This window comes from Tachyglossus aculeatus, chromosome 5 (assembly GCF_015852505.1).
Source record: "Tachyglossus aculeatus isolate mTacAcu1 chromosome 5, mTacAcu1.pri, whole genome shotgun sequence".
In the NCBI taxonomy this organism is placed as follows: Eukaryota; Metazoa; Chordata; class Mammalia; order Monotremata; family Tachyglossidae; genus Tachyglossus; species Tachyglossus aculeatus.
In genome coordinates, this window is record NC_052070.1 from 19,436,692 (window position 1) to 19,580,870 (window position 144,179).

The following is a 144,179-nucleotide window of genomic DNA, read 5'->3' on the forward strand; positions in this document are numbered from 1 at the left end:
GGAGGGTCCTCACCCTTCCCCAATGGTAAGTGGTTGAGTTGGACCCCATAGCACTCCTTTGATCGCCCTGGTATTATCTTGGATTTCTGCTGGCTTAATCAGTCATATTTATTGAGTGCTTACTACGTGCAGAGTACTGTACTAATTGCTTGGGAGAGAACAGTATGACAGATTTGGTAGACATGTCCCTTGCCCACAAGGAGCCTACGGTCTAGAGGCTTATTTTGAAGTTCAGATTTTGCAAGAGTCCGGTGGTTGTCACAAACTACTTTCTAACCCATAACTGTTCTTTGGGAGATGGTCATCTAGATGAAGTCCCAATCTCCGACCCCCAGGAATTGCGGGAAAAGCCCATGGTGCAGGACCCAAGTCACATGGCAAGGGCTGGAACTGGAATTGGTCCTTTCCTTTGAACCTGGGGCATTTTTGGTGCTCTTTGCAAGAACACCACTGGCTCAATATCTATTTTGTCTTTTCTCCACGCTTCCCCAGGTTAATTATTACAGCGTGGCTCAGTGGAAAGAGCACGGGCTTTGGAGTCAGAGGTCATGGGTTCAAATTCCGGCTCTGCCAATCGTCAGCTGTGTTACTTTGGGCAAGTCACTTCACTTCTCTGTGCCTCAGTTCCCTCATCTGTAAAATGGGGATTAAGATTGTGAGCCCCCCGTGGGACAACCTGATCACCTTGTCATCTCCCCAGCGCTTAGAACAGTGCTTTGCACATAGTAAGTGCTTAATAAATGCCATCATTATTATTATTATAATAATTAGTCCTTACTATGTGCCAAGCACTGTTTGAAGTGCTGGGGCAAGCCTGGGAGTCAGAAGGTCATGGGTTCTAATCCTGGCTCCACCATCAGTCTGCTATGTGACCTTGGGCAAGTCGCTTAATGTCTCTGTGCCTTGATTCCCTCATCTGTAAAATGGGGATGAAGGCTGTGAGCCCTGTGTAGGGGCTTTGTCCAACCTGATTCTTGTATCTACCCCAGCGCTTAGAGCAGTGCCTCACACATAGAAGGCTCTTAACAAATGCCATTGTTATTATTATTTGTCATTATACAAAGTAATCAGGTTGGATACAGTCACTGTCCCACATGGAGCTCCCATTCTCAATCCCCATTTTACAGAGGAGGTAACTGAGGCAGAGAGAAATTAATTGACTTGCCCTAAGTCACCCAGTAGACAAGTGGCAGAGCTGGGATTAGAACCCATGACATCAGAGAAGCAGCGTGGCTCAGTGGAAAGAGCACGGGCTTTGGAGTCAGAGGTCATGGGTTCAAATCCCGACTCTGCCACATGTCAGCTGTGTGATCTTGGGCAAGTCACTTAACTTCTCTGGGCCTCAGTTACCTCATCTGTAAAATGGGGATTAAGACTGCGAGCCCCATGTGGGACAACCTGATCACCCTGTATCCTCCCCAGCGCTTAGAACAGTGCTTTGCACATAGTAAGTGCTTAACAAATGCCGATTATTATTATTATTATTATTATTATTATTATTATCTGAATCCGAGCCAGTGCTCTTACCACTAGGCCATTACTTCTCACAACTTGTGTCAAAACGTTCTTCTCCTTATTTTCCTGTGGCAAAAGCTCAAGTTGATCCCATAACCAACTTGATTGAAGATTGAAGTCATGACATCCAATATTATATATTACATCTGTAATTTATTGGCATTAATGTCTGTCTCCCCCTCTGTACTGTAAGCTCAGATTTTGCAAGAGTCCGGTGGTTGCCACAAACTACTTTCTAACCCATAACTGTTCTTTGGGAGATGGTCATCTAGATGAAGTCCCAATCTCTGACCCCCAGGAATTAATATAATAAATATTAATTAATATAATAATATATTATATTAGTACTGGATAAATATTATCCAGAACACCTGTGGGAAAAGCCCATGGTGCAGGACCCAAGTCACAGGGCAAGGGCTGGAACTGGAATTGGTCAGGGAATGTGTCTGTTTATTGTTGTACTCTATTCTCCCAAGCACTTAGTACGGTTCTCTACACATGGTAACCACTCAATAAATAATAATGATAATGATGATATTTGTTAAGTGCTTACTATGTGCCACGCTCTCTACTAACCGCTGGGGTAGATACAAGCAAATCGAGTTGGACACAGTCCCTGCCCCATGTGGGGCTCACAGTCTCAATCCCCATTTTACAGATGAGGTAACTGGGTCACAAAGAAGTGAAATGGCTTGCTCAAGTTCACACAGCAGGCAAGCCCGCTGTTGGGTAGGGACCGTCTCTCTGTGTTGCCGACTTGTTCTTCCCAAGCACTTGGTACAGTGCTCTGCACACAGTAAGCGCTCAATAAATACGATTGAATGAATGAATGAATGAAAGGAGGCCTTCCCAGACTGAGCCCCCTCCTCCCCCCCCGCCTTACCTCCTTCCTCTCCCCACAGCCCCTGTATATATGCATATATGTTTGTACGCATTTATTACTCTATTTTATTTGTACATATTTATTCTATTTATTTTATTTTGTTAAGATGTTTTGTTTTGTTCTCTGTCTCTCCCCCTTCTAGACTGTGAGCCCACTGTTGGGTAGGGACCGTCTCTATATGTTGCCGACTTGTACTTCCCAAGCGCTTAGTCCAGTGTTCTGCACACAGTAAGTGCTCAATAAATGCAATTGAATGAATGAATGAATGCTTTGCACATAGGAGGCCTTCCCAGACCTTCCTCTCCCCCTCCTCCCCCTCCCCATCCCCCCGCCTTACCTCCTTCCCTTCCCCACAGCACCTGTATATATGTATATATATTTGTATGTATTTCTGTATATATGTATATATATTTGTATGTATGTATTTGTATGTATATTTTGTATGTATGTATTTCTCCCCCTTATAGACTGTGAGCCCACTGTTGGGTAGGGACTGTCTCTATATGTTGCCAATTTGTACTTCCCAAGCGCTTAGTACAGTGCTCTACACATAGTAAGCGCTCAATAAATACTATTGATGATGATGATGATGATGATTTATTACTCTATTTTACTTGTACATATTTATTATATTTATTCTATTTTGTTAAATATTTTGTTTTGTCGTCTGTCTCCCCCTTCTAGACTGTGAGCCCGCTGTTGGGTAGGGACCGTCTCTATGTGTTCCGACTTGTACTTCCCAAGCGCTTAGTACAGTGCTCTGCACACAGTAAGTACTCAATAAATACGATTGAATGAATGAAAGTGAGGACGCCAGGATTAGAACCCATGACTTTGACTGCTAGGACCATGCTCTACCCCCTATATCATGCTGCTTCTCAGTAACTATGATTGACTGGCTGATGGCCAATAGCTATTGGCCAGTACCCTGACTCTCAGCTTGGACAGGGCTCAGGTCCTGTCTTTTCTTTCCTTCCAGGGATAGGATTAATTCCTAAAGGCCCCCTTGGCTCTTTTCCAACTTGTCATTCCGTTCCTCTGCAGGTAGTGCACTTTGTCATCTACACTGGGGCACTTGGTTGTGCAACTTCACTTGTGCCAACCAGGGCATGATGTTCCATGGGATTGATAGCAGAAATTATGCAAGGGACCCAGTGCTCTAGGGTCATGGTGCTCTCAGCATCACTTTCTTAACCTCCCCAGCGCTTAGAACAGTGCTTTGCAGTGCTTTGCTCCGCAACGTTGCCAAGATCCGCCCTTTCCTCTCCATCCAAACCGCTACCCTGCTAATTCAAGCTCTCATCCTATCCCGTCTGGACTACTGCACCAGCCTTCTCTCTGATCTCCCATCCTCGTGTCTCTCTCCACTTCAATCCATACTCCATGCTGCTGCCCGGATTATCTTTGTCCAGAAACGCTCTGGGCATATTACTCCCCTCCTCAAAAACCTCCAATGGCTACCAATCAATCTGCGCATCAGGCAGAAACTCCTCACCCTGGGCTTCAAGGCTCTCCATCACCTCGCCCCCTCCTACCTCACCTCCCTTCACTCCTTCTACTGCCCAGCCCGCACCCTCCGCTCCTCCACCACTAATCTCCTCACTGTACCTCGCTCTCGCCTGTCCCGCCATCGACCCCCGGCCCACGTCATCCCCCGGGCCTGGAATGCCCTCCCTCTGCCCCTGCGCCAAGCTAGCTCTCTTCCTCCCTTCAAGGCCCTGCTGAGAGCTCACCTCCTCCAGGAGGCCTTCCCAGACTGAGCCCCTTTTTTCCTCTCCCCCTCGTCCCCCTCTCCATCCCCCCGTCTTACCTCCTTCCCTTCCCCACAGCACCTGTATATATGTATATATGGTTGTACATATTTATTACTCTATTTATTTATTTATTTATTTATTTTACTTGTACATTTCTATCCTCCTTATTTTATTTTGTTGGTATGTTTGGTTCTGTTCTCTGTCTCCCCCTTTTAGACTGTGAGCCCACTGTTGAGTAGGGACTGTCTCTATGTGATGCCAATTTGTACTTCCCAAGCGCTTAGTACAGTGCTCTGCACATAGTAAGCACTCAATAAATATGATTGATTGATTGATAGTAAGCGCTTAATAAATGCTATCATTATCCAGCACTTAGAACAGTGCTTTGCACGTAGTAAGCGCTTAATAAATGCCATCATCATTATTATTATTATCATTTCTGCTTCACTGTTGGGAAGCAGCATGGCCTAGGGATGAAACACAGGCCCGGGAGTCAGAAGGACCTGAGTTCATTCATTCATTCATTCAACTGTATTTATTGAGCGCTTACTGTGTATGGAGCACTGTACTAAGCATTTGGGAGAGTACAACACAACAGACACATACCCTCGTCCCCCTTCCCTCCCCCTCGTCCCCCCTCCATCCCCCCCATCTTACCTCCTTCCCTTCCCCACAGCACCTGTATATATGTTTGTACGTATTTTTTACTCTATTTATTTATTTATTTTATTTGTACATATCTATTCTATTTATTTTATTTTGTTAGTATGTTTGGTTTTGTTCTCTGTCTCCCCCTTTTAGACTGTGAGCCCACTGTTGGGTAGGGACTGTCTCTATATGTTGCCAATTTGTACTTCCCAAGCGCTTAGTACAGTGCTCTGCACATTGTTAGCGCTCAATAAATACGATTGATGATGATGATGATACCCTGCCTGCGATGAGCTTACAGCCTAATCCCGGCTTTGCCACTTATGTGCTGTGTGACCTCAGGCAAGTCACTTAAATCCTCTGGGCCTCAGTTACCTCATCCGTAAAATGGGAATTAACTCTGTGCGCCCCATGTGGGACAGGGACTGTGTTCAACCTGATTAGCTTGTATCTACCCCAGCACTTACAGCAGTGCTTGACACATGGTAAGCACTTAACAAATACCAAAATAATAATAATAATGGCATTTATTAAGCATTTACTATGTGCAAAGCACTGTTCTAAGCACTGGGGAGGTTACAACGTGATCCGATTGTCCCATGTGGGGCTCACAGTCTTCATCCCCATTTTACAGATGAGATAACTGAGGCGCACTGTTCTAAGCACTGGGGAGGTTACAAGGTGATCAGGTTGTCCCATGTGGGGCTCACAGTCTTCATCCCCATTTTACAGATGAGGTAACTGAGGCACAGAGGAGTTAAGTGACTTGCCCAAAGTCACACAGCTGACAAGTGGCAGAGTAGGGATTTGAACCCATGACCTCTGACTCCAAAGCCCTTGCTCTTTCCACATCATCATTCTAACTTGAGACTATGTAACCTGTATACATGGGATATGTTTTGAAATCCTCAACAATGTTTTGAGTCCTAGAATCAATCATATTTATTCATTCAGTCATATTTATTGAGTGCTTACTATGTGCAGAGCACTGTACTAAGTGCTTGGGGAGTACAAGTCGGCAACATATAGAGATGGTCTCTACCCAACAACGGGCTCATTTATTGATTGCTTACTGTGTGCAGAATATTGTACTAAGTTCTTGAGAGAGTATAATATAATAGAGTTGGTAGACCCATTACCTGCCCACAAAGAGCAAATAATAACTATAATTATAGTATTTGTTAAGCACTTACTATATGCCAAGCACTGTTCTAAGCACTGGGATAGAAACAAGGTAATCAGATTGAACACAGTGCCTGTCCCACATAGGGTGCACAGTCTTAATCCCCATTTCACAGAAGACACAACTGAAGTCACTTGCCCAAAGTCACCCAGAAGACAAGTGGCAGAGCCGGGATTATAACCCACATCCTATGACTTCCAAGCCTGTGCTCTTGCCACTAGGCCATGCCGTTTCCATACAGTCTCGAGAAGTATGTATACATTTATTTTAACGTTATAAATATCTATTAGGCCAGATTTCCCACTCCTAAAATGTTTCTAATTTCATCGCTGTAGTAGTAACTCTCAAACTAGAGCCAAAATGGCAAATTTACTGAATTCCCCTCTATTATTTGTGAATCTTTTGTGGCTTTTATATGCGCTGTTATTGTCTTTGAAGATGGGCAATGCAAATAAAACTGGGATTTAAAAAAAAACAAACCCATAATTATAATATTGCATTTACATATCTATTCTATTTATTTTATTTTGTTAGTATGTTTGCTTTTGTTCTCTGTCTCCCCCTTCTAGACTGTGAGCCCGCTGTTGGGTAGGGACTGTCTCTATGTGTTGCCGACTTGTACTTCCCAAGCGCTTAGTACAGTGCTCTGCACACAGTAAGTGCTCAATAAATACGTTTGATTGATTGATTTAATGCCTTTAGAAGAAAACTCATTTTGAGAGAATATTCTTTCAATGCCTGTCCAATGATTTACACCATTCCATAAAATTAGAGACTTCAAAATGAGCGTTTTTAGAATATACCACCTTGGCACTCATTGCGGTTGACTGTACAATCAAAACACATACAGTGTGAGACTCCGCATGAATCATCATAATAATAATAATGGCATTTATTAAGTGCTTACTATGTGCAAAGCACTGTTCTAAGAGCTGGGGAAGTTACAAGGTGATCAGGTTGTCCCACAGTCTTAATCCCCATTTTATAGATGAGGTAACTGAGGCACAGAAAAGTTGTGCCTTGCCCAAAGTCACACAGCTAATAATTGGCAGTCAGGATTTGAACACTTGACCTCTGACTCCAAAGCCCGGGCTCTTTTCACTGAGCCACATGTCCCCCCCCCAGCACCGCTGGTTTTTCCTAATTTTAATGCTCGGATTCTGAGTCTGCAAGACTGCTTGTTTCTGTTATTTTCCAACATGGTCGACGCTCTGTTTCCATATCTCATTTTGATAAAGCACCTGATAAACACCTCCCTCATCCCCACTGTAGGGCAGAAAGGGAGAAACATTGGTGCTTCTATTTTACCCAGGGAGACACGGAGAGAGATGGAAAAGATCTGACTTGCTCTAAGTCCCTTGCAGAACTGGGAAATCCGTCTGGACCATCGGAGCGCCAGGCTAGCCCATCTGATCGGTGCTGTCCCGCTTCCTTGGGAAGTTTGGCCCAACCTTCTAATCACCTCTGACATTCATAGAGAAATAAAAACCAAGTAGCCATGTCTGAAGTCACTTTTAATGGTAGAAACGAACGTGGTAATGCCGCCGAGGATGAACGTGTTTGTTGAGGAAGTAGTTTCAGCTTGTCTTTTAATGAGTACAAGGAGATCTGAGCAGCTGTTGAAACTCCGCAATATCTGCAGAACCCCTTTCCTGGTCTGCCTTTTGGCCCAGGCCTCTCTAAGTCACGTGAACGGATTAGATCATTAAAATAGTAGCCCTTTGTGGTTCCCTTCTCTACTCTCTGGGGGTGCTGAGAAAGACCAAAAGCCTGGGGGACCCTACAAGTGGGGAAAGTCAAGAAAATGATAGCCCACCAGGCAACTTGCTCTAGTAGGAAGAGCACGGAATGTGAGTCAGGAGACCCAGGTTCTAGTCCCAGTTCTGCCTCTGGCCTGCTGTGTGACCTCGGGCAAATTGCTTAATCTCTCTGTGCCTCAATTTCCTCAACTGTAAATTGGAGTTAAGATCCCTGCCCTTCCTCAGTCTTAGACTGTGGGCTAAGGACTGAGTCTGATCTGATTATCTTGTGTCTAGTATTTAGTGCTTGGGATGTAGTAAGTGCTTAATAAATATTATCCAGGACACCTGTTCCCCTCCTCACTAAGACTCAGTGCCCCGGCTGAGCTGCAAACTGAATTGGAGGAATCAATCAGTGGTATTTATTGAGCTCTTACTTTGTGCGTAGCACTGTGTTAAACTCTTAGGAATGCTACAGTACAGTCTGTGTGCTCCTACAGTTCTTCCTTCTTTATTGTAAGCTCATCATGGGCAGGGAATGTCTGTTTATTGTTGCATTGTACTCTCCCAAGCGCTTAGTACAGTGCTCTGCTCACATAAGCGTTCAATAAATACGACTGAAGGAATGAAAGAGTTTACTGTTCTTCTGCTGTCATCACATGGAAACTCGTTTGTACCAAAATGCCCAAATCCTGGCTTTGCCGTGCTTACTTCTGGCGGAACGTCATGATCCACAGGCAGAGGAAGAGGGGTCGGACGAAGCGTGGCCAGGAATGATCTCTCTGTGAGAGGCCCATGTGAAATGTAGTAGATGCCCTGACCGTCCAACAGTCCAGAACGACCGATGGCTCGAGCCAAGCACGTCCCCAAAGCGGCCGACCCTGTCCGGCCACTGCGGGGCCAGCCGCTCCCCCGATCCCCTGCCCTCGCTTTCACCAGTTAGAAAACTTCAATGTAAAATTAGCTTAAATTCCTTTGAAACTTTTAATTACAGGTAACTGCCGTTCGACAGTTCAGAAATGACAGCTTTCAAGTCTCATTGCTCCCGCGTAAAACCTCTATGATCGTCGAGATAAATCCTTGCGTCTCTTCCTATATACATATCTACACCAAAGTCTTTACTGGCGACCCCGGGGGTGAGGGGTGGGGCCACAGTCTTTACCCAATACTGCCCAGAAGGATTCGGAATTGTTGGATTCTGAAGGGAAAGGATGTTTTGGAGGAGGGGAAGGAAGCACTTAATGGGAAAACGGCAGTGGACACTGTAGCTGGATCCTTTTTTTCCCTCCATCAGAGTTCAACCCATCAGTGTTTCCACTAGGAGACATACCAAAGCAACCACCTCAAAAATGTCTGCAGTCCTAAAGTGCAATTGCTGCTGTGCAGTCATGTCAGACCAGGCATCAGGCTGGACAAAGTTCAAAGCAGAAACATCAAACGAGCACAGCTCATGACTGGGAATGGGGGCGGGAGGGGGCGGTGGACAGAGAGGGGGGGCATGAGTAAAAAGGAGCGATAATTCTGGGGTGGTCAAGTGCAACGAGAGAATAAATGTCCTTTCTTCAGGAAGGGAAAACCCGCAAATGGCCAGGGGGGGTTGGAGTTAGCAAAAATTCATTTTTGCTGATTTCTAGCTGAGGAAGTTCCAGTGTGGGACAGTACATAGGCACCCGATAAGGGGAAGAAAAACGGTGTAGCAATCTCTCCCGGGAGCTCCGTTCCCATACTGGTGGATGGCGCTTTCCCCCGGGGATTCCTGGAGTCTGGGTGCAGAAGAAGCACACTGGACCAAGGGCATCTGGTATGACGTGGCGCGTTTCTCCGGCCTGTCTGGGCTGGACCCGTCGCTGGGCCTCTGGCCGTTGTATAACAGGTATCGACTCCGGGCGTCCTGCTCCATCTTGAAGATCTCATACTCGGTATGAGGTAGCTTGATTCCCAGGGCCACGCAGCCGTTGGTGTGCGTCACGTCCTGCTGAACGCCGACTTGCCACGAGCCCTCCGCCCCGCACTCGTTGCCGTTGAACACGTTGAGGAGGGAGGCGGTGGCCGCGTCCATGGGGGTGACCTTCATGTGATTGACTGGAGGGGAGGAGGAGAGGGAAAGATTTAAGGATACACCACAGGGAAGTCAGAAGGTCTTTGATTTTAATCCCAACTCTGCAGCTTGTCTGCTGTGTGACTTTGGGCAAACCTGGGCCTCGGTTACCTCATCTATAAGATAGGGATTGAGACTGTAAGCCTCACGTGGAACTGGGACTGTGTCCAACCTGATTAGCTCCAGCACTTAGTATAGTGCCTGGCACAAAGTAAGCACTTAATAAATACCACAATTATTAGTATTAGTACTGCCTGTGGAAGGAAGCAGGCCATGGCAGAAGGCCAGAGCAGTTGCCACCAACATCCAACTTCCACAGATCAATCGACAATAGTATTTATTGAGCACATACTGTGTGCAGAGCACTGTACTAAGTGCTTCTGAGCATACGGTACACAGTGAGTGCTCAATAAATATGATGGAATGAATGAATGAGAAGCAGCGTGGCTCAGTGGAAAGAGCATGGGTTTTGGAATCAGAGGTCACGGGTTCAAATCTCTGCTCTGCCACTTGTCAGCTGGGTGACTTTGGGCAAGTCACTTCACTTCTCTGGGCCTCAGTTACCTCATCTGTAAAATGGGGATTAAGACTGTGAGCCCCCCGTGGGACAACCTGATCACCTTGTAACCTTCCCAGCACTTAGAACAGTGCCTTGCACATAGTAAGCGCTTAATAAATGCCAAAAAAAATGAATACGGTTCAATAAATTCACTACAGATGACTCTAGTTTGCTGACAACTAAATGTGAATACCTGAATACCACCCCACTCAACAACAAAAACATTTGAGACAAGGAATGAGTTTAATTTTTTGCTTTAAACATGTTGCTATTGTGGTTGGTAAAAATTTGTTGTACTTCTCAAACATTTTGCGTCCCAAATCCCAAAATCTCAGGCACACTACCATTACTGGAACCCTAGAAAATCTTTTCTTTAAAGGTGGGTGGCTAGACTTTAAAGTGTTCATCTCCTAGAAAAACAGGCGTCTATGGCTCTCCAAAGAAACAAACCAGTGGAAAGTGGAATCAGTCAAGCAATTTGCCCTCAGTAGTATTTGTTTGTTTGTTCGTTTTAGAGGTATTTGTTAAGCACTTACTATGTGCCAGTCACCATACTAAACTCTGGGATAGGTATAAGCTTAATCAAATTGGACACAGTCCATGTCTCACGTGGGGCTCACAACTTAAATCCCCATCTTAAAGATGAGGTAACTTAGACAAAGAGAAGCGATGTACATATTTATTGTATATATTTTTGTACATATTTATTACTCTATTTTACTTGTACATATCTATTCTATTTATTTTATTTTGTTAGTATGTTTGGTTTTGTTCTCTGTCTCCCCCTTTTAGACTGTGAGCCCACTGTTGGGTAGGGACTGTCTCTATATGTTGCCAGCTTGTACTTCCCAAGCACTTAGTACAGTGCTCTGCACACAGTAAGCGCTCAATAAATACGATTGATGACGATTGATGATGATGATGAGACATTCCCAAGATGAGAAGCAGCATGGCCTAATGGATAGGGCACGGGCCCGGGGGTCAGAATGACCCGGGTTTTAATCCCGGCTCCACCGCTTTTCTGCTGTGTGGCCTTCCCTGTGCCTCAGTTACCTCATCTATAAAGTGGGAATCAAGACTGTGAGCCCCGTGTAAGACATGAACTGTGCCCAACTGATTATCTTGTACCCCTTACCCCTTAGAACAATATCTGGCACATATTAAGTGCTTAACAAATACCATTTTAAAAAAAAGTCACACAGCAGACAAGCAGCAGAGCCGGGTTTAGAACCCAGGTCCTATCACTCCCAGGCCCACACTCTTTCCACTAGGCCAGGCTACTTCTCTTGTTTGGTGCTTACTCTATGCAGAGCACTGTATTAAGTGTTTGGGGGTGTTAGTGTGATCCAATCCTGCCCTCAAGCAGCTTACAATCTTCACCAATTCACTGCATTGCCTGGCTCACTTATCGGAATGTAAATCAATGTAAGTTTAGGACTTCAGAACATTCTGCCAGGCAACATCCTCAGATCAGTGGGGAACTTGGATGTTAATAAGATGTTGCTGACAACACATTTTGGTAGGGACTGTCTCTATATGTTGCCAACTTGTATTTCCCAAGCGCTTAGTACACTGCTCTGCACACAGTAGGCGCTCAATAAATATGATTGATGATGATGATGATGATGAACACATGGACACTAACTATTCTAGAAGCTGTTTCGCAGAAGAGAATCTGAGTTTTCTGATCCATCATCTCCCCCAACCAATGAGTCTACTTTCGTGTATTCCTCTGGACCCCAGGCTCTGAGACTGTGAGCCCACTGTTGGGTAGGTACCGTCTCTATATGTTGCCAGCTTGTACTTTCCATGTGCTTAGTACAGTGCTCTGCACACAGTAAGTGCTCAATAAATACGATTGATTGATTGATTGAGACCTGGGAGGAACAAACTCCAGACAAGGAAGGATTTTAAGAATGATTGAACTGGGCACTCACTGGGTGCGGCACTGGACTAGTCAAAATAATTGTGGTATCTGTTAAGCGCTTACTGTGTGTCCGACACTGTTCTAACCACTGGGGTAGATACAAGCTAATCGGGTTGGACACAGTACCTGTCCCGCATGGGGCTCACAGTCTTAATCCCCATTTTACAGTTGAGATAACTGAGGCATAGAGAAATTAAGTGACTTGCCCAAGGTCACACAGCAGACAAGTGTCAGAGCCAGGATTAGAACCCAGGTCCTTCTGATTTCCAGGCCCCTGTTCTATCCATTAGGCTAGGCTACTTCACTCGACTACGTCAGGTCACTGCTGTCCTAGCCCAACCTCAACAAATTATGCCATGCTCATTGCTCGGATGGAAGTACCAGATGCTCTCTGTCTTTGACTTTCCCCTCTGTTAGTTTTAATTTATTGGATGTCTTAGTATGATATATTTCTATCTCCTGCATCTGTACTGGATAATTGCATGTTTGATAACCTACTCACCAGCATTTGCTTTTTACTCGTCACAAGTAGGCAAGTGTTTTGGACCCTGGTTATGACCTCAGATGGGGAAGTAAGATCTGCCTGGCTCAAAGGAAGACAAGGGGGAAGGATTATCACTAACTCATCTACATTTTCCCCTTTCCTCCTCCTTTTCATCGGTAATTTATTTTAGTTGTCTCTCTCTCTCTCTGGCTAGACTGTAAACTAGTTGAGGGCAGGGACCATGCTTACTAAATCTATTGGACTTTCCCAAGTGCTGAGTCCAGTACCCAGCACATAGTAGGCACTTAATGAATACAGCTGATTGATTGATTTGTTCTGTGCAAACTACTCAGCCGGGTAATACAGGCAGTAGATGGAACTTTCTCCTTCTCGGCTCCTTACAGGCGCTTTGTTGTCCCTTGGGGACTCAGAAAGGAGAGTTATGCTCCCTTCCCCAGTTCCCCCATTAGGGAAGCTGCGACGCTTAATGGAAAAAGCACAGGTTTAAGAGTCAGAAGACCTGGGTTCTAATTCCGGCTCCGGCACTTGTCTGCTGTGTGACCTTGGGCAAGCACTTAACTACTCTGTGCCTCGGTTCCCTCATCTGAAATTTAATCCTACTCCTTCCTACTTAGACTGTGAGACCTGTGTGGGCCAGGTACTGTGTCCAATCTGATTATTTTGTATCTACTCCAGTGCTTAGTTCAGTGCTTGGCACATAGTAAGTGCTTAAAAAGTACAACAATAATATGAATAATAATAATAATGCTCATTGTTAATCTTCCCCAAGTTCCCCATGGTGTTCTGAGGAAGTGAGGGACACCTTTTAGCATCCTGGATGTAAGCCTGTAATTCTATCAATCGAGAGTATCTATTGAGGAAGCAGCATGGCGTAATGGATAGAGCAAGGGCCTGGGTTCTAATCCTGACTCTGCCACTTGTCTGATGAGAGACCTAGGGCAAGTCACTTCTCTGGGCCTCAGTTCCCTCATCTGGAAAATGGGGATTAAGACTGTGAGCCCCACATGGGACAGGGGCTGTGTCCAACCTGATTTTCTTGTATCCACCCCAGTGCTTAACCCCGTGCCTGACACATAGTAAGCACATAACAAATACTATCACTATTGAGCACTTACTCTGGGAGAGTTAAATACAGTAGAGTTGGTAACCACTATCCCTGCCCTCCAGGAGCTTATATTTTGTCTTATGTTGAGAGGTGGTGGAAGCTCCTATTGGGCAGGGAATGTGCCTGCTATCTCTCCAGCACTTAGCTCAGTGGTCTGCACATAGCAACCACTCAATAAATACCATTGCTCGATTGATTGAGACCCGATGTGGGCAAGCAAGGCTTTCCCCAGGCTCTTCGGGCTCATTTCCCTTGGAGGGCCAGGACTACTGCTTAAGAGAAGCAGCGTGGCTCAGTGGAAGGAGAACGGGCTTTGGAGTCAGAGGTCATGGGTTCAAATCCCTGTCTGCCAATTGTCAGCTGTGTGACTTTGGGCAAGTCACTTAACTTCTCTAGGCCTCAGTTCCCTCATCTGTAAAATGGGGATGAAGGCTGTGAGCCCCATGTGGGACAACCTAATCACCTTGTATCCGCCCCAGTGCTTAAAACAGTGCTTTGCTCATAGTAAGCACTTAATAAATGCCATCATCATCATCATCATCATTATTGTAACCTCTCCAGCAGTTAGAACAGTGCTTTGCACATAGTAAGCACTTAATAAATACCATTATTATTATTACCAAGTGTTCCCTTCTGCCTCCAAACCATTCCAGAAACCCAACTGCCATCTCTTTCCTCCACATCCCACAGAGCACTCCACAATCTCCTTGAAAACATGGTCCCGTGTCTCTAACGCCTGACTGCCTTGGGGAAATCGTAAGGTCCCTCTCCCCTACCATTTCTCCTTGTCCCCCCCCCCGGACTCTCCACCCACCCCGGCGCGGGCTCAGGCGGCCGGCCTACCTTTGAAGACGAACTCGGTGCCCCCCATGACGCCGGAGGAGTGCACACCGCGGCTGTATCGGCCCTTGGCGTAGATGGTGAAGGTGGGGTGCTTGCAGATGGGGTCCGAGTAGTGGTAGTAGTGGCCCTCCCATGTGTTGTTGTTGTCGTGGAAGATGAAGTGGCGGGTGAGGAAGAGCACCTCGGGGCGGACCTCACAGCGCTGGCTCACCCACTCGCCGTGCAGCCCCACCGTCAGGTCGGCCTTCGGGGGCAGGATCGGGGGATGGCGCTCGTCGGAGCGGTAGATGATCCTGCAGGCTATGCAGGCGTGGTCATGATTCTGAAATCCAGAAGAGACCTGAAAGGCTAGTGACCTTTCATGGTGGTGGGCGTGGATAATAATAATAACAATGGTGGCATTTATGAAGCACTTACTACGTGCCAAGCACTGTTCTAAGTGCGGGGGGGATACAACGTGATCAGGTTGTCCCACATGGGGCTCACAGTCTTAATCCTCATTTCACAGATGAGGTCACTGAGGCACAGAGAAGTTAAGTGACTTGCCCAAAGTTACACAGCTGACAAGTGGCAGAGCCGGGATTAGAACCCATGACCTCTGACTCCAAAGCCCGTGCTCCTTCCACTGTGCCACGCTGCTTCTCTTAAGCAGTAGTCCTGGCCCTCTAAGGGAAATGAGCCCAAAGAGCCTGGGGAAAGCCTTGCTTGCCCACATCGGGTCTCAATCAATCGAGCAATGGTATTTATTGAGTGGTTGCTATGTGCAGACCACTGAGCTAAGTGCTGGAGAGATAGCAGGCACATTCCCTGCCCCTTTTGTCTCCCCCTTTTAGACTGTGAGCCCACTGTTGGGTAGGGACTGTCCCTATGTGTTGCCAATTTGTACTTCCCAAGCGCTTAGTACAGTGCTCTGCACATAGTAAGCGCTCAATAAATACGATTGATTGATTGATTGATTGATGACCTCTGGCTCCCAAGCCCGGGCTCTTTCCACTGAGCAACACTGCTTCTCAGCACTGGGGAGGATACAAGGTGATCAGGTTGTCCCGCGTGGGGCTCACGGTCTTAATCCCCATTTTACTGATGAGGTTACTGAGGCACAGGGAAATTAAGTGACTTTCCCAAAGTCACACAGCAGAGTAGTGGCAGAGCTGGGATTAGAACCCATGACCTTCTGGATCCCAGGCCTGTGCTCTATCCACTGTGCCATGCTACTTCTTCAGATGGCAGATGGCTTCAAGGAGCAGACTGCAGCTCGTGCTCAGGGTTTTAAGTCAAGCCTGTTAGGCTATGAGATCCTTGAGGGCAGGGTTATTCATTCAGTTGCATTTATTAAGTGTTTACTGTTTGCAGAGCACTGTACTAAGCACTTGGGAAAGCAGAACATAATAAACAGTGACAAACCCTGCCAACAACGAGCTCACAGTCTAGAGGGGGAAAAGAACATTTTACAGCTGAGGAAACGGAGGCACAGAGCAGTTCAGTGGCTTGCTCAAAGTTGAGCCAGAATTAGAACCCAGACCTCCTGCTTCTCACTATTGGTGGAGGGAACGGTCATATGGTCCACTAACCATAACTGTTCCTTCAGCTGTTGCTGCGATGCTTTAAAGGAAGGGAAATGTCTCATTTCAGGAGAGGGGACACATTCACGGTGTCTGGCACAAATGGAACCAAAATCCCTCGTCTTATCGAACAGTTAGTAACCAAGAAGCCGCTTCAAGTCCGGGTTATATCAGGATGGGAAAACTGAGGTAACTTTCCTCTCACTTTCTTTGGACATCTGGTGTCTACTGTGTCGTGCTCTCCAAAGTGCTTAGCGAAGTGCTCTGCACAAAGTGAATGTTTAATGAGTACCATTGATTTTTCCATCCAATCGCCAGGAGAGCCCCTGGAGGAACCATTTAGTTGTGACTTATTATTCTGACATTCAGCCCTTCGATGCAGAAACTCCTTTGCCAAGTGCTGTAGAGGGGTTGAAAGATCTTCACTGGGATACTTTAACTGAGCTTTAATTGTACCTCAATCTCCTCTATCTCACCGCCAACCTCTTGCCCATTCCCCACCTCTGGCCTGCATCACCCTCCCTCTTCATATTCAACAGAAAAACACTCTCTTCACCGTAACAGCCTTTTTTATGTAGTTGTTAAGTGCTTACTATGTGCCAGGCACTGTTCTAAGAGCTGGGGTAAATACAAGGTGATTGGGTAGGAAACAGTCCCTGTCCCTCATGGGGCTCAGAGTCTTAATCCCCATTTTACAGATGAGGTAACTGACGCATGGAGAAGTCAAGTGACTTGCCCAAGATCACACAGCCAACAGACACGTGGCAGAGCCAGGACTGGAACCCAGGTCCTTCTGACGCCCAGACCCGTGCTTTATCCACTAGACCGCACTGCTTCTCACTTCTAGACTGTGAGTCCGCTGTTGGGTAGGGACCATCTCTGTATGTTGCAAACTTGTACTTTCCAAGAGCTTAGTACAGTGCTCTGCATACAGTAAGTGCTCAATAAATGATTGAATGAATGAATCCTTTTGAAGGCACATTTCCTCCAAGAGGCTTTCCCTGACTAAGCCCTCGTTTCGTCCTCTGCCACTCCCTTCTGCATCTCCCTTGCACTTGGATTTGCTCCCTTTATTTGTCCCTCCCTTAGCCCCACAACATCATCATCATCATCATCAATCATATTTATTGAGCATTTACTGTGTGCGGAGCACTGTACTAAGCGCTTGGGAAGTACAAGTTGGCAACATATAGAGACAGTCCCTACCCAACAGTGGGCTCACAGTCTAAAAGGGGGAGATAGAGAACAAAACCAAGCATACTAACAAAATAAAATAAATAGAATAGATATGTACAAGTAAAATAAATAAGTAAATAAATAGAGTAACAAATATGTACAAACATATATACATATATACAGGTGCAGTGGGGAAGGGAAGGACGTAAGATGGGGGAGATGGAGAGGGGGACGAGAAGGAGAGGAAGGAAGGGGCTCAGTCTGGGAAGGCCTCCTGGAGGAGGTGAGCTCTCAGTAGGGCCTTGAGGAGGGGAGTAACATGCCCAGAGCGTTTCTGGACAAAGACAGTCCAGGCAGCAGCATGAAGTATGGATTGAAGTAACAACACTTATGTACATCCGTGGCTCAGTGGAAAGAGCCTGGGCTTGGGAGTCAGAGGTCATGGGTTCTAATCCCAGCTCTGCCATTTGTCTAATTTGTGACCTCGGGCAAGTCACTTCACTTCTCTGTGCCTCAGTTCCCTCATCTGTAAAATGGGGATTAAGACTGTGAGCCTCATGTGGGACAACCTGACTACCTTGAAACCCCCCAGCACTTAGAACAGTGCTTTGCACATAGTAAGCACTTTACAAATGCCAACATTATTATTATTATTATCTTTATAATGTATTCATGTTAATATCTGTCTCCCCCTCTAAACTGTAAGCTCACTGTGGGCAAGGAATGTGTCAGATGCATAGTACTCTCCCAAGCACTTAGTATAGTCCTCTGCCCACAGAAAGTTCTCAACAAATACAATTGATTGATTGATTGACTCAAGGGGACTCTCAGTCTAAAGGGGCAGGAGGGAGGAGTACTGATACCAGACACACAAGGGGAGAAACAATGGGAAATTCAACAAAACAGCAACAAGCACAGCAGTACCAAGCTGCTGCGAGGAGATGTCCTCAAGCTTCTCACTGTTTCTGGTGGGGCCATCCAGGTGTAAGAAAGCACAATAATAATAATAATAATGGTGTATTTGTTAAGCATTTACTATGTGCCACGCACTGTACTAAGCACTGGGGTGCAAGCAAATAGATTTGGACACAGTCGCTGTCCCATGTGGTGCTCACAGTCTCAAATCCCCACTTTACAGACGCGATAACTGAGACACAGAGAAATTATTTGACTCGCCCAAGGTCACACAGCAGACAGGTGGCAGAGCCAGAATTAGAACCTATGACCTTCTGAGTCCCAGGCCCATGCTCTACCCATTACTCCGTGCTGCTGCTTCTCCTTCTCCTCCTTCTAAAGCAGTAGGTAGGAACTTCTTATTGCTTGCCCTCTGATTGAAGAAGGGGAGGAAAGGGGCTGCCATGGCTGTCAGCCACCTCCTAAAATAATAGTTGTGGTGTGTGGTAAGCGCTTACTATACCCCAAGCGTGCACTAAGCACTGGGGTAGATTCAAAACAATCAAGTTGTACTCAGTCCCTGTCCCTCACTAGGCTCACAGTTTGGTTAGGAGGGAGTAGTATTTACTCCCCATTTTACAGATGTAGAAACTGAAGCACAAAGAAGTTGAGGAACTTACCCAAGTTCACACAACAGGCAGATTCGAACCCAGGTCCTCTGACTCCCAGCCCACAGCACTTTCCACTAGGTGCGTTGCTTCCTGGCAGATACCAGAGACCTCATGGCAGAGGATCAGGACCAGCAGGAAAATCGAGTGTGTTTATGATCTGCAGGGTGTCATACTTCCATGTGATATAAATTTATGATATGTGGATGGAAATCTCTCCTGCTGAAATCCTTCACCATCTCCAATCCTCCAAGCCTTAAAAGCAGGACTCTAATCATGCCTTCATCAATGATCAATCGTATTTTTTGAGCGCTTACTGTGTGCAGAGCACTGTACTAAGTGCTTGGGAAGTACAAGTTGGCAACATAACATGCCTTGGTACAGTGCTTTGCACACAGTAAATACAATTGAACAAATGACCTTTTGGGACTTGTGAAATGTCTTCCCCCTCCATCACAAACGCGTTTACTGCAACCCAGAGCACAGCACTAATTTTCAAAGAAATACAAATTCTTCAGCTACAAAAATTGCCTAATTCCAACCCCAAAGCAAGTACGCCTGGGAGCCAGTCTCCTGGCTGCAAATAGTGAATCTTTAGAGAGGAAACAAATTCCCTCAGTAAAACAAAGACTGCAGATAAACCTGTGGAGAAGGAAGAGATCTATTATACGCATTCTCTTTCGGAGTCCATCCGATCAGCAGAATGGAGATTTTTTAGGATCCTAATAAGAGTCTGGCTTTAGAAACTTTAAGAATATTAGCTAGTGTAATAGATCACTGCAGTGTGAGAAGCAGCCTGGCCTGATAGATAGAGAAGCAGTGTGGCTCAGTGGAAAGAGCCCGGGCATGGGAGTCAGAGGTCATTGGTTCAAATCCCGACTCTGCCACATGCCTGCTGTGTGACCTTGGGCAAGTCACTTAACTTCTCTGAGCCTCAGTTCCCTCATCTGTAAAATGGGGATTAAGACTGTAAGCCCCACGTGAGACAACCTGATTACCTTGTATCCCCCCCAGCGCTTAGAACAGTGTTTTGCACATAGTAAGCGCTAAACCAATGCCATCACTATTATAGAGCACAGGTTTGGGAGTCAGAGGGACCTGGGTTTTAATCCTGACTCCTCCACTTGTCTATGTGAGCTTGAGCAAGCCACTTCATTCCTGTGTGCCTAAGTTACCGCATCTGTAAAATGGGGATTGAAACTGTGAGCCCCACATGGGACGGGTACTGTGTCCAACCTGATTTGTATCCAGCACTTAGTACAGTGCTTGGTACACACTAAGTTCTTTATAAATGCTATCATTATTATTATTATTACTCTGTGACCTTGGGCAAGTCACTTCACATCCTGTTGGCTCAGTTACCTCATCTGTAAAATAATAATAAAAATGATTATGGTACTTAAGTGCTTACTATATGTCAGGCACTGTTTCTGAGTGCTGGGGTAGATATGAGGTAATCAGAAAGACATGGTCCCTGTCTCCAATGGGGCTCACAGTCTTAATTTCCATTTTACAGATGAGGTAACTGAGGCCCAGAAAAGTGACGTGACTTGCCTAAGATCACACAGCAGACATGAGGCAGAGCCAGAATTAGAACCCAGGTCCTCCTGACTCCTGGGCCTGTGCTCTATCTACTAAGCCATGCTGCTTCTCTATGGGGATTAAGACTGTGAGCCCCATGTGGGGCAGGGGCTGTTTCTGACCTAATTTGCTTGTATCCACTCCATCCCTTAGTGCAGTGCCTGGCACATAGTAAGTGCTTAACCGATACCACAGTGATTATTATTAGATGATCCTTTCCTTCTCAGCTCCTGCGCTGTGAGGCAAGTGCTGGACTCTCGAGGTTTTCTGAGGCAGGATGGGGGAAGGAGGAGCTGAATCTTTCAGCTGGGACGTGAACGCCGAGAGTGCAGCCCCTCAGCTGGGTCTGGGGCTTTGACCAGGGGCCGGGCAGGGCTGGAAGCTCAGTCCGGCTGCATGGGGCAGGGCAGCGGAGGCGGCCGACGTCAGAGATCGTGGCGGGGGTCACGGTCCCGGCCACAGTCTCATTTGTTTTTCAGCATCCTCGGACTCCCGGCACCAGAAACAGGAACCATAAAGGCCTTCCTGAGTTTCCCAGTGGCAGCTCGGCTGGGTCCTTAGGCCGTTTTCGGCGGGAGACAGGAAGACGAAGGGAAGAGGGTGGTGGAGCCACCCTGCCTGGCCCTCTCCACCCCAGCGCTCCTTTATGGAGATGGCAATCTGAGCCCAGCAATCTGCTGCTCCCCTGGCTGAGCCATCCTGGGGCTGCCGCGTATGAAAGACAGTGTTTTCTCGGTTAATGTCACGCGTGGCTTAGAATTGATCAATCAATCAATCAATCGTATTTATTGAGCGCTTACTGTGTGCAGAGCACTGTACTAAGCGCTTGGGAAGTACAAGTTGGTAACATATAGAGACAGTCCCTACTCAACAGTGGGCTCACAGTCTAAAACTGATGAGACCAAAGAGCTGCAACATTGGGAAAGCAAAGGCCAAGGCTTGAGGGGCCCTGGGTTCGCTTGTGTAGGCCTCTGAGCATTTTCAAACAAAGGTCCTCATGAGACCAAAGGGCTGCGGCATTGGGAAAGAAAAGGCCAAGGCTTGAAGGGCCCCAGGTTCGCTTGTGTAGGCCTCTGAGCTTTTTCAAACAAAGGTCCTCATTTGGCTGGGGATGGACCTCTGGCCTAGTGGTGTTAAATGGTCAAAGGTCCGGAGATGAAAGGCGACAAGGTCCGGAGATGAAAGGCGATGAAATTCAGGCTCCACTGTTTATGAGCCGGAGAAAAAGATGCTTGGGAAAGCCCTGTCTGGGCTCATAGGTGCCCGGTGCAGGTGGGAGTGAAGTGGGGGGCCGCAGCCTGGAATCAGAGCCTGCTGCTTCCCAGCCAGGGGCTTCTTGTCTTTACCTTTTATTGGGCGCTGACAAACAGTGCTGAGAAGCACCAGCTCATTTTTGACTCAACCCCTCAGTTGCTGTGGAAAGGTAGAAGCCTTGAAGGTTGGAGGCTTTCTGGGAGCCCCCAACTCCACCCCAGAAATGGGCCACCACTGTTTTTCTCCTCCTTCCTCCCCCTTCCCGTAACTGTTGACACAAATGAACAGATTCTGGCATGGCCGACAACGGACATAGGAAGGACAGTCTACATGGTTGGCTCTAGAATTTCCCACCCCTAACAAGCTATCAAGCTATGGTAGCCTCTCTGTTTGAATAATGGAAAAGACTAAGGATTTTTATGAGCAGAAAGAATCTTATTACGATATTTATGGGGAGAGGGAGGGGAAGAAGAAGGAAGGCCTGTGTTTCCAACAGGGTATTTGCACCTGGAAAACTCTTCTTTCCTGGGCTTCCTCACTACCTGCCTAATAATAATAACAACCACAGTAATAGTTAAGCAGTTATATGGGCCACTCATTGTACCTTGCAGTGGAGTAGATACAATGAAGTCAGATCAGACAAAGTCCCTGTCCCAATGGGGCTGACAGTCTAAAGTGTAGGCAGAACAAGTTATTGCCACAATTTACCCATGAGGAAACTGAGGTACCAAGAAGTTAAGTGTTTGCCCAGGGTTACATAGTAGACAATTGTCAGATCCGGAATTAGAACCAGGTCCTTTGACTCCCTCTTGGACTCAGTTCCAGACACACTTCATGGAAGCCATGGACACAGCTCACTGTGCGAAGGGAATGTGTCTGTTATATTATGTCATACTCTACCAAGTGCTTAGTACAGTGCTCTGCACACAATAAATATGATTGATTGATTGACATACGCATCAACTCTAGGCCCGATTACTCAGGCATCTTGAGCACAGGGAGTGGATAATCTTCATTCTTTTCACCATCTCTAAATAGGTTAAATCAAGCAAATTAACAGGCACCCCTCACCCCACAGCAGCTCTAATAATAATAATAATAATAATGCTAGTATTAAGTGCTTACTATGTGCCAGTGACTGTACTAAGCACTGAAGTATATACAAGATAATCAGTTTGGACACTTCTTGTCCCCATGGGGCTCACAGTCTTAATCCCTATTTTAGATGAGGCAACTGAGGCCCAGAGAAGTTAAGTGACTTACCCAAGGTCACATAGCAGACAACTTGCAGAGCTGGGATTAGAGAACCACAGTCCTTCCTGTCTCACAAGCCCAACCTTAGCGTTATCCTTGACTCCTCATTCAACCCACATATTCAGTCCATCACCAAATCCTGTCAGTTCCACCTTCACAACATTGCTAAAATCTGCCCTTTCCTCTCCATCCATACTGCTACCATGTTAATATTATCTCTCATCCTATCCCGCCTGGATTAGTGCATCAGCCTCCTTGCTGATCTTCCAGACTCTTGTCTCTCCCCACTCCAGTCCACACTTCACTCTGCTTAATTATTATTATTATTAATAATAATAATGATGGCATTTATTAAGCACTGACTATGTGCAAAGCACTGTTCTAAGCACTGAGCAGGTTACAAGGTGATCAGATTGTCCCATGGGGGGCTCACAGACTTCATCCCCATTTTACAGATGGGGGAACTGAAGCCCAGAGAAGTGAGGTGACTTGCCCAAAGTCACAGAGCTGACAATTGGCCGAGCCGGGATTTGAACCCATGACCTCTGACTCCAAAGCCCAGGCTCTTTCCACTGAACCACGCTGCTTCTCAGATCATTTTTCTACAGAAACACTCTGGACACGCCACCCCACTCACTCTTCAAAAAACTTCAATGGTTGCCCATCCACCTCCGTATCAAACAAAAACTCCCCTCCATTCGCTTTAAAGCAGCCCATCACCTTGCCCCCTCCTACCTCACCTCACTTCTCTCCTTCTACAACCCAACCCGCACACTTTGCTCCTGTAGTGCTAACCTTCTTACTGTGCCATGATCTCGCCTATCTTGCCACTGACCCCCTAACCCACATCCTGCCTCTGGCCTGGAATGCCCTCCCTATCCCTAATCCAAAAGACAACCACTCTCCCCTGCTTCAAAGCCTTACTGAAGGCACATCTTCTCCAAGAGGCCTTCCCTAAACCCCATTTTGTCTCATCTCCCACTCCCTTCTTCATCGCCCTGACTTGCCCCCTTTGCTCTTCTCCACTCCCAGCCCGCCAGAGTTCATGGGTTCAAATCCCGGCCCCGCCACTTGTCAGCTGGGTGACTTTGGGTGAGTCACTTCCCTTCTCTGGGCCTCAGTTCCCTCCTCTGCAAAATGGGGATTAAAACTGTGAGCCCCACGTGGGACAACCTGCTCACCTGGTATCGCCCCCAGCGCTTAGAACAGTGCTTGGCACATAGTAAGTGCTTAACAAATGCCATTATTATTATTATGCACATATCTGTAATTTATTTGTACTGACGTCTGTCTCTTCTGCTCTAGACTATGAGCTCACTGTGGACAGGGAATGTCACTGTTAATTGTTGTATTATACTTTCCCCAGCGCTTCGTACAGTGCTCTGCACATGGTAAGCACTCAATAAATACGACAATGAATGATCCCAGGTCCTTCTTCCTTCTTACTCTATCTGGAATTTAGCCAATCAGTCAAAAGACAATGAATGATCCCAGGTCCTTCTTACTTCTTACTCTGTCTGGAATTTAGCCAATCAGTCAATCTATGGTATTTATAAAGTGCTTGTTGTGTTTAGAACATTGTACTCAGAACATTGGAGAATATAAGCTCGTTCTGGGCAGGATCTATGTTTATTAATAATGATGATATTTGTTAAGCATTTACTATCATCATCAATCGTATTGAGCGCTTACTATGTGCCAAGCACCATTACATTGTACTTTCCTGAACATTTAGTACAGTGCTTTGTACACATTAAGCACCCAATAAATATGATTGAATGAATTAATTGATACAACACGAGGAACATAAACCAGAAGGCCACAAATGAGGATGGATTTCCACCTGGCATTCTTTCCGTCCTCTCCACTGCCTCAAGCCAGCATTCACCAGCAGTAATATCCCTGTTTCCAAGGAGGGGACAGCCCATGTTTCTCTTAATGACTTCTGTGCTCGGGTTAGGACCAGGGGCTGAGGGAAGGGCGGTGTCCGGTCACAGCTGCGTAGCTTGGGCAGTCACGAGAACAGCCCTCTTGGGCAAGGATTAGGGCTCTGTCTGACTCCTCCAAAACTCTGTCACAGCCAGAACCACTATGGTATAGGCAGGCTGTTTTGGAAAAACAGACTAACATTCCCGATTTAGGACTTGACTAAACTATTAAGACTAGTAAAATTATCCTACACTGACCCCCCCAGCTCCAACAGCTCCCTTTAAACACATGGACTTCCACATCTGGGCTGGAACCTGCCTGGTGCAATCTCAGTTTATGTCCCATAGCAAAGAATTCCAAGGGACTTTAATCCTACCCTTATTTCCCTCCCAAGCTCCACTTTCCCAGTGTCTGAGAAGAAAGGAAAAACAACCTTCCCAACATCACTAAAATCCACCCTTTCCTTTTCATCCAAACTGCTACCATGATAACTCAATAATAATGATGGTGTAAGTGTTTACTATGTGCAAAGCACTGTTCTAAGCACTGGGAGGGATACAAGGTAATCAGGTTGTCCCACAGGGGGTTCACAGTCTTAATCCCCATTTTACAGATGAGGTAACTGAGGCCCAGAGAAGTGAAGTGACTTGCTCAAAGTCACCCAGCTGACAAGTGGTGGAGCCGGAATTTGAACACATGACCTCTGACTCCAAAGCCCGGGCTCTTTCCACTGAGCCATGCTGCCAACCACTTATTCATTCACTTGTATTTATTGAGCGCTTAGTGTGTGGAAAGCACTTATCCTATCGTGCTTTAATTACTGTATCAGCCTCCTCGCTTCCTCCTGTCTTTCCACACTCCAGTCCATACTTAGTTCTGCTACCCGAATCATTTTTCTGCAAAAACATTCAGTCCATGTTTCCCCACTCCTCAAAGTCCTTGGCCTAGGGCATAGAGCATGGGCCCGGGAGTCGGAAGGTCATGGGTTCTAATCCCGACTCCGCCACAGGTCTGCTGTGTGACCTTGGGCAAGTCACTTGACTTCTCTGGGCCTCAGGTAACCTCACCTGTAAAATGGGGATTCAGACTGTGAGCCCCACATGGGACAGGGATTGTATCCAACCTGATTTGCTTGTAACCACACCAGTGCTGAGCACAGTACATAGTAAGTGCTTTAAAAATAACACAATTATTATTGAGAATCAGAGTGGCTTAATGGAAAGAGCACAGGCTTGGGAGTCAGAGGTCTTGGGTTCTCATCCCGGCTCTGCCACTTGTCAGCTGGGTGACTTTGGGCAAGTCACTTCACTTCTCTGGGCCTCGGTTACCTCATCTGTAAAATGGGGATTAAGACTGTGAGCCCCATGTGAGACAACCTGATTACCTTGTATCCACCCCAGTGCTTAGAACAGTGCTTGGCACAAATACCACCATCATCATCATCATCCACCTCCTCATCAAAAAGAAACTTCTTGCCATCAGCTTTAAAGTACTCAATCACCTTGCCCCCTCCTACCTCACCTCCTTGCTCTCCTACTACAACCCAGCTTCCGCACTTTGCTCCTCTAATGCCAACCTTCTCACTGTACCTTAACTTTGTCTACCTCCCCAGGTCCTGCCTCTGGCCTGGAACACTTTCCTTCTTCATATCTTATGGAGAAGCAGTGTGGCTCAGTGGAAAGAGCCCAGGCTTTGGAGTCAGAGGTCATGGGTTCAAACCCTGGCTCCTCCAACTGTCAGCTGGGTGACTTTGGGCAAGTCACTTAATCAATCATATTTATTGAGCGCTTACTGTGTGCAGAGCACTGTACTAAGCGCTTGGGAAGCACAAGTTGGCAACATATAGAGACAGTCCCTACCCAACAGTGGGCTCACAGTCTAAAAGGGGGAGACAGAGAACAAAACCAAACATACTAACAAAATAAAATAAATAGAATAGATATGTACAAGTAAAATAAATAAATAAATAGAGTAATAAATATGTACAAACATATATACATACACACAGGTGCTGTGGGGAAGGGAAGGAGGTAAGACGGGGGGATGAAGGAGGGGGCTCAGTCTGGGAAGGCCTCTTGGAGGAGGTGAGCTCTCAGTAGGGCCTTGAAGGGAGGAAGAGAGCTAGCTTGGCGGATGGGCAGAGGGAGGGCATTCCAGGCCAGGGGGAGGACGTGGGCCGGTGGTTGATGGCGGGACAGGCGAGAACGAGGCCTAACGGTGAGGAGATTAGTGGCAGAGGAGCGGAGGGTGTGGGCTAGGCTGGAGAAAGAGAGAAGGGAGGTGGGGTGGGTGGGCGAGGTGATGGACAGCCTTGAAGCCCAGGGTGAGGAGTTTCTGCCTGATGCGCAGATTGATTGGTAGCCACTGGAGATTTTTGAGGAGGGGAGTAACATGCCCAGAGCGTTTCTGGACAAAGACAATCTGGGCAGCAGCATGAAGTATGGACTGAAGTGGGGAGAGACACGAGGATGGGAGATCAGAGAGAAGGCTGATGCAGTAGTCCAGACGGGATAGGATGAGAGCTTGAACAAGCAGGGTAGCGGTTTGGACGGAGAGGAAAGGGCGGATCTTGAATATGTTGCGGAGCTGAGACCAGCAGGTTTTGGTGACGGCTTGGATGTGAGGGGTGAATGAGAGAGCGGAGTCGAGGATGACACCGAGGTTGCGGGCATGTGAGATGGGAAGGATGGTAGTGCTGTCAACAGTGATGGGAAAGTCAGGGAGAGGGCAGGGTTTGGGAGGGAAGACAAGGAGTTCAGTCTTGGACATGTTGAGTTTTAGGTGGCGGGCAGACATCCAGATGGAGATGTCCTGAAGGCAGGAGGAGATGTGAGCCTGCAGGGAGGGGGAGAGAGCAGGGTCAGAGATGTAGATTTGGGTGTCATCAGCGTAGAGATGATAGTTGAAGCCATGGGAGCGAATGAGGTCACCAAGGGAGTGAGTGTAGATCGAGAACAGAAGGGGACCAAGCACTGAACCTTGGGGAACCCCCACAGTAAGGGGATGGGAGGGGGAGGAGAAGCCTGCAAAAGAGACTGAGAATGAACGACCGGAGAGATAAGAGGAGAACCAGGAGAGGACGGAGTCTGTGAAGCCAAGGTTGGATAGTGTGTTGCCCCCTGTGGCACAACCTGGTCACCTTGTAACCTCCCCAGTGCTTAGAACAGTGTTTTGCACATAGTAAGCGCTTAACAAATACCATTATTATTATTATACAATGACTCTCCCCACCTTCCTTTTTGAAGGCACATCTCTTCCAAGAGGCCTTCCCTGACTAAGCCCTCATTTCCTCTTCTCCCACTCCCTTCTGCACCATCCTTGCACTAGAATTTGTTCTCTTTATTCATCCTCCCTCAGCCCCACAGCACTTATGCATATATCCATAATTTACTTATTTATATTAATGTCTGTTTCCCCCTCTAGACTGTAAGCTCACTGTGGGTTGGAATGTGACTACCCACTCTGTTATATTCTTACACGGTAATAATAATAATGATGATGGTATTTGTTAAGCACTTACTATGTGCCAAACACTGTTCTAAGTGCTGGGGTAGATTCAGGGACAACAAGTTGTCCCACGTGGGGCTCACAGTCTTAATCCCCATTTTACAGATGATGGAACTGAGGCACAGAGAAGTGAAGTGACTTGCTCAAGGTCACACAGCAGAAAAGTGGCAGAGGTGGTATTAGAACCCATGATCCCTGATTCCCAAGCCCGGGCTCTTACCACTAAGCTATGCTACTGTACTCTCCCAAGTGCTTAGTACAGTGCTCTGTGCAAAGTAAGTGCTCAATAAATACCACTGATTGATTGATTAAGCCTGGTTTTCAGAGCCCGCTGTTTGGTAGTGACCATCTGTATATTTTGCCAATTTGTACTTCCCAAGCGCTTAGTACAGTGCTCTGCACACAGTAAGTGCTCAATAAACACGATTGAATGAATGAATGAATGAATGAATGAACTAAAGCAAGGTGGTTAGCCCAAACCTAGGGATTCCAGTGGGCCTAGGACGTGACAGAAGTCCCAGTCTCCAGTCAATCAATCAATCAGTGGTATTTATTGAGCACTTACTCTGTGCAGAGCACTGTACCAGGCACTTGGGAGAGTACAATACAACAGACTTGGGCAGACACATTCCCCGCCCAGCCCACAACGCGCTTATAGTTGCAGCCCATCCTTATCCACCCCATGGCGACACTTTGCCCAGTTCTCTACTCGGCACCTTTCTGACTTCCTTTGTTACACATCCACCTTTGTGCCTGGAAACTCCTCTTTGATTTTCTCTTGGCCGAGGCACCTCTTACTAAATAATAATAATAATAATAATAATAATAATAATAATAATAATGGTATTAAGCTCTTACTATGTGTGAGGCAGGAAGAGTGATTCAGAAGAAATGCATTTCCACCTGCAGGCATTGATAATTTTGCAGTGCTTCTCCAAAATATCACCTAGTACCCGCAGAAGAAGTTGCTAACATTAGTTAGGGTCCGATAATAATAATAATAATCATGGCACTTATTAAGCACTTACTATATGCAAAGCACTGTTCTAAGCACTGGGGAGGTTACAAGGTGATCAGGTTGTCCCACGGGGTGGAGGGGGGGGGGACTCACAGTCTTAATCCCCATTTTACAGACGAGGTACCTGAGGCATGGAGAAGTTAGGTGACATGCCCAAAGTCACCCAGTTGACAATTGGCGGAGCTGGGATTTGAACCCATGACTTCTGACTCCAAAGCCCGTGCTCTTTTCACTGAGCCATGCTGCTTCTGTACAGCTGCTTCTCTACGATGGATACAAGAGGAAAGGAGGGTGGAAGAAATAATACTTGGGATGTGCATTCCCCCGTCTCAGATGGACAGGCAGACAAGCACATAGGGTGGTTGTGGCTGGCTAAACTGAAACCTTCTTTTGGGAACTAGGAGGGGGTAATGCGGTGAAAAGAAAAGTCTGATGGCTTCTCATAGCTCCTGGGCTTGAATTTTCCAGGTAGCTGGACTCAATTACTAATTGATCCAGCCTAATTCTCCCCTCAGGCCAGAGGCTGGATCAGCCCAGTTACATATGCTAGAGGAGACCCTAGGATCCTCCCAGCATCAGAGGCCTGTAACTGATCTCAGCTTCTGTCTCTTTTCCCTCTCCCCCCATCCTCCCTCCTTCTTCCCTCCTCTTTCCTCTCCCCCTCCCCATCTAAACTTTATATGCCTGTGCATAAGACATCACAGTGACATCAGAGGAAATCCATCCAATCAGAAAGCGTTCCACAACTTTATAAAACAAATAAAGCCTTCCTGTCTGCAACAGCTAGCCTGTCTGTAATAAATTATACCTTCCCCAAAATAAACCTCCCTGACAAAAAATAAACAGTGGGTAAGGTGGGGAAGCCGGGTCCTTGGTCATCAGATGAGTCCAACGCTCTGAGGCATCCTGCCTTCACCGGCTCCCAGCAAGCCTCTGGGGAAGACTTTAAAAAGGTCTTTCAAATTTAACTGTGTCAGACACATGCCAGAGGCCCTCTCTTTCACCCCAAACATCTCACGTTGTTCTCCGCAATTCTCCAGTTTCTCCATCAGCTTCCCATCTATACAAACCCTCACCCTCTTCCAGCCTCCTCACCACACTGTGCCCTCTTCCCCCCACACCCACGAGGCTCTGGACAGTTCCTCCCCCTGCCAGTGCTCTTTCACAAGTCCCTGGCTGGGAGTCTTAGCCACTGTAGACACACACACCGGGGAGTGTTGGGAAGCCATGCCTTTCATCACTGGAAACTCGTTGTGAGCAGGGATCGTGACTGCTAAATCTGTTGCATTGTACCCTCCCAAGCACTTAGTACAGTGCTCTGCACATAGATACCATTGATTGATTGATTAAGCAATCTCTCTGGGGCCTCGTGCGTGCCAGGTTCCAGCTGCCCGAAGTTCCCCAGTTCCCCCCAAAGTTCCCCATTTTCACACGAGGGATGGGTCAAAAGCTGCTGGTTTTCAGGCAGTCCCTTAACTGTTCCTAGGGCTGAGGTGCTGCAAGTATTTGGAGAAAGAACTATTGTAGTTGCTTCAAATTTGCTTCAGCAGTTTATGCATTCCTAACTTACCCTGAGATCATTTGGCTTTAATTACCACTAGGTTCAGCTACAGAAATGATGGAGGTGGTTATTTCTTCCAGCTTTAGAGCCAGAAAACCCAAACTATACGCAGCACTGCTTCCTTCCATGACATCCTAACTTTCAGTTGATCTCAGATAAGACACCTTCTAAAAACATATTTCATTCTATCAGCCTCTTGGGGTATTTTTTAAAGCAAAGAATCCACCCTTAAATTGAAAGATTCCCCACAAGGCACCTGATTCTCTTCAAAGGTAGCTTGCTTGTCTCCTTGCTCTCCCAGCTTGGCTGTAGAAAGCTTAGAAAAACAAGTAGATTTAATGTTACTATTTATGCATGGTGTCCAGTTTCCAGAGGAGTCTTTACCAGTGGTCTGAAATTCAGTTGAGCATTTTAATTCATTTTCAGCTAGGTCTCTGTGGACCAGCAATTAAGGAAGGCAGAGAGTTCAAAGACAAAGGGTTATAACCTTTCTATGGCATGCTTGTGCGGTCTTTAAAAATGCATCTTCTCCAGCAAATGGGCAGCACACAACCAGGTGAACAGCATGCTGGAACAGAGACCTGCAGGACCTTAGGAAAACTGTGGTTTTTCCTTCAGCGGCACCTGGAGAGACACCAACCGCTAACTCTGTTTTCTCCTGCTGGTCATGTCCCAGAGAAGGGATTGAAAAACATCCGGACGGCTTCATTGCAGCAATGGGCCAAGATGAATAACTTGAAGAACAACAACTGAAGAATGGTCCCTTTGAGTTGCTGGAAACGCCTAGTGATACGTCACCGGTGATGGCCTCTCAACCTCTGCCTTTGGGTTGTTTCCATCCTCCCTTCCTACCGATCTGGGAAGTGAACACAGGGATCCTTCTCTAGACGTGTCTGTAACGCTGTTACAGACACTTAGTACAGTGCTCTGGGCCCAATAAGCACTAAATAAATATGATTGATTGATTGACTGATTGATTGACTATGAGATGTGCCCAGGCAGGAATAGTAGCAGCCAGAATAGTGTCTCGACTAGGGTGCCTGAACCCCTAGTCTGTCTAGAACTTTCCACAATTCCTTGAGGGGTGGAAGCAGAAGAAGGGTGGTGAAGAGGGGGAAAGGTCTTGCAGCAAAATGGTATTCAGGCCAGTTGTTTTTTTTACTACTGATGGAATTCTAGGCCTGGACAGGACAGGCTATTTAGTTCATTCCCCCCGTGTCCAGAAAGACACCATGTAAATCATTTCACACAGAGGGCAATATATCCTTTCTGAAAGATGGATGGAACAAGAGATTGTAGCATTCTTTCTCAGTAAACTTTGCCCATCCATATAGAAAATCTCTCTTTTGGAGGATGAAAAAATATTAGGTGCTCAAATGCTGACTGGTTTCTCCTTCTTTTTCATGATGATAATAATAATAATAATGATAATAATAAATTTTCTAAGTGCTTACTATGTTCCAAGCTCTGTAATGAACAGTCCCTATCCCACCTGAGGCTCACACTCTAAGGGGCAGGGAGAACAAGTATTTCACCCCGCAATTTATGGTTGAGGAAACTGAGGCACAGAGAAGTGAAGTGATTTGCCTAAGGTCACACAGCAAGCATGTGGAGGAGCTGGGATTAAAATGTAGGTCCTCTTACTCCCAAGGCTGTGATTTTTCCACCAGGTCACACTGCTTCCCTTTTAGTAAAATCACTTAGAAGCAGCATGGCCTAGTGAAAAAGCCCAGACGTGGTAATCAGAAGAACTGTGTTCTAATTCTGGCTCTATCACTTGTCCGCTGTGTGACCTTGGACAAGTCACTTCACTTCTCTGTGCCTCAGTTACCTCATCTGTGACTGGGGAATAAGCCAGTGAGCCCTTTGTGGGACAGGGACAGTGTTCAACCAGATTATCTTGTATCTACATGGTACATATTACAGTGCCTGGATCATAGTAAACTCTTAAAAAATACCATGAACCCCACCCCACCCGCACAAACCCCCACCAATTTAGATTCTCTCAAATTCTAAGTGTATGTGTGTGTGCTTCCTAGGCGAGTGAACTGAGGTGAACCTGGTAGTGCCTAATATTTTAGCTGAGGGCTGTATTTAAATAAGGATCAGAAGAAAGCAAAACATCTTTCTAACCTTCATAGTTCTCAAAGGGCTTTGTGGGCCTCAGCTCCCAACCCTACAGGTGGTCTCTGTCCTGAGGGGGGAGAGGTACAGCATGGACTAGCGGCAAGAACATGGGTTTGGGAGCCAGAAGTCGTGGGTTCTAATCCCGGCTCTGTCACATCTGCTGTGTGACCTTGGGCAAGTCACTTAACGTCTCTGTGCTTCAGTTACCTCTTCTGTAAAATGGGGATTGAGACTGTGAGCCCCACGTGGGAGAACCTGATTACCTTGTATCTACCCCAGAAGTAAGCACTTAGCCAATACCATAATTATCATTGTTATTATTACCAAGGAAACCCCTCCTCTCCATTCACTCAGAGTGATAGTAAAATGAAATGGATACAGAACCAGAGGCCTTTGTGCCATGTGAATTTTAGTGCCATGTGAATTTTAGTATCTGGTGCCTGGTTCCCCTGCACCCCTACCCCAGCCCTGGGGACTCTGAAGGCAGAAGAAAGGGAGCCAGAGTAAGGCAACTCTTGAATATCGATGGGCAAGCTGCCCAGCGGGCACCGAGGTGAGCCCTGGGCTGTTGGTTACCAGTTACACTACTCCTTAGCACACCCTTAGGGAAAGGGATCAGGAAAACAAAAGGAGATGCAACTCAAACTGAGCCATTTTCTTGTCAGCAATTCTGCTGAGTGATTCCATGGGAGGGGAGGCTGAGGCTCTTAGCTAATGGGTGGTAACAGGATGACCTGGTTAGTTCATTTAATCGGGCTCCCATGTGACCCCCGCCAGGGCTGTGTAGCACTGACTGCAGAAGAAGGCTGAGGGGATGAGGAAACTTCTGAACCTTGCTTTCTTTTCCTGCTAGAGACTCAAAGGCAGCAGGTTGTACTCAATTTTGAACACTTGTGGCAGGGAGAAAATGGAACTATGCGGAATGCTGATGTTTGGTAACACTATCAGCTGGAAGGGGCCCAAATGACCACCTTAGACTTTTCAATTAAAATCAGCTCCTCTCCCCATTCCCCTGTGGGCTCACTGATGCTTAGCTCAGGTCAGCTCCTCTGGCCACCCCCTTTGGCCACCCCAGGGTGAAAGGATCCCTCCCTCTCCCTCTCTGCTTCCCCAGGATCCAGCCTAGAGGAAGAAGGACAGTTACAGGGTTATTTCCCACTGCACCATTGCCCGGGGGGAGCCCAGGGACCTACTGGCTCCTTCTTTGAAGTCTTACATTTTCTCTTGCCTTCAAGATATCTCTAAATGGATGCCCTCCCCTCACCTCAAGCTTAACATGTCCAAAACATAACTCCTTATCGCCCTACCCAAATCCTGTTCTCCCCCGACTATCCCATCACTGTGGATGGCACCACCATCCTTTCTGTCTCACAAACCCATAACCTTGGCCCTATTCTTGACTCCTCTCTCTCATTCCACCCACTTATTCAATCTGTCATTAAATCCTGTCAGTCCCACCTTCACAACATTGTTAAAATCCACCCTTTCCTCTCCATTCAAATTGCTACCACACTAATGCAATCATTTATCCTATCCCTCCTTGATTACTGTATAAGCCTCCTTGCTGACCACCCAGCCTCCTGTCTCTCCCCACTCAGTCCATACTTCACTTTGCTGCCCAGATAATTTTTCTACAAACACGTTCAGAACATATTTCCCCACTCCTCAAGAACCTCCAGGGGTTCCTAATCCACCTCCACATCAAACAAAAACTCCTCATCATTGCCTTCAAAGCAATCAATCACCTTACTCCCTCCTACCTCACCCCGCTACTCTCCTACTACAAGCCTACTTGCACACTTCACTCCTTTAAAGCTAACCTCACTGTTCACTGGTCTCATCTATCTGATCATCAACCCCTCACCCACGCCCTGCCTCTGGCCTGGAATGCCCTCCCTCCTCAAATCTGACAATTATTCTCCCCCTCTTCAAAGCCTTATTGGAGGCACATCTCCTCCAAGAGGCCTTCCCTGACTAAGCCCTTCTTTCCTCTTCTCCCACTCCCTTCTGCCCCTAATTACTCCCTTTATTAATTCCCATCTCCCAGCCCCACAGCACTTATGTACATATTTATTACTCTATTTATTTATTTATTTTACTTGTACTTATCTATTCTATTTATTTTATTTTGTTAATATGTTTGGTTTTGTTCTCTGTCTCCCCCTTTTAGACTGTGAGCCCACTGTTGGGTAGGGACTGTCTCTATATGTTGCCAATTTGTACTTCCCAAGCGCTTAGTACAGTGCTCTGCACATAGTCAGCGCTCAATAAATACGATTGATGATGATGATGATGTACATATCTGTAATTTATTTATTTATGTTAATGTCTGTCTCCCCCTCTAGTCTGTAGGCTCATTGTGGGCAGGCAATCTGTCTATTGTTATATTGTACTCTCCTAAGCACTTAATAAAGTGCTTTGCACACAATAAGCCCTCAAAAAATGTAATTGAATTGAATGAAAGAGTGAAGGTACCTTCTCCTCAGCAACGAGGAGGCTCCCCTTTCCCCACTGGCAAGGTGGGAAGTGGCATCAGTGGCTGGTGCCCAGTCTTGGGACAAATTCCCCCTGGGGGTGAGGCATTAGCTCAGACTCCCAGTGGGCAAGTCAGGGAACTCAGAGCCATAGCCCTAGTCTGCCAGAGGTTTTTATTTCACTTGTATACCCTCACCTGGGCACAGCCCCACGTCTTGACCAAATATCCTCGGTCAAGGATGGAGAAGCAGCGTGGCTCAGTGGAAAGATCCTGAGCTGTGGAGTCAGAGGTCATGGGTTCAAATCCTGGGTCTGCCAATTGTCAGCTGTGTGACTATGAGCAAGTCGCTTAACTTCTCTGTGCCTCAGTTACCTCAACTGTAAAATGGGGATTAATACTGTGAGCCCCCTGTGGGACAACCTGATCACCTTGTAACCTCCCCAGCTCTTAGAACCGTGCTTTGCACATAGTAAGCGTGACTGTGAGCCCACTGTTGGGTAGGGACCGTCTCTATATGTTGCCAACTTGTACTTCCCAAGCGCTTAGTACAGTGCTCTGCACACAGTAAGCGCTCAATAAATATGATTGAATGAATGAATAAATACCATTATTATTATTATTATTATTATCATTATTATTGAGGGTGTCACCTCAGCAGACTTTCCAGAGTATTATCATCAGGGACATTTTAATAACAGGAGCTCATGATAAAATGGACTCTTGTTGGAAGAAACAGCCCTCAGTCCTGAATCATTTCTGACAGGAGAATTGGTGACATCTCATCAGGTGGTGGTTAGCTCTGTGCTCTTCAAAACAACAAAACCCTGGGCAGCGTAGATTTGAAACAATAATAGTAATCCAAGCAGAACCACTGGAAATCAGGGAGGGAAAATTCTACCTGAGGGTTCACCAAAGCCAGTCTCAATCTTTGAGAGCAAACCAGCATCCAATAGGGAGGAGATGAAATCCCTCTCATCTGCTCTAAGGGTCTAGAGCAGAGTGATATGTCCACAGAAGATTTTAATACATGCCCTAACTCTAAGCCCTAGAATCTCTGGACACCTGTGCACAGAAAACCTGGGTGTCCTCTCTCCTTATCCTCTCCTCCCATCCCTGCATCCCTGACCCAAATTTGGGCTTTACAAGTCTGGTGAAAAGAGCAATGGGCTGACTGCTGAGAGAACTCTCCTCTAATCTTATCTCTGATTGGGGAAAGTCTCTTATCCTTTCTGCAACTTGGTTTCCCCTCTCAAACAATGGAGATTATAATTCTTTACCCAGCATGGCCTAGTGGATAGAGCATGGGCCTGGGGTCAGAATGACCTGGGTTCTAATCCCAGCTCTGCCACTTGTCTGCTATGTGACCTAGGGCAAGTCACTTAACTTCTCAGTGCCTCTTTTGCCTCATCTGTAAAATGGGGATTAAGACTGTTTGCCCCGTATGGGACAGGGATTGCATCCAACCCGATCCGCGAGTGCTTAATACAGTGCTTGGCCCCATAGTAAGTGCTTAACAGATACCACCATTATTAGTATTATTTCCAAGGATAGGTGTGACCAAGATTCCTGGAAGAAAGTTGCTCTGTTCACTGAAAACATTAGTACTCTAAAATACTAGTAGATTGTTGACCTTCAATCTGGTCTACTCCCCTTTACGCTACACTACACTATACTACACTACACTGCACCACACTATGCCCCGGTCTGCTTTTCTCCACTCCTTCCTCATCATCATCAATCATATTTATTGAGCACTTACTGTGTGCAGAGCACTGTACTAAGTGCTTGGGAAGTACAAATTGGCAACATATAGAGACAGTCCCTACCCAACAGTGGGCTCACAGTCTACTGCCTCCCTTAGCTCCTCTCCCTTGACTTCAATTTGTGTTTCCCTCTCCCACAACTTCCTTTCCCTCTTCTCTGCTCCCACTGCCACCCTCCCCTTCTCCTGTCCATTAGCCAGTGGTCCAACTCCCTGCTTAACTATCACTCAAGCCAGTTTTTGTTTCCTGCTGCCTGCCTTTGAGCTCTGGTTTACCCCGTGGTTGTACACAGTAAGCGCTCAATAAATACGATTGATTGATTGATTACCCCATGGTTCCCCTCCCAGCTTCCTGGCTCTGTCAAGAGTTGGGTGGAATCTCATAGCCTATGCCCAGGGGATCTCACCTATGACAAAAGAAATGAGGTAGGAAATGTGTGCGGGGCTCAATGACTTCATTCATTCATTCAATCACATGGCACTGCCCTGCCATATTGCCCCTTGAATTTCTGGGCTCAGCTCCAAGATGGAATGCTATCTATACCTTGGCGTTTTGTAGAGGCGGTTGGTAACTTGAGGGGCGGTAGTACATCCTCTGGGAAGGGTCCGTGTGGATGTCTCCGAGGAACAGCTCTTCCACCAAGTGGTCCAAGTTGTGATGCAAGTACTGCTTCTCCACCCGGATCAGCTGGAGCTCGTGCATGGCAAAGTTCACCGCCTTAGTGCACTCACAACCATTCTCCTCCCGCCACAAGTCATAGGAGGCATCCTGGACCCAGGGGCTCTCCGTCGTCATGAACCCGGGGCAGGTGACGTTCACCAGCTGGCTGAGTTTCTCCGCCACAGCCTCACTGTGGGGGATGACCTGGATGCTATGCAGCTGGTAGTCGGCTTCAGTCCCTCCTCGGATGATCCAGGAAGCTTGGCGAAGGCGAATCTTCCCCCGGATTACCAAAGTGTAGGTGGGATGCGTGCAGCGGTTGCCTCCGTAATAAAACTGGTAGGCCTTGAAGGTGTTGTTGTGGTAGAATCGATAAGATCTGGTGATGAACTCTGGACCCGATCTGACCTCACATCTGCAGAAGAGATGGGGAGAGGGGAGACTTTTACCAAGGGTTAGGGGAAATGGCTCCCCTGCGGCCCTCTCTTTTGGCAAGTGCCAAGAAAACTTTCATTCACAGAAGCACTCTCATTCATTCATTCAGTCAATCATTTTTATGGACTTACTGTGTGTACAACACTACACTAGAGCAGCGTGGCTCAATGGAAAGAGCCCGGGCTTTGGAGTACTGTGTGTACAACACTACACTAGAGCAGCGTGGCTCAATGGAAAGAGCCTGGGCTTTGGAGTTAGAGGTCATGGGTTCAAATCCCGGCTCTGCCAAATGTCAGCTGTGTGACTTTGGGCAAGTCATTTCACTACTCTATTTATCTTACTTGTACATATATATTCTATTTATTTTATTTTGTTAGTATGTTTGGTTTTGTTGTCTGTCTCCCCCTTCTGGACTGTGAGCCCGCTGTTGGGTAGGGACTGTCTCTATGTGTTGCCGACTTGCACTTCCCAAGAGCTTAGTACAGTGCTCTGCACACAGTAAGTGCTCAATAAATACAATTGATTGATTGATTCTCTGGGCCTCAGTTACCTCATCTGTAAAATGGGGATTAAGACTGTGAGCCCCCCGTGGGGCAACCTGATCACCTTGTAACCTCCCAAGCATGTAGAACAGTGCTTTGCACATAGTAAACTTTTAATGAATGCCATTATTATTATTATTATACTAAACACTTGGGAGAGTAGAGGCTTGGTCTCATTCCCACCTTCGACCTTTTCCTTTATCTAAGTCTCTTCCTTTCTCGATTGTAATCATGATAATAATAACCATCATCTTGATCATAATCAAATAATTATAGTATATATTAAGTGCTTGCTATGTGACAAGTAATGTACTAATATCTGGGGAGGATACAAAATAATCAGGTGCCACATGGGGCCCACAATATAAGTAGGAGGAAGAAGCTGAGGGAAGAGGCGTGGTTTAGGCTTGTTGAGTTCCATCTTTTAATGGGTCTGCTGGGAGCTCTGGGCACATTATTTACTATCAGGTAGTGAGTAGGTTCAAATTATGCTCAGTTCTGCCATAACATGTTTTCACTAAGAGGTTGGACTAGAATGTCATACCGGAAGTAGGGGACATTAATCTGATAAGGGGAGCCTGTTTGGATTCTATGTCTCACAAACCCACAACCTTGGTGTTATTCTTGACTCCTCTCTCTCTCTTTCAACCCACTTATTCAGTTCATCACTAAATCCTGTTTGCCCCACCTTCACAACATTGCTAAAATCCCTTTCCTCTCCCCCTTTTAGATGTCTCCCCCTTTTAGACTGTGAGCCCACTGTTGGGTAGGGACTGTCTCTATATGTTGCCAACTTGTACTTCCCAAGCGCTTAGTACAGTGCTCTGCACACAGTAAGTGCTCAATGAATACGATTGATTGATTGATTGATTGATCCAAACCGCTACCAAGTTAATACAATCACTCAACTTATCCTGCCTGGATTACTGCATCAGCCTCCTTTGCTGACTTCCCAGCTTTCTTTCTCTCCCGACTCCAGTTCATATATCACTCTGCTGCCCGGATCATTTTTCTACAAAAACATTCAGGACATGTCCCCCCACTCCTCAGAAAACTCCAGTGGTTGCCCATCCACCTCCGCATTAAACTGCTCATCATTGGCTTTAGAGCACTCCATCACCTTGCCCCCTCTTACCTCACCTCGCCACGTTCTTACTACAACCCAGCCCACACACTTTGCTCCTCTGATACTAACCTTCTCACTGTGCCTTGATCTCATCTATCTCACCGCCGACCCCCCACCTACATCCTGCCTCTGGCCTGGAATGCCCTCCCTCCTCAAATCCAACAGACAGTTACTTTACCCCTCTTCAAAGCCCTACTGAAGGCGCATCTCCTCCAAGAGGCCTTACCTAAGCCCCCATTTCCTCTTCTCCCACTCCCTTCTGCATCACCCTGAATTACTCCCTCTGTTCTTCGCCCTTCCCAGTCCTACAGCCCTTGTGTCCATATCAGTAATTAATTTATTTAAATTAATGTCAGTCTCCCCGCTCCTCCAGCCTGTTAGCTCATTGTGGGCAGGGAAAATGTCTGTTTATTGTTGTATTGTACTCACCCAAGCACTTAGCACAGTGCTCTGCATACAGTAAACAGTTAAATATGATTGCATGAATGAATGCTGTGTTGGGAGAAATGATTTATGTGCAACCACATGGTGTTGAATGTGGTGAGTACTTCATTGTGAGTTTTCCTTAACGTGTGAGTTTGCAGCCCCCTTGTTGTAGGAGAACTGGGAGTATGTGTTTTGCATGAACCAAACTTCTGAACTCAGTTCCAGCTATCTATACTTACTTACCAGGCCAATCTGCCCAACCCACCCCCCAGCTTTCATTTCAGAGTTATGGATTGTTTACTAGGGAAAATCCACAAAATTTATCCACCAACACTTTTTTAAAAAATGGTATTTCTTAAGTGTTTACTATGTTCCAGACACTGTACTAAGCACTGGAGTAGGTGAAAGATAATCAGATTGGACACCGTCCATGTTCTACTTAGGGCTCTAGGTCTAAATTCCCATTTTACAGATGAGGTAACTGAGGCACAGAGAAGATAAGTGATTTGGCCAAGGTCACAGAGCAGACAAGTGCTGGAGCCAGGATTAGAATCCAAGGCTTCTGATTATTAGGCCTGTGCTCTTTCCACTAAGCCACACTCATTATATATTGAGTAAGAGCATCTGCACTTTTGCTTATCTAGTCACTAATGGCATTAAGGAGTGTTGATATACATAGTTTTCTCATAATGTGTTTTCACAACACATTTTGGATCAAATACCTTTGAGAGAATTAGGGAACTTACTTTTGACTGTGCGTGTCTATGCGGATAGATTGAACTGCAAGCTCCTGGAGAGTAGAAAATGTGTGTTTTGCTTATGACATACTTTCCAAAGTACCTAACTCAGTACTTTTTACCCAGTAGATACTCAATGGATTGATTCATTCAGTCATATCTTTCGAGTGCTTACTGGGTGCAGAGCACTATACTGAGTAGTTGGGATGCCAGTGACTGATGAATGCACTGCGCTGCACTGTTGGAAGAAACAGTATCCAACAAAAACTCCTCACTATTAACTTTAAAGCTCTCCATCACCTAGCCCCTTCTTACCTCACCTCCCTTCTCTTCTACAACCCAGCTCACACACTCTGCTCCTCTGGTGCAAACCTTCTCACTGTGCCTCGATCTTGCCTGTCTCGCCGCTGACCCCTGACCTATGTCCTACCTCTGGCCTGGAACACCCTCCCTCCTCAAATCTGCCAAACAATCAGTCTTGCCCCCTTCAAAGCCCTACTGAAGGCACACCTCCTCCAAGAGGCCTTCCCAGACTAAGCTCCCTTTTCCTCAGCTACCCCTTCCTTCCGTGTCACCTCAACACATTCCCTTTGCTCTTCACCCTGGCTCCCCACCCTACAGCACTTATGTATATATATATATATATATATAGTTAACTTAAAACAAGTAAACAGGTGTATATATACATACAGGTATATATATATATATAGGTATATATATATATATATATATATATATATATATATATACAGGTATATATATATACCTGTTTCCTTGTTTTGATGTCTGTCTCATCTCCTCTAGACTGTAAGCCCATTCTGGGCAGGGATTTTCTCTATTGCTGTATTGTACTTTCCAAGTGCTTAGTACACAATAAGCACACAATAAGCACTCAATAAATCCTATCGAATTGACATTGGATAAGGTGAATGCATTTAAATGTAAGTCTGCCTTACTGTAGGGTTGACCAGGAGCATTAAGCGCTTAGTACAGTGCTCTGCACACAGTAAGCACTCAATAAATATGATTGAATGAATAATCCCTAGAGGACTGTCTCTAAAGACATATGAAGGACTGATGACAACGTCTTAAGGGCCTGAATATCTCAGAGAGGATTTGACTCTAGGTTTAGGGCTCCTTGGGGAATAAGCTTTGTTTCAACTTCCTTGGCATTTTCTCTAGAACCCCGGGCATCCTAAGGCTAGAAAAGAGGCTTAAATCCTCAGCTAATCCATCTCAGCCTTTCTGGACAAATATATGGTTGTAGTAATAATTGAAGTGTTGGTCAAGTCTTATTACATGTCAGACATTGTACTGGGGCTCACAGTCTAAGAGGGAGAAAGAACAGATACTTAATCCTCATTTTGCAGATGAGGAAACTGAGGCACAGAGATGTTAAATGACTGACTCAAGATCACACATGAAGCAAGTGGCAAAATGGGATACTCTCCCAGGTTTGTGCTCTTTCCATGAGGCCATGCTGCTTCTCTATCCTACTCGGACTTAAGAGTTTCTTCTTTTCCATTTCTTTCATTCTCCTATTCTTTCTTTCCCTTGCCCTCCTTCCTTTATATGAAATATCTGTGTGTTCCTTTTACTCTCTACCTCCTTTCTCTTTCTAAGATTCAGTTGTGAATGGACCAGGTCTGGCCTCACGGTCCAGCAGCAGTAGTGAGGTTGTCTTCCAGAGACCTGAAAGAGTTAATGCAACTCCCCAGGGAGTTAAAGGTAGTGAGCTTCAAACCAATCAATCAATCAATCGTATTTATTGAGCGGTTACTGTGTGCAGAGCACTGTACTAAGCGCTTGGGAAGTACAAGTTGGCAACATATAGAGACAGTCCCTACCCACCAGTGGGCTCACAGTCTAAAAGCTCTGAAACCAGAGCTGCCTGCTCCCTTTCTGGGTTCTTGGGGCAAACTTCATTGCTCCTCAGTGAATCAATGGTATTTGTGGAGTGCTTACTCCATGCAGAGCACTGTACTAAGCACTTGGGAGAGTATAATGCAGCAGAGTTGGTAGACGTGTTTTGGGGACAGCATTATCTTCTTCCTCCTCAAATCTGTGGTCTTGGCACCTCTCTTTATTTCTCCTCCCACCTTATCCACTGTCCATTCCTTTGGGGAGGGATTTCCTCCCTTCTCGTCTCTCCTAGATGCCCCTTTTGTCCCTTCCAAGCTTTCCCTCTCTCCATCTCTGGTCTGCTTTTTCACTTCTAAATCCTTAATGCTTCTCTTGATTTAATGCAGATGAAGGACTTCATGAGGATACGAATAGACCAATCCACTCCCATTTTCCTTCATCTGGTCCTGGATGCCACCTGTAGTCAGCCTGGGACAAATACCATAATTTTTGGAAGCAGTATGGTATAGTGGGTAGAGCACAGACCTGGGAATCATGGGTTCTAATCCCTGTTCCGCCACTTGTCTGCTGTGTGACTTTGGGCAAGTCACTTCACTTCTCTGGGCTTCAGTTACCCCATCTGGAAAATGGGGATGGGGACTCTGAGTTCCAAGTGAGAAAAGAACTGTGTCCAAGCTGATGAACTTGTATCTACCCCAATGCCTAGAACAGTGCTTGGCACATAGTACACACTTAACAAGTACTATTATTATTATTATTGTTATTATTGGAAGTCCTGTAGTCCTCAACCTCTTTGTGGGCAGGGGTAAGGTCTACCAACTCTGTTATATTGGATTATACTTAGTAGGCCTGCACACAGTGCTCAGTGAGTACCATTGATTTATTGATTGACTGATCGATCGATTGTTCTGAAGGGGTGGCATTGGGTTGGCACCCCATTACCCAACCAGAAACAATTAGGAGCTAACATGGTGTCTGGAGAAGAGAGTGAACCAGATTGAATGATTTTGGATAATTCGGATCTATTGTTCTACTCAGTTCTGCCTGTAACTCCTTGTTCCTCTGACTACACTTCGCATTTCTGAAAGAGGGACAATACAGAGTCATTGTGATTGAATCGTAACTTCCAAGACAAGAGCCTCTGGCTGCAAAGAACTTTATTTTTCTGTCTCTGAGTGGAAAACTTCCAGAGGTACAAAAAGTACAGAAAGGCACAGCCTAGTTGAAACTGTGCCAGAGGAGATGGCCCAAGGAAAGTGGGTGTAGAATCTGATAGTTTTTAAAACTTCTTTTGGGTTTTTGGGAGTTCTACTGAAGGATTCAAACCTCTGACTGAAGTGTTGAAAGTCTCTCGTTGAGGGGTGAAGGGCAGGAAATTTCTGCCCCTGGGTATGAAGTCAAATCCTGGTTTGTCCATGAAGGTGGCTGGGGGGGAAAGTTTAGGGACGTTGGATGGATGTTAGAGGTGAAGGTGGATGTCATAGCAGGCAACCAACAAACACACATCCTCCAAGCATCCTCTTGCCACCTTCGGAGACAGAATCCTGGATGGACCAATGCTTTGTTGCAGTAAAGACCCGGTTTAGATCCTTATGATGTTCCTTCAAATGATACTGGATAAGATTTCCTCATCTTTCTTACCTGGTTTAGGGCATAATTATGGCAACAGCAATAATCTAAGTGAATGAGAGTCAGTGCACTCCACTATGCCGTTAAGCATGGCCTAGTGGATTGAGTACGGGCCTGGGAGCAAGAAGAACCTGGGTTCTAGTCCCAGCTCTGCCACTTGTCTTCTGTGTGACCTGGGGAAAGTCACTTAACTTCTCTGTGCCTCAATTCTTTCATCTGCGAAAAATGGGGATTAAGACTGTGAGCCCCATGTGAGACATGGACTGGGTCCAACCTGCTTACCTTGTATGTAACCCTGTGCTTAGAACACAGCCTGGCACATAGAAAGTGCTTAACAAATACCAAAAAAAACAGAACAAATATAACTTATTATCGGGACATAATTGGAGTCTGGGGGGAGGACTTGGCTTTTTCCCTGAATATGACATCCAAGATGGATTAGAACAATAAACCTTGGTTTTCCATATAACCCTTTTATTCCCAATTCACATTACTTATTGCTGTCCTCACAACATCCCTCTGAGGTCAGAAAAATCAGGTATTATTAGCTTCATTTTGCAGAAGAGGAAACTGAGGCAGAGCAATTAACATCACACAGCATCACAAGTGTCACTCAACAGACTAATAGCAGAGCTGGGTATAGAACCCTGGTCCCTCCTGACTCTCAGAGAATGGGACCCACACTCGATCCACTATACCACACCACCTCCTATCATTTCAGGGCTTTAACCATCGTGGACAATGTATCAAGACTCCCTTCAACTGCTCCTGTGTAATCCTAGGATAACGTTCCTAGTTCACGTCCTCTGCCCCAAGGTCTGTTGGATCTGACTGGATCTGAAATCCTGGAGGATCAGTCCCAGTGTAATCCCCAGATGTTTTTCTCCCAGATCTCTAACAACAGCCTCCAAAGCCACTTGTGTAGACAGAGCCAGTTCGTTCATTCATTCAATCGTATTTATTGAGCGCTTACTGTGTGCAGAGCACTGTACTAAGCTCCAGTTGGCCACAGAGGACTGGTCTGAAGTGACTTTGGTTTCTCCGTGGAGGACGGAAAAGTGATTTCCTCTCCCTACCTGGACACCCAACTCCTAGGGGATCATTTGTGCAGTGGAGAAGTTGGTGGTGATGATGATGATAATAACTGTAATAATAATAGTATTTGAAGAGGACTCAGATGGAAGATGGGGGCGTATGAGATGGAAGATGGGGGCGTATGAGTCAGGAAACAATAATATTCAATGTGTGAGAAGCAGCAAGACCTAGTGAAAAAAGCACAGGCCTTTGAGTCAGAGGACCTGGATTCTAAATCTGGCTCTTCCACTTGTCCGCTCTGTGACCCTCGGGCAAGTCACTTAATTTATCTGTGCCTTATTTACCTCACCTGTAAAATGGGGATTAAGACCGTGAGCCCTATGTGGGAAAAGGTCTAGTGGATAGAGCCTGGGAGTCAGAGGACCTGGGTTCTAATTCTGGGTCCGCCACTTGTCTGCTGTGTGACCTTGGGCAAGTCACTTCACTTCTCCATGCCTCAGTTACCTCGTCTGTAAAATGGGGATTAATACTGTGAGCTCCACATGGAACATGGACAGTGTCCATCCTTGTATCTACTCCAGCGCTTAGTCCAGTTCCTGGCATGTACTAATGGCTTAATGAATACTATTAAAAACAATTGTGTGCTAAATTTATTTTATAAACAGGTTGTATGAGGGGAATCATTAAACAAAGAGTCAGCAGCGTGGCTCAGTGGAAAGAGCATGGGCTTTGGAGCCAGAGGTCATGGGTTCAAATCCCAGCTCAGCCACATGTCTGCTGTGTGACCTTGGGCAAGTCACTTAACTTCTCTGAGGCTCAGTTACCTCATCTGTAAAATGGGGATTAAGACTGTGAGCCCCACGTGGGACAACTTGTTCACCTTGTATCTCCCCCCAGCGTTTAGAACAGTGCTCTGCACATAGTAAGTGCTTAACAAATGCCATCATTATTATTATTATTATTCACCTTTTTTTAATGCTATCTGTTAAGAGTTTCCTATGTGCCAAGCATGGTACTAAGTATTGGGGTAGATACAAGGTTGGAAACTGTCCATGTCCCACATGGGGCTCATGGTATTAATTCCCATTTCACAGATGAGGTAACTGAGGCAAAGAGAAGTAAAATGACTTGCCCAAGATCACACAGCAGACAAGTGGAGGAGCCAGGATTAGAACCAGGTCCTCCAACTCCCAGGCTCATGCTCTGTCCACTAGGCCATGCTGCTTCTCTAAACCATATTGCTTAATACAGCGCTCTGCACACAGGAAGCACTCAATAAATACCACTGAATGATTGCTATGATTAACTCCATCATTCTTACACTATTTAAACCATTTTGCTTAGTACAGTGCTCTGCACATGGTAAGCACTCAATAAATACTACTGAATGATTGCTATGATTCACTCCATCATTCTTACACCATCTAAACCATATTGCTTAGTACAGTGCTCTGCACACAGTAAGCACTCAATAAATACTACTGAATGATTGCTATGATTCACTCCATCATTCTTGCACCATCTAAAGTTTCAGTTCTGTTCTTAATCCCAGCCAGCTGAAAAACAAATGCCTGCCTTCTGGGGCAATATGCTAACAGAAAGGCAGAGCAGCTCCCTTGAAGATCAAAGATATTTGTGTGGATGTCTAAGATATTCACCACTGAGAGCTCTTGTACATATCTATTCTATTTATTTTATTTTGTTAATATGTTTCGTTTTGTTCTCTGTCTCCCCCTTCTAGACTGTGAGCCCGCTGTTGGGTAGGGACCGTCTCTATATGTTGCCTCCCAAGCGCTTAGTACAGTGCTCTGCACACAGTAAGCGCTCAATAAATACGACTGATTGATTGATTGATTGATTGATTAATAATTGTGGTATTTGTTAAGTGCTTACTATGTGCCAGGCACTCTACTAAGCGCTGGGGTGGATGCCAGCTAATCAGGTCGGACACAGTCCCTGTTCTATGTTTGTATGTATTTATTACTCTATTTATTTATTTATTTTACCTGTACATATCTATTCTATTTATTTTATTTTGTTAATATGTTTTGTTTTGTTGTCTGTCTCCCCCTTCTAGACTGTGAGCCCGCTGTTGGGTAGGGACCGTCTCTATATGTTGCCAACTTGTACTTCCCAAGCGCTTAGTACAGTGCTCTGCCCACAGTAAGTGCTCAATAAATACGATTGAATGAATGAATTCCTCATTTTTCTTTAATTTGTGCACGGCATGGGGGGGCTTTCCCCACGGCAGCGCTTACCCAGTGGAGACCCAGTGTCCCTCGATCATGGGCGGCATCTGCACGGTAATGCGGGCACCATTGTGGAGGTGTTTGAGCATGTGGTGGCACTGTGACTCCTTGAAGGCTCTCCAACCACTCTTCTCTAGTGCCCGGGGGTGAGATCTGCTGTCGGGGTGAAGCAGGGCAGAACCTTCTCCCAGCCCTAAAAAAGACAAATGAAAAGTGAAGACCTGCTGGCCAAGCTGAGTTCCTACTTTTACCCCCAAAGCACTTTTACATTGCTTATTTCATTTTTACCCTCACAACAACCCTGTGAGGTAGGTAATAATAATAACAATAATAATGATGATGATGATGATGACAGTATTTGTTGAGCATTTACTATGTGTCAATCACTGTTCTAAACACTGGGGTAGATACAAGATCATCAGGTTGGACACAGTCCCTGTCCCACATGGGACTCACAGCCTTGATCCCTGTTTTACATTCATTCATTTAGTCATTCGTATTTATTGAGCGCTTACTGTGTGCAGAGCACTGTACTAAGCGGTTGGGAAGTGTACGTTGGCAACATATAAAGATGGTCCCTACTCAACAGTGGGCTCACAGTCTAGAAGGGGAAGACAGAGAACAAAACATATTAACAAAATAAAATGAATAGAATAAATATGTACAAATAAAATAAATGAATAGAGTAATAAATACGTACAAACATATATACATATATACAGGTGCTGTGGGGAGGGGAAGGAGGTAAGGCGGGGGGATGGAGGGAGGAAGAGGGGGTGAGGGAGGGGCTCAGTCTGGGAAGGCCTTCTGGAGGAGGTGAGCTCTCAGTAGGGCTTTGAAGGGAGGAAGCCAGCTAGCTTGGCGGATGGGCGGAGGGAGGGCATTCCAGGCCAGGGGGATGACGTGGGCCGGGGGTCGACGGCGGGACAGGAGAGAATGAGGCACAGTGAGGAGATTAGCGGCAGAAGAGCAGAGGGTGCGGGCTGGGCTGGAGAAGGAGAGAAGGGAGGTGAGGTAGGAGGGGGCGAGGTGATGGAGAGCCTTGAAGCCGAGGGAACTGAGGCATGCCAAGGTCACACAGCAGACAAATGACAGAGCCAGAATTAGAACCCAGGTCCTTCCGACTCCCAGGGCTGTGCTCTATCCACTAGGCTAGGCTGAGGTAGAAAGGCAGGTATTCATTCATTCAATCATATTTCTTGAGCACTTATTGCATGCAGAGCACTGTGCTAAGCACTTGGGAGAGTACAATGAAACAATAAACGAACATATTCCCCATTTTTCAGATGGGAAAACTGAAGTATGGTGAGGTTAAAGTGACTTGCCCACAGCCACACAGCGGGCTGTTGGCAGAGCGTAGACTTGAACCCAGGCCCTCCGGCTTCCAGACTAGTACTCTTCCACTACCCCATGCTGTCTCCCCTACTCTCTTCCTCAGCTGGAAAATACTCATGGCTGGCAGAAGGAAAAAAAAGAAGCTTTTTTGAGCTAACCGTTCATATCATTTGTCTCATCTGCAATAAATATTTTCTTGGAAAACATTTTGCTCTGACAGCTCCCTGTTGCTCCTTCCAGGAGCTTTCAGGGATCGTTTTGGTTTTTGAAGCGTGAATGTGTGATAAACCTGCAAGCAGAGGCCACCCTTAAATCATGCACAAAAAAGACATTATGAAAGCTCAGTCTCTGTGATGAAGTAGGCAATTACAGGCAGGGTTGGTTATTTTTTGCTTTTCAGGAGGTAAGGAATTGCAAAAGCTAACTTTGTCTTCTTTGCACAGTAATTTTGGTTGGTGGTAATTTATATATATGAAATCCAGCAGCTAAGTTTTTACACTATATTCATCAAAACAAAGGGAGATGCCGCCTGAAAGCCTGGTTACTGCCTGATTTAGGGGGCTGCATGAGAGTCAGGAATGACAAGGGTCAGGAACAAATGAGAAAGACGAGCAAGATGAAGAGAACTCAGGGACGGGAAGAGGTGAAGAGATGGTAGGATTTTGGAAGGCCCCGCTGAATAATGACTCAGGAAAACCACAGCTTAAAAAAAACCATTTGAAGCTGGGGAATCGAACCTGGAATGTTATTCTGTGGGAGACGGTCTGAGCACTTTGAACCCTAGGGTCCCCCTGGGGGAAAAAGACAGGATCATGGAATGCTGTTGCTTGCTTCGCTGCTGGGAAGCAAATCCAGGGTTAATGGTGAGCAATTTTGCCAACATACACAGAGGTGCGGTTTTGCTGAATATGGAAAGCCATGATGTATGTGATGGGACTATATGTGAATTAAATTCAACCATACAGCTAACTTATTTAGACTGAAACCTTGAACAAGTAACAAGATTGAAAGGACGCCGGAAAACAATCGTGCCGTCCAACTAGAGTGGCCGCCTTATTGTCAGCAATGGTAAAATAAAAAAGGATTGATTTCATGCCAAAAAGCAAACTCGCGGAGGGGTTTGGTGAACTCCCATGCTGAGTAGACAGGCTCGATTCAAACACCCTTAGGCCTCCCTCCCAGTCCTTCCAGCTCATAAAATGTATTTTAATTGTGCTTGCCTAGGTACTTTAAAAACTCAACAACTTCTGCAAAACCTGACCTTCTCTTAGTCGTGGAATAAGGGACCTGCTGTTAGAGGCCTAGGACTACTCAGTGCTGTGCCTTCTGTGGGCTCTCAATACTTGCAGTTAGTACAGCCTTCTGCACATAGTAAGTGCTCAGTAAATAGCATGGATAAATGTAGGGCTCAATGGAGCCATCCAAAGGTCCACTATCTAAAAGGAGGCAAGAGAACTAATGGTGATTTAAGGCAAACAAGGATCAAGGCAAATGATTCTTGTTTCCAACATACTATTACTTTTCACTGACTCCCAATCCCTTTTTATGAACCCTCAATCTCTGATCTGAAGGACAGTGGATGCTGTCCTGTATGTCTAATTGAGAGACCAGGACCCACCTCAATCCTCAAGGCTGTTGGGACCCCAGAATGCCATTTATTCATTCATTCATTCATTCATTCAATCGTATTTATTGAGTGCTTACTGTGTGCACAGCACTGTACTAAGTGCTTGGAAAGTACAATTCGACAACAGATAGAGACAATCCCTACCCAGTAACAGTGTCACAGTCTAGAAGGGGGAGACAGATAACAAAACAAAACAAGTAAACAGGCATCAATACCATCAAAATAGATCAATAGAATTATAGATATATACACATCATTAATAAAATGGAGTAATAAATATGTACAAATATACACAAGTGCTGTTGGGGGGGATGGGGGTAGAGCAGAGGGAGGAAGTCAGAGCAATGGGGAGGGGAGAAGGAGCAGAGGAAAAGGGGGGGCTCAGTCTGGGAAGGCCTCCTGGAGGAGGTGAGCTCTCAGTAGGGCTTTGAAGGGGGGAGGTATGCTAGTTTGGCGGATGTGAGGATGGAGGGTATTCCAGGCCAGAGGTTTGACATGGGCCGGGGGTCGGCGGGGGGACAGGCAAGAACGAGGCACGGTGAGGAGGTTAGCGGAGGAGGAGTGGAGTGTGTGGGCTGGGCTGTAGAAGGAGAGAAGGGAGGTGAGGTAGGATGGGGCAAGGTAATGGAGAGCTCTGAAACCCAGGACCACCCCCTGATCATGCAGGCTGCTAAGATGCTGAGCTTTCCCACACCCCATCCGGGATGTTCAAATGAGATCTCTCTATAGGATTCCCTGGGAAACAAGTCCCTAAATGATCCCTTTTTTTAAAAAAAAATTCTAACGGTATTTGCTAAGCACTTCCCATGTCCAAGGCATTTTACTAACCTCTGGGGTAGACACCAGATACATAGTACCTGTCCCACATGGAGTTCACAGTTTTAATCTCCATTTTACAGATGAGGTAACTGAGGCACAGAGAAGTTAAGTGACCTACCCATGGTTACACAGCAGACAAAGTGGCGAAACCGAGATTAGACCCAAGTCCTCTGACTCCCAGGCCTGTGCTCTATGAGAGCCCCAGGCTCAGAGAAGCAGCATGGCTCAGTGGAAAGAGCCCGGGCTCTGGAGTCAGAAGTCCTGGGTTCAAATCCCTGCTCTGCCAATTGTCAGCTGTGTGACTTTGGACAAGTCACTTAACTTCTCTGGGCCTCAGTTCCCTCATCTTTTACAATGGGGATTAAGACTTTGATCCCCCTGTGGGACAACCTGATCACCTTGTAACCTCCCTAGTGCTTAGAACAGTGCTTTGCACATAGTAAGTGCTTAATAAATGCCATTATTATTATTTATCCAATAGGCCACGCTGCTTCTCTTTCATGGTATGGAATTTTGAAACTGGCAAAGATGGGGTCAGAGTGACACCAGCCTACCAAGTAAGCTGCCCAAACTAAGGGGAACATGTGATGGGCAGATCATCCATAAGGACAAGATTCCAAGCGCTTACTACACTGCTCTGCACACAGTAAGCACTCAATACGATTGAATGAATGACCCAGGACTAATTCTCTGAAGCCTCAAACTGAGCATATTCAAGGGCTGAATTTTTATGTGCTTATTTTCTCTGAAAAATACCTATCTATACGGAAGGGAAAAGCAAACTATGCTATGTAGAGAAAATAGGAGCAAACATGTCCATAAGGTGGTGATATATTGTTTCCTAAACAGCTTTTAAATCTCCAGTTGTTGTTACCACCAGACTTCAAATTTTTTCTGGGCTGAGATAAAATGGGAAAAGGTAGACAGCTGTGAACTGTACTTCTGTCCAGACCTGGGTACTAAAAGTTTGCTTAAAGTATCATGTCCAGCAGCCTGGAAGGCCAAACGTAACAGCTGCATCCTTAGAACCTGAGATTTCATCTTTCTGAATGACCTAGGATCTAAGTCGCTCTAAATGATCTCCCCTCTGGGTTTCATGCAGCTGAAATCATGGACCTACTTTATTGAGGCTTAGAGCCTGTGGTGATTCTGATTTCGGAGGAAACCTCCAACTTGGATCTCTTTGGAGGTAGGAAGGAAAAATTGAGACATCTGACCAGGATTCAGCTACTTCCTGGACCACTGCTAGCTGATAGTTTATAATTACGGTATTTTTAAGTGCTTACTATATGCCAAGCACTGTATTGAACAGGGCTGTAGATACAATATAATTTAATGGTATTTGTTAAGCAGTTACAATGTGCCAGGCTCTGTACTTCGAATGAAGCAAAAACTACTCACTCTCAGCTTCAAAGCTCTCCATCACCTCGCCCCCTCCTACCTCACCTCCCTTCTCTCCTTCTCCAGCCCAGCCCGCATCCTCCGCTCCTCTGCTGCTAACCTCCTCACTGTACCTTATTCTCGCCGGTCGACAGCAGACTCCCAGCCCACGTCCTTCCCCTGGCCTGGAATGCCCTCCCTCCACACATCCGCCAAGCTAGCTCTCTTCCTCCCTTCAAAGCCCTACTGAGAACTCACCTCTTCCAGGAGGCCTTCCCAGATTGAGCCTCCTTTTTTCCTCTGCTCCTCCTCCCCTCCCCATCGCTCCCGCTCTGCCCTACCCCCTTCCCTTCCCCACAGCACTTGCGTATATTTGTACATATTTATTACTCTATTTTATTAATGATATGTATGTAGCTATAATTCTATTTATTCTGTTGGTATTGTCACCTGTCTACTTGTTTTGTTTTGCTGTCTGTCTCCCTCTTCTAGGCTGTAAACCCATTATTGTGTAGGGACCATCTCTATATGTTGCCAATTTGTACTTCCCAAGCGCTTAATACAGTACTCTGCTCAAAGTAAGTGCTCAATAAATGATTGATTGAATGAATGAATGAATGAATGAATACTAAGCACTGGGGTAGGTATGATGATGGCATTTGTTAAGCGCTTACTATGTACGAAGCACTGGTCTATGCACTGGGGGAGAATACAAGGTGTTCAGGTTGTCCCACGTGGGGCTCACAGTCTTCATCCCCATTTTACAGATGAGGGAACTGAGGCACAGAGAAGTGAAATGGTTTGCCCAAGGTCACACAGCTGACAAGCGACTGAGCCAGGATTCAAACCCATGACCTCTGAGTCCCATGCCTGCACTCTTTCCACTGAGCCATGCTGTTTCTCTAATCCGGCTGGACACAGTCCATGTCCCACATGGGGCTCACAGTCTTAATCTCTACTTTACAGATGAGGTAACTGAGGCACAGATAAGTGAAGTGACTTGCCCAAGGTCACATAGCAGACCAATGGCAGAGCCAGAATTAGAACTGAGGTCCTTCTGTCTTTTTATATCAGGTTGGACAGAAGAGTCCCTTTCCTATCTGGGGCTCACTGACAGTACACAGACTATAGCAATCCGGGGAAGGAAGTGGACTCAGGAGACTAGTGTGCAGATTGAGAAGATAGGCCCAAACACCACTTTAGGGTCTGAATAATCTGAATGGATATTCTACAACATCCAGGTTTCACCAGGGAATCTGATCTGCGTATACTACACAAAGTACAGAACAATAACAAAAAAAAACCCCAACCCAAAATATAAGATGTGCTATAACTGGGTCAGACCAGTGATAAAATCCAGCCAAGTATTTTTTCTCCAACCATGGCAAAAGGATACTTGGAGAAACATGTGATGGATTTGAGATACAACCTCATGTTGAAGGATGGATAATCCATCATCCTGGAATTTCCCTCTAGTAACCCATTATGAAGCTCTTGTCCATAAATTTATTCAAACTGCTTGAACCTGTCTTTACTTTCGACCTACACATTTTTGTGGTAACAAATTTGATATTTTTAGCACTCTGTGAAGAAGCAAATCCTTCTGCACTGCCCACTGTTGACTTTGCAAATACAGGCAAATGCTGCAAAAGCAACACAGTTTTCATATTGAGTCTGTGTCTGCTTCGCAGATGGGCTTCCCAACCAGCCCCCACCCAAGAATATCTGCAACTTGCTCACAAGCCTTAGGTTTCCCAAACTTGCTTTTAGTTTAAAATAAGAAGAAAGAAATAATGGGGATGGGTGCGGTAGGGGGTTTGCCTTTACACTGACAGAGTCAGCTTGGGCAGAGGCCAGAAGGGATTCCTGCTACCTGATTGGTCAGCATAGTGTAGCAGATAGAGCATAGGTTTGAGAGTCAGAAGGTCATGGGTTCTAATCCCGGCCCTGCCGCTTCTCTGCTTGGTGACCTTGGGCAAGTCACTTCACTTCTCTGGGCCTCAGTTACCTTGTCTGGTAAAATCGGGATTGAGACTGTGAGCCCCTCATGAACAGGTACTGCGTCCAACCTGATTTGCTCGTATCTACCCCAACACTTAGTACAGTGGGCACATAGTAAGTGCTTAACTAATACAATTATGATTATGATTATTATTCATGATTGACTACTGATATTTGGGGAAGCTAGGGACCCTGTGCTCCCATTTTCACAAAGTCCTTCTAGATTGTAAGCTCATTGTGGGCAGGGAATGTGTCTGTTGTACTCTCCCAAGCACTTAGTTGAATGCTTTGCACACAGTAAACGCTCAATAAATATGGCTGATTAAACTTCAGGCTACCTGGATCCTGGCGCAGCAGGATTGGAGACATGGATTGTGAGAGGGGTGAAGTGGCCTGCCGCACTCTCTGCTAATCAGGTTTCGCTGGGGTGGAGGATACCACCTCACAGTCTGTGGCATGTCCCTAGCCCACCTGCTGAGAGCATTTTCTGGGGGAGGAGAGCAAGGCTTGCCCAATGTGGAACTGTGACTGAAATGGAGCTTCGTACTGAAAATTCCACATGATATACATCAGAGTGAATGTTGTACAGTATGAGTTGTACTTTCCAAGTGCTTAGTACAGTGCTCTGCACACAGTAAGCACTCAATAAATACAGTTGAATGAATCAGATTTGATACCAGGACCTCACCAGGCAACTGTGCTATGATATCTCCCCCATCAATGACACCACAAGGAAATAAATCAAGTAGAAGCAGGGAAGCAGAATGGCTTAATAAAAAAAACAAAAAACCTGGGCTTGGGAGCCAGATGATCTGGATTCTAATCCAGTCTCTGCCACGTGCCTGCTGTGTGATCTCGGGCAGGTCACTTAGCTCCTCTGTGCTTCAGTTCCCTCACCTACAAAATGGGGATTCAATACTTGTTCTCCCTCCTACTTAGGTTGTGAGATCCTTGCATGATCTGAGTATCTATATCCAGCAGTTAGTGCTTGGATATAATAAGTGCTTGACAAATATGACTGTTACTGTTATTACTACAATCCTGTTGACTTTGGCTTAATCTGAAGCACTTAGTACAGTGCTCTGCCCACAGTAAGCGCTCAATAAATATGACATTGTTTTGGCTTTCTATGTCTGGGTTTCCTCAGGTAGATGATGTGGAGCAAGAGCAAAGCCTAGGGAAACTAATGTGTGTTGTTGGCCAATCTGCATAATTCAGACTCCCTGAACTGTTTCTTCAATAACAGCTGTTTGGGCCTGAATTATCTTGATATTCCTCACCCCGCAAATCTCCACTGCATTCTCCCCATGCATACACAATCTGAGAGACTACTTTTTACCAGCCTACATGTTTTATTTTGTTGTCTGTCTCCCCCTTCTAGACTGTAAGCCCGTTGTTGGGTAGAGACCGTTTCTATATGTTGCCGACTTGTACTTCCCAAACGCTTAGTACGGTGCTCTGCACACAGTGAGCGCTTAATAAATACGATTGAATGAATGAATGAAAATCTCAGTGTTCAGACTATGGTGGCCGTTCAATTCTACCCTTGCCTGACTGCTTCTATTCTCAAGTTAGAGCTTGTCTGAAACTGTTGAACTTTCAGGCAGATAAAATGTAGCTGATAAAATTGAATACACATTTATAGATAAGGAGTTCTTACTTTAGGCATTGGCAGAGTCCAATTAAACAGCTGCGCCCCAGAGATTACCCTTTGATGTGTAAATTGCTAGATAACCTCTAGAACAGCTTTTAATTGAAGAGCAAAAGTGAGGTACCTTAGTACACAACACTGTCCTACAACTAACTATCCTCTGTAGTTACTAGTAGCTTGTTTTATTTTTGTTTCAGGAAAATAAGACTTAAAAGGAAGTTCTACCTATAATTCCTTACAATTTCGTTGCTGAAATCCCTCATTTTATCTTTTAATGAGGCAGTCTAATGAAGTTAAGACTTCAAACGGATCACATGCTCCTTTTATGTTAGCCGAGCACAAGATGCTTTCTTGCCCCCTCCTCCCTCCCTCCCCCCACCCGCCTCCTCATGTTTTCTAGAAGCTGGATCCTTTGGGAAGATCTTTGATTTACTATTGCTGGCAAATATTACAATGTTTTTCACAACCCCTGGCTGGTTGGTTGGCTAGCTACCCAAGCAGATTTGTGTAGAGACAGGCAATTATCCAATGAATTTAATTAATGTGGGCAGCCAGTCCTGATGAAACCCACTCCCCTTCCGGCCAAAGCAGGGTGTTTTTTTTTTATGTGTGTGATCTAAATAATCCCCTCAAATTACCACTTTTCTTTGGCTGCGTAGACCCAACAATAGCTAAATCCATTACAGCCTAGGTTTTCTCTATCAATATTAGTTTACAATTATTGGCACATGATTTTAATAGCTTTCAGAGTTTAATTGGAACATCCTCAATATCTAGCAGAGTTCAGAAGACATTTAATAAATAACTGATCGAATGTAACTTTCTTACCTTGAATTCTTTCAAAGAAGCTTTGTGTACATTACTTGAATGAATTTTCTTAAATTGCCATCGGTCAAAATAACATACCATTACACAAATGGATCTACCACCCATTTTTCGCTCTTCATCCATTTGGGGGTGAAAATATTCCACATGAAACCACTGGAGAACTCAGCTATTTTTCCTCCAGTTCCGCATGCTTAAAACAAATGGAGAAGCAGCATGACCTGATTGGATCGAGCATGGGGCTGGGAGTCAGAAGGACCTGGGTTCTAATCCCAGCTCAGCCACTTGTCTACTGGGTGACCTTGGGCAAGTCACTCTACTTCTCTGAGTCTCAGTTCCCTCACTTGTAAAATAGGGATTAAGACTGTGGGCCCCATGAAGGACATGGGCTGTGTCCAACCTGATTAGCTGGTCTCAGCGCCGACGCTTAGTACAGTTCCTGGCACATAGGAAGCTATTAACAAATACCATTTGAAAAACGTTAATTGATTTTATCAAGTGGATACTCATCTTTCCATTTAGGACCTTTTGCTATATACATAATCCTCATTGATATCTTTTCAAGATATCAATTTCTGTTTCAGGACTAAAGCAAGGAAAAAAAACGACACAGGAAAGACAATACTGTCTTGGTTTCTATAAGTTTCTCCAGCAAAATGACAACACATCAATCCACTCTATTTTAGTGAGGCACTTTTTTTTCTTATTCAAGTCGGCATTTCTAGTTCAAGCAGTCTAGAACTTTTGACAGCAAAGGTGTCAATGAAACTAGCCGCTCATGAGGAACTTGATTATGCCAGAGTTTATGTCATTTTACTCTCCTCCCCAGATCAATCCATTCTAGTTCATTTAACATGCACCCACGGCATTCAAAGATAGGGCTGTGTCACAACATCAGTCACCCTGAAAAAGAGGTTTCCATTAGCCAAAGACATTAACCACTTTGCTGTAGATTCACACACCAGTTATGCAGGAATAGCTCATGCTAATCAGTGTTTCTGGAGCTGAATGATTTTAGGATTTGACATCTGAAACTTTTGTGGTTTTTCATGTAAGCAAAGAAGACTGTGATAATGGACAACTTCCAGCTGCAATCTTCCTTTGACATTCAACAGGTTTTACTCTGGCTAACAAACACAATTGTTGTCGGAATGTAAATGTAACAAAAGTAAAAAACGACTTGCACAATTGTTAGCCCTGAAAGTTGGGGTTTTGGTCTTCAGTTGAAGAAACCAGACAATAGGACTTATTCTCTCGGATGTCTGCTCTAAATGGGTCATTAGTAGCTTGAGAGACTTAACCCACCTCCTTAACCTTTCCCTAGGTGTCTAACTTTCTTTCAGGGAGTTATTTGATCACGGGAGAGAATTGAGCTCAGTGATTGGGCCAAATCTAACTCTGAAGACCCTCAAAATGATAACACTGACTTTGTTCCTGCACTTGATTATTCACGTCCCAAGCTCCATCCTTCAGGCAACAGTAGAAAGAAAAGTAGGATCTTGCGTTTATGGATCCCTTTTAGCCTCTGACAAAACTGTACATTCCCCATTCAGTCTGATCCCTAAATTGTCCTCTCACTTGGCCTGCACAGTCATTATTTCCTGCATCTTCTCATGCTTTTTCCCCTCTTGTCTCACCAGTTCCATTACACTTGAATTATTCTTCTGTTCTGAATTTCTCTCATTCATCTTTGTCCTCCACCCCCTTCACCCCACAACACTCCCTCAGCATCTTCTAGTCCTGAACCCCTATGCTGAGAGATTCTAGGCTCGGATGCCATACAAAACATTTGGTCTTTTGCTGCAATTGCCTAACTAATCACTGGCTGAGATTCTTCAAGAAACCCTAGTAGAATCATGCCTACCTGTTTAAGAAACGTTGAGCTATATTTGATGCGACAGCTAAAAGTGCACCAGTCTGCAACTTAAGGGACTCCATATTTTAAGGCAATAATATTTCAGGAGATAGAAATCTCCACTTCAGCTAACTGTTCAAGTTATTCTCTATTTCAAAGCCAGAGGATCACCCTTTTTTTTCTTTACAAAATAGAAAAGGACAATTTCCTCTGTTTCATCTTTTTTTTTTCTCGATGGCAGCTGCTGTTTTGATCTGTTCGTTGGCTTTGATTTGTTTCATTTTTCAGCCAAAGATTAAAACTGCTCTGTAATTCCAAGCAGATGGGCCAGAGAGTCCAACCCTGTAATTATGCCTCTTTCTCTCTTGCCCTCTAACTGCAAACCTTCCATTCTGACTCTCAAACTCCCAGATCACAGGGGTTAAAAGTACACCTTGGCAACCGGCTCAACCAGACACGCGTACACCGTCTGTGGCGTTGGCAGCTGAGCTACCTGAGAAAGGACTAATACTAGAACTGCAGAGAAAACACACACCTAATGAGAAAATAGCTTTTTTGCTGATCCCTAGATCTCAACTTAATTTTTAGGTTTGAAATTGCTCCAGTTTCTGGGCTTCTGCCCTGAGACCCAGGAAAGTTTTCTGGTCAGGATGTCGAGCAGGTTCTGGGATCCGGTGATCACCAGTGGTCTTCAGAAATTTATTTTGGCCTGAACTCCGAGGCACCTTGACCAATGGTTAGACCGGATGCTTCACCCAGAGATTTAGAGAATTGGTGTAAAGTTCGCTGAGGAGGTTAAAAGGCCGACAGACCCCTCTGCCTGACAGTCCCGCTAAGTAATCCTATGGAGCCGCAATCAGGAAGCAGCATGGAGTAGTGAAAAGAGCACGGATTTGGGAGTCAGAAGGTCATAGGTCCTAATCCTAGTCCACCACTTGTCTGCTGTGTGACCTTGGGCAAGTCACTTCCCTTCTCTGGGCCTCAGTTACCCCATCAATAAAATGGGGATCGAGACTGTGAGCCCCACATGGGACAGGGACTGTATCCAATCTGATTTGCTTGTATCCACCCCAGCGCTCAGTACAGTGCCTGGCACATAGTAAGCACTTAGCAAATACCATTGTTCATTCATTCATTCAATCGTATTTATTGAGCACTTACTGTGTGCAGAGCACTGTACTAAGCGCTTGGGAAGTACAAGTTGGCAACATATAGAGACGGTCTCTACCCAACAGTGGGCTCACAGTCTAGAAGGGGGAGACAGAGAACAAAACAAAACGTATTAACAGAATAAAATAAATAGAATAAATATGTACAAGTAAAATAAATCAATAAATAGATAATCAATAATAAATTATTGTCATTTAGGTTCTCTCTCACCTGCCCAATTTTCCTCAATGGAATCTTCCTAAACACCAGACTCAGCGCACCACACACCAAGCGATCTCTCAATAAATGCTATTACTACTACTACTACTACTACTATTACAACTACAACTGCTGCTTCTACTACTACAGCCACAACTCCTAGTACTACTATTATTTAGTAGTAATATTAATATTATTTAGTAGTAATTATTTACTATTACTACTACTACTATGACTACTTTTATGTCTGTTACAACAAATCCCCAGTATGACAACCATCGGGTACGTTTTGTAGGGGTGAGGGGTTAGGGTGCACAAGGGCTTGTACAGTGAACCCAGAAGAAAAAGAGTGAGCAAAAACTTAACATAAACACTGTGGTATGCCTGGGGGTGCCTGAAATGACTCTGCCTTTGGTGGACTAGTTGCTGTTAATTCAAACTGTCTCCCAAGAGCCGGGGACACCGATTTTGAATCGGGGATCCTGAAAGGACGACAAACTTCAGGAGAGAGCCAGTGTGCAATAGGAGTTGATGTTGTTATTCTGAGCTAGGAAAACAATGCACACAATAATTGCATTTCCAAGAAAGGCAGCCATGGACACACGTGGAACTTTTTTTTCCCGCAAATGATCGAAGCTGTACTTCATAACCCCATAAAAGCTTTACCCACATCAAGAGTCACCCTATAGCCTTCGGTGCTTTAAAAAAAAATATGTATGACCACAAGGCGTGTAATTTAATTTCAGCATCTCGGCGTGGAGTTTGAAAATCCGGCAGAAAGGCTGAAAAAACTTTTCCTGGAACTTAAGACCCACCGATTCCAGAGACAGTCGGGAAGAAAATCACCCTTCCCCTCTCACAGGATGGAAAACTCCAGCAAACAGAAAGCCTCTGGATTATTCAGGGACGGGGGAAAAGAGGGATATTTCAGCCCGCTGGAGAGGGACAGGAAACAGGTTCCCCTTCGCCACCCTGAGGGAACCCAGACTTTCCCAGGGGGACATACTACTACTACTACTACTACTACTACTACTACTACTACTAATGTTGGTATTTGTTAAGCGCTTACTATGTGCAGAGCACTGTTCTAAGCGCTGGGGAGGTTACAAGGTGATCAGGTTGTCCCACGGGGGGCTCCCAGTTTTAATCCCCGTTTTACAGTTGAGGTAACTGAGGTCCAGAGAAGTTAAGTGACTTGCCCAAAGTCACACAGCTGACAGTTGGCGGAGCCGGGATTTGAACCATGACCTCTGACTCCAAAGCCCCTGGTCTTTCCACTGAGCCACGCTAATACTACGACTACTACTAATAATAATGGAATTTATTAAGCGCTTACTTTGTGCATTGTTCTAAGCGCTGGGGAGTTTACAAGGTGATCAGGTTGTCCCACGGGGGGCTCGCAGTCTTATCCCTTTTTTACAGATGAGGGAACTGAGGCCCAGGGAAGTGAAGTGACTTGCCCAGCGTCACACTGCTGCCAAGTGGCAGAGCCAGGATTTGAACCCGTGACCTCCGACTCCAAAGCCCTGGGCTCTTTCCACTGAGCCACGCTGCTACTACTAGTCCTAATGAAACGATGGGCTTCTGGCTGAGGTTGTTCCATGTCCGTTGGGATGCGGGGAGTCACTCACCGTGCAGGAGCAGGAGCAGGAGCCGGAGCCGGAGGAGGGCCAGGGCCGGGGCCTGGCATCTCCCCAGCCTGCGGGCAGGAAAGGACATTTCCAGTTGGGCTTCGGATGCTCGGGGCGCCGTCTCTCTCCCTGCTCGCTCTTCCCTCTGGGCGCTAATAGCCTCCTCCTCCTCCTCCTCTTCTTCTCTTCCAAAGGGTGGGCTTCCCCTTCGCCCCCCCCCCCCGCCCCCACCCTGGCAGAGCAGGTCCCCGCCTCCTGGGCGGAGGGTGGGGGTGGGGGCGGGATAGAGAGGGGGAGGGGGGTCTCCTCCGGGCGGGAGGTCCCCCGGGACCAGATGCTCCCGCCCGCGGGGACCAAGGGCGGCCCACCGAGCCCGGGCAGAGACAGGCAGAGACGGGAGACAGGCAGAGACAGGCAGAGACAGACAGAGAGAGCAAGCCACGGACGGGCCTTAGTGGACCCTCCCTCCCCGCCGCCCACTCTGTCCTCCTCCTCTTCCTCCTGCTCCTCTCCTTCTCTCCCTCCTGCTCCTCCTGCTCCTCCTCCTCCTCCTCCTCCTCCTCCTCCTCCTCCCGCTGCGGGTCCGGCTCCAGCTGCCCGCCGCGCCCACTCCGGCCCTAAACAGGGACCGCCCGCCGCAGCGGGGGCGGGGCGGGTGTGTGTGTGTGTGTCTGTGTGTGTCTGTGTGTCTGTGCACCTAGGAATGTGTCCTGGGGATTGTGACCCTCGGGGCCGTCTGCTGCTGGGGGCCGCGTGGCCCTGTGAGGGACGTTCCTTGTCCCTGTCCTTGTCTCTGCCCTTGCCCCGTCCTTGTTCCTGTCCCTATCCCTGTCCCTGTCTCTGTCCTGCCCCTTCCCTGTTCCTTTCTCTGCCCCGTCCCTGTTCCTGTCCCTGCCTCTGTCCATGTCCCTGCCCCAGTCCCTGCCCCCGTCCCTGTCCTTGTCTCTGCCCCTGTTCCTGTCCCTGCCCCTGTTCCTGTCCCTGCCCCTGTCCCTGTCCCATCCCTGTTCCTGTCCCTGCCCCTGTTCCTGCCCCTGCCCTGGTCTCTGCCCCTGTCCCTGTTCCTGCCCCTGCCCTTGACCCATCCTTGTCTCTGCCCCTGCCCCTAGCCCCTGTTCCTGTATCTACCCCTGCCCCGTCCTTATCTCTACCCCCTGTTCCTGTCTCTGCCCCTGTTCCTGTCCTTGTCCCTGTCCCTGCCTTTGTTTCTGTCCTTGCCCCTTCCCTGTCCTTTACTCTGCCCCTGCCCTTGTTCCTGTCCCTGCTCCTGTCCTTTTCTCTGTCCCGGTCCCTGCCTCTGTTCCTGTAGTTGTCTCTGCCCCTGCCCCTACCCCATCCCTGTCCTTGTTCCTGTCTCTGCCCCTGCTCCTGTTCCTGTCCTTGTCTCTGTCCCTATCCCTGTCCCTGCCCCATCCCTGTCTTTGTTCCTGACTCTGCCCCTGCCCTGTTCCTGCCCCTGCCCCATCCCTATCTCTGCCCCTGCCCCTGTTCCTGTCTTTGTCTCTGTCCCTATCCCTGTCCCTGCCCCTGCCCCTGCCCCATCCCTGTCCCTGCCCTGCCCCATCCCTGTCCTTGTTCCTGTCTCTGCCCCTGCCCCTGTTCCTGTCCTTTTCTCTGTCCCTATCCCTGTCCCTGCTGTCCCTGTCCCATCCCTGCCCCTACCCCTACCCCTGTCCCGGGCTGCCAGATCCGGAGAGCCTGGAGGAGATGTACGCAGTGGTCACACCCGAGCAGCTCACTCCTGCTCTCCTCAGACTGGCCTCCAACTGCAGCCCTGCTCTCTGCTCCCATTGCCGGGAGGAGGTAGGGGATTGCCCACAGAGAGAGAGACACACACACACAGAGAGACAGACAGAGACAGAGAGAGGAAGAGAGAGAAGAGAAGAAGAGGAGGAGCAGCAATAGCCCCGGCCACGGGGCCCTTGCCCCCCACCCAAAGACTCCATCCACCCCAGCCTCAGCTCCTCTTCCCTTACCCCTCTTTGACCCACCGCAATCTGACATTCCAGGGCTCTAAACAACCCCCGAATTGAGATGGCCACTGGGTCAGTTGTACAAGGGACAGTCCTGTCCCCGAACTGATGAGAATCGTTGCCCACTGCTTTCATGTCCCTCCTCTGAGTGGTGAGCTCTTAGCTTCACTCCCCTGCAGCTCCTGCTGACTAGTTCCCAGGCTTGGCTCGGGCCTCCATGTTCACCCTGGCCTGGAAGGGGCATGGGAAGACCCTGGAGAAATTTGCAGGGTCAGGAGACCCCAAAGTCCACCTTATGTTCTGGGGGAATCGGGTGGACGTCTGCAAAGTGGTGGCTGCTAGAGAAGCAGCATGGCAAAGTGAATAGAGCACTAGCCTGGGCGTCAGAAGGTCATGGGTTCTAATCCCAGCTCCGCCACTTGTCTGCTGTGTGCAAGTCACTTCGTGTCTCTGGGCCTCAGTTACCTCATCTGTAAAATTGGGTTTGCTGTGAGGCCCATGGGGGAGAGGAACTGTGCCCAACCCAATTTACTTACTACAGTGCCTGGAACATAGTAAGAACCTAACAAAAGCACAGTTGTTATCACTCCTCAAGGGCAGAGATCATATCTACTTATTCTATTTTGCTCTCCAAAGTGCTTAGTGCAGTGCTCTGTGCTCAGCAAGCACTCAGTAAATACCACTGATTGATTGATCATCTAAGCTTGCTGCTTCAGGCAGGGTAAGGGTGATGTCACCAGCATATGGGGTCCAGATTTTTGGACAACCATTACTTTCAACAATGAAGACCAGCTTTCTCTGCCAGATTGAGTGCAATCGGAAGTAGGGGGAAGGCACTAGGCAGATTCACCAGTGAAGCAGGTGGCAGTCATTACGGTTCCCAGTGTAGACTGGTTGTCTGTACATCTTCATCTTTCCAGCCTCTTCCTCACACATGAATGGGAAGGTCGTGGTCAGAGTGTCGTTTTTGAAATTCCCAGGCCAGAGGGCTCCAGAGCAGGGACAAATCACAGTTCTGTTGATCCTGAGCAGGAAGAGGAGGCAGTTAAAGAGCAGTTCTACCTCCATAAGAATAATGATAATAATCGTGGCATTTGTTAAACACTTTGATGATGATGATGGCATTTGTTAAACACTTACTATGTGCAAAGCACTGTTCTAAACGCTAGGGAGGATGCAAGGTGATCAGGTTGTCCCACGTGGGGCTCACAGTCTTAATCCCCATTTTACAGATGAGGGCACTGAGGCTCAGAGAAGTTAAGTGACTTGCCCAAAGTCGCACAGCTGACAATTGGCGGAGCTGAGATTTGAAACCGTGACCTCTGACTCCCAAGCCCGTGCTTTTCCCACTGAGCCATGCTGCTTCTATGAATGGGACACGGTTCTAAGCTCTGGGTTGGATACATGTTAATTAGTCAGACACAGTCCGTATCAGAGACTCAGAGGCTCAGAGACTTAGTAGGAGGGAGAACAGGTATTGAATCCCTAACATAAAGGAAACCGAGGCACAGAGAAGTTAGGTAACTTACCCAAAGTCACACCCGCTGTTGAGTAGGGACCGTCTCTATATGTTGCCAACTTGTACTTCCCAAGCACTTAGTACAGTGCTCTGCGCACAGTAAGTGCTTAATAAATAAGATTGAATGAATAACAAGTGAGTAGCAGAATCAGGATTAGAAACTAAATCCTCTTACTCCCAAGCCCATGCTCTTTCCATGAGGTCATGCTGATCTAAACCTCCTCTTGCCCAAATCTCCACAGCCCCACTTTACTGGAATCACACTTTATTGCGATCTGAAATCTCCCCCAGGAGACCTTCCCTGATTAATCTCTCATCTCCACAACCTGTATGCCTCCCACCTGCCACTTCAGCACATCTGTACCACCTAAGCTCGTGGGTTCTCACCCCCTACCTTCTCCACCCTGCATGCCATTCCCCTAAGTACACTTAAAGGAAGCACTTATGTAACTCTCTCTGTACTCTATTACTTTCCCCCTTCTGTAATTTATTTTCGAGCCTGTCTCCCCCGTTAGACTGTAAGTTTCTAGATGGCAGGGATTCATTCATTCAATTCATTCAATCGAATTTATTGAGTGCTTACCATGTGCAAAGCACTGTATTAAGTGCTAGGAAGAGTACAATATAACAATAAACAGGCACATTGCCTGCGCACAACAAGCTCTACCTGCTTTATTGTATAGTGCCCTCCCAAGCACTTAAAATAGGGCTCTGCACACAGTAAGCGCTCAATATGAAAACAGTGTGGCCTAGTAAAAAGAGCATAGTTCTGGGAGTCAGAGGAACTGAGTTTTAATCCCAACTCTGTCACCTACCTACTGTGGGACTTTGGCCACATCACCATACTTCCCTATGCCTCAGTTTCCTCATCTGTAAAATGGGTATTCAACACCTGCTCTTCCTCCTACTTAGACTGTGAGCCTGATGAGGGACAGAGACTGTGTCCGATGTGATTATCTTACATCTGTCCTAACCCTTAGTATGGTGCTTGATACATAGTAAGTGCTTAAGAAAGACCATTAATTGATACTAATTATATTGAACTCTCTTGAGCACTTAGTACAGTGCTCTGCACATAGTATTATTAACTGATTCAGTTCCATTAGTCTTCCCAGCAGTAAATTCAATTCAGTAAACACAAATTCAAAACTATCTCTCTTCTTCCCTTCCTCTCTTCTCCCCTTCCTCAACAATTACCATCATCATTTATTTATTGAATGCCTACCATATTCAGAGAACTGTACTGAGTATATGTGGGGTATAAAGCACTATGCTTAGGTGCTGGGGAACATAAAATAGAAGTAACCAACAGGGTCCCTTGTCCTCAAGAAATTTGCAGTCTAATCAGCGAGGCAACCAGATGAAAATTCCAAAGTATAAACTATAATAAGAGATTGAGGCCCTTGACATGGAAGATTGCCATACAAAAATGCTTAGTATGTGCACCGTCCATAGTAAGCTTCGATAAGTACCACTGAGTTCATTCATTCCTTCATTCATTCAATAATTTTTTTTGGCATTTAGTGTGTGCAGAGCACTTACTAAGCACTTGGAGAGTACAATTCAGCAACAGATAGAGACAATTTCTACCCAACAACGGGCTGAGTGATTGAGTTGACTTGCCTGCCCTAGTCCAAAACTAGGGTGCTAAGTTAACTCCCCTGGCACTCACCCTCCTCTCCATCCACAAAGAAAATCAAGCTCAGGGCTTTGCTTTTACCCTAAGGACACTTTGCATCTCACCTTAAAACAGCTCCCACCTCAACCCCCCTTGACCACCCAAAAGGGTCCCAGCATCTGAGTTTCAGTTCCCAGAAGGCCAAAACATTCCAGCCACGGGATCCAACAAGTAAACAGTCCCAAATCAAGCTTCCCCATGGGCTTGTCTTTAGTTATTATTTGCGTGTGTGCATGGGTGTGTGGGTGTAGGGGTGTGTGTGTGTCCTAGTTAAAAATAAAAGTTGTGGAGTTACAGGCCGGGAAGTCCTTTGACTTTTTAAACGCTTGTCTTTGCGAGCACCATCTCCCACAAGTCAGCGCTTCGACTGCCTGTTGGCCCGGGAGCCCGTGTCACAGGCCCCAACCTGCAGAGGCCGAAGTGTGGAGAATATCGTGCTGGCGGCTGCCGTCTGAGCCCTCTCTTTCTCTTCCATCCCCTTTTCTGACAATGAAATTTTATTAGAACCTGAGCTGGATGGCTTGGGCTTTGGACTTTCCCAGCCAGGCCAACTGGAAATAGTATAGCCTCCTGGAAAGAGCCTTGGACTGGAGTCCAGAGACTCGAGCGTTAATTCTGGCTCTGCCTCTTGCCTGCTGGGTTACCTCAGGCAAATTAGTTAATTTCTCTGTGCCTGGATTTCTTTATCTGAATAATGGGGATTTAGTATCTGTTCTCCCTCCTACTTAGACTATGTGGGACAGGGACTAAGTCTGATCTGATGATTTTGTACCTACCCCAAGGCTTAGTCCCTAGTCAGTCCATAACAGATACGGTAATTATTAATTTTTGGTTGGACTATCCCTTTTCCATACGGCTTCAGCTAGGGTCCCGGATCTCATCCTCTCTCTGCAAGAGAATTATCCGCAGGAAGAGACTGTGACCCCCAACCCCAACCCCTGGGGGAGAGAGCAGCCCTAGAATGAGAGGAGGCCACAGGCCACACCCTCCTACTTCCCTGGGCCGGGCCCACTGCACAAATAAATAAAACCAGCGTTTCCACTTCTTTTTCAAGAGCAGGCTTCCCGACAGCATTGTCTGCCCCTTTGAGCAATAGAGTGAGTCAATTCCTTAATCTCTCTAGGCTGCCAGGACTAACTAGGCTCCAGGATTGAGAGCTGGGCCTAGGGAAAAAAAGACCAGGAAATGTTTTAACTGAGTAGAAAAACATTTTTTTCACATATTTATGTTTTCTTTTACAGCCCCATCCAAGCATTTCTGGGGGCGTTTGGGAGTGTGTGGGAGAGTGTGTGGGAGAGTGTGTGTGTGTGTGTGTGTGTGTGTGTGGTGGAGGTGGGGAGAAGTAGGAGTGTGTGATGATAATGATCCCCAAAGGGATTTTTTTTGAAGTCTAATACTAACATGATTGTGATTTTCCTGATCAATTCCCTATCTCTAACTGGGTATAACAACAAGAGAAGAAGCATGCCCTAGTGGATAGAACATGGGTCTCGGAATCAGAAGGATCTGGGTTCTAACCCTGGCTAAACTACTTGTCTGCTGTGTGACCTTGGACAAATCACTTCACTTCTCTGTGCTTCAGTTACCTCATCTGTTAAATGGGGATTAAGACTGTGAGTCCCATGTGGGACATGGAATGTGTCCAACCTGATTAACTTGTCTCTACCCCAGCACTTACTACAGTTCCTGGCACATAGTAAGTGCTTAACAAATACCAAGAAAGACGAACAAGCAAATAAACAAACAAAAAAACTCCCAACCTTTGCCTTCTGCTTTTAATCCCAAAGATATTTGAAGGCTTTTCAGGTGAAAGGCTGCCCCTGGTTCCACAGGGTGATGCTAATCTCCTGAAACCTATTGGGTGTGAGTATTATTCGTTCCCCTGTGGGTTCTGCTTAAATTTTCTAGATCTCTCCGTGGGCCTGATCCTTGCTCAAGAGTCAGGCCAGCTTGCTGTTGGTGAGGCCAGCAGATTCCATTGGTGAGGTTTGAATGGGCCACATAATTTTGCGGGGTAAAGTATGGGTGTGATTGACCCCATAATAATAATAATGATGGCATTTATTTAGCGCTTACTATGTGCAAAGTACTGTTCTAAGCGCTGGGGAGATTACAAGGTGATCGGGTTGTCTTAATCCCCATTTTTACAGATGAGGTAACTGAGGCACAGAGAAGTTGTGACTTACCCAAAGTCACACACCTGACAACTGGCAGAGCCAAGATTTGAACCCATGACTTCTGACTCCAAAGCCCGTGCTGTTTTCACTGAGCCACGCTGCTTTGAGCTCTGGTAATCTGCCCTTCAGTGAAACAGCAGGATGGTGGCCGAGGAAAGAGATGAGGTATCATTTTATCTTCCAAGTTCATCCAGTCTCATTCTATGATCAAGGGGTTTAAATCAAACCCAAGAGAAGGAAAAGTATGACCTGGTTTTAGCTCTGATTTCAACAGTGTTCAAATCAATCAATCAATCAATCAATCATATTTATTGAGCGTTTACTGTGTGCACAGCACTGTACTAAGTGCTTGGGAAGTACAAAATGGCAACATATAGAGACAGTCCCTACCCAATAGATACAATGACAAAGTTATTGTCCATTCTCTATTCGGTGGAGGTGCCACGATGTTTTTATTTTTTCGGCCAGAGGGCAAAGTGGTGATTTTTTCCAGACTGTCAATATGTAAGACAGAGAGGCGGCATCATTTTGAAATACCTTTCATTTGCCAGCACTTGTGATGGGAGTGGTTTATGATTTTGATAGCTCATTGGAATGCAAACAGTTTTCGTCAGAGGTTGAGTTTGTAAAAAGTATGAAGTGTGTTTCAAGGTAGCCCTGCCAGACTTCACTGCTGCATTACTCTGGCACTGATTGAGCTCACACAGTGCAAAATCAATTCTTGTTTCTAAAATGAAAAAATCCTCCCTCCACAAATTTCTTAAAGGCACAAACATTTTTAGCTTCCTTTCCCCTCAGGCCTCTTCACTTCTCTGGGTCTCAGTTCCCTCATCGGTAAAATGGGGATAGACACTGTGAGCCCCATGTGAGACAGGAACTCTGTCCATCCCAATTTGCTTGTATCCACCCCAGCACTTAGTTCAGTGCCTGGCACATAGTGAACACTTAACAAATACCACAGTTATTATTGGCAAACAGTTAATTTTGCTATCCTCATTCAGGTTCAGCTGAAATCTGTTGTTCTTGAGCCCATGCAGACCAGGGTTTAGGTTCTGAAGCCTATGCATGCTTGTTGGTTAGCCTAAGAATCCACTTGATTGACAGTTGGCGCTGGAGTGACTAAGGGTTCTGTGATGTTCCGTTCACTCTGCTGCCAATTTGCTTTAATTCTGGGTAATAATAATAATAATAATAATAATAATAATAATAATAATGGCATTTGTTAAGCGCTTACTATGTGCAAAGCACTGTTCTAAGTGCTGGGAAGGATACAAGGTGATCGGGTTGCCCCACATGGGGCTCACAGTCTTAGTCCCCATTTTACAGATGAGGTAACTGAGGCACAGAGAAGTTAAGTGACTTGCCCACGTCACACAGCTGACAATTGGTGGTCGCGACTTGAACCCATGACCTCCGACTCCAATGCCCATGCTCTTTCCACTGAGCCATGCTGCTTCTCCTGGTAATGCCCAGGACAAGAAGTAGTGGGGATGGAAGAGCCCCCAAACACTGTCTGCCAATCGGATGAATTTGCTGGCATTAACCATCTCTATATGTTGCCAACTTGTACTTCCCAAGTGCTTAGCACATGCTCTGCACACAGTAAGCGCTCAATAAATACGATCGAATGAATTAAGCTACCCAGGATGGGTTTAGAGGTGGGATTTCAGAAGCACAAGTCGTATCTAATCAGGTCAAACCGTATTAGATTTATCTTATTGTCTAAAATTAGTTTGGCACTTTGCAGGTTCGCCTCATAAATTACAACTGCAAATCCTTTCCTGAAGTATGCTTCGTCCCTGCAGACCTGCCAAAGGTATGGCGGAAATGCATTTCATTGGCACTGGGGGCATGGAAGCAGCAATTCGCGCATGGTGGGCTGACTCTAAGGAGCCATCCTGTGCACATGTCAGTGTTTCTCAGGAAAGCCTTGGGAGCCAGAAGGACCTGGATTCTAATCCCAGCTCTGTCACTGTTCTGCTGTGTGACCTTAGGCAAGTCACTTAACTTCTCGGTGTCTCTGCTACCTCAACTGTAAAATGGGGATTAAGACTGTGAGCCCCAATTGGGATGACTGTGTTCAACTGGGTTAGGTTAAGTGTTTAACAAATGCCATTATTATTATTACTACCCCAGTGCTTAGTACAGTTCCTGGCACATAGTAAGTGCTTAACAAATATCATAAAAAATAAGCTAAGGCAAAACAAATCCACAAGGGCTCTCCATTACAGAGTATCTCTAAAGTGCAGTAGGCAAATATGCCTCCCTTTCCTGGCCTCCTGCAAGAAGGTTGCCCAGATTAACCCCGCTGCTCTGTTCTTGTTGTCTGTTTCACTGTCTTAATGTTAATATCCATCTCGGTTAACCTCTGATAGGAGACCAGTAGTGGCAATCGAGAAGCTAATTCTGGCTTCTGAAGGGGTGAGGGAGTACTGAGCCTGTGGCTCTACAATTTCTTAATTTCCCTCTAGCCTCTCTCATCTCTCCCCACTTATCCTTTCCCACACTCGGGTCACAGTTCTCACCATCAACTCCCAGCCATCAGCACAGCCCTATAGGGAACTTCCTGCCTTTTGAACCCTCTGGGAAGGAGCTCATGGAAACAGATTTCCATGTCTCTGTCTCTCCCCACTTCAGTCCATATTTCACTCTGCTTCCAGTATCATCTTTCTACAGAAATGCTCTGGACATGTCACCCCGCTCCTCCAAAATCTCCGGTAGTTGGCTATCAACGTCAGTATCAAGCAAAAACTCCTCACTATTAGCTTCAAAGCTCTCCATCACCTTGCCCCCTCTTACCTCAACTCTCTTCTCTCCTTCTACATCCTAGCCCGCACACTCTGCTCCTCTGGTGCTAACCTTCTCACTGTGCCTCATTCTCGCCTGTCCCGACATTGACATCTGGCCCATGTCCTACCTCTGGCCTAGAAAACCCTCCCTCAAATCTGCCAAACAACTATGCTTCAACCCTTCAAAGCCCTACTGAAGGCTCACCTTCTGCAAGAGGCCTTCCCAAACTAAGTCCCCCTTTTTCTCAGCTCCCCTCCATGTTTCCCTGAACTCGCTCCCTTTTCTCTACCACCCTCTCCCTGCCCCACAGCACTTGTGTATATATTTAGATATCTATAACTCTATTTGTACTAACTGTTTACTTGTATTGATGTGTATATATCTATAATTCTGTTTATTTATGCGATGCCTGTTAACTTGTTTTCATGTCCATCTCCCCTCTTCTAGACTGTAAGCCTGGTGTGGGCGGGGATTGTCTCTCTTCATTGCTGAATTGTGCTTTCCATGCGCTTAGTACAGTGCTCTACACACACTAAGTGCTCAATAAATACGATTGAATTTGGAGGAGCAATTTTTCTCCTGCACGAAGGGGTCGAGCGGCTTGGGCAGATCCAACCTCGTTGGACATTAAGTAAGAATAATCATCATATTTGTGAAATGCTTACTAAGTGCCTAGCACTGAACTAGGTCAGACACTGTTGCCGTCCCACATGGGCCCTACAGTCTAAGGAGAGGGGAGAACAGGTATTGAATCCCCATTTTACAGATGAGGAGACTGAGACACAAAGAAGTCAAGACCCTTATTCAAGGTCAGGGAGCAGACAAGTGGAGGGGCTGGGATTGGAACACTGGGGTAAATACAAGTTTGTTAGGAAAGACCCTGTCCCTGTCCTGAATGGAACTCACAGTCTAAGTAGGAGGGGGTAGGATATAATCCCCATTTTACATTCAAGGAAAGTGAGACATGGAGAAGTGAGGTGACTTGCCTAAGGTCACAAAGTAATCAATCAATCAATCAATCAATCAATTGCATTTATTGAGTGCTTACTGTGTGCAGAGCACTGTACTAAGCGCTTGGGAAGTACAAGTTGGCAACATATAGAGCCAGTCCCTACCCAACAGTGGGCTCACAGTCTAGAAGGGGGAGACAGAGAACAAAACCAAACATATTAACAAAATAAAATAAATAGAATAGATACGTACAAGTAAAATAAATAAATAGAGTAATAAATATGTACAAACATATATACATATATACAGGTGCTGTGGGGAAGGGAAGGAGGTAAGACGGAGGGAATGAAGAGGGGCACGAGTGGGAGAGGAAGGAGGGGGCTCAGTCTGGGAAGGTCTCCTGGAGGAGGTGAGCTCTCAGTAGGGCCTTGAAGGGAGGAAGAGAGCTAGCTTGGCGGATGTGGGGAGGGAGGGCATTCCAGGCCAGGGGGATGACTTGGGCTGGGGGTCGATGGGGGTAAGCAATTGGCAGAGTCGTGATTAGAACCCAAGTCCTCTGACTCCCAGGCTCATGGTCCCTCCACAAGGCCACACTGCTGGGGCAGCTGCGTGACCATCCCTGCTTTTCAGAAGGGAGACCTGAGGCCAGCGATATGTCTGGCCGCCGAAGGACTCCCAAGGAGCCACTAATGCGCCAGCAATTGGCCCCAGAGATTCTGGGTTCTGGGCCACCCCCAGACCTAGCGGCCTCACCCCTGTTTATAGAGCTGCCCGTTCCCACGCACGCTGTTTACATTACCACCATCCTCTGCTAGAGGTTCTGGGCTTCAGCCTGAACCAGTTTCCCCTCCCCCGTTGTAACTCTGAGTCACAGGAAGGCCTTCTGGGCCCGGCCGGCCGCCCACAGACCAGCCGGGGACTCCACGGTATCATCCCTGTGAATGCGACCAGAGCTTCGTGAGATTCTTTTCCCTCTTCCTTATTCTGGGAAGAGGAGGGATGTTGTTGTTAGTCAGCGGCAAGGGCTCCCACCCCATCCAGGAGGAGGAAAACTGCCCCTCAGGATAGGGAGCCTGCTTGGATTTTGACCTGGAGGGTGGGGGAGCCCAAGCTGAAGCTTGGGTTTTCCATCCTAAAGGCAGGGTGAACACTTGTCCAATGGGGAATAGCAGAGACCAGGTTTTCGGGCATTTCATCATCATCATCAATCGTATTTGTTGACCACTTACTGTGTGCAGAGCACTGTACTAAGCGCTTGGGAAGTACAAATTGGCAACATATAGAGACAGTCCCTACCCAACAGCGGGCTCACAGTCTAAAAGGGGGAGACGGACAACAAAACGAAACATATTAACAAAACAGGCCATCATTCATTCAATTGTATTTATTGAGTGCTTACTGTGTACAGAGCACTGTACTTCCCCATGCCTGCCTCAAACATAGCAAACCTGGATGGAGGTTGGAAAGTGTCCAGATGTAGGAAATGGACAAGAAGCAGCATAACATTTGCGAGTCATCACCATTGCTGGTATCCTTGTCCGTATTTATTAAGCCCTTACTGAGGGCAGAGCACGGGACAATTCGGAGCACTGGGTGCCTACAGTAAAAGTAGAAAATCAGTTCCTACCTTTGAGGAATTTACGGCCGACCAACTAAACTATAGTATTTATGGAGTGTTCGGTCTGTGCAGAGCACTGTATTAAGGTCTTGGGAGAGTACAGTAGAGTTAGTAAGCCCAATCTCTGCATTCAAGGAGTTTACAGTCTAGTGGGGAAGATAGGAATTAGAATAAGTTGCATGTAGAGGGAAACCACAAAGTTTAAAGATCTGAACATAAATACTGGACAGAAGCAGGGGGTGAGTGATGCAGAAGTACTGGAGTGGCAGAGTGGGGAGAGGAAAGATTAATCAGGGAAGACCTCCTGGAAGAGATGTGATTTTTAGCAGGCTTCAAAATTGGGGAAGAGCAGAGGTTTGCCTGATGCGAAGGGGGAAAGAATTCCGGACAGGAAGGAGGGTCTGTGCAAGGGTTCATTCATTCATTCAATCATATTTATTGAATGCCTACTGTGTGCGCAGCACTGTACTAAGCACTTGGGAGAATACACTATAACCATAAGCAGACACATTCCATGCCCACAATAAGTTTACAGTCTAGAGGGGGAAGGGTTGGCCGTGAGAAACAGGAAAGAGGCACAATGAGTAGGTTGGCTTGAGAGGAGAAGAATGTGTGAGTTGGGTTGTAGTGGGAAAGGAATGAGGATAATTAGGGAGGGGGTAGAAAGGAAGAGAGCTGACTAAATGCTTTAAACTCGTTAGGGGCGGGAGACATGTCCACTAGTTCTGTTGTCTTGTACTGTCCCAAGAGCTTAGTACAGTGCTCCGAACATAGCAAGTGCTCAATAAATACCATTGATTGATTGATTGATTTAAAGCCAGTGGTTAAGGGCTTCTGCTTGATGCAGAAAGGAATGGCTAATTGTTGGAGGACTCTGATGATGAGAGGAGAGGGGCTGATATAGATAGTATACACATAGTGGGAACACTGGGAAAATAGAGCTGCAGCCAAAAGTTTAGTAAGTACAAAAACTAACTAAATAAATGAATAAGTAAATGAATAAATACTTGAATAAATGGATATTTGCATAAATGCTCAAGGCGGGCTTATGGAAAGACCTGATCAGGGAGGGGAGGATTAGTTGGGGAATGTGTGGACTAGATGACAGAGCACAGGGCTGAAAATCAGAGGGCCTGGGTTCTAATCCCATCTCTGCCATTTGCCTGCTGTGTGACCTTAGACAAGTCACTGGAATTCTCTATGCCTCAATTGGCTCATTTGTAAAATAAAGATTAAATATTTCTTCTCTCCCCTCTAAATGTGAGCTCTAGACTGTGAGCCCACTGTTGGGTAGGGACTGTCTCTATATGTTGCCAACTTGTACTTCCCAAGCGCTTGGTACAGTGCTCTGCACACAGTAAGCGCTCAATAAATATGATTGATTGATTGGTTGATTAAATGTGAGCCCCATATCAGGTGGAGATGGTGTCCAATCTGAGCCCAGGCCTGGGAGTTAGGAGATGTGGGTTCTAATCCTCCTTTAGACTGTGAGGTCATTGTGGGCAGGGAATGTGTCTGTGTCTAGTTATGTTGTACACTCCCAAGTGCTTAGTACAGTGCTATGCAGCCATTAAATGCTCAATAAATATAATTGAATGAATGAATGAATGGTCTGCCAATTGTCTGCTGTGTGACCTTGGACAAATCACTTCTCTATGATTTGGTTTCTTCATCTGTATCTTATTTTATTATCTTAATTTATTATCTATAAAATAAGGATTAAATACCACTCTCCTCCACTTTAAACTTTGAGCCCCATATAGGACAGAGACTGCGTCCATCCTTGTTATCCTGTATCTGCCCTGGCACTTAGTATAGCTTTGACTGCGTCCATCCTTGTTATCTTGTATCTGCCCTGGCACTTAGTATAGTTTTGACTGCGTCCATCCTTGTTATCTTGTATCTGCCCTGGCACTTAGTATAGATTTTGCCACGTAGTAAGAGCTTAACAAATATTATTATTATTATTATTATCATTTATTATCATTATCTACCCCAGTACTTAGTACAGTGCTTGGCACATGGTAAACATTGAACAAATTCTTCTTATTATAATCACTGGTGGAGAAGGTGGCTTTTTAAGATGTTTTGGACGGTTTAGGAGGATGTGGTTTGAAACACAGTTGGAGGAAGGGACCAGTGCCCACATCACTTCCTGAATATGGCCAAGTCTTCGGTGCCCCTCACTCTCATGACATGGACTAAGAATAAGGGGGATGAGGACTGTCATAAGGAAAGTATACTACTTTCCCTCTCCTGCTCCCTGCCCCTCTCGGCCCAACCTCCCAGGCCAGGCTACTTCACTTCTCCCCTTTCCCAGGGAGCAGAGGTACTGGTAGCAGTCAAGGGAGGACATAATAGAGAGGGTTCTCCCATGGCAAACACCACAACTACCCTTCCTTAGGCCCAGCCCTGCCTTAGATGGCACCAGAAAAGCCTCTGGGAGGGATTTTGACCCCGTGGAGACAAAACCCCTGTTTGGTTAATGCTCCCGTAGGTCTGGAGAGCCAATATCCATTTCAGAATTTATGTCTGTTTGCTTTCCCTCTTGAACCGCAAGGTATCCAGATATCTCGATTTCCCAAGACCATACGAGGGCAGCCATGACTTCGGACCAGAATCAGGAGATTCTCTGAAGCGGCAATTGGCTGGGAGTTATTTTGAGGAAGAACTTTATCGGGGAAGGAGTCGAATGCCGAAGAATGATGGAAACAGCAACCAACTGATTGGAATCCATCAAATCTCTCCCCCTCGTCCCCCTCTCCATCCCCCCATCTTACCTCCTTCCCTTCCCCACAGCACCTGTATAGATGTATATATGTTTGTACATATTTATTACTCTATTTATTTATTTATTTATTTATTTTACTTGTACATATCTATTCTATTTATTTTATTTTGTTAGTATGTTTGGTTTTGTTCTCTGTCTCCCCCTTTTAGACTGTGAGCCCACTGTTGGGTAGGGACTGTCTCTATATGTTGCCAATTTGTACTTCCCAAGCGCTTAGTACAGTGCTCTGCACATAGTAAGCGCTCAATAAATACGATTGATGATCATGAAATCTGCCTCCTTAGGGGGAAGTCTCAGAGTTGGAAGACCAAGTGCAGCTCTGGTTACTACATCTCTGAAGGTTCATTCATTCATTCAGTTGTATTCACTGGTTGCTTACTGTGTCCACAGCACTATACTAAGCTCGCACTGTACTAAGCTCTTGGGAGAGTACAATATAACGATAAACAGACAATCTCCCTGCCCACAAAGAGCTTTCGGTCTAGAGAGAGGAGACAAACATTACTATAAGTAAATAAATTACAGATACCTACATAAGTATTGTGTGCCTGGGAGGGGTGGATGAATAAATCAAGCGCTTAGTACAGTGCTCTGCACACAGTAAGTGCTCAATAAATACGACTGAACGAATAAAGGGAGCAAGTCAGAGCAATGCAGAAAGTGGGAGAAGAGGAAAGGAGGTCTTAAAGAGGTGGAAAAGGAACAGAGAAGGCTGGCCGAAATAGTCAAGAGGATGAAAACCTCTCTGAAGAGGAAAGACTGTAAGACTTAGAGGATGCTGAGATTGGAAAAGAAGTAGACTGAAAGAGACATCTATCAATCAATGAATCAATCGTATTTATTGAGGGCTTACTACGTGCAGAGCACTGTAGCTTGGAGAATGGATGTTAAAGAGGTTGTGATGAGCCCACAATTAGCTGTCTTATTAATGACTGTGATCCTGTGAACAGCAAGAACCTGTCTACCTGTTTTGTTTTGTTGTCTGTCTCCCCATTCTAGACTGTGAGCCTATTGTTGGGTAGGGACCATCTCTATATGTTGCCGACTTGTACTTCCCAAGTGCTTAGTACAGTGCTCTGCACACTGTAAGCGCTCAATAAATACGATTGAATGAATGAATGAATGAACAAGAAGGAAGAGACTGGTGAAGTCATTGATGGGTTTTACTTGGGGCAGGTGACTGTGGGCCTTGTGGGGGCGGAGCATGGAGCGAGGCGTGGCTTTCTCTCCCTGTTCTACCTGGTAACGGGGCCTGGATCAATCAATGACTGCCACGTAGAGCCACAACTGCCACGCCTAAGGCAGGTAAAAGGTGGTAGCTTTGGGGGCACCTGGAGGCCCACACAGAGGAGCAGACACACACAGAGAAGCAGAGGGAAGCACTTGGAAGCAGAAAGAAGAAGCATTAGCAGAGTGGGCTCCTTTGACCACAGACTGGTATTGGATCTTTGGAGGAGTGGAGTGAGTAAGTGTGTGTATGTGTCACTCCCTCACACGTTGGTAAAACTAAGTAAAAGCTCTGCACACAGTAAGCGCTCAATAATTAACCTTGGTGATCAGAGGTGTGGTTTGACTTTACTACATGTCACTGAGGCTCCCCGGGTCCAGAAAGGTTCTGGTTGGTACCAACTTGGGGGGCTCGGGACCGAGGGCAGGTTGGAGAGCCCTCTAAGCATCCTGTTGCTACTGTTGGACTTCTAGACTGTGAGCCCACTGTTGGGTAGGGACCGTCTCTATATGTTGCCAACTTGTACTTCCCAAGTGCTTAGTACAGTGTTCTGCGCACAGTAAGTGCTCAATAAATATGATTGATTGATTGATTGATTGGGGACGGAACACTGGGCTGACTGAACCTCTGCTCTGACCCAGGAACTGCATTGTTTAGGGTCCCATGTTCTTATAATCTGAGATAGGGAAGTTCATTTTGATTGAAGACGATGGAACTCGTTCAATGCAAGCTCCTTGAGGCCAGGGACCTTGTCTACCAACTATACTCTCTTCTCCCAAAAGCTTGGAACAGTGCTCTTTTTTATGGCATTTGTTAACTGTGTTTCTGTGTTTCTGTGTGGCAGGCACTGTTCTAAGTTTTGGGGTACAAACAAGCTAATCAGGTTGGACACAGTCCATGTCCCACATGGGGTTCACAGTCTTAATCCCCATTTTGCGGATGAGGGAACTGAGATCCAGAGAGGTGAAGTGACTTGCCCTAGTTCATACAGCAGACAAGTGGCAGAGCTGGGATTAGAAGCAGCGTGGCTCAATGGAAAAAGCACGGGCTTGGGAGCCAGAGGTCATGGGTTCTAACCCCACTTCCCCACACGCCTGCTGTGTGACTTTGGGCAAGTCACTTAACTTCTCTGGGCCTCAGTTACCTCATCTGTAAAATGGGGATTTAGACTGTGAGCCCCACGTGGGACATCCTGATCACCTTGTATCCCCCCCCAGGGCTTAGAACAGTGCTTCGCACATAGTAAGCACTTAACAAATGCCATCATTATTATTATTATTAGAACCCAGGTCCTTCTAAGACTCCCAGACGCATGCTCTAACCCTTAGGCCTTCCAAGGAGGCCTTCCTAGACTGAGCCCCCTCCTTCCTCTCCCCCTCCTCCTCCTCCCCATCCCCCCCCACCTTACCTCCTTCCCCTCCCCACAGCACCTGTATATATGTATATATGTTTGTACGTATTTATTACTCTATTTATTTATTTATTTTATTTGTACATATTTATTCTAATTATTTTATTTGGTTCATATGTTTTGTTTTGTTGTCTGTCTCCCCTTTCTAGACTGTGAGCCCACTGTTGGGTAGGGACCGTCTCTATATGGTGCCAACTTGTACTTCCCAAGCACTTAGTACAGTGCTCTGCACACAGTAAGCGCTCAATAAATGTGATTGATTGATTGATTGTACTTCCCAAGCACTTAGTACAGTGCTCTGCACACAGTAAGCGCTCAATAAATATGATTGAATGAATGAATAGGCCATGCTGCTTTGTGTGTTCATGTGTAAAATGAGGATTATATCCCTGTCCTCCCTCTGACTTAGACCGTGAGCCCCATAGGGGACAGGGGCTGTGTTGGACCTAGTTGAATTGTATGTATCTACCCCGATGCTTAGAACAGGGCATGACACATAGTACGCATTGAACAAATATTACAAAAAAATGCTCAATAAATACCACTGATTTATTGATTGAAGAAGGCAGAGCTGCCCAGAGTGAGAAAGGGGCTAAAGAGGACACAATTCTGGTCTACCTCCTTATCGCCTTCTCCTTTGCATCCTCAGAAGACACAGATCTGCAGAGGAAAATACAAATTAATAAAAGCTCTCAATAAATACCATTGATTTATTGATTGAAGAAGACAGAGCTGCCTACATTGAGGAAGGTTGCCAACGGGGCTACAGAGGACACTCTTCTAGTCTACCTCCTTATCCCCCTCCTCCTTTGCATCCTCAGAAGACATAAATCTGCAGAGAGAAATACAAATAAGAAATGGTCTTCCTTTTTTATGGTATTTAAGTGCACCAGGCACTGTACTAAGCACTAATTCTAATCAGGTTGGACACAGGCCATCTCCTATACGGGGCTCACAGTTTTAATCCCCATTTTACAGATGAGGTAACTGAGGCATGGAGAAGTAAAGTGACTTGCCTAAATTCACACAACAGACAAGTGGTGAAGTCAGGATTAGAACCCACATCCTTCTGACTCCAAAACTTGTGTTTTAACCACTAGGCCACTCTGCTTCCTAGACTGCTTCCTAGCTTACAACTCTAAGCTGTAAGTTTGGTGTGGTAATAATAATAATAATAATAATGTTGGTATTTGTTAAGCACTTACTATGTGCAAAGCACTGTTCTAAGCGCTGGGGTAGATACAAGGTAATCAGATTGTCCCACGTGGGGCTCACAGTCTTCATCCCCATTTTACAGATGAGGGAACTGAGGCCCAGAGAAGTGAAGTGACTTGCCCAAAGTCACACAGCTGACAAGTGGCAGAGCCGGGATTTGAACCCATGACCTCTGACCCCAGAGCCCGTGCTCTTTCCACTGAGCCACGTGGTAGGGAATGTGTCTGTTAAATTGTTATATTGCACTCTCTCAAGAGCTGAGAACAGTGCTCTGGTCATGGTAAGCGCTCAATAAATACGATTGCCTGACTTCTGCTCCTCCTCTGCCCCAGGGTGTGTGGTGGAAGGTGGGGAGGGATGTGACATTTCCCTCACATCCTCAGAGCAGCTTGGCTTCCCTCAGAGGGCTGATCCTGAGGAAGTGTTCCTGCCCTCCGGTCGCCACAGGGTGCAGCGCCAGAATGGCCTGCATGTGGCATATTATATGTACAAATATATAATTCCATTTATTTATAATTAATGCCCATTTATTTGTTTTGATATGTGTATATCTGTAATTCTATTTATCTATATTGACGCTATTGATGCCTGTTTACTTGTTTTGATCTCTGTCTCCCCCCTTCTAGACTGTGAGCCCATTGTGCAGGGATTGTCTCTGTTGCTGAATTGTTTTTCCAAGTGCTTAGTACAGTGCTCAGCACACAGTCGGCGCTCAATGAAGATGATTGAATGAATGAATGAATGAAACCTCCCCAGCGCTTAGAACGGTGCTTTGCACATGGTAAGCGCTTAATAAATACCATCAAAAATAATGAATTTTAAGAAACCCTTTACCCTGGGATTCTTTTGTTCTGTTATTATATTAGCAGAAGGACCTGGAGTTGCCCTGGGAAAGAACTGCTTAAAATTCATATACAGAAGAAGCGTGGCTCAGTGGAAAAGAGCCCGGGCTTTGGAGTCAGAGGTCATGGGTTCAAATCCCAGCTCCGCCAACTGTCAGCTGTGTGACTGGGTAAGTCGCTTAACTTCTCTGTGCCTCAGTTACCTCATCTGTACAATGGGGATTAAGACCGTGAGCCCCCCGTGGGACAAACTGATCACCTTGTAATCTCCCCAGCGCTTAGAACAGTGCTTTGCACATAGTAAGCGCTTAATAAATACCATAAAAAAATGAATGAATGAATGAATGGCAGGGGTGGATCGGGCTGAGAGAGCCCCTCAGTGGCATGGCAATTCTTGGGAGTGTCTGAGAGGAGATGGAGGCTGGCTTTCCACAGAGTTGTTTTTCCATGGGGTTTCGGAGTTGGAGAGGGGAGAGTGTCCCGTCTGCGAATCTGATTAATGAATCTGGAAATTTCGAGTACCGGATTCTCATTGCAAAACTCTGAAGGCAGAACAAAGAGAGATGATGAGATCAGTAAGACCTTACGAAAGTGTTGGACAACTTCACCAGATCTTCGAAGCAAATTTAATTGGGTAGAAATGCCTAGTGTGTCCCAGGGCACTCCTGCCCCCATTCTGTAAGATGAACTCCCTCCCTAGAGACTGGTTTGCTGCTTTTCTCTCCTACTGGCTCCAAAATCTCAGGCCCTCCACCTCCTGTCTTTTCCTCTTCTTTTCCCTACTGCTTTTCAATCAATCAATCAATGTAAACAATATATACAGTGTTATAATGCACTGGAGTAAGCTCTTGGGAGAGTGCATTATAACAGATTTGATAGCCATATTTCCTGCCCACAATGAGCTCACCTCCTCTCCCCTTGCCCCTGGCTCTCGGTGGCTCAGTAGAGGTCATGGGTTCAAATCCCGGGTCTGCCAATTGTCAGCTGTGTGACTTTGGGCAAGTCACTTCACTTCTCTGGGCTTCAGTTACCTCGACTGTAAAATAGGGATTAATACTGTGAGCCCCCCGTGGGACAACCTGATCACCTTGCAACCTCCCCAATGCTTAGAACAGTGCTTTGCACATAGTAAGCACTTAATAAATGCCATTATTATTATTATTATTATGACCCTGTCCTCCCAACCAATTATCTCTTCAGAGCTACCTCTGAGTCTATCAGTGTATTTGGTGGTGACCCAGATAGAGACCTTGGTCCTTTTGTTAATAATAATAATGGTGATGATGATGATTATTGTATTTGTTAAACACTTACTATGTGCCAGGCACTGTACTAAGCACTGGGGAGGGTGCAAGCAAATCGGGTTGGACATACTCCCTGTGCCACATGGGGTTCACAGTCCCCATTTTAAAGATGAGGTAACTGTGGTACAGGGAAGTGGAATGACTTGTCCAAGGTCACACAGCAGACAGGGGTGCAGCTGGGATTAGAACCCATGACCTTCTAACTGTATATATGTATATATGTTTGTACATATTTATTACTCTATTTATTTATTTATTTTAGTTGTACATATCTATTCTATTTATTTTATTTTGTTAGTATGTTTGGTTTTGTTCTCTGTCTCCCCCTTTTAGACTGTGAGCCCACTGTTGGGTAGGGACTGTCTCTATATGTTGCCAACTTGTACTTCCCAAGCGCTTAGTACAGTGCTTTGCACACAGTAAGCGCTCAATAAATACGATTGATTGATTGATTGATTCTAACTCCCAGTCCCGTGCTCTATCCACTATGGCATGCTGCTCATTTTCCCCCCTTTCCCAGCCCCACAACGCTTATGTAGATATCTCTAATTTATCTATTTGTATTAATCCTTGTCTTCCCCTCTAGACTGTAAACTCATTGTGGGCAGGGAATGTGTCTGTTTACTGTTATATTGTACTCTCTCAAGTACTTAGGACAGTGTTGTGCATACAGTAAGTGCTCAATAAATACAATTGACTGGACTGACTCTCCCGACTGCCCCAACAGCCTCCCACCATGCAGGGTCTTCTGTCTCATAGCTCTAGGGACTCCTCCAGGCTCTTTCTCAGCAAGAAGGAACCTATCTCAGGGCCAGGGCTGAGGCTGGCAAAACCAGGGAGTGTATTCAATAAATTGATATCCATATAAACACTAAGCTGACTGATGGGACGACATGACTGAGAAGATGGGGACCAATAGGGAATGCCTCCTGGAGGAGGGGATTTTTAAGAGTATTTGAAGGTAGGGAATGATGAAACAGCATGTTCTCATTCATTCATTCAATCGTATTTATTGAGCACTTACTGTGTGCAGAGCACTGTACTAAGCGCTTGGGAAGTACAAGTTGGCAACATATAGAGACGTTCCCTACCCAAATGTGGGCTCACAGTCTAGAAGGGGGAGACAGAGAACAAAACAAAACATATTAACAAAATAAAATAAATAAAATTTGTACAAGTAAAATAAATAAATAAATAGAGTAATAAATACATACAAACATATGTACATGTATACAGGTGCTGTGGGGGAGGGAAGGAGGTAAGGTGGGGGGATGGAGAGGGGGAGGAGGGGGAGAGGGAAAAGGGGGCTCAGTCTGGGAAGGCCTGAAGGAGAGAAGGGAGGTGAGGTAGGAGGGAGCGAGGGGATGGACAGCCTTGAAGCCGAGGGTGAGGAGTTTCTGCCTGATGCGTAGGTTGATTGGTAGCCACTGGAGATTTTTGAGGATAGATAGATAGAGCACGGGCCTGGGAATCAGAAGGTCATGGGTTCTAGTCCTCTCTCTGCCACTCGTCTGCTGTGGGACCCTGGACAAGTCACTTCACTTCTCTGTGCCTAAGTTCCCTAAATCTGTAAAGTGGATATTGAGACTGTGAGCCCCAGGTGGGACAGGGACTGCATCCAACCCGATTTGCTTGCACCCACCCCAGCACTTAGGACAGTGCCTGGCATGTAGCATTTAACAAATACCACAGTTATTATTATTATTATGAAGCCAGGAACATTTGAGATGGGAAGGTGTTCCATGGGGGGGGAAGGGAGTTGAGAGCTAGGTACAGCTAGAAGATTAGCTTCGGAGCAGTGAGAAGGGGGTGCTGAGGTGGAAGAAGTGAAGAGAGGAGAAAGACAGGACAGCAGAAAGACTGCTGGAGGGTAATATAGCTTTCCTGGATGGAACAAATGAAGGGCAAGAATCACAGCCAGATGTCCTACCAACTGCTGGGTGATGAACTGTAAAGGGGCACATAGAGCCAGGAGAGAAGCAGCATGGCTCAGTGGAAAGAGCCTGGGCTTGGGAGTCAGAGGACATGGGTTCTAATCCCGATTCTACCACTTGTCTGTTGTGTGACACTGGACAAGCTGCTTAACTTCTCTGTTCATTCATTCATTCATTCATTCAATCGTATTTATTGAGCGCTTACTGTGTGCAGAGCACTGTACTAAGCGCTTGGGAAGTACACATTGGCAACATCTAGAGACGGTCCCTACCCAACAGTGGTCTCACAGTCTAGAAGGGGGAGATGGACAACAAAACATATTAACAAAATAGAATAAATTATTATTAGTAGTAGTACTACTCCCTCCTTCCCCCTCCATCCCCCCGCCTTACCTCCTTCCCTTCCCTACAGCACCCGTATATATGTATATACGTTTGTACGGATTTATTACTCTATTTATTTTACTTGTACATATCTATTCTATTTATCTTATGTTGTTACTATGTTTTGTTTTGTTGTCTGCCTCCCCCTTCTAGACTGTGAGCCCACTGTGGGGTAGGGACCGTCTCTATATGTTGCCAACTTGGACTTCCCAAGCGCCTAGTCCAGTGCTCTGCACACAGTAAGTGCTCAATAAATACGACTGAATGAATGAATGAACAAATACCATCATTATTATTATTAGCAGGCTCACAGTCTAGAAGTGGGAGACAGAGAACAAAACAAAACATATTAACAAAATAGAATAAATTATTATTAGTATTAGAAAGCAGCGTGGCTCAGTGGAAAGAGTACGGGCTTTGGAATCAGAGGCCATGGGTTTCTGGGCAAGTCACTTCACTTCACTTATGTTGCCAACTTGTACTTCCCAAGCACTTAATACAGTGCTCTGTACACAGTAAGTGCTCAATAAATATGATTGATTGATTGATTCTCTGTTCCTCAATTCCCTCATCTGTAAAATGGGGATGAAGACTGTGAGCACCCCGTGGGACAATCTGATCACCTTGTGCCTCAGTTCCCTCATCAGCAAATGATTAAGACCATGAGCCCCACGTGGGACAATCTGATCACCTTTTATCTACCTCAGTGCTTAGAATAGTGCTTGGCACAGAGTAAGTGCTTAACAAATACCATCATCATCATCATTATTATTAATAAATGTCTTATAAACATAGTAAAGCCCAGTCTCAAACAATGAAACCTAGCCAGGGACCATGGGGAGACTGCTGCAGGAGGCAGACTAGCCTGCTTGGCAGCAATCTGGAGAGGGGTTATTCTCTTTGAAAAGAAGCTTTATGAAGACTGGGCAACCCAATATCAGAGTTAGGCCCAGAGAGGGGCAAACACATCAGAACAGCAGAGAATCATCTTTACGTGCACCTGGTGAGGAAGAGTGGGAAAATCACTCATCAGTCTTTACAGCTTCACCACTGTGTATGGGTAGGATCTCACTGCCAGTCCTGGCATCTTTGATAATGAAGGGCAGCTCTCTCTCTCTCTCTTTCTCTCCCTCCCTCCCTTTTTTGTGGTATTTCGTTAAGCATTTACTCTGTGCCAAACATTGTACTAGGTGCTGGGGTAGATACAATCTAATCAGGTTGGGCACAATCCATGTCCCACATTGGACTCACAGTCTTACTCCCCATTTTACAGATGAGGTAGCTGAGATACATAGAACTTAAGTGACCCACCCAAGGTCACCCAGCACACCAATGGAGGAGCCGAGATTAGAATGCAGGTTCTTCTGATTCCCCTGCCCATGCTCTATTCCCTAGGCCAAGCTGCTTCTCTGTTTGGGTCTCTCTCTTTCTGATCTGGTGCTAGGATTAAACCTTGTTTGTAAATAATGAAAGGTTCAGGACCTCCCCTCAAACCTAGGAAAGGCAGCTTAGATACAGGATCAGGTCAACCTTCCTCACTAAACTACCCAGGATATTTCTGCCCTCAAAATTCACTTTGCCCCTAATTACAGATATTTCAGTCAATAAGATTTCTAGGGGGTAATTTCCTACTAAAATCCAGCCGGCAGGCTTTGTTCCTCTAATGTCAACCTACTTACTGTATCTCAATCTCGTCTATCTTGCTGCCTATTCCCCGCCCACATCCTGCTTCTGGCATGGAACTACCTCCCTCTTCCTATCTGACAGACCTTCCTATCTACCCACCTTCAAAACCTTATTAAAAACACACCTCCTCCAAGAGGCCTTTCCCGACTAAGCCTTCATTTCCTCTTCTCCCACTCCCCTGCTGTGTTGTCCTTGAGCTAGGATTTGCACCCTTTATTCATTCAATTGTATTTATTGAGCACTTACTGTGTGCAGAGCACTCTTACTAAGTGCTTGGGAGAGTACAATACAACAATAACCAGACACATTTCCTGTCCACGATGAGCTTACAGTCTAGAGGATGAACAGCCCATAGCACTTATGTTCATATCTGTAATTTAATTGGTTTATATTAATGTCTGTCTCTCCCTCTGGACTTTAAGCTCAGTGAGGGCAAGGAACATGTCTACCAACTCTGTTATACTGTACGATCCCAAGCACTTAGTACAGTCCTCCGCACACGGTAAGGACCCAATAACTATGATTGATTGATTGACTGGTTGACAGACATCTGCATAATGTATTACTCTAATTCTGGAAACAGGAAGGGTTTTTGACACATGGGAGGCAAAGGTTATTCCTTGAGGGAAGAACTGGGGTTAGGGGCAGTGGGGTGAATGAAAGATAACCTAAAAAAAAGATGCTATGTCCCACTTTCTTGCCTGGTTACCTCTGGATTGTGTGAGGAAGATGGAGAAAATAATTCCTTCTCTTCCTTATTCTTTCAGTTCTGTGAATTCTCATTTCATTAAGTAGGAGAAGGTTGTTTCTAGATTGAAGTGATAACAATCTCTTTTAAAATCTTACTATGAAAATTAGTGTGAACTGCTCTAATAAATGCAAACCTAGGCCAGCAAATTTCCCCTAGCATTTCACAAATGCCTTGTGACGTCTCCCTAATGGCAGAGGCTAACCCCCTCAAAGGTGAGCAGAGGTTTATTTAGCAGTTAAGGTTCTCAGATGATTTTTCCATTTTCTAATCAAAATGAGGGGAAAAAAAGTACAAAGCCAAAAGCAACAGCCAAATAAGAATGGGAGGAAAAAAGAGAAATAGAGCCTAAGAAGAATTTTTGAAGGCATGGGACATTTCTTGCAGTTAATCTGATTGAAAGGCAAAAAAAGAAAAAAAAAAGAAACCCCCAAATCCCTTCTTTTAGTTCCTTGAAGAGAGGGGATCCGTCTGTGCTTGTTTTAACTTCCCCTCTTGTTTGTCTTCTTCTTCTAAAGTTGAACAACCTTTTTTTTTCTGTATATATAGGGACTTAGCATCTTCAACTCATTAAACATACTTCGTTTCAAACAGAGACAGGCGTAGTTGAGTAGTTATGGGTGGAATGTGTCCTTTGAAACTCAGGGTATTTGTTACAGTCTACCTTCGCGAACTGTCCAGAAATCACCCGGGGTAACTGAAACAGGCTGGCAAAACCAAAGGTGAACTGACAGGAGGGCATCATTTTATCATAATTGTTCCAAATGTAGCTTTCTTATTATAATAATGATAATTGTGTTATTTGTTAAAGCGCTTACTATATACATTCATTCATTCATTCAATCAATTGTATTTATTGAGCACTTACTGTGTGCAGAGCACTGTACTAGCACTTGGGAACTACAAGTTGGCAACATGTAGAGACAGTCCCTACCCAACAGCGGGCTCACAGTCTAAAAGGGGGAGACAGACAACAAAACAAAACATATTAACAAAATAAAATAAATAGAATAGTAAATATGAACAAGTAAAATAAATAGAGTAATAAATGTGTACAAACATATATACAGGTACTGTGGGGAGGGGAAGGAGGTAAGGTGGGGGGGGATGGGGAGGGGAAGGAGGGGAAAAGGAAGGAGGGGGCTCCAAGCACTGTACTAAATGCTGGGGGTAGATACAAATAACTAGATCAGACACAGTTCCTGTCCCACGCGGGGCTCACAGTCTACGGAGGAGGGAGAACAGGTATTGAATACATATTTTGCATGTGAAGAAACTGAAGTACAGAGAAGTTAAGTGACTTGCCCAAGGTCACACAACAGGTGAGTGGCAGAGACGGGATTAATAATAATAATGATGATGGCATTTATTAAGCATTTACTATGTGCAAAGCACTGTTCTAAGTGCTGGGGAGGTTACAAGGTGATCAGGTTGTCCCACGGGGGGCTCACAGTCTTGATCCCCATTTTACAGATGAGGTAACTGAGGCACAGAGAAGTTAAGTGACTGGCCCAAAGTCACACAGCTGACAAGTGGTGGAGCCGGGATTTGAACCCATGACCTCTGACTCCAGAGCCCGTGCTCTTTCCACTGAGCCACGCTGCTTCCCAGCTTCCTGTCTATGAAACTGTACTCTTGAAACTACGCTAACAAGTAACACGTTTTAGAGGGGAGAACCTTTTTTGGTTGATGGAAGGACACATGGCAATAGGGATGGACTGGAGAAAAACAAAGCGCGACTGGGTAGATTTCATAATGCTAGTGAGCTTATAGTCTTTTGAGCTTTTTAACGCTAATATATGTACAAAGAGGTTAATATTGAAACCATACCCTGCAGAATCAAATCCTTTTATATATGAAGTGTAGATGGTGTTACCAGATTAGACAATGTGGCTTGGGCAAAACTAAAATAAACCATCTGCTCTGAAAGCCTTTGGTACGGGGAGGTATTACCAAAAGCTCTAGCTGTGTTTAATGAATATCTGATGCACTAGTTTTTCATCTCTTCAGCTTGAATAACGGCTTCACCCAACCTAAACAGAGAGGACCAAGGAAATAGTGAAATAAACGTCCCAGATAATATGAAGACTTTGAGTTTCACCAAGGCTGTTGGTAAGAGAAGACAGCTAGATTGATTTAATTATTTATATCTTTGTTATCTGAGGTGGGATGATGCGACTCTCTTAGCACACTCAGAGAGGCTCTTTAATAATTATGATAATTGTTAAGTGCTTATTATGTGCCCATCACTGTTCTAAGTACTGAGGTAGATACAAGTTAATCAAATTGGACGCAGTCCCTGTCCCACATGGGGCTCACACTCTTAATCCCCATTTTACAGATGAGGTGACTGAGGCCCAGAGAAGTGAAGTGACTTGCCCAAGGTTACACAGCAGGCATGCGGCAGAGCAGGGATTAGAACCCAGGTCTTTCTGACTCCCAGGGAGGCTCCTTGGAATAGAGAGGTTAAAGAGGCCCTAATTCAGCAGCCTTGTAATTGAATCCCATTGAATTTAAAGAGAAAGACCTCAGTTTAGTCACCAGCTCCTGTGCATGTAGTGTTTGCTCCCAAGCACCAGTGAGCTCCTGGAATCCTGGGATTGAAGGGATTTTAATTGGGTGAGGGGAGGTGGGGCGAGAGGGGTTTTTTACAAAACGAGGAGCCATCCCAGCAAACCCAAACACGGAGCAGGTTGGGAAGTATGGGATGCAGCACGATCTAGTGGACAGACCACTGGACTAGGAGTTAGAGGACCTGGATGCTAATCCCAGCTCTGTCACTTGCCTACTGTGTGACTTTGGGCAAGTCATTTAACTTGTCTGTACCTCATCTGTAAATTTGGGATTAAACAACCCTTGTCTCTCCTACTTAGAATGTGACCCTTATATGGGACAAGAACTATGCTGCTTCTCTGCCGCTAAGCTCCTCACTGTACCTCGTTCTCGCCTGTCCCACCGTCGACCCCAGGCCCACGTCCTCCCCCTGGCCTGGAATGCCCTCCCTCCACACATCCGCCAAGCTAGCTCTCTTCCTCCCTTCAAAGCCCTACTGAGAGCTCACCTCCTCCAAGAGGCCTTCCCAGACTGAGCCCCCTTTTTCCTCTCCTCCTCCCCATCCGCCCCGCCCTACCTCCTTCCCCTCCCGACAGCACCTGTATATATGTTTGTACAGATTTGTCACTCTATTTATTTTACTTGTACATATTTACTATTCTATTTGTTTTGTTAATGATGTACATTTAGCTTTAATTCTATTTGTTTTGATGACTTGACACCTGTCCACATGTTTTGTTTTGTTGTCTGTCTCCCCCTTCTAAACTGTGAGCCCGTTGTTAGGCAGGGACCATCTCTATATGTTGCCAACTTGGACTTCCCAAGTGCTTAGTACAGTGCTCTGCCCACAGTAAGCGCTCAATTAATATTATTGAATGAATGAATGTCTGACCTGAATTTTTTTTTAATGGTACTTCTTAAACCCATACTATGTGCCAGGCACTGTTTTAAGCGCCAGAGGAAAATACAAGATAATTAGGTGGCACAGTACCTAATCAGAGTGCAATATACCAAAAGACACATTCCCTTCCCACAGAGAGTTTACAGTCTAGAGGGGAGTTTACAGTCACACACATTCATGGCTGTAAGTGTGACTGAAAAAGTCAATGAATCCACAGCTATAACCTCTTAAAGCATACCCAAGAACTGTGTTGTCAACCTTGTTGTAGTGGCACTGTTTCCATTTTTGCCTCCTTGTTTCTCATAAATCCTCAGGCATCAGAAATAGCTATGGCACAGCCTGGGTACTCTGCTGAGTTCACTTCTGCCATAAATAATAATAATAATAAAATAATAATGGCATTTATTAGGCTCTTACTATGTGCAAGGCACTGTTTTAAGCGCTGGAGAGGTTACAAGGTGATCAGGTTGTCCCACGGGGGGCTCACAGTCTTAATCCCCATTTTACGATGAGGTAACTGAAGCCCAGAGAAGTTAAGTGATTTGCCCAAAGTCACACAGCTGACAAGTGGCGGAGCCAGGATTAGAACCCAGAACCTCTGGCTCTCAAGCCCGGGCTCTTTCCACTGAGCCACGCTGATCACCTCCTCTATACTGGATCTTGGTCCTGAAGTCTCCAGGATTGGATTGCGACTCAGCTGTCATTTATTAAGGGAGACTCCATCCAGAAATAACTATGTACGGATCTATCAATAGCCATTCTCATTTTCTGAAGTTGATGCTACCAAGGGTGGCTTTGTCTGTGCAGGTGAGTGTGAATGACATATATCAGTGTGTAGCCCATAGCCTTGTCCGTAACTTTTGCACAGGGAAATTAGTCCTGTCTGCACTAATGCATTTCCATCTGGAAATGCCAGCACTTAGTATAGTGTTCTGCACACAATAAGCACTCAATAAATACCACTAATTGTAAATAATAATAATTATGGTATTTGTTAAGCGCTTACTATGTGTCAAACACCGTACTAAGCTCTGGGGTGTATACAAGCAAATCGGATTGAAGACAGTCCCTGCTCACATGGGGTACCCAGTCTCAATCCCCATTTTACAGATGAAGTAACTGAGGTACAGAGAATAATAATAATAATAATAATAATGATGGTATTTGTTAAGCACTTTCTATGTGCCAAGCACTGTTCCAAGCGATAGGGGAGATACCAGGTAATTAGGTTGTCCCACGTGGGGTTCACAGTCTTAATCCCCATTTGACAGATGAGGTAACTGAGGCACAGAGAAGTGAAGTCACTTGCCCAGGATCACACAGCGGACAAGGGGCAGAGCCAGGATTAGAAGCCCTGACCTTCCGCCTTCCAGTCCAGTGCTCTATCAATCAATCAATCAATCAATTGTATTTATTGAGCGCTTACTGTGTGCAGGGCACTGTACTAAGCGCTTGGGAAGTACAAGTTGGCAACCTATAGAGACGGTCCCTACCCAACAGTGGGCTCACAGTCTAGAGGACTAGTCTATCCACAGTCTAGTCTATCCACTACCCCATGCTGCTTGATCCTGCCTCTTGACATTTTGATATTCATGAAGGCAGCAGCCTCACCTGCCTGTCCCTCCATTTCCTCAGCCGGGGAAAGCACATTCCCAAAAGCATCAGTGCTATAAAATCAATACAAGTGAATCAGCGATCAGAGCTGGCTCCAAGGGATTGCTTAAGCCTGTCCCGATCAATCAATCAATCAATCAATCATATTTATTGAGCGCTTACTGCGTGCAGAGCACTGTACTAAGTGCTTGGGAAGTACAAGTTGGCAACGTATAGAGACAGTCCCTACCCAACAGCGGGCTCACAGTCTAAAAGGGGGAGACAGAGAACAAAACCAAACATACTAACAAAATAAAATAAATAGAATAGATATGTACAAGTAAAATAATGATGAGTCCTATCACCAAACCCTCACTTAGGCTCAGAGCAGGTTCCTCCCTAGTGCTGCTGGGTGATAAAAATGAACTTCTGGGAGACGTCTACACTGAATCAATGACTTGCATTAGGTGAAAAAGGTGTAGAATTGATCAGTTTGTCATCAGGGTCCCAGCAAAACCAGAGAAACCACCATCCTCATTTCCTCTTCTCCCACTTCCTCCTGCATCATCCTTGCACTTGGATTTGCTCCCTTTCTTCACCCCTCTCTCAGCCCCACAGCACTTATGCACTTAGGGAAGCAGCATGGCTCCATGGAAAGAGCTCGGGCTTTGGAGTCGGAGGTCATGGGTTCAAAGCCCGGATCAGCCAATTTTCAGCTGTTTGACTTTGGGCGAGTCACTTAACTTCTCTGTGCCTCAGTTACCTCATCTGTAAAATGGGGATTAAGACTGTGAGCCCTCTGCTGAACAACCTCACCATCTTGTAACCTCCCCAGAGCTTAGAACAGTGCTTTGCACATAGTAAGCGCTTAATAAATGCCATTATTATTTATTAGATGTCATGGGTTCAAATCCTGACTCCTCCAGTTGTCAGCTCTGTGACTTGGGCAAGTCACTTAACTTCTCTGTGCCTCAGTTACCTCATTTGTAAAATGGGGATTAAGACTGTGAGCCCCCTGTGGGACAACCTCACAACCTTGTAACCTCCCCAGTGCTTAGAACAGTGCTTTGCACATAGTAAGCGCTTAATAAATGTCATTATTATTTATTAGATGTCATGGGTTCAAATCCTGACTCCTCCAATTGTCAGCTCTGTGACTTGGGCAAGTCACTTAACTTCTCTGTGCCTCAGTTACCTCATCTGTAAAATGGGGATTAAGACTGTGAGCCCCCTGTGGGACAACCTCACCACCTTGTAACCTCCCCAGTGCTTAGAACAGTGCTCTGCACATAGTAAGCACTTAATAAATGCCATTATTATTATTAACACAATTATTATTATTTATAATAATATTTGCATTTATCTGGAAGTTTGTAATAACATTGAAATTCTCTTTTCAAAGGGAAATTATAGCTGGATAGGACATTTGCAGAAGGTCACAAAAGTCCTCAGGACCAGAGTGAAGAAGGTGCAAGATGCAGACTCTGCAGACCCTGAAGATGGAATAAGTTGATGTGTTGCAGATTCTATACATAGCCCCCCAGGGTCTGCAGGTCTGGAGTAATTGTGGTATTTGGTAAGCGCTTACTGTATGCTAAGCACTGTGGTAGATTCCTAATCAGGTCCCATACAGGGATCAGTCTAAGTAGGAAGGAGAACAGGTAATAGATCCCCATTTTACAGATGAGGAAATTGAGCCATAGAGAAATTAAATGATTCACCCAAGGTTACACAGCAGACAAGTGGCAGAACTGGGATTAGAACCCAGGTCCTCTGACTCCTAAGCCTGGGCTCTTTCCACTAGACCACACTGCTTCTCCTGCCCATTGCTCAGTGTGGTGCCCCAGCACTTAGTACAGTGCCCCAGTGCTTAGTACAGTGCCTGATACATAGCAAGAACTTAACAAATGCCATAATTGTTATTGTTGTATCTGTACTTAATAAATGAAATATTTGTAGCTCCAATCAGGTTGGAAACTTGGGAGTATTATTTCCAAAACTAGGGACTAAAAATAATTTTGGAAATAATCATTGGATAAGTTAGCCTCTAAAATCAATCAATCAATCAATCAATCAATCAATCGTATTTATTGAGCACTTACTGTGTGCAGAGCACTGTACCAAGCACTTGGGAAGTACAAGTTGGCAGCATATAGAGACAGTCCCTACCCAACATGATTTTATGGAAATTGTTGAGTTCTAAATATGCTAAAGCAGCGTGGCTCAGTGGAAAGAGCACGGGCTTGGGAGTCAGAGGTCACAGGTTCAAATCACGGCTCCTCTGCTTGTCAGCTGCGTGACCTTGGGCAAGTCACTTAACTTCTCTGTGCCTCAGTTACCTCATCTGTAAAATGGGGATTAAGATTGTGAACCCCACATGGGACAACCTAATCACCCTGTATTCTCCCCAGTGCTTAGAAAAGTACTTTGCACATAGTAAGCACTTAACAAATACCAAAATTATTACTATTATTGAAGGATCTCACTTATATAGGCCAGGAGGGCCTTAACTTTTCTCAGAAGATTTTTAAATCTGACTCTAATTTGCATTCATTAAAAACAAACATGGATTTATAAAAGCAATGTTATTGAAAAAAACCCTCTGATCTCAGTCCTACTTTGGAGGCTATTTTGAGGGACTATGAAGGAAACAAGCAATGTAATGAAGAGATGCACAGGCTTCATAGTCTTGTTCTCTGATGTTTATGAAAGGAAAGCAAATTTGATTTAAACTAACTGGATGAAGGGGATGGTTAAGGCAAAGAAGGGGATAATTCAGATTTAAACATTTTAAATCTGTAAAATTTTTAAATCTCTGTCTGGAGACAAAAACGGGTTTTGACATCTCCTGAATGTCCAGTCTATGTCATTCATTCATTCAATCATATTTATTGAGCACTTACTGTGTGCAAAACCCTATACTAAGCGCTTGGGAGAGTACCATACAACAATAAACAGAAACATTCCCTGCCCACAACGAGCTTACAGCCTGGAAGTGGGGAGATGGACATTAATGTAAATAAATGAATTACAGACAATTACATAAGTGCTGTGGTGCTGGGGGTGGGGGAAGAACAAAGGGAGCAAGTCAGAGCGATGCAGAAGAGAGTGGGAGAAGAGGAGAAGGGGGCTTAGTCAGGGAAGGCCTCTTGGAGGAGATGCGCCTTCAATAAGACTTTGAACAGGGGGAGAGTAATTGTTTGACAGATTTGAGGAGGGAGGGCATTCCAGGCCTAAGGCAGGATGTGGGCGAGTGGTAGGTGGTGAGATAGAAGAGATTGAGACACAGTGGTTGATTGACTGGGTAAGAAGCCTCATGCTTTGACCAGTTGGTTCATTCATTCAATTGTTTTTTATTGAGTGCTTACTGGGTGCTGAGCACAATACTAAGCGCTTGGGAGAGCACAATAAAGCAATAAACTGACACAGCCCCTGCCCCCAATGAGCTTATAGTTTAGGGGGCAGGAGTCAGACATTAATATAAATAAATTACAGATATGTACATAAGTGCAGTGGGCATTCTCTGGCTGTTTGCTCGCCTTGGGTAAGTCACTTCATTTCTCTGTGCCTCAGTTACCTCATCTGTAAAATGGGGATTAAGACCGTGAGCTCCATGTTGAGCCCTCTGTTGGGTAGGGACCGTCTCTATGTGTTGCCAATGTCTACTTCCCAAGCACTTAGTACAGTGCTCTGCACACAGTAAGCGCATGAGCCCATGGAAACTTATGACCTGGGGCTACAAGGACTTAAAAGCCCATTCTGGCCTATTCAATTAATCAATCAATCAATGGTATTTATTGAGCGCTTACCATTTGCAGAGCACTGTACTAAATGCCTGGGAGAGTATAATACGACAGAGTTAGCAGACACTATTCTTGCCCTTCAGGAGCTTACAGTCTTGCTCTGAGAAAACCCGAATGCCGATGCTAGAGGCCCCCCGGCCTGGAAAACCCCAGTAAAGGCTGGGAGTGTGGAGGTTTGAGGAGAGGAAGTTGCCTTGTTTCCGCTGCACCTCTCCGATCTTGCTCTGAGCTGCTCCAGGGATCAGAGGCATTCAGAACACCATCAGAAACTCTGCTGGTCACTTGGCTTGATCTGACCTGCCTGAGTACTGACCTAATGGGGACTCAATCAATCAATCATATTTATTGAGCGTTCACTCAGAGCACTGCCCTGAACATATGGAAGAGTATGATACAACACAGTGGGTAGTAACGTTCTCTGCCACAAGAAGTTTACAGTCTAGAGGGGATGTTGATTAAATAGATTTTGGATATGTACATAATTGCTGTGGGGCTGAGGGAGGGGTGAATAAAGGGGGCAATGGAGAAGGGAGTGAGAGGAGAGGAAATGAGGCCTTGTCAGGGAAGGCCCCTTCCCCGCTTCAAAGCCCTACTGAAGGCTCACCTCCTCCAAGAGGCCTTCCCAGACTAAGCCCCCCTTTTTCTCAGCTCCCCCCACTTCGCGTCACCTGTATTAGCTCCCTTTGCTCCACCTTTCTCTCTCCGTCCCACAGCACTTACGTATATACGTATATATCTATAATTCTATTTATTTATATTGATGCCTGTTTAGTTGTTTTTACGTCTGTCTCCCCGCTTCTAGACTGTAAGCCCGGTATGAGCAGGGATTGTCTCTCTTTATTGCGGAATTGTACTTTCCAAGCACTTAGTACAGCGCTCTGCACATAGTAAGTTCTCAATAAATACGACTGAATGATTGAATGAATGAATGAATGAATGACTCCTAGGGTCGTGAAACCTGAAGCAGACACTAATCCTGTCGGTCCTGTGGATTTGTGGGTTCTGGCTGTTCTGGGACCATTTTGGTCCTAAACGGCACCAAATGGTGAATACAGCCAGGAATTCTGTATTCTCCTCCCTGACCGGAGGAGCAATATGGACCACATTTATGGATGCAGTAGTGTATACTGGGCTGCTCCTGGCCTTGATGGGGGGCTTTGGGCTTGAGAAGCAGCCCAGACTAGTGGATAGAACATGGGCCTGAGAATCAGAAGGACCTGGGTTCTACTTCCAGCTCTGCTACTTGTCTGCTGTGTGACCTTGGGTAAGTCACTTCATTTCTCTGTGCCTCAGTTACCTCATCTGTAAAATGGGGATTAAGACCGTGAGCTCCACGTGGGACATGGATTGTGTCCAACCTGATTATCATATATCTATCTCAGTGCTTAGAACAGCGCCTGGCATATAGTAAACACTTAACAAATACCATAAAAATAAAGAAAAATGGACTGAGCTGTGTAGACGGGGAGGAGTGAAGACTGAGACAAAATGGAGGACAGTGTTGAACCATTGTCCAGTGAACCAGTCAGCAGCGAAATGGAAACAACTGGTAACTGAAGAGCAGGGTAGTCTAGTGGAAAGAACACAGGCCTGGGAGTTGGAAGACATGGGTTTTAATTCCACCTTTGCCACTTACCCTTTGTGTAACCCTGGGCAGATCATTTAGCTTTTCTGTGCCTCAGTTTCCTCATCTTTAAGTAGGGAATAGCTGTTCTCCTTCCCTGTGAGCCCCATGCAGAACAGAACTGTGTCTGACCTGATTATTTTGTATCTACCCTCAGTAGAGTGCTCGACATAGAGTAACCAGTATTGTTCCTTTTTCTTAGAATTGTCCAAAGAATTGCTTCAACTCCCCACCCCAAGTACGACTTCAAATTCCTCAATTTTTTTGAGATATCCTAAACGAAGGCTTAAGGCCTCTGATCACTGCAAGCATTCCCTTCTTAAACCCTAAACCCTAACTGGGCCCAGAAATTCCTGAAGCATAAGAACTTGCTTTTGGGTAATTATTTTGGATAAGAATCTTCCCTAAAAATCTTTGCATACATAAAATAAGGCTATTTAAAACCAGTAGAGTTTATGCGGTCAATATTCCAGATTTCAAGAAACATGAAGGATGCCCGTTCTTACACTTACGGCCTAGGTTTCTTTTTCAACAACCAGTGCTGTACGGTGTTTCACAAGTGTACACCACTTTAAAAGCAAACCACAGCACATGAAACATATATAAAATGTTGCACGTGGTTTCATGAAAACAATGATTCTTCTTCATGGAAAGGATTTTCCTTTGTTTTTATATAGTCTCACTGTTTTATAAAACATCAAATATAAATGTGAGAAAAAAAGACAGCTAAATTACATCCACATGGACCCTAAAAAGTTGCCTCAGAAGGCAGCCCCAGTTAGCCAACCACAACACAAATGCATTAAAAAATAGTCTTAATGCACAAAATGAAAATCAGGCCCTTTGAAGATGAAGTCTATTTAGAAAACAAAAGAAAAAACTCTGTAAAGGAGAAAGGCTAGAACAATGTATGGTGGAACCATGTGAAACGCATTTAGGTTTTTCAAAGTGAATTGAATAGCGGGCTTTCCATTTCAACAGAAGTAAATTTCCATCATTATTAATAGCAGATTGATTGAGTTCTCTCTAATTGAGACCAAGAGTGCGGGTTGGTCCTGGATATGCCTAAAGCCATTGCAAAGCCCAAATTTGGGGTTCTTGTCTGCACAAGGCAAGGAGTGTTTTAGGAGAGGATTTTTCTAGTGGAAAATTCCTCTGGTGATCAGTATCTCTATAGGACAAAGCTCGAAGTTGGTGCCAATCCAGTGCTTTGTGGGGAAGGGCCAGGGGAATTCTTCTGAAACTACGGACCAATTCATAATCCCACTCCAGGGCCTTCCCGGGGAAGGCTGACGCTAGCTCTCTTGCCTGTCAGGCTGCACTAACTGTTCTTTCGGTCAGTGTCCATCTAAGGCATTTTGGATCTTACAGGTGTGACCAGAACAGGTGGTTTGACTGGGAGGAGGGAGTGGAAGGGGAACCGGAGGGTTTTGGTTTTTGAATCTTTTTGTTCTTCATTCTCTCCCGTCCTCATCAATTAATCAATCCAAAGCGCCCTTCTAGACTGTAAGCCCATTATAATGAAGGAATCAATCAATCGTATTTATTGAGCACTTACTGTCTGCAGAGCACTGTACTAAGTGCTTGGGAAGTACAGGTTGGTGGCATATAGAGACAGTCCCTACCCAACAGTGGGCTCACAGTCTAGAAAGGGGAGACAGAGAACAAAACCAAACATATTAACAAAATGAAATAAATAGAATAGATATGTACAAGTAAAATAGAGTGAAAAATATGTACAAACATATATACATATATACAGGTGCTGTGGGGAAGGGAAGGAGGTGAGATGGGGGCGATGGAGAGGGGGACGAGGGGGAGAGGAAGGAGGGGGCTCAGTCTGGGAAGGCCTCCTGGAGGAGGTGAGCTCTCAGTAGGGCCTTGAAGGGAGGAAGAGAGCTAGCTTGGCAGATGTGTTGGGGGGGAGGGCATTCCAGGCCAGGGGGATGACGTGGGCCGGGGGGTTGACGGCGGGGCAGGGGAGAACGAGGCATGGTGAGGAGATTAGCAGTAGAGGAGCGGAGGGTGCAGGCTGGGCTGGAGAAGGAAAGAAGGTAGGTGAGGTAGGAGGGGGCGAGGTGATGGAGAGTCTTGAAGCCCAGGGTGAGGAGTTTCTGCCTGATAAGAAGATTGATTGGTAGCCACTGGAGATGTTTGAGGAGGGGAGTAACATGCCCAGAGCGTTTCTGGACAAAGACAATCCAGGCAGCAGCATGAAGTATGGATTGAAGTGGGGAGAGACACAAGGATGGGAGATCAGAGAAGGCTGATGCAGTAGTCCAGACGGGATAGGATGAGAGCTTGAACGAGCAGGGTAGCGGTTTGGATGGAGAGGAAAGGGCGGATCTTGGCAATGTTGCGGAGCCGAGACCGGCAGGTTTTGGTGATGGCTTGGATGTGAGGGGTGAATGAGAGAGCGGAGTCGAGGATGACACCAAGGTTGCAGGCTTGTGAGACGGGAAGGATGGTAGTGCCGTCAACAGTGATGGGTAAGTGAGGGAGAGGGCAGGGTTTGGGAGGGAAGACAAGGAGTTCAGTCTTGGACATGTTGAGTTTTAGGTGGCGGGCTGACATCCAGATGGAGATGTCCTGAAGGCAGGAGGAGATGCGAGCCACTGTGACTACAAGTTCTTGCAGATCTCTTCACAGGAGTTGATCGGATCTTAAGGAATGTGTCTACCAACTCTGTTATAGTACATACTTCCACACAGTAAGTACTCAATACATGCCACTGATTGATTGATTTGCTGAGCACCTGTTGTGTGTAGAGTACACAGTTAAAAGAAGACATGGTTTTTGCCCTCAAGGAGCTTAAAATTCGGCTGCGCAAGCAGATATAAAATAATGTATGAATAGAAGGAAGAAGTGGTCAAATAGTTTAGGCCAATTTGGTAAATTATCAGCTCCTGGAGGGCAGGGATTTTTTTTTCTAACTCTACTGTACTTTCCCAGATCCTTAGTACAGTCCTCGACACAGAATAAAAGCTCAGTAAATACCACTAGTTTATTTATGTAAAGCAATAGTTCAGCCATAGTGGATAGAGCCTGGGCCTGGGAGTCAGAAGGTCATGGGTTCAAATTCCAGGTCCGTCACTTATCTGCTGTGTGACCCTGGGCAAGTCACTTCACTTACCTGGGCCTCAGTTACCTCATCTACAAAATAGGGATTGAGACTGTGAGCCCCATGTGGGACAGGGACTATGTCCAGTACAATTTGCTTGTATCCACCCCAGCACTTAGTATGGTGCCTGGCACATAGTAAGCACTTAAAAAATATCACAATTATTATCATTATAATTATTATGGGAAAGGAGAAAGAAGAGTCGGAAGCAGAAGTTGACACTGGAGGTTTTAGTCGTCCCTGGGTGTGAAAGTATGAAAACAAACAATAAGTCAGGAAGGATAGCTCTCTGGCTATCATTAATGCTGAACTCTCCCCCTCCTATTTCATCATCATCATCATCATCATCAATCGTATTTATTGAGTGCTTACTGTGTGCAGAGCACTGTACTAAGCGCTTGGGAAGTACAAATTGGCAACATATAGAGACAGTCCCTACCCAACAGTGGGCTCACAGTCTAAAAGGGGGAGACAGAGAACAAAACCAAACATACTAACAAAATAAAATAAATAGAATAGATATGTACAAGTAAAATAAATAAATAGAGTAATAAATATGTACAAACATATATACATATATACAGGTGCTGTGGGGAAGGGAAGGAGGTAAGATGGGGGGATGGAGAGGGGGATGAGGGGGAGAGGAAGGAAGGGGCTCAGCCTGGGAAGGCCTCCTGGAGGAGGTGAGCTCTCAGTAGGGCCTTGAAGGGAGGAAGAGAGCTAGCTTGGCGGATGGGATTTCTATACTATTTCTGTACTTGTTTGGGTTTCTGTGGTAATTCTGCCTTAAGAGTGATAAAAATGGTGACATTTGTTTAGCACTTACTATGTGCCAACTATTGTACTACAAACAGGGGGTAATAATAATAATAATAATAATAGTATTTGTTAAGCGCTTACTATGAGTCAAGCACTATTCTAAGCACTGAGCACTGTTCTAAGTGCTCAGATTAGACCCAGCCTCTATCCTATACAGAAGCAGTGTGGCCTAGTGGCTAGAGCCCGGGCCTGGGAGTCAGCAGAACCCGGGTTCTAATACCCACTCTGTCACTTTACTGCTGTGTGACCTTGGGCCAGACATTCTTAATTTCTCCATGCCTCAGTTCCTTCATCTGTAAAATGGGGATTCATCTCTACCCCTGCTCTCTCTCCCTCCCTTCAGGCTCGTGCCTTCTCCTGCCTTCAAGACATCTCCATCTGCCTGCCATCTAATACTCAATATGTCCAAGACTGAGCTCCTTATCTTCCCTCCCAAACTCTGCCCTCTCCCTGACTTTCCATCACTGTAGACGGCACTTCCATCCTTCCCGTCTCACAAGCCCGCAACCTTGGTGTCATCCTCGACTCCGCTCTCTCATTCACCCCTCACATCCAATCCGTCACCAAAACCTGCCAGTCTCACCTCTGCAACATCGCCAAGATCTGCCCTTTCCTCTCCATCTAAACCGCTACCCTGCTGGTTCAATCTCTCATCCTATTCCGACTGGATTACTGCATCAGCCTCCTCTCTGATCTCCCATCCTCCTGTCTCTCCCCACTTCAGTCTATACTTCATGCTGCTGCCCAGATCATCTTTGTGCAGAAATGCTCTGGGCATGTTACTCCCCTCCTCAAAATCTCCAGTGGCTACCAGTCAACCTACACATTGGGCAAAAACTCCTCACTCTCAGCTTCAAGGCTGTCCATCACCTCACCCCCTCCCTCACCTCCCTTCTTTCCTTCTACAGCCCAGGCTGCACCCTCCGCTCCTCTGCCACTAATCTCCTCACTGTGCCTTGCTCTCGCCTGTCCCACTGTCGACCCCCCGGCCCACGTCCTCCCCCTGGCCTGGAATGCCCTCCCACTGCACATCCACCAAGCTAGCTCTCTTTCTCCCTTTAGAGCCCTACTGAGAGCTCACCTCCTCCAGGAGGCCCTCCCAGACTGAGCCCCCTCCTTCCTCTCTCTCTCCCCTTCCCCCCACCCTACCTCCTTCCCCTCCCCACAGCACCTGTATATATGTTTGTACAGATTTATTACTCTATTTATTTTACTTGTACATACTCACTATTCTATTTATTTTATTAATATGTTTTGTTTTGTTGTCTGTCTCCCCTTTCTAGATTGTGAGCCCGATGTTGGGTAAGGACCATCTCTATATGTTACCAACTTGTACTTCCCAAGTGCTTAGTACAGTGCTCTGCACACAGTAAGTGCTCAATAAATACGATTGAATGAATGAATGAAACGACTGTGAGCCTCATGTGGAACTTGGACTGTGTCCAACCTAATTATCTTGTATGTACCCTAGCACTTAGTACAGTGCCGGTACATAATTAGTGCTTAACAAATGAAAAAAAAAAAAAAACAGGCCTCACGGTCTAAGGGGGAGGAAGAACATGTAATTAATCCCCATTTTACAGATTGGTCAGGAGCCGCCAGTTTGAGAAGACCTCCTCTGTAGTTATAAAAAGCAATGAAATTGTTGTGTTCAAAATTCAGGAAGAAGAAAAGAAACATTTCAAATTTCGGTTATTACCTATTTTAAAGTTGCTGTCTTGTACTTCCCAAGCACTTGGTACAGTGCTCTGCACACAGTAAGCGCTCAATAAATACGATTGAATGAATGAATGAAAGGAGGAAAGGAGTGAGAAGAAGTAAATGTGAAATAACAGGCAATCAAGAGGCCTGCCGGAGAGATCTGTCACGGCAGAAGATCACCGCCGCATGGGCAGAACTCGAGTGATCATAACCCTGTTCCTGTTCTCCGTCCTTAAAAGTGCTCAGTAATGATCATCTGATGGCTGATTGCCCCTGCTGGGTTTCCCCGCCTTCCCTTGTTAACATCCTGTGTTCCTGGGGCAGCTGTGTGATTCCTAGATCCAGACTAAAGCAACTCCAGTCACCTTCAACTTGGGGATCTTGGTTTGTCCTGGCTTCAGGCCCATTCACCCAATCTACCTTCCCACTCCTGGCCAGAGCCGACCGAGCCATTGGCCAGACTGGTTTTCAGGGGCCTGAGGTCTGGGGGAAGGGGTGGGGCTCTCCATGTCTTTCCTTCTGGGAGTTTTGGAGCCAGTCCAAAGGTCATGGAGCTAACTCAGGGTGGGGCCATGCAGGTGTGAACTTCCCTTGGCTGGTCAGACCCTCACTGGCCCTGGCCCAGCTTCCCAGCCTATTGGGAATGCTGGCTAGGAGCCCCAGGCTGTTTCCAGACTGAGCTACTACATAGCCTATTGGGGCTACGGGCCAAAGACAGGGTCAGGCAGTAAGAAGCAGCATGGTCTAGTGAAAAGCTGGAAATCAGGAGACCTGAGTTCTAATTCTAATCCCATTTCTGCCACTTTCTTACTGCGAGCCCTTGGGAGTTGGTTTCCTCATCCGTAAAAATGGATACGTGTTCTCCATCCCCCTCCAACTGTGAGCCCCATGCGGAGAGAGGCAGTGTGGTGCAGTAGAAAGAGAAGTTCTGGGAGACAGAGGTCTTGGGTTCTAATTCCAGCTCTTCTACATCCCTGCTGAGTGATTTTAGGTTTAGTCATTGTGCTTCCCAGTGAAGTGAAGTCAGTCATTCAGCCAGTCATATTTATTGAGTGCTTACTGTGTGCAAAGCACTTGGGAGAGTGCAATAGAACAATAATCAATCAATCAATCGTATTTATTGAGTGCTTACTGTGTGCAGAGCACTGTACTAAGCGCTTGGGAAGTACAAGTTGGCAACATATAGAGATGGTCCCTACCCAACAGTGGGCTCACAGTCTAGAAGGGGGAGACATCATCTGTAAAATGGATATAAAATACCTGTTCACTCCCACTTGGATTGCAAGCCCCATGTGAGACAGGGACTGTGCCTGACATGTTATGTTGTATCTACTACACTGCTTGGCAATCAATCAATCAATCAATGGTATTTATTGAGTGTTTACTGTGTACAGAGCACTGTTCTAAGCACATGGGAGACTACAACAGAGTAAGTCAAGATGTTCCTTGCCCACAAGGTTCAGAGTAAGGGCTTAACAAATACCACAGTTATTATTAAACACTATGTCTAATTTGTATTTACCTCACATAGTAAGCACTTAATAAAAAATGCTATTATTATTATGATTGTGTTTATTAATAATAAGCGAGGTAAGATTTGGCCTTAGGTGTCCACCTGCTAGTAAGGACAGCCATGTGGGACTTCCCTAAAATGGTGGTGGTCTGGCCCTTCTCCAAGGCGGCAGGTACACGGGCATCCCCGGGTGACGGGTGACAGGCAGTGAGGCCAGGGGCCCAGGGGGCAGAGCATGTGGAACAGGGTCACAGGCGACTCAAGGGAGGGAGGACAGAAGGGATCCACCCTGAACATCCACAAGTCCTTAGCCCTGTCAACTTCCTGCCTTGGCCTAGGTGTTTTTCTTTTGCAAGACACCAAGGCAAAGCTGAGTAGGTTCAAGTGGGAGTGTCTGAGAAGGGTCTGGGTGGAGTCTGGTTCATTCCTTTAGAAAATTGAGTTGGAAAAACTCAGGGGGAGGTATTAGTTAGGGCTGGACTGGGACAACCGAAGTACTCTTCTTTCATTCATTCAATCATATTTACTAAGCATTTATTTTGTGCAGAGCACTGTACTAAGCACTTGAGAGAGTACAATATAACAATAAACAGACAAATTTCTGCCCACAATGAGCTCACAGTCTAGACTAAATTGATAAATAAATAATCACAGATGTATACATATGTGCTGTGGGGATGGGAGGGAGGATGAGTGAAGGAGCAATTAAGAGGGGCACAGAGAGAGCGGGAGAGAAGGAAAGGAGGGTTTAGTCAGGGAAGGCTTCTTTAAGGAGGTGTAGCTTCAATAAGGCTTTGAAGCTGGGGAGAGAAATTATCTGTCCGATATAAGGAGGGAGGGCATTCCAGGCCAGAGATAGGATGTAGGCAAGAGGTCGGCGGTGAGATAGATGAGATTGAGGTACAGTGAGAAGGTTAGCATAAGAGGAACAAACTGTGTGGGCTGGGTTGTAGTAGGAGAGTAGTGAGGTGACGTAGGAGAGGGCAAGGTGATTAAGTGCTTTAAACCCCATGGTGAGGAGTTTTTGTTTGATGTGGAGGTTGATGGGCAACCACTGGAGTTTCTCGAGGAAGGGGGAACATTGAACGTTTTTGAAGGAGTATGATTCGGGCAGCAGAATAGAGTATGGACTGGAGTGGGGAGAGACAGGAGGTAGGGGAGTTAGCAAGGAGGCTGTTGGAATAATCTAGGCAGGATAGGATAAGTGCTATCATTAATAGGGTAGCAGTTTGGATGGCGAGGAAGGGATAGATTTTGGCGATGTTGTGAAGGTAGAACTGACAGGACTTAGTGAAGGTTTGCATATGTGGGTGGAATGAGAGAGTGGAGTCAAGGATAATGCCAAGTTCATGAGTTTTTGAGAGAGGAAGGATGGTGGTGCCAACAACATTGGTAGGAAAGTGGGCGGGAGGACAGGGTTTGGGAGGGAAGATAAGTTCAGTTTTAGCCATATTAAGTTTGAGGTGTCAGGAGGACATCCAAGTAGAGATATCTTAAAGGCAAGAGCAGATGCGAGACTGCAGAGAGAGAGAGAGAGATCAAGGCTGGAGATGTAGATTTAGGTGTCACCAGCATAGAGGTGATGGCTGAAGGCAAGTGAGCAAATGAGTTTTCCAAGGGAGTGGGTGTAGTTGGAGAAAACAAGGGGACCCAGAACTGAACCCTGAGGGACCCCCTCAGTTAGGGGATGGGAGGCAAAGGAGGAGCCCGTGAAAGAGACTGAGAATGAGTGGTCAGAGAGAAGGGTTGTGTGTTCAGGAGACTGGCAGGCACCTTCTGCCTTTCCCTTACTGCTCCAATTCTTCCCCTCACCCTCCCATACACAAATTGCCCTTCCCTCACCCATTCTGGGGTTCCTAGATAGATGCCCTTAATAATAATAATGATAATAATTATAATAATGTTGATGATGATAATAATTATAGTGCTTATTCTGTGTCAAACACTGTTCTAATTGCTGGGGTGTATCTATGCTACTCAGGTTAGACACAGTCCCTATCTCACATGGACTCATAGTCTACGTAGGATGGAGAACAGGTATCAAATCTCCATTTTATAAATGAGGCAACTGTGGCTCAGAGCAGTTAAGTGGCTTAGTACAGAGCTGGGCCTCTACACTTTCTCATCCCCCATCCCAATCCCCCAGCACTGATGTACATATCTGTAATTTATTTATTTATATTAATGTCCATCTCCTCTGCTCAGTGGAAAGAGCCCAGGCTTTGGAGTCAGAGGTCATGGATTCGAATCCCAGATCCGCCACATGTCTGCTGTGTGACCTTGGGCAAGTCACTTCACTTCTCTGAGCCTCAGTGACCTCATCTGTAAAATGGGGATTGACTGTGAGCCTCGGGGCAAACTGATCATGTTATATCTCCCCAGCGCTTAGAACAGTGCTTTGCACATAGTAAGCGCTTAACAAATGTCATCATCATCATCATCACTCTAGACTGTATGCTTTCTGTGGGTGGGGAATGTGTCTGTTTTTTGTTGTATTGTACTCACCCAAGTAGTTAGGGCTCTGCACACAGTAAGTGCTCAATAAATATGATTGAACAAACTAGGCCAGGCTGCTAAACAGGTATTGAGGGCCTGGGTTCACATGACAGTAGGATATTTAGGCCCTTCCTTCTTTGCCTTCCCCAGCCCCAGCCCCAACCTGGCCTGCAGTGGTGGGTTCAGGAGACTATGATTGGCGCTCTCTGAGGCTGGTACCCATGCTACTAGAGAAGCAGCATGGCTTAGTGGAAAGAGCTCAGGATTTGGGGTCAGAGGTCATGGGTTCAAATCCCAGCTCCACCAATTGTCAGCTGTGTGACTTTGGGCAAGTCACTTCACTTCTCTGGGCCTCAGTTACCTCATCTGTAAAATGGGGATGAAGACTGTGAGCCCCCTGTGGGACAACCTGATGACCTAGTAACCTCCCCAGCACTCAGAACAGTGCTTTGCACATAGTAAGCACTTAATAAATGCCATCATCATTACTATGCAAGAGGATAGATTGAGAGTGCTGCAAGGAAAGAAGTCCTTGTTGCTGAGGCTGACAACTGGGCATACCTTTATTTACACTTGTGCATAAATTTGCGTACTGCCTTCAATAATAATAATAATCATAATGATGTATTTGTTAATCGCTTACTATGTGCCAAGCACTGTTCTAAGTGTTGGGGTAGATACAAGGTAATCAGGCTGTCCCATGTGGGGCTCAAAATCTTAATCCCCATTTTACAGATGAGGCAACTGAGGCACAGAGAAGTGGCTTGCCCAAACTCACACAGCTGACAAGTGGCGGAGCTGAGATTAGAACCCATGACCTCTGACTCCCAAGCCCGGGCTCTTACCACTAAACGATGCCTTAACTCCAGGGTCGTCTGTTAAAATTAATTAATTCATTCATTCAATTGTATTTATTGAGCGCTTACTGTGTGCAGAGCACTTGGGAAGTACAAGTCGGCAACATATAGAGATGGTCCCTACCCAACAAGGGGCTCACAGTCTAGAAGCGGGAGACAGATAACAAAACAAAACAGGTATAAACAGAGACTCATGAGGAGTTCCTTTCTAGCTAGAAAATTCAGCAGCAGAACAGAGAAGCAGGTGGCACAGGGGAAAGAGTATGGGGCTGGGAGACAGGGGACCTGGGTTTGTCATCTGTACAGTGAGGATTACACAGCTGTTTTCCCTCCCACTGAGACTGTGAGCCCCACATGGGACAGAGATTGTGTCTGACCTGATTATCTTGTATCTACCACAGTGGGTAGTTCATAGTTTGGCCTATACATAATAATTGTGGTATTGTTAAGCACTTATTATGTGCCAGACACTGTTCTAAGCGCAAGGGTAGATACCAGGTAATTGGATTGGACACAGCCTCTGTCCCACATGGGGCTCACAGCCTTAATCCCCATTTTACAGTTGAGGGGGCTGGGCCACTGAGAAATGAAGTGACTTGCCCAGGGTCACACAGCAGATGAGTGGCAAAGCCCGGGTGAGAACCCCTGAATTTCTGACTTCCACATTGCTTCTCTGTATCAATTGTAAGAGCTTAACAAATACTACCAAAATTATTCTTATTATTAGAGACAGATTGAAGAGAACAGATGGAACAAGAGGCAGCTTTCTTCTCTAGACTGTAAGCTCCTTGGGGATAGGGAACATGTCTACCAACTCTGTTGTACTCTCCAAAGTGTTAAGTACAGTGCTATGCACGTAATAATTGCTTAATAAATATTATTGATTGAGTGAGTTAGTGATTGATTGAGAAAGAGGTTACAGGCCATCTCTGTGAAGGGGACAATCTGGCCACATCTGGGTGTCTAGAGCACTGAGCTAAATACTCAGAAGAGTATGATAGAATATAATTAGTAGACACAATCCCTGCCCACAGTGAGTTTATACTGTGGATGGGGAGAGAGGCATAAAAGTGAATTACAGATAGGGGATGTGGAAGTAACAGGATATGCACATAGTGCTGAGGGGTTGGAAGAGAAGTGAATAACAAATGCTTAAGAAGTACGGACCCAAGTGCATATAGGTGATGCAGAAGGAACGGCAAATAAGGGAAGTGAATATTTGTTAGAGAAGGCCTCAGGAGGAGCTGTGATTCTAGTAAGGCATTGAAGGTGGCAAGAGTGGGAGTCTGATGGAGTGGGAGGGAGTTCTAGGCTAGAGGGAGATAATAATAATAATAATAATAATGACATTTTTATTAAGTGCTTATTATGTGCAAAGTACTGTTCTAAGTGCTGGGGAAGTTACAAGGTAATCAGGTTGTTCCACAGGGGCTCACAGTTTTAATCCCCATTTTACAGATGAGGTAACTGAGGCACAGAGAAGTTAAGTGACTTGCCCAAAGTCACACAGCTGACAATTTGCAGAGCTGGGATTTTAACCCATAACCTCTGACTCCAAAGCCCATGCTCTTTCCACTGAGATTGTGGGCAAGGAGTCCAGTGGTGAGACAGAGGAGATCAAGGTACAGTGATTTGGTCTCCCAAGGAGGGGGAATCTCCCAGTATGACTGATAGGTATAGGCAGGTGTTGTGACTGCCAAATGATTGCGGGTCATTTCCATTATTCCTCGAAGGCACTGAATATCCTGTTTACCTTTGCATGCAACTGCAAGGTGCCAAAAATGAACCTGATCCAGGATGTGGTTTCAAGATGGACTGTCCTTTTCCCTGAAGGTTTTAAGCCCCTTCATCACAGAAAAGCAGCTTGGCCAAGTGGAAAGAGCACAGCCTGGAAATCAGAGGACCTGAGCTCTAATTCTGCTTTACTACTTGTTTGCTGTGTGACTATGAACACGTCATGTCACTTAACACGCCACTTAACATCTCCGTGCCTCAAATGTCAAATGTGCCTCATATGTCAAATGGTGATTTGATACCTATTTTCCCTACTACTTAAAATAGTGAGCTCCATGTAGGACAGTGACTGTCTGACCTAATTATCTGCTATTTATCCCTGAACTTAGTGCAGTACTTGGTAGATAGCAAAGTGCTTAACAAATACCACAATCCTTATTATTGTTATTATAGAAAGGAGCCGGGTGAAAACTAGGCCAATTTTACCCCTGCAAGAATTCCCCAGTTCCCCAGGTTCTTGCCCAGAGAAAAATCAAGGAGATAATGTTATAATTATTAACACTATTATAGCATTAAATATTAAATTCTTATATTACAATCTAATATTAACATATAATAATAACTGTATGCTTTACAGCCAAGTGACACCATCTATAGGACACCTTTTGATAACAAGTAACTCTTTTGTGCTCCTGTTTATTCACTTTTGTGTCAGTCAGCAGACACATTCCCCTGATGCCAAACAGGTGTCTTCCCCAAAGGTTTTCTCCACCTGTGCCATGGCACTGCTTCCTGGGGATCCTGAAAGATCCTGGGGGAGGAGTCCAGTAGGGAGGCTTGGAATGTGCTCCCTTCCTACTGCAGCCCCACTTATGACAGCGGAGTCCCCTGACTTGAAGGGACAAGAAACCTCTTCTGGGGATGGTGTGTGACCTAAGAGTGAGAGGGTCCAGATAGGCAGAAGATGCTAGAGGGGGATGAGATGGGGATAGGGAAAAGAGAGAAAGGGGGAAAAGGGGAAGAAAGTGGAGTTGGGGAGAAAAACCTCTCTGCCATCATTTGCCACCATCACTATCACACCAGCAATAGAGGCTTTAGTGTCCAAAGTTGGGCTCATCTGCAGCCTCCAGAGATGGTCATGGTGGGGAAAATGGCCACTAGGCTCTGCTCCTGGACCCCAAGGGACCTGGCTTGTTGGGGGGCACACTTTGCCCTGGCTCTTCCACCTCCCACCTCCTTCTTCATTATCTCCTCTTCCTTCCCTGTTCCTCCCTTCCCCCTCTATTCTTTGCCCCTCTCTCTTCCTTCTTTCCCCCCCTTCATTACTTCCATCCCTCCTTCCAACTGAGATGCCTATAGGTCACAGTCAGATTTATTTTTAAGCCTAGAAAGATTTTTTCTTAGAGCCCCTGAAGAAGTCAGCTGGTCAGAACCAGAAATTCTGGGGCTATAATATAGAGGCTTGTTCAGTGCTGAGCGACAGTCATGCTCTTCTTACTTGAACCCAGGTCCAAGGCTCAGTCAATCAATGTCAATCAATCTGTGGTACTGATTAAGTGCTTACTGTGTGAAGAGCACTGGACTAAGTCCTTGGGAGAGTCCAACATAATAGAATAGGTTGACACCATCCCTGCCCTCAAGGAGTTTGCAAACTAGTGGGAGAGACAGGCATTAGAATAAATTACAGTTAGAGGAAGGAACAGAGTATAAGGATCAATCAGTAATCAACCAATCATTTTTACTGAGCACTTACTGTGTGCAGAACACTTGAAGGGGTACAATATAGGAGAATTGGAAGTTTCAAGCAGCTAAGACGGAGAGAACTCCTCTCAGGGTAGCACGTGGAGGGTTTCCAGTACTCTACCAGTCTCAGCTATGGGAGGGAGAGTCAAGCAAAGGCCTATTTATTCCATTCCTACCTTGGGCAGTGGCTAGTGAACGGAAGGCAATCTATTACAAGTCACAACTCACCCATGCTGGGTGAGAGTCGAGGGTGGAGACTTGAGTTTACTGCTTGGAAGGGGGCAATGGTAAACCACTTCTGTATTTTTACCAAGAAAACTCTATGGATACACTACCAGAAGATTGCAGTTGGAGAGTGGGGCGTTCTGGGAGAAATGTGTCCGTGATGTCACTATGGGGCAGAAACAACTCGACAACATAAGACAAGAGGGGGAGACAGACATTGATAGAAATGAATACATTATGGCTACATACATAAGTGCTGTGGGGTGAATACAGCATGGAAATCCAAATGCAAGGGTGACAGAGAAGGGAGTAGGAGAATATGTACACAAATGGTGTGAGTGGTGTGAGTACACATGTGCTTAGCAGGTGTGACTCAAAGGGAGTTACGGGTGATTTTAGTAAGGATTTTTAGATGGGAAGGGTGGTGGTCTGTCACATATGAAGGGTGAAGGAGTGAAGCAGAGTGAGTCAGTTGGTGTTAGAGGAGCTAAGCCTGTAGGCTGGTTGTTACCGGGAAAGGAGTGAGGATAGAGAGAGGGGAGAGAGCTGATTGAGTGACTTAAAGCCAACAGAGACTTAATGCTGGGGCCTTAACATGAACATGAGAGTCCACCTGCCCCTCTGGAAGACTACTCTCCCTCTTCTCTCTGTTTTCCCAACTGAAGATGAGGTAAACATGGCCTCCCTCTGCGGGGAGTGGGAATGGATGAAGTACTTTCAAGATGAAAAGCCAGAGTGGTGATGGCTCGGAATTTTATTGACTTAGAACAGTTTCACGGCTTTAAATAGCTGAGAGATCGGCCCATTTGGCTTCAGCAGATGCTATTTGTTTCCTGATGAAGTTAGGAATTAGAAATGACTCTTTGTTAACCCTTCTTAGGAACCCACCCTCCTTGCGCTAAATAAAACAACTCTGGCCTCAGGGCTAGGGGCTTTCAATCCAATTCCCGTCTGAGAGAAGAAGGAATCTGAAGGAGCAGCTTGGAATGATTTGAATATGAAAATCTTGCCAAGATATACTCTCCCCAAGAAAAAAAAGGAAGGAATAAATCAGCAAAGCTGCTATGGAGAGAAATGCATAGAAAGTGATCTATCGTTTCTGGCTCACTTCTGAAGGCTAAACTCTAAAAATTCATTTGTGGTTTTTCTCCTCAAGAACCATTAATTCTTGCTCCACTTATACAATAAATTACCTTGCTCGCAGACTGGGAAAGGTTTTGGGATCCACCCTGGGTATCGGAGCCTCAGTTTAAAGGAAAGAACTCACCCTTCCCACTCCCTCTGCTCTGTTTCTGAGACTGAAATACACCTTGGGGGAGGAAGAGTACAGGGGATACAGTCCAAGCCTGATTTCATTCATTCATTCATTCATTCATTCGATCGTATTTATTGAGCTCTTACTGTGTGCAAAGCACTGTACTAAGCACTTGGGAGAGCACAATATAGTAACAGACATATTCCTGCCCATTTGCACTTCTTTTTAAAAATGATAGAATTTGTTAAGTATTGTTTGGGAGCAGCATGACCTAGTGAAAAGAGTATGGACCTGGGAATCAGAGGACCTGGGTTCTAATTCTGACTCTGCTATATACCTGCTGTGTGACCTTGGGCAAGTCACTTCACAGTGCCTCAGTTCCCTCATCAGCAAAATGGGGATTCAATACCTGTGCTCCCTCCAATTTAGACTGTAAGCCTTGTGTGGGACCTGATTATCTTGTCTTCCCCAACACTTAGTACAGTGCTTGACAAATAGTAAGCGCTTAACAAATTCTCATTATTATTATTATTATTAGTATTATTAATGATGCTTACTATGTGTTAAACACTGGGCTAAGCACTGGAGTAGTCACAAGGGAACCTGATCGGATACATTCCCGGGCCCACCAGGGGCTCACAATCTTAGAGGTCCCATTTTTACAGATGGTGAAACTGAGGCCCGGAGAATTTATGTGACTTACCCAAGGTCACCCTGCATGTTAGTGCCAGGACTGAGGATAGAACCCGGGTCTTCTGACTCTCAGTCCTATGCTCCTTTCCCCTGGCCACACTGCTTTTCATTCATTCAATCATATGTATTGAGCGCTTACTGTGTGCAGAGCACTGTACTAAGCGCTTGGGAAGTACAAGTTGGCAACACATAGAGACAGTCCCTGCCCAACAGCAGGCTCACTTCCCTCCTCTTGAAGGGAGAGGAAAGGACCAAGAGGTGCTTCACCTGCTCGGGCTAAAGCATGGCCTAGTGGATAGAGCACAGGTCTGAGAGTCTAATTCCAACTCCTCCACTTGTCTGCTGTGTGACCTTGGGCAAGTAACTTCACTTCTCTGTGCTTCAGTTCCCTCATCTGGGAACTAAGACCAGGAGCCCATTGTGGGACAGGGACTGCGTCCAACCTGATTTGCTTGTATTCATTCATTCAATTTATTTAATCCTATTTATTGAGAATTTACTGTGTGCAGAGCACTGTACTAAGTGGTTGGGAAAGTACAATAAAACAAAAAACAGGCACATTGCCTGTGCTTCATACAGTGCCTGGCATTCAGTAAGAACTACCACAACTACTATTATAATTATTATTATTATTATCATTATTATTTGGTTTTCAAAGCAGCACGACCTGGTGCAAAGAGAGTGGGCTTGGGAGTCAGAAGGACCTGATTTTAATCCTGTTTCCACCACTTGTTTGCTGGGTGACCTTGGGAAAGTCACTTAACTTCTCCGTTACCTCATCTGTAAAATGGGGATTGTTACTGTGACCCCATGTGAGTCATGGACTGTGCCTAACCTGATTAACTTGCATCTACTCCGGTGTTTAGTACGGTGCCTGGCACATAAGAAGTGCTTAACAAATGCCTTAAAAAAATGATGGAAGAAGGAAAGTCCCCAAGGCTGACCTTGCTTCTCATGCTTTAGGTGGCACCTGTTGATGTTGGGGCAGTGTTCCAAGGTGACCCTTGGGTACCAGCCATCTCAAGGTCAAATGCTATCTTGTGGCCACCTGAGCCAGCAGGAGGAACTCAGAAGTGAGGGTGGGATCATCATCATCATCATCAATCGTATTTATTGAGCGCTTACTATGTGCAGAGCACTGTCCGAAGCGCTTGCGAAGTACAAATCGGCGACATATAGAGACAGTCCCTACCCAACAGTGGGCTCACAGTCTAAAAGGGGGAGACAGAGAACAAAACCAAACATACTAACAAAATAAAATAAATAGAATAGATATGTACAAGTAAAATAGATAGAGTAATAAATATGTACAAATATATATACATATATACAGGTGTTGTGGGGAAGGGAAGGAGGTAAGATGGGGGGATGGAGAGGGGGGCGAGGGGGAGAGGAAGGAAGGGGCTCAGTCTGGGAAGGCCTCCTGGAGGAGGTGAGCTCTCAGCAGGGCCTTGAAGGGAGGAAGAGAGCTAGCTTGTCGGATGGGCAGAGGGAGGGCATTCCAGGCCCGGGGGATGACGTGGGCCGGGGGTCGATGGTGGGACAGGCGAGAACGAGGTGTGGTGAGAAGATTAGCGGTGGAGGAGCAGAGGGTGCGGGGTGGGCTGTAGAAGGAGAGAAGGGAGGTGAGGTAGGAGGGGGCGAGGTGATGGAGAGCCTTGAAGCCGAGGGTGAGGAGTTTCTGCCTGATGCGCAGATTGATCGGTAGCCACTGGAGCTTTTTGAGGAGTGGGATAAAAACTGCTAGATTGACAGCCTGAGCTGGGAATACAGAAGATGTCCCTCACCCCCGTGCCAATCAAATTAGGTATGGAGGAGGGGGAGGACAGAGATTGGATAGACTGAGGCCGGAAGCTGGAATGGCCTAGGAGCACAGGTGATAAATACCTGCGGCCTCTGGCCCTCTAGGCAGAGGATGGAGACTTGCAGCGAATGGCTGAAAGGTGTCTCTGTTCAGAACGTGAGAAGCCCGCTCTACCTGCACTAAGTGAGGAGCCCTAGGATGGGGAAGTGTCCCGTCCCGCTGGACGCTCGTGGGGCTGGAAGCTAGGAGCTTCGCCATGTGTATGTAACAAATGAATGGATTCCTCCCAAATGGAAAATCCTCGTGGATGGGAGCTAGGGGCTTCCCCCATGGGTGTGTAACTCAAGTGGATTCTTCCTGAGTGGGAAGTGCACATGAGTGCAAACAAACTGTAAGGGAATTCCGCCTGGGTGGGACCTGGGGGTTCTGCCATGCGCGAGTAATGTATACGTGTGTTCCTCCCATTAGGGAAGCTCTAATATTATTAATTGATTACATTTTTCCCAAAAGGGAAGTTCAATCCATTGCACATAGATAATTACATAATTCAATTCGCCTCGCGGAATAAATTTTACATAAAACTCAGGCTTTCTGTCCCCAACCCCTCTCTCTCTCTCTCTCGCCGCACCGATTACTGAATGAACCTGTCTCCCTGGATGACGGGTGACAAACAGGTAGGAGGGCACAGCCCTTCCCTTCTCCCATCCTCCCACCCTCAGTTGAGACATCCTCTGTGGATGTAGTGGACATGAGTTCTGCCTATATGTTGGGGGTATTTTTTTTGCCTGTGATTCTCATAATAATAATTATGGGGGTGTGTGGGGAGGGGCAATCACCCCAGACCTGAGCCAAGAGGGTCTGTTCTGAGGGGGGAAGCTGCAGGCCCAGGGTCTCTCTGACTCCAGATCAACTAGAGCTTCTTCCTGTCTGGCCTGATCTGGCAAGGTCTAAGGTCAGGAGAGGCCACACACAGAACTTGGGGCCTGATTTACCCCTCTCTGGAATACACACCCAGCATCATGCCATCCTAATATCATGATATTCCCCTTCTAGAGTCTGACTTTATTTTACCTGTACGTATTTACTATTCTATTTATTTTATTTTGTTACTATGTTTTGTTTTGTCGTCTGTCTTCCCCTTCTAGACTGTGAGCCCGCTGTTGGGTAGGGACCGTCTCTATATGTTGCCAACTTGTACTTCCCAAGCACTTAGTACAGTGCTCTGCACACAGTAAGAGCTCAATAAATGCGATTGAATGAATGAATGAATGAGCCCATTGTTGGGTAGGGACTGTCTCTGTTGCCGAATTGTACTTTCTAAGTGCTTAATACAGTGCTCTGCACACAATAAGCACTCAGTAAATACAACTGAATGAATGAACTTGTTATACCAAGCTCCAGCAGGCTTACCCTCTCTTCTGTGTTGCCTTAAGCACTTGTTACTCACCCTACCCCCAGCCACACAGCACTTAAATAACATAGACTTTCCCATTCCCTTATGGGTCATTCATTTTAATGTCATTAAATTTAAATTTAATTTTAAAATTTATTTTAATTTATAGTCTCCCCTTTTAGACTATAAGCTGCCTGTGAGCTGTGAACTTGTCTACCAACTGTTATTTTGTACTCTCCCAAGCAATAGCACACAGTGTGTGTTCTGCACATAGTAAGCGCTCAATAAATATGACTGATGATTGTTACTCACCCGACCCTAACTCCACAATACTTATGTACATATCCTTATACTCTACTATTTCCCCTTTCTTTAATTTATTTTAATGTCTCCCTCTCCCTCTAGACTGTAAGCCCTTTGCAGGGAGGAAACATGTTTATCAACTCTTCTGTATTCTCTCCCAAGAGTCTAGTACAGTGCTCTGCTTACATACAGTAAGAATTCGATAAATGCCACTGATTGATAAAAAAGGGCAGCTTCAGCAGAGAGTAGGGGTCCACCCCCTTCTCCCCTTGAAACTCTTTCCCAAAGATAAAGAAATGTCATCTCGGGCTAAGAGCAGTATAGTCTAGAGCTTTTCACAATTTCATTTCCCCAAAGATAAAGAAAGGGTTGCTGTAACTGAGGTTCAAAACTACTCTTCCATCATAACAAGTCCAGTCACATTTTAGTATCCAGATACATTAGGTGACGTGGGGAGAGGTTTGGTTCATCACAAGTCTCCCAGCTAAGAGTTGCAATTACGCTTGCAAATTATCGACATAATTTGGGCCCTGGAGATAAACTTTGACCTCTTCTATCTGGATATGTCAAACTAAAAATTAACTCATTAAAAGTAGCCAGATAATTCATTACCATGCATCCAGCTGTAAAGGATAAGGACTCCCTTTTTAATAAAAGAATGAAGAGCGGTGAATCCCAAGGAGAGAAGAGGGAAGAAAGATCTGTGGATCTCCAGATTGGATCTGGTTTGTTAACCTTGCCTCCCGATTTGGGGGGGAGGCAAAGTTGTGGGGAGCCCCTCTCATGTTGCCTTCAATGGCTGGAGGCACTTTCTGGGCTGCTGCTGTCATTTTTACTTGAGACAGTGAGCTCTAGAGGCAGTCACAGCTGGGAATGGTCACCTAACTTTGCATCCTCTCCGTGTTGACCCCCCAAATTCCAGCCTAGTAGATGCTTTCCTGATACTGAAGTCGGGAGTTGTCATGGCCAGAATGAGCACAGGGTTGCAGGGGTGAATGTGGGTGAGTCCCCAGGAGGGGTGGGCTTGAACCTCAAGGAGACACTAGTGGTTTAATTTTGCCTTTAAATCCGGTAGCCCCAAGTCAATGCACTGGATTTAGTCTTCCAGGCCAGAGAAGTGATTCAACCTTCGAATCAAGCAAAAACTCCTCACTCTCGGCTTCAAGGCTGTCCATCACCCCGCCCCCTCCTACCTCACATCCCTTCTCTCCTTCTACAGCCCAGCCCATACACTCTGCTCCTCTGCCACTTCTAACCTCCTCACTGCGCCTCGTTCTCGCCTGTCCCGTCGTTGACCCTGGCCCACGTCCTTCCTCTGGCCTGGAATGCCCTCCCTCTACACATCCACCAAACTAGCTCTCTTCTTCCCTTCAAAGCCCTACAGAGAGCTCACCTCCTCCAGGAGGCCTTCCCAGACTGAGCTCTCCCTTTTTTCCTCTCCTCCTCCCCTCCCCATCACCCCTCCCTCCCTCTGCCCTCCCCCTCCCCTCCCCATAGCACTTGTATATATTTCTACATATTCATTACTCTATTTTATTTGCACATATTTACTACAATTTATTAATGATGCGTATATAGCTATAATTCTGTTTATTCTGATGGTATTGACACCTATCTACTTTTTTTGTTTTGTTGTCTGTCTCCCCCTTCTTGACTGTGAACCCGTTGTTGGATAGGGACCATCTCTATATGTTGCCGACTCATACTTCCCAAGCGCTTAGTACAGGGCTCTGCACACAGCAAGCACTCAATAAATACTACTGAATGAATGAATGAGTGAATTGCAGGATCTTGGTGGAGACTGATTCCCCAATTTCTCCTGACCCCCCTGACAGTGAACTGACCACCACTCCCAACTCAAGCAAATGGATTCCTTTGGTCAAATCTTGAGGTTTTTGGATCCAGTTCTCTGCTTCGCCTGGCTTGTCATTCTTCATAGTCTGCCTTGCAGCTGCTTACAATTTTTTCCTAAGCATTCTCAGAGCTGCGGGCCAAGCAGTCACAGGTGGTGCCTTTGCTTCACAAGCTTCCCGAGTAAATCAGCGGCTGCGGCACCTGCCCCCCAGGGGACTGCTTGTTCTTGCCTCAAACCTCCCACCAAGCCCCTTCATGTTAAGGCTGGTGTTTCCCGGCTTGTCCTCTGAGAGCCACATTCAGTAACGGGAGAAACATCTAGGCCCGAGGTTCTTTCTTTGTTGTGGGGCTATCCGGCCCCGGCTTGTACCTATATTTTTTTTTATCAACTTATGAGAAGTCTGTGGGGAAGAAGTACGGATTCTTATCTGGAAGTTTCCCGCTAGCCTCTATCCTCTGTTATCTCACAGCCTAACTCTGACTATCTGTTTGGTATGCATGTAATTTCTCCCGTGGAGAAAGCCATTCCAGCAGAGGCATGAGGCCAGCGTGAGCATTCAACTCTTCCGTGAGGTGAACGGTGAGGAGTTGCCTTTGGCAGACGTTCTAAAATTCACTGGCATCAATGCCAGGCTGAAAGTCTGCCCTTTCTTTGAGGCCAGCTACCCACCTCCCAACCCGTAGTTCTCTCCAAGTGGGTAAATATAACGTCCTTGGAGATGAAAGCGATGATGAAAGCATGTAGGCTCAGAGTTGGGAAGGCTGAGTTGGTAGAGGAAGAAGATATTTCCACTGAGTTTTTCCTTGTTCTGGGGTAAAGAAAGCATAAGCCAAGTAAAGGGGAGATGGTTGTCAGAGAATGCATGAAAGAAAACCCACTTTGGTTTTGCCAATCTGGGCATTTCAGGGAAAAACTAGTATTTAGGGCTCTATGCTCTTTCCCTGATCCCTACTCTATTTTAAGTCTGTCTTCCCCTCTAGACTGTGGGCAGGGATGACATCTACCAACTCTGTTATACTTTCCCAAATGCTTAGTACAATGCTCTGCACACAGTAAGCACTCAATAAATACCATTAATTGATTGATAATTGCCTCCAACTCCACTCCCCTTTGTCTCTTTAGACAAAGGTAGGTGAAATGTTTCAAGTGACATGGAAGGAAGAGTCTTGACTGGGCAGGAAAACTGGGGCTTTGCCCAGTCCAGGCCAGTGCTCGTGGCAGGGGTGGCCCAGAAGACGTTGTAAATATATTTCTCTCTCTCTAGACTGTCAGCTCCTTGTGGGCAGGGAACATGTCTGCCAACTCTGTCACACTGTCCTCTCCCAAACTCTTAGTACAGTGTTGTGGGCGGGGAATATGCCTGTTAATTGTTATATTGGATTCTCTCAAGTGCTTAGTTCAATTCTCTGCACACAGAAAATGCTCAATAAATATGATTGAGTGGTGACTGGTCTGCACACAGTAAGCACTCTGACTGTAAGCTCACTGTAGACAGGGGACACAACTTCCAACTCTGCTGTATTGTTATATTGTACACTTCCAAGTGCTTAGTACAGGACTCTGCACACTGAAAGTGCTCAATACATACGATACGTTGATTAATTGATTGATTCCTTGGAACTTTTTAGGTGTCCCAGCAGGCTAGCCGGGAAACAGCCCCTAGGAGTCAGAGGGCTGCATGAAGTTGGGGAGAGGAAGCCACCTGAACCATCCTAGCAGACACTGGAGGTTTATCGGTGGATTCTCCCAGGTCCAGCCTATGACCCTTTCATGGTTTCTTCTCTCTAAGATATCTGGGTGCTTATTTCAGATATAAGCCTGATCCATTCATTCAGTCATATTTATTGAGTGCTTTCTGTGTGCAGAGCACTATACTAAGCACTTGGGAGAGTACAATATAACAATAAAGAGACACAAGTTCACATTCTAGAGGGGAGCCTGCTCTCCCCTTCCCTGAATCAATCAAGCAATCTATCAGCAACAATTATTGAACACCTACTTAGTGCCAAGCACTGAACCCAGTACTTGGAAATTAGTAGACCTTGCCCCTGTCCTCAAGCATTTACTGAAGGAGCGTAGTCTAGTGGAAAGAGCATGGGTTTGGGAGTCAAAGGACCTGTGTTCTAATTCCGGCTCCACCACTTGTCAGCTGTGTGGCCTTTGGCAAGTCACTTCACTTCTCTGGGCCTCAGTTTCTTCATCTGTAAAATGGGGATTAATTTGTACCCCCTGCTACCTAGACTGTGAGCCCCATGTGGGTCAGGGACTATGTCCGATCGGAATATCTTGTATCTACCCTAGTACTTAATACAGTACTTGGCATGTAGCAGTCAATCAATTGCATTTATTGAGTGCTAACGTTGTGCAGAACACTGTACTAAGTGCTTGGAAGAGTACAGTATAACCAAGTTGGTAGACATGTTCTCTGCCCACCATGAATTTACAGTCTAGTAAGTGCTTAAATATTATTATTTTAGGAGAAGCAGTATGGCGTAGTGGATAGAGAACGGGCCTGAGAGTCAGAAGGTCATGGGTTCTAATCCTGATTCTACCACTTGCCTGCTGTGTGATCTTGGGCAAGTCACTTCGCTTCTCTGGACCTCAGTTACCTCATCTGGAAAATGGAGATTAAGACTGTGAGCCCCACGTGGGACGATCTGACTACCTTATATCTACCCCAGCTCTTAGAACAGTGCTTGACACATAATAAGTGATTAACAAATACCATAATTATTATTATTATCATTATTATGCACTCACGTGGCTCAGGTCACTGTACTAGGTGCTTGGGAGTATACAAAAATGAAGTTACATACTCCTCGCCTACAAAGAACTTACACTCTAACGAATTTGATGGATTTGAAGGGGAAGGGAGTTCTAGATGGGGGAAAAGGGCCTAGGCAACAGGAAAGCGGTGGAAAGGATGAGATTGAAGCACAGTGGGTTCTTTGACTTGAGAGGAGCACAAAGTACTAGCGGAGGTATAGTGGGACAAGAGTCACAGTGGGGACATGCCAGTTATAGTACAGAGATCTTCCTCAGCCAATTTGTAGCAGTCCAGAAAACCCCATTATGTAGTAATTACCCCTTATTCTACCTGCCAGCCAATCAGTGTGAGCAACAGCCTTTAGTTAACTCTCAAGATCAAAACAGCCATTTGTGCTCAAAGGAATTCCACCTCAGCTATTTCCAGGATGCGTTTGAATGTGAACTTCAAAGATTCTCCTGAACCTATTTGTAAAATGACCGTATTAATTTCTGCCCATCCCTGCTGGGAGGTTTTATTGCTTCTTGACATGCTCTGGAGGTTTTCAGACAAGAGGACTCTTGGGGCCTGGAGTTAGCAAGGTTAACTTGTCCGACTTCGCCAGCGGCAAGTCTCAAAGGGAAACAACAACATCAAAGAGGAATTCCTTGGCCTGATTTTTATCATGTAATGTTTTTGACTCCACTGGATCCATACTCACTGCTTGGTGGCAAGTGGAGGAAAGGTCATTAAAAGAGCAGTGAGTTGTGGAAAAATAAAAGATGGGGCTTATTTGGAGATAGAAGAAATAATTCTCAATTTCAGGCACTGAAGCAATTCAGAACTGCAGGCGAAGTAGGACTGAATTCGCCCATCCAGCAGGGCTCCGCAGCACCTTTAGCCTGGGTTCGAAACCCTTTCTTGCCCACACAAAGGACTGCTCTTTGTCTGTGAATATTAACAATGCCTCCTGTAATTAGGCCCGAGAAACGTTTCCATTTAGGAAAGGCAAACGAGGTGCAGGATTTCCTCGGGAGGAGGGTCCGATGGAAACGATATCGTGATGAACTTTGTTTACTCTTTTTCAAATACCACCTTAGAAGTCGGGGGCAGAAACAATAGAAGTTTCTCAGCAAGTCGCGGTCAGTCCATTCTGTGTAGTTACATTAAATGGAGATCATTAAGGCCGCGTTCCTTCCCCACGCAGCATCGTTTCCCAAGTGCGAAGAAGCGGAATTATTTGAGGAATGCAAGATCGGCCAAGTCTGAACCCACATATGCGATGAAATGGGCACGGACGAGTTTGTTCATGATTTCCTAGTCGATGCATCAGATTTCATTCTCGGTGTTGCGCGGATCTGGCTCATGTCTCCTGCTCCCTGAAGGCATTTGATTTTTGCCCATCAAACTTGCCCTTGGCTGAGCCACTCCTGGACCTAAGCTACCCCAGTCCCACGGGCTGGCAGTCAGCTAGACGTGGGAGTTGGAGGACCTGGGTTCTAATTCCGACTCTGCCGCGTACGTGCTGTGTGACCTTGGGCAAGTCCCTCAACTTTTCTGGGCCTCAGTTACCACATCTGAAGATGGGGATTAAGACTGTGAGCCCCACATGGAACATGGACTGTGTCAAACCTGATTATCTTATATTGAACCCAGTACTTATTATACTGCTTGCTTACATATTAGGTGCTTAACCAATACCATTAAAAAGAAAAAAAAGAAGGAAGGTCTGGATGAACCCCATCAAAGAAATGATGTCTAAGGGCTTAATATGTGCCAGGCACTGTACTAAGTGCTGGCATTGTTCTAAGAGAAGCAGCATGGCATGGTGGATTGATGCCTGTTTACTTATTTTAATGTCTGTCTCCCCCCTTCCAGACTGTGAGCCCATTGTGTACAGGGATTGTCTTTATTTGTTGCTGAATTGTACTTTCCAAGCACTTAGTACAGTGCTCTGCACACAGTAAGAGCTCAATAAATATGACTGAATGAATGAATGAATGATAATAGTAGTGACAGTCTTCGTTCAGGGCTTACTATGTGTCAGGAACTGGACTAGATGCAATATGATAGCCAAGTAGCCCTTATGATGATGATGATGATAATAATAATAATAATAATGATATTTAAGTGTCTACTATGTGCCAAGCACTGTTATTATCCCCTTCTAGACTGTGAGCTTGTTGTTAGGTAGGGACCATCTCTATATGTTGCTGATTTGTACGTCCCAAGTGCTTAGTACAGTGCTCTGCACACAGTAAGTGCTCCATAAATGCGATTGAATGAATGAGTGAATTATGCTTTACTTTATACTTGACCTGTTCTTGACACAGTCATTGCTCCTCCTAGCCATTACTGAAATCGGGCTCTACCCGGTTGACACTGTCTCCCCTGCTTTTCCCTGTGTAAGCGATCTCATCTTCACCCACTCCCACAGGCTCACTGGGAAAGGGGGAGGAGTCGGCATCCTTTTTGCTCCCTGATGTCACTTTTGCACAATTCCACCTCCACCATCCCTTTCTTTCTCTTCCTTTGAAGCTCATTTCATCTGGCTCTACCACCCACTCCAGGTACTGGTCACATGTATATATGGCCGCCCGACCCCATCTCCAACTTTTTGAATTATTTTGATCCCTTTCTCCATTTCCTCCAATGTTCTCCAAACATTATCTTACCTCGGCTTCACTGCCACTGCCTGCTCCTGGTTCTCCTCCTATCCCTCTGGCCCCTCATTCTCAGTCTCTTTCACAAGCTCCTTTTCTGTCTCCCACTCCCTAACTGTGGGAGTCCTTCAAGGTTCAGTTCTGGGTCCCCTTCTATTCTCTATCTACATCCACTACCTTGGGGAACTCATTTACTCCCATGGCTTCAACTACTATCTCTATGCAGATCATCCCCAAATTTCATCTCCAGCCCTGATCTCTCTCTTTCTCTATAGTCTCACATTTACTACTACCTTCAGGATCTCTCTGCTTGAATGTCCTCAAGCTTAACATGTCCAAAACAGAACTCCTCATCTTCCCATCCAATGTTTGTCCTCCCCATGACTTTCTTGTCACTGTAGACAGCACCACCATCCTTCCTGTCTCACAATCCCATAACCTTGGCATTATCCTTGGCTCTTCTATCTCCCTCAACTCATCTCCCCATCTCCCTCCTACATTTCCTCTCCAAACTCCTTGAGCAAGTTGTCTACACTCCCTGTCTCAAAGTCCTCTCCTCCAACTCTCTCCTGGATCCCCTCCAATCTGGCTTCTGTCCCTGTCACACCACTGAAACCGCCCTCTCATACATCACCAGTGATCTCCTTCTTAACCAAATCCAATGGCTACTATTCCATCCTAATCCTCCTCGACCTTTCAGCTGCCTTTGGCACTGTGGACCATCCTTTTCTCCTAGATACATTACCCAACCTTGGCTTCACTGACTCTGGCCTCTCCTGGTTCTCCTCTTATCTCTCTGGCCATTCATTCTCAGTCTCCTTCACGGGCTCCTCCTCTCCCTCCCATCCCTTAACTGTGGGGGTCCCTCAAGGTTCAGTTCTGGTTCCCCCTCTATTCTCCATCTATACTCACTCCCTTGGAGAACTCATTTGCTCCCTCAGCTTCAACTACCAACTCTATGGGGATTATACCCAAATCTACATCTCCTCCCTTATCTCTCTCCCTCTCTCCAGGCTCGCATCTCCTTCTGCCTTCAAGACATCTCTACTAGGATGTCCTCCCATCACCTCAAACCTGATATGTCCAAAACAGGGCTCCTTATTTTCCCTCCCAAACCCTATCATTTCCTGAACTTTCCCCTCACTGTAGACGGCACAACCATCCTTCTCATCTCACAAACCCATAACCTTGGCATCATCATTGACTCCTCTCTCTCATTCAACCCATATAGTCAATCTGCCACCAAATCCCGTTAGTCTCACCTTCACAACATCACAACTAAAATCTGCCCTTTCCCCTCCATCCTAACCACTATCACGTTAGTACAATTGCTCATCCTATCCCACCTAGATTACTGCATCAGCCTACTTTCTGACCTCCCAACCACCTGACTCTCTCCACTCCAGCCCATATGTCACTCCACTGCCCAGGTTATCTTTCTGCAGATATTCAGGGCATATCATTTCTCTCCCCAAAAATCTCCAGTGGTTGCCTATCCACCTCTGTATCAAACAAAACTCCTCACCATTGGCTTTAAAGCTCTCCATCACTTTGCCCCCTCCTTTTTCTCCTTCTACAACCCAGTCTGCACACTTCGCTTCTCTGGTGCTAACCTTCTCACTGAGGCTTGATCTCGGCTGTCTCGCCATCGACCCTTGGCCCAATGCCCTCCCTCCTCAAATCTGCCAGAGAATGACTCTCCCCAACTTTAAAGTCTTTCTGAAGGCACATCTCCTCCAAGAGGTCTTCCCACACTAAGCCCCACTTTTCCTCATCTCCCACTCACTTCTGTGTCACCCCAACTCCCTCCCTTTGCTCTTCCCCCCACCTCCCTGCCCCACAGCACTTATGTATATATCAGTAATTTTGTTTATTTATATTGATGTCTATTTACTTGTATTGATGTCTGTCTCCCCACCCTTCACAGACTGTGAGCTTGTTGTGGGCAGGGATTGTCTCTATTGCTGTATTGTACTTTCCCAAGCATTTCGTACAGTGCTCTGCACACAGTAAGCTCTCAATAAATATGATTGAATGAATGAGTGAACTCACACATTCAATCTGTCATTAAAACCTGTCAGTTCAACCTTCACCATATCGCTAAAATTTGCCTTTTCCACTCCATCCAAACTGCTACCACAGTGATCGAAGTGCTTACCCTATCCCACCTTGATTACTGTATCAGCCTCCTTGCTGACTTTCCTGACTCCGGTCTCTCCCCACTCCAGTCCATATTTCACTCTGCTGCACAGAACAAAAACATTCAGTCCGTACTCCCCACTCAAGAAACTCCAGTAATAATCATATCGATGATGGCATTTATTAAGTGCTTACTATTTGCAAAGCACTGTTCTAAGTGCTGGGGAGGTTACAAGGTGATCAGGTTGTCCCACGGGGGGCTCACACTCTTAATCCCCATTTTACAGATGAGGTAACTGAGGCTCAGAGAAGTTATGTGACTTGCCCGAAGTCACACAGCTAAGTGGCAGAGTTGGAATTTGAACCCATGACCTCTGACTCCAAAGCCCGTGCTCTTTCCACTGAGCCACGCTGCTTCTTCATGCTTCACGCTGCTTCACTGCTTCTTTTCCAGTGGTTGCCCACCCACCATTGCATCAAGCAAGAACTCCTTTCCATCTCCTTTAAAGCACTCAATCCCTTTGCCCCTTTTCTACATTACCCTGCTGCTTTTCTACTACAACCCAGACCGCACACTTCACTCCTCTGTCAGCCTACTCGAAGCACCTCGATCTTGTCTATCTTGCTGCCATCCTCATCTTCCACTCCCTTCTGGGTCGCACTTTGCCCTTCCTCCTCTCCCAGACCCATAGCATTTATGTATATGTCTGTAATTTTATTTATTTTTATTTATGTCTATTTATTCTCGTTGGTTTCTCCCCCTCCTGTCCCCCTTAGACTGTGAGCTTGTTGTGGGCAGGGGTTGTCACTCTTTATTGTTGTACTGTACTTTCCCAAGTGCTTGGTAGAGTGCTCAGCACAAAGTAAGTGGTTTACAAATATGATTGAATGAATGAATCTCTTGCTCATGCCCTGCCTTTGTCCTGGAATGCCCTCCCTCTTTATAACCCAGCCCCATAGCCCTTAAATAATAATAATAATAATAATAATAACAATGACATTTGTTAAGTACTTACTATGTGCAAAGCACTGTTCTAAGTGCTGGGGTAGATACAAGGTGATCAGTTTGTCCCACATGGGGCTCACAGTCTTAATCCCCATTTTACAGATGAGGTAACTGAGGCCCAGAGAAGTTAAGTGACTTGCCCAAAGTCACACAGCTGACAAATACATATCTGTAACTTATTTATATTAACTTCAGTCTCCCCCTATAGACTGTAAGTTTGTTCCAAGTACTCAATACAGTGCTCTGCACATAGTAAGTGCTCAATAAATACAATTGACTGACTGACTGGTCCCTGTCCCACCAAAGAGTAACAAGGTCTTCAAGTTGTTAGGAAGAGGAGAGTGATAGCACTCAGGAATAATAAGGCTTTGATTTTATATAATCCTTTCTTTTTTTTTCCAATTCAGAATGTTTAATAAATGCCCTAATTAATTATCCTTAGTTTTTTTTTTAAACCAACAAAAATAGAGCAGACTTTGGGCTTTGGAAGCTGATGTCGCCATGGGAGGAGGCAGAGAGGCAGAAGACATATAAGTATGGAGGAAACTGGGGAACAGGAGGCTGAGGAATTAAAAAAAAAATACAGGGCTAATAGCTGGCAGCGACAGGGAGATCCCTGGTGTGGTGGCCCCTACAGCTAGGGAGTTTTTCCAGCTGGCATGGAAATGGGGGACTCTCAGGCTGGTAGGGACTGAGAATTTGGAGTGGACTGGCACTGCCGAAGCACTGTTGAGGCACAGAGAAAGCTGTATTTGCTTTCTCCCTTCTGGAGATTCAAACTTCGGTTCAGGATTTATTTGCAAAACAACAGATCTGAGACCAGTCGGTCAGGGTCCAGTATGAAAATACTGAAGAGGAAAAGGAAGAGGTCCCAGCTGGGGATTTTCCAAGCCAAACCCTTGAAGGATCCCTGGAATGGGGGTTCCTCCCACTCCCTGGAGCTGGTTTCCTGCAGCTCAGTGCTGTAAAATGCTGAATGTGCTCAGGGCCCTTGTTGAGCTGCGATATTGGGCCGGCCCTGCCCTGAGAGACTGGCAAAAGACAATGGGGGCACAAACGGGCTTGGGCGATGGAGGAATTTGATTTCAGATATTGGCACGTTTCAAGATAGCTCGGCAGGAATTCCTGTTGGTGCTGACTTGTGATGGTCATGGGGGTCACTCTTGCTGTGACAGGCATTTCTTCATGTGATGGCAGATCTCTGTGCACACTCTCAGCCTAGACCCTTTGACATTCTTCTACACTCCAGTCTTGGGAAGTGCAGTAGCCTAGCATAGCAATTGGAAGCAGTGTGGTCTAATGGTGAGAGCATGGCCTGGCAGACAAGAGACCTGCTGGATGACCTTGGGCAAGTCACAGCTTCTCTGTGCCTGTGTACTGGCACATAATAAGCACTAAACAAATATCATTAAAAAATAATAGTTGGAACAGATGGCTCTCTAGAGGAGATTCCAGAAGGAGAAACATTGATGAGATAGAAGTTCCCTGATTAATTAATTTATTTAATCAATTACATAAATTCAGTTGATGAGAAGCAGAGTGGCTTAGTGGATAGAGCATGGGAGTCAGAAGGACCTGGGTGCTAATCCTGGCTCCACCACATGTCTGCTGTGTGACCTTGGGCAAATCACTTAACTTTTCTGGGCCTCAGTGACGTCTTTTAGACTGTGAGCCCACTCTTTTAGACTGTAAGCCCACTGTTGGGTAGGGACTTTCTCTATATGTTGCCAACTTGTACTTCCCAAGTGCTTAGTACAGTGCTCTGCACACAGTAAGCGCTTAATAAATACGATTGATTGATTCATCTGTAAAAAATGGGGATGAAGACTGTGAACCCCATGTGGGACAAGGACTGTATTGAATCTGATTAACTTATATCTACCCCAGTGCTTAGAACAGTACTTGGCACATAGTAATCACTTTACCATAATTATTATGATTACGGTTAAATTAATTACTTTTTCTTCTCCTCAGGTCATACACTCCCAACTATGACCCAAGTACATGCATATCACCTCAGCAATCAATCAATATTTATTGAGCACTTACTGTGGGAAGAGCACTGTGCAAAGTGCTTGTCAGAGTAAACAGCACAATAGAATTGGTAGACACAATCCCTGCTCTCAAGGAGCTTACAGTCTAATAATCAACATTTATGCATTCACAGTCACTGGAAGAACTTTTGAACATATCAATTGACATATTCTGCTATTTACACATTTATTTAGTCACACAGCTGACAAATGGCAAAGGCAGGATTAGAACCCACAACCTCTGACTCCTAAACCCAGGCTCTTTCCACTAAACCACGAGTGCTTCTCAAAGAATTGTGATAACTTGATATGGATGAAAGTGAACTTGATAGTTGGGCAACCAATTTGTGCAAGATGTGAGGTTTCCCTCAAGGCTGTAAGCTTGTTGTGGGCAGGAAGTGTGTCTGTTATATCATTGTGTTGTGCTCTTCCAAGTGCTTAGTACGGTTCTCTGCACACAGTGAGTGCTCAATAAATATGATTGATTGATTGATTGATTCCTAGCATTTCCCAACCCAGGCTATTGGGTCACAAAAACCAAGCAGGCAGAGAGATACTGAAGGCAATGAAACTCCCTGGGGAGCAGCGTGGCTCAGTGGAAAGAGCACGAGCTTGGGAGTCAGAGGTCATGGGTTTTAATCCCAGCTCCACCACTTGTCAGCTGTGTGACTTTGGGCAAGTCACTTAAATTCTCTGTGCCTCAGTTACCTCATCTGTAAAATGGGGATTAAGACTGCGATCCCCACGTGGGACAAACTGATAACCATGTATCTACCCCAGTGCTTAGAACAGTACTTGGCCCATAGTAAGCACTTAACAAATACCATTATTATTATTATTATTATCAGCTTCTTCTGTTCCATTCAAAGATAGAAGGCAGGAGGGGGGTAAATCAATTGATCAATCAATTGAGCACTTGTGTGTAGAGCACTGTACTAAGCGCTTGTGAAAGTACAATAGATTTGGTAGACACCATCCCTACTGTCAAGGAATTTACAATCTACAGGGGAAGGCAGGATCAAATTGCCTATGTCAATGTCAATCTGGGTCGTACTCAATAGGTGGAAGCCAAATGCCCAGAGGCTGATGAAGCCAGGCTCTCTGGCCAGAGACAGAGGATCCCCAATCCTTGGCTGGAGAATGATTAAGCTACATGTGGCTTGTGGATAGAGCTCAGGTCTTGGAGTCAAAAGGACCTGGGTTCTAATCCTTGCTCTGCCACTTGTCTGCTGTATGACCTTGGGCAAGTCCTTTCACTTCTCTGGGCCTCAGTTACTTCATCTGTAAAATGGCGATTAAGACTGTGAGCCCCATGTGGGACAGGAATTGTGTCCAACCTGATTAACGTGTACCACCCCAGGGCTTTGAACAGTGCTTGGCACACAGTAAGTGCTAAACAGGTACCATAATGATAATAATAATTATTATTATGCTAGTAAAGGTGCTAAAGAGATCTCATCCATTCTGGAGTGCCGGCCACACGACACAGAGCGATCCTTGGGAGATCCAGCCATCAGTTTTCAACAATACCTTGCCTCCTCTCAGATGGACCCCAGCAAAACAGATTGGAAGAAACAGGAGGGGGTCGTGGGAACCTAGATTTACAGTCGGTGGGGATGAGTAGGAAAGATATTTTGCAGCATGATTCAGGTGTCAGGGTTGAATAAATATAATAATAATAATAATGATGGCATTTATTAAGCACTTATTATGTGCAAAGCACTGTTCTAAGTGCTGGGGAGGTTACAAGGTCATCAGGTTGTCCCACGGGGGGCTCACGGTCTTAATCCCCGTTTTCCAGATGAGGTAACTGAGGCACAGAGAAGTAAAGTGGCTTGCCCAAAGTCACACAGCCGACAAAGTGGCGGAGCCTGGATTTGAACCCATGGCCTCTGACTCCAAAGCCCGTGCTCTTTCCGCTCAGCCACGCTGCTTCTCTAAAATGATGAAAGCTTTAGGAATGGAGTGAGGTATGATTAATCTGGGAAGAGACAGCTAGGGGAAATAGATTAGAGCGGCTGGATGGACTTTAGAGGAAAACAATTCCACGGTCCAAGATGAAAACCTCTTCTCTGTAATTTAGACATGAAATGGTACCGGGGAAAGAGACATTGCAGTGAGGGGAGTCAGCTGATAAGGTATGAGGCCGAGAGAGTAGAAACAGGCCGGGCTTTAACATGAAGAGCCTGGATCAGGGCTGGAGGAGGCCAAAGGGGCAGTTGGGGCTGATCTCAGGCCTTGCTCTCTACTTAGATAGTCACCATTCATTCGAACATATTTATTGAGTGCTTACTGTGTGCAGAGCACTGTACTAAGCGCTTGGGAAGTACAAGTTGGCAACGTATAAAGACGGTCCCTACCCAACAATGGGCTCACAGTCTAGAAGGGGAAGACAGACAACAAGCTCTCATCATATCTTCATCCTCATCTGTAAAATGGGGATGAAATACCTGTTTTCTCTCCTACTTAGTGTAAGCCCAATGTTGGACAGAGATTGTGTTTAATGTGTTTGTACTGTATTTACCCCAGTGCTTAGCACATAGTAAGTGCTTAACAATAGCATATTTTATTATTATTGTTGTTATTATTATTACTCCAGTTGTATATAGTTTAATGTCTCTCCCATTAGAGTGCAAGCTCTTTGTGGGCAGGGAATGTGTCACTTCTCTGTATTGTGTTTTTGCAAGCATTTTGCGCCATACATTTCACCCGGTAGACATTCAAAAAATACCCTGATTTGATGCTATTGACGCCTGTCTACTTGTTTTGTTTTGTTGTCTGTCTCCCCCTTCTAGACTGCCAGCCCATTGTTGGGTAGGGATTATCTCTATCTGTTGCCAAATTGTACTTTCCAAGCTCCTAGTACAGTGCTCTGCACACAGTAAGCAGTCGATAAATACGACTGAAAGAATAAATGAATGATCACCACTTCAGTCCTGGCACTGCTGCAGCCAGTTGTCTGCCTTTGAGTGGTAGACACCTGGTTGTTGTGTCAGGCCAGGCAGAAGTGGAGGGTGGAGAGTGGGGGAGACTCGGAAGAGGAAAATACGTTTGCAGTGTCACCGTGATGGTTGCTGTTGTCCTGTGCTGCAAAGCACTGTGACTGGAGTGGGGAGAGAGCAGAGGGTGGACGAAGGGACCAGACAGTCAATCAATCAATTAACAAATCACAGGTATTTACTGAATGCTTACTCTGTGCAGAGTTGGTAGTGATGATCTCTGCTCATAAGGAGCATACCGTCTCCATGGGGAAACAGGCATTAAAGTGGATTAGGGATAGAGGAATAATAGAGTATAAGAATATTTACTTGAGTACTTGGGGCTGGGGTGAGTATCATAGTGCTTAAAGGCTACCCAGCCGAGTTCATAGTCAACATGGAAGGGTGGGGAAATGGAGGGAATTGGTGAAAAGCAGCATGACCTAGTGGACAGAGGACTGGCCTGGAGGAACTGGGTTTTAATCCTGGCTCCTCCACTTGTCTGCTGTGTGACCTTAAGCTGGTCACTTAACTTCTCTGTGCCTCAGTTGCCTCATCTGTAAAAGGGGGATTAAGATTCTGAGCTCTTTGTTGGACTGTGTCCAACCTAATTATCTTGTATCTACTCCAGTGCTTAGTACAATGCCTAGCACATACTAATTGCTTCAAAATTATTCTTATATCATTATTGTTATTATAGCTTAGTCTGTCAAGACCTCTTGGAGGAGATGTGATTTTAGGAGGGTTTTGAAGGTGGGGAGAATGGTGAGCTATCACATCTGAAGGGGTAAGGTGTTCCAAGTCAGAGGAAGGAAATGGGCAAGGGGTCAGTGGCAGCTTTCACTAAATCGAGGTACAGAGAGTAGATTGTTGTTAAAGGAGAGAAGTGTATGGTTTGGGGTGTAGTAGGAGGCTAAAGAGGTAAGGTAGGAAGGAGGGAGTTTATTGAGTGGCTCTAAGCAGTTGGTAAGGAGTTCCTGTTTGTTGCAGAGGTGGATGTATAAATATTGGAGGTTACTGAGGAGTGGGGAGGTATGGACTAAAAGCGATCTGGGCAGCAGAGTGAAGTATGGACTGGACAGGGGAGAGATGGAGGTGGGGAGATCATCTAGGAGGCTGATGAAGTTGTCAAGGTGGGAAATTAGGAGTGCTTGAATCAGTATCTCCAGTCCATACTCCACTTTACTGCCCAGATCATTTTCCTTCAGAAACGTTCAGATCATTCATTCATTCATTCAATCGTATTTATTGAGCGCTTACTGTGTGCAGAACACTGTACTAAGCACTTGGGAAGTACAAGTTGACAGATCATGTTTCCCAACTCCTCAAGAAACTTCAGCGGTTGGCCATCCAGGTCTGCATCAAACAAAAACTCCTCACCATTGGCTTTAAAGCACTTAATCAGCTTGCCCCCTCCTTCCTCATGGCACTACTCTCCTTCCACAACCCAGCCCTCACACTTCAATCCTCTAATGCTACCTTCTCACTGTACCTCGATGTCGTCTATCTCACCGCTGACCCCTCACCCACATCCTGCCTCTAGCCTGGAATTAAGCACTTATTCATTCATTCAATCAATCATATTTATTGAGTGCTTACTGTGTGCAGAGCACCCTAGTAAGTGCTTGGGAAGTACAAGTTGGCAACATATAGAGACGGTCCCTACCCAGCAATGGGCTCACAGTCTAGAAGGGGGAGACAGACAACAAAACAAAACATGTAGACAGGTGTCAAAATCGACAGAATAAATAGAATTATGGCTATATGCACATCATTAACAAAATAAATAGAGTAATAAATATGTACAAGTGAAATAAATAATCAATCTGTACAAATATATACAAGTTCAGTGGGGAGGGGAAGGAAGTAGGGCAGAGTGGGGGATGGGGAGGAGGAGAGGAAAAAGAAGGCTCAGTCTGGGAAGGCCTCCTGGAATAATAATAATAATAATAATGGCATTTATTAAGCGCTTGCTATGTGCAAAGCACTGTTCTAAGTGCTGGGGAGGTTACAAGGTGATCATGTTGTCCCTCGGGGGGCTCACAGTCTTAATCCCCATTTTACAGATGAGGTAACTGAGGCACAGAGAAGTTAAGTGACTTGCCCAAGGTCACACAGCTGACAATTGGTGGATCCAGGATTTGTACCCATGACCTCTGACTCCACTGAGCCATGCTGCTTCTCTGCTGCTTCCTGGAAGAGATGAGCTCTCAGTAGGGCTTTCAAGGGAGGAAGAGAGCTAGTTTGGCGGATGTGTAGAGGGAGGGCATTCTAGGCCAGGGGAAGGACATGGGCCAGGGGTCGATGGCAGGACAGTCAAGAACGAGGTACAGTGAGGAAGTTAGTGGCAGAGGAGTGGAGGGTGCGGGCTGGGCTGGAGAAGGAGAGAAGGGAGGTGAGGTGATGGAGAGCCTTGAGGCCGAGAGTGAGGAGTTTTTGCTTGAATTGTAGGTTGACAGGCAACCACTGGAGATTTTTGAGGAGGGGAGTGACATGTCCAGAGCATTTTTGTACAAGGATAATCCGGGCAGCAGAGTGAAGTACAGACTGAAGTGGGGAGAGACAGGAGGATGAGAGATCAGAGAGGAGGCTGATGCAGTAATCCAGTCGGGATAGGATGAGAGATTGAACCAGCAAGGTAGCAGTTTGGATGGAGAGGAAAGGGCGGATCTTGGCGATGTTGTGGAGGTGAGACCAGCAGGTTTTGGTGATGGATTGAATGAGTGGGGTGAATAAGAGAGTGGAGTCGAGGATGACACGAAGGTTGTGGGCTTGTGAGATGGGAAGGATGGTAGTGCTGTCTACAGTGATGGGAAAGTCAGGGAGAGGACAGGACTTGGGAGGGAAGACAAGGAGTTCAGTCTTGGACCTATTGAGTTTTAGATGGTGGGTGGACATCCAGATGGAGGTATCCTGAAGGCAGGAGGAGATACGAGGCTGGAGGGAGGGAGAGAGAGCAGGGGCAGAGATGTAGAATTGAGAGAGAGCAGGGGGTAGAGATGCTTATTATGTGTAGAGCATTGTATTATGCACTTGGGAGAAGTGGAGAATATTTGGAATGCACTTGGGAGAATACAGCAGAGTTAGTAGAGACATTCCCTACCCACAAAGAGCTTACAGTCTAGAGAGGGATACAAATATTATTATAAATAATTTATCATATAAAATTAATAGATATGTACAAAAGTGCTGGGGGTTGAGGTTGGGGAACATATCGAATGCCCAAAGGTCACAGATTCAAGTGCATAGAGGGAGCCGGGGAAAAGAGGGCTTAATTGGGGAAGGCCTCTTGGAGGAGATGTGATCTTAATAAGGCTTTGAAGGTGGGGAGAGTGGTGGTCTAGAAGGGGAGGGAATTCCAAGGAAGGGGTATGACATGGGAAAGGGATCAGTGGTGAGCCCGTTGTTGGGTAGGGACCATCTCTATATGTTGCCAATTTGTACTTCCCAAGTGCTTAGTACAGTGCTTTGCACACAGTAAATGCTCAATAAATATGATTGATTGAATGAAAGAATGAATTAATGAATGGTGAGATAGACAAGATCGGGATACAGTGCGTAATCTGGTGTTAGAAGGAGTGGAGTATGCAGTCTGGCTGTAGTTGGTGATCAGTGAGGTGAGGTAGGATGGGGAGTGATGATGATGATGACTATGTGCTTTAAAGCCAGTGATCAATCAATCAATCAATCAATTGTATTTATTGAGCACTTACTGTGTGCAGAGCACTGTACTAAGCGCTTGGGAAGTAGAAGTTGGCAACATATAGAGACAGTCCTTACCCAACAGTGGGCTCACAGTCTAGAAGGGGGAGACAGAGAACAAAACCAAACATATTAACAAAATAAAATAAATAGAATAGATATGTGCAAGTAAAATAAATAAATAAATAAATAGAGTAATAAATATGTACAAACATATATACATATATACAGGTGCTGTGGGGAAGGGAAGGAGGTAAGATGGGGGGTGGAGAGGAGGATGAGGGGGAGGGGAAGGAAGGGGCTCAGTCTGGGAAGGCCTCCTGGAGGAGGTGAGCTCTCAGTAAGGCTTTGAAGGGAAGAAGAGAGCTAGCTTGGTGGATGGGCAGAGGGAGGGCATTCCAGGCCTGGGGGATGACGTGGGCCGGGGGTCGACAGCAGGACAGGCGAGAACGAGGCACGGTGAGGAGATTAGCGGCGGAGGAGTGGAGGGTGCGGGCTGGGCTGTAGAAGGAGAGAAGGGAGTTGAGGTAGGAGGGGGCGAGGGGATGGACAGCCTTGAAGCCCAGGGTGAGGAGTGTCAAGTTCAGAGTGTCAAAGGCATCTTGAGAGGCCAAGATAATTAAGATGGAGTAGGGGTCACTGATAAGGACATTCTGTTTGATGTGGAGGTGGAAGGACAACCATAAAGTCCACAATGTCATATTAGCTTTATGGTGCCCTAAGAAGAAGATGAGTTTGCAACTTGTCAGCAGATCCGCCAATCCAATCTGGCAGGGGAGAAAGTGGAAACTTTTGGCTAAAGGTTTTCAGGTTCTCTGGGGATTTCAAATATCCTCCAGCCTTTGATAACCAAACAGCAATTGCATTGCTTGGGTCACTGTGGACTGTTGAAGTTTATGCTCTTTGCCCTTTGCCTCTTGCTCTTGGCCCTTGTCCCCTCTGCCCTTTGTCCAGGATTGCTTGTTGGATTAAGATCCCTGCAACTCCCAGGAGCCTACCAGACAATTTCCACCTCCCGTTCTTGGCAAAAGAATTAATTTCTGAAAGGGAGCCAAGAGGAAGTTGGTTAGGGTCATTGGATTCTGGGCAAGTTCCAGAGGAAAAGAAGGCTCTGAACTTGTGAACCAACTCACCCTGGCAACTCCAAGGAGAAGGCAAATGAAAAATGCTCAGCTTGACTTAGAGGAGAGAGACAGGGCTAGTCTGTAAGTTCCTTGTGGACAGGAATCATGTCTATCTACTCTGCACATGGTAATTGCTCATAAATACCATTGATTGATTCACTGATTGAGTCAGGAGACCCGGGTTCTGATGTTGCCTCTGCTACTTGCCTGTTGTATGATCTCTGGCAAGCCACCTAACTCCTCTGTGCCTCAGTTACCTCATCTGTAAAATGGGAATTAGATACCTGTTCTCCCTCCCTCTTATACTGGGAGCTCATATAGGGCAGTGGTGGGATCCAAACTACTTATCTTGTATCTACCCCAAGCTTAGAATGAGGCTTTGGTATGTAGTCATAATAATAATAATAATAATAATAATAATAATAATAATAATAATGGCATTTATTAAGCACTTACTATGTGCAAAGCACTGTTCTAAGTGCTGGGAAGGTTACAAGGTGATCAGGTTGTCCCATGGGGGGCTCACAGTCTTAATCCCCATTTTACAGATGAGAGAACTGAGGCCCAGAAAAGTGAAGTGACTTGCCCATGGTCACACAGCTGACAACTGGCGGAGCCGGGATTTGAACTCTGGCTCCCAGCCCATGCTCTTTCCACTGAGCCATGCTGCTTAGTAAATGCTTAGTAATTATTACTTGCTCCTGTTTCATCCCTTGGCAGAATCTCTAAGCCAGTAGTGACTGTTTTGTCTGTCTCCCAATCAGGGCGGGTCCGCCCATTTCTCAGTGGCCCATGGGCTAGGGGCAGTCACGTGCTGAAGGGGAAGGTTGCTTCTGAACTTGGGGAAAAGGCACTTTGTGACTCCTGAACTTGGTTAGGGGCCAATAGTTTAAGGCCGAAGAGACTGGTTCCTCAGCTCCAGTACCTATCCGACTCCTGGTGTTAGGACATGGCAGACTTTCCTCATGTAGTTTTGAGGGCAAGCGGGAGCCTGGGAACTGGATTGTATTCAAAAGCTGGTTAGCCAAACATCTGCTATTTAAAATGGGGGCTCTCAGGACCAGAGCCAGTTAATCTGTAAACTTATCCCTGTAGACAGTAAGCTCACTGTGGGCAGGGACTGTATCTGCTTATTGTCTTCTAGACTGTGAGCCCATTATTGGGTAGGGAATGTCTATCTGTTGCCAAATTGTGTTTTCCAAGTGCTTAGTACAGGGCTCTGCACACAGTAAGCGCTCAATAAATATGATTGAATGAATGAATGCTATAGTGTACTCTCTCAAGTGTTTAGTGCAGCGCTCTGCACCAGTAAACACTCAATAAATACTGCTGAACGAAGAGTGATTTAGAAGAACGTTTCCAACCATGAAATTGGGAGCATGCAAGCTTTATGCAGCCAATCCTATTCCCTGAATTATCTGGATAATTAGCTTCCTACCAATTGGACCGATAGCTGGTCGATTTCAATGCTACGTATTAGGCAGTCCGAGGGTCCTCCGGGCTGGGGGCTCCAGGAGAGGATCGAGCCGTCTCAGAGTTTGCCCTGGGCCCCAAAAATAATCAACCCCAGTTGCCAACATGGTGCTGAGGCTTTGTAGAATTTCCTTCTTTCTCAGTATATAGTATTTAATGAGCTTCCTTCTGCCCAAAATTCTCACTTTACCTCCCTGATGCTTTGTCATTTGATTTCTGTTTTTCGTAAGGGAGAAGAAAACTGTTTGGTGTTTCAATGTGGGACCCAGTAGGACTGCCGGGGACTGGCCTCAGCTGGTGGCCCTGCGTTGGTGGAGAGAGAAGACCCTTGGGAAAGTTTAATTTATTGGTTCTAGTGGAAATGCAGAAATAAATAAATGCAAGCTCCAAATTGCTTGCTGTGGCAAAATGTGAGTGGTCAGGTGTCTAATTATGATCTGGATCTCAACCAAAAGAATGATTATTATTATTGACAATAATAATAACATTTCTCGGACTGTGAGCCCTATGAGGGACAGGGACTGTGTCCAACCTGATTAACTTGTATCCACCCCAGTGCTTAGAACAGTGCTTGACACATAATAAGTGCTTAACAAATACCAATTAAAAATATTAATAACAATGACAGTAGGCATTAAGCACTTTCGATGAACCAGGAACTGGGGTAGATACAGGATACTCAATCAATCATATCTGAGCACTTACTGTGTGCCCAGCACTGTACTAAGTGCTTGGGAGAGTACAATATAACAAAGTTGGTATATTGTTTCCTGCCCTAAAGGGGTTTACAGCATAGAGGGACAAAAATAGTCCCTCTTTTAAAAGGGGCTCAAGGTCTAAGAAGGAGGAGAACAGGTATTTTAACCCCATTCTACAGATAAGGAAACTAAGGCACAGATAAATTACTTGACTTCCATTGTAACACAGCAGACAAGTGGCATGGAGAAGCAGCATGGCCTAGTGGCAAGAACATGGATTTGGGATCCAGAGGTCATGGGTTCTAATCCAGGCTCCATCACTTGTCTGTTGTGTGACCTTGAGCAAGACATTTAACTTCTCTGTATCTCAGTTACCTCATCTGTAAACTGAGGATTGAGACTGTGAGCCCCATGTGGGAAAACCTGATTACCTTGTATCTACCCCAGTGCTTAGAACAGTGCTTGGCACATAGGAAGCATTTAACAAATACTATTATTATTATTATTATAGCCAAGTCCCCCCTTTGGTTGTTTTTGTATTAGGTCATTCTCTCCTACAAGTTCTCTAACTGCTCTCTTGGGATTTCCCAATACTGTCTGTTTTCTCCCTTAACACATAGTTTCACTAGGTGATGGTGCAAGAATTAAGGGATATTCTTCTGACAACATCTGGAGAGAACATCTATCTGGATAGAAATGATGTGATGTCAGAAAAAGTAGTTGAGAGCATGTGTACGGTGTTGGTCAAAGAGTGACTGGAAAAAAATCACAAGTCTGGGAGTCAGAGAACCTGGGTTCTAATCCTGGCTCTGCCCCTCATCTGCTGTGTGACCTTGGGTAAGGCATTTACCTTCTGTGCCTCAGTTTCCTCATCTGTAAAATGGATGAAATATTTGTTCTTTCTATCTCTTTAATCTGGGAGCTTCTTGTGGGACAGGACTGTATCCGATCTGTTTAACACGTATCAATCCTAGGGCTTAGTATAGTGGTTGGCACATAGTAAACAGTTAACAAATGCCACAATTATTATTAGCTATCCCCTGGTTAAGACTCTTAATTGTCAATCAATAAACAGCATAAATAGGAAGTATATGAGGGAGTATGTTAAAGATTGACACAAGTGCTTTGAATGGAGAGAAAGAAGTGGAGGGGAAGGGAGGAAAAAGCGGGGGAATGGAAGAGGGAGGAAGCGTAAGGAAAGAAGGAGAAAGAAGGGAAGGAAGAGGAAGCAAATGACATACTTACCTATATGTCTGTCTCCCCCTCTAGACTGTAAACTGATTTTGCAAAGCACCATACTAATTGCTTGGGAGAGTACAACAACAAACAGACATGGTCCCTGCCCCACAATGACTCACAGTCTAGAGGGGGAGACAGACATTAATATTCATAAATAAATAAATAAATTACAGGTATATACATATGAGCTGTGAGGATGGAGGGAGGATGAATGAAGGGAGCACTAGTCATGGTGATGCAGAAGGGAGTGGAAGAAGAGAAGAGGAGAGCTTAGTCAGGGAGGACTTCTTGGAGGAGATGTGCCTTCAAGAAGGCTTTGAAGTGGGGTAGAACAATAATCTGTCTGACATGAGGGCGGTTCCAGACCAGAGGTAGAATGTGGGCGAGAGGTCGGCGGTGAGATAGATGAGATTGAGGTTAGCATTTTCCCAGCCTCTCCCCACCCAGAACAGGTCCAGGATCTGCTTCCAACACCATCAGTCCTACTTACCTTTCCCCAGATCCTAGCGATCTTTGCATCAGAAACTGATTCCCCATCCAGGCTGTTCTTCCTCCTAGAGACAAGCAGGGCTCAGAGTATTAAGATGAACTCCAGCCCAAGCCCTGGCTCCCTATGGAACTTTCTATGCACTCTATGTGTAAGCTCATTGTGGGCAGGGAATGTGTCTGCTTATAGTTGTATTGTACTCTCCCAAGTGCTTAGTACAGCATTCTGCACAAAGTAAGCCCTCAATACATATGATTGAATGAATCAATGAATTCCACATTGGGGCCAGGCTGTTGAAGGTTTGCTCAACCCTTAGCCTGAAGAGAAAGTGAAATACATCAGAAGAACATCATAGAGATGCAGTGAAAACAAATGGATATGAAACAGTAAATATGTTGATGGTCATAAATAAGATGATCAAACCAGTCATTCATTCATTCATTCATTCAGTCGTATCTATTGGGTACTTACTGTGTGCAAAGCACTGTACTAAGCGCTTGGGAGAGTGGAATACAACAATAAACAGAAACATTTCCTGACCGTAGTGAGCTTATAGTCTAGAGGGGGAGACAGACATTAATATAAACAATATAAACAAATAAACAATAAACAACACTCAGAGGGGGAAATTTGTGCTCCTCTCACTGCTCTCAGCTAATATATGAGCTAATATATATACCTTTTATATTTGTTTGTGTGTATGTGTTTGTGAGAGAGAGACACCCACTCCCCATTCTCCCATCTCCTTCTCTGATCTCCTATCCTCTTCTACCAGCTCTTTATCCCTTGTTTTCTGCTTGCCCAAGCCTCTTTTCCTCTTTTTGTTATTCCTCTGATTCGTTCCCTTTTTCTGTAGTTTTTCTCCCTTTCTTCAGTCTACCTATCTCTATTTGCCCTTCCTCTTTTTTTAGCTCTGGCTTCAGAAGACCCCAC

The 144,179-nt window shown here is 45.7% G+C and overlaps 1 protein-coding gene across 1 annotated transcript; it reads right to left on the bottom strand.

The window, feature by feature from the left end:
* Positions 1-7,480: 7,480 nt before the first annotated feature.
* Positions 7,481-62,911, bottom strand: APCDD1 (APC down-regulated 1). Its single transcript, XM_038747408.1, has 5 exons — positions 62,724-62,911; positions 48,241-48,424; positions 38,073-38,604; positions 14,760-15,081; positions 7,481-9,804 (listed from the first exon to the last, which is right to left on the bottom strand). The coding sequence occupies exons 1-5, from the start codon at positions 62,809-62,811 to the stop codon at positions 9,353-9,355; spliced, it is 1,578 nt and encodes a 525-aa protein (XP_038603336.1). The 5' UTR covers positions 62,812-62,911; the 3' UTR covers positions 7,481-9,352.
* Positions 62,912-144,179: the final 81,268 nt, after the last annotated feature.

Coding starts and splice junctions, on each gene's coding strand:
- APCDD1 (XM_038747408.1), bottom strand. CDS start 62,811: ATGTCCTTTCCTGCCCGCAGGCTGGGGAGATGCCAGGCCCCGGCCCTG. Junction 38,605..48,240: donor GGACACTGGGTCTCCACTGG/GTAAGCGCTGCC, acceptor TCTCTTCTGCAG/ATGTGAGGTCAGATCGGGTC. Junction 9,805..14,759: donor CACCGAGTTCGTCTTCAAAG/GTAGGCCGGCCG, acceptor CCTCCCCTCCAG/TCAATCACATGAAGGTCACC.